This window comes from Misgurnus anguillicaudatus, chromosome 17 (assembly GCF_027580225.2).
Source record: "Misgurnus anguillicaudatus chromosome 17, ASM2758022v2, whole genome shotgun sequence".
Classification (NCBI taxonomy): Eukaryota; Metazoa; Chordata; class Actinopteri; order Cypriniformes; family Cobitidae; genus Misgurnus; species Misgurnus anguillicaudatus.
This window is the reverse complement of record NC_073353.2, coordinates 1,424,140-1,548,068: the sequence shown is the minus strand read 5'-3', so window position 1 is coordinate 1,548,068 and position 123,929 is coordinate 1,424,140. Positions and strand designations below refer to the sequence as shown.

At 39.2% G+C, this 123,929-nt stretch overlaps 1 protein-coding gene and 3 long non-coding RNA genes across 7 annotated transcripts; 2 read left to right on the top strand and 2 right to left on the bottom strand.

Annotated features, from left to right (window-relative positions):
* Positions 1-26,744: 26,744 nt before the first annotated feature.
* On the bottom strand, positions 26,745-28,767 carry LOC141350221 (uncharacterized). Of its 2 annotated transcripts, XR_012358221.1 has the most exons (3): positions 28,401-28,767; positions 27,724-27,845; positions 26,745-27,564 (listed from the first exon to the last, which is right to left on the bottom strand). It is a non-coding gene; the product is annotated as an uncharacterized lncRNA (long non-coding RNA). The 2 variants fall into 2 exon arrangements; XR_012358220.1 differs by having other exon boundaries at positions 26,745-27,845.
* A 4,383-nt stretch (positions 28,768-33,150) lies between these two features.
* LOC141350179 (uncharacterized) lies at positions 33,151-34,976 on the bottom strand. Its single transcript, XR_012358157.1, has 3 exons — positions 34,873-34,976; positions 34,658-34,723; positions 33,151-33,219 (listed from the first exon to the last, which is right to left on the bottom strand). It is a non-coding gene; the product is annotated as an uncharacterized lncRNA (long non-coding RNA).
* Positions 34,977-53,487: 18,511 nt separating this feature from the next.
* kcnj3a (potassium inwardly rectifying channel subfamily J member 3a) lies at positions 53,488-87,066 on the top strand. The gene is made up of 4 exons (XM_055215826.2): positions 53,488-54,120; positions 54,729-55,397; positions 59,037-59,253; positions 86,288-87,066. The coding sequence occupies exons 2-4, from the start codon at positions 54,735-54,737 to the stop codon at positions 86,875-86,877; spliced, it is 1,470 nt and encodes a 489-aa protein (XP_055071801.2). The 5' UTR covers positions 53,488-54,120; positions 54,729-54,734; the 3' UTR covers positions 86,878-87,066.
* On the top strand, positions 79,975-82,682 carry LOC129426674 (uncharacterized). Of its 3 annotated transcripts, none has more exons than XR_012358217.1 (3): positions 79,975-80,230; positions 81,203-81,267; positions 81,643-82,682. It is a non-coding gene; the product is annotated as an uncharacterized lncRNA (long non-coding RNA). The 3 variants fall into 3 exon arrangements; XR_012358218.1 differs by having other exon boundaries at positions 79,975-80,799; XR_012358219.1 differs by having other exon boundaries at positions 79,975-80,808.
* Positions 87,067-123,929: the final 36,863 nt, after the last annotated feature.

Genomic DNA, 123,929 nt, shown 5'->3' with positions numbered 1-123,929 from the left:
ACAAACTGCACTACTGGTGAGATATCCAATTCCCTAGTCTCTCCTTAATGATGAACAAATCCATGACTCCATGAGCCCCTCCATGGCAACACATACGCTTCCTCCATAATCTCCTAAAAACTCCCAGAAGGAAATTACAAGGCAGTTAAGAATAGAACTGCAATTGCTCTCTTATTTTATGTTGGGTGGCATGTCTCCTGTACCAGATAACAGAGGACCATTTTTATCATGAAACCGAGCATTTATCATGTTATTCTCCTCTTAACCATTGCACCCATGTGTATGTCCCTTTCATTATGAAGACATGGCCTTAATATTAGAATAATATCATGGTATATGTTGCTAATCAAATCAAATGAAGTTTTGGAAACATCCACTGAATTACCATTCTGAAAATAACTGAGCACTTTTGTAATTGTGTAACACATAGTGATTATAGTAAAAGATTTGTTGCAGTGTATGAGTCTTCTAGGAGAATGTGTTCTGTTCCACTGGTATAATAATAAGTTAAACTGACTTGTAACTTGTGCACAGGCTAAACAAACAAACCCAACCTCAAGTTTGTGCTGCAAGAGCTTAACTCTGTTTTACCCATTGGTGGCCTGTGTATTTCAAGCCTTGACTTTTAAAGGAATAGTTCACCGAAAGCAATCATTCATAATTAACTCACCCTCATGCTTCCTCATATGTAATGTCTTCTTTTCATTTTCAACACAGAGTTATATTAAAAATGAAAGAAGGAAAAAACTAATAATCTAATATTTTGAACTTTTTATTGATCAGGGCATGTGGGGAGGTGGCCTCTGCCCTGCACGCCATGGTGCTACTGCATGTCCATCAGACTGAGGCTCTAGGGTTGTGCAATGTCCACCTTGGTGGCCCAAGGGCGCCATCTCTGGCTGTGCCTGGCAGACATGGGGGATGCTGACAAAACCCGGCTCCTCAATGCGCCGGTGTCCCAGGCCGGCCTGTTCAGCGAGGCAGTCGAGAACATTGCACAGCAGTTCTGGTGGATTCCCCTGAGGAAGGACTTTCTTTCTCAAAAAGGGGGTACATTATGGCAGTGGTTCTCAAACTGGGGGCTACTTTAATAAGGCTACTAACCAACAGCACTACTTTGTATAATTTAATATGTTTTCTTTAATTAAAATGTTAAATTTTAGAACAGTTTTTTTTGTCATAAATTTTCTTTGGGGGCCGCGAAGCAATGCACCATACACAAGAGGGGCCGCAAGCGGAAAAAGATTGAGAACCACTTCATTATGGCACCCGCGCACCGAGCTGTGGAACCTCCATGTGTGGTCTCTGGACGGGGCACGGGGGTTCTAAGTGATTTACCGCAAGCAGTATCTAACACTATTGCTGCACCACGAGCGCCCTCTACGAGACAGGCTTACACAATGAAATGGAACCTGTTCATTGACTGGTGTACTTCTCAACGAGAAGACCCCCGAGTTTGCCTGATCAGAGTTGTGCTTTTATATCTCCAGCATCGCTTGGAGAACAGGCTGTCACCATCTACTATTAAAGTAGATATTGTGGTTGATAAACGGTAGGTCGGTGGGTCAGTATGACTTGGTCATTAGGTTTTTAGGGATGAATCCTTCACACCCTCCCTCTATTCCTCCTCGGGACCTGTCCATGGTGCTGAAAGCCTTACAGGACGCACCCTTCGAGCCTCTGCATACTGTGATTATTACGTTTTTTACAATGAAAACTTTAATGCTCCTTGCACTGGCCTCTGTTAAGAGGATAGGGGACCTCCATGTATTTTTGGTCAACGATTCGTGCCTTCATTTCGGGCCTGCTGAATCCAGCATAACACTACAGACCCTACGTGCTACGTGCCCAAAGTTCCCATCAATCCTTTTAGAGATCATGTGGTGAACTTGCAAGCGCTGCCTTTGGAGGAGGCAGACCCAGCCATGGCTTTATTGTGTCAGGTACGTGCACTATGTGTGTATGTGGATCGAACTCAAACCTTCAGAACCTCAGACCAGCTTTTTGTCTGTTATGGTGGTGAGCAGAAAGGAAAAGCTGTCATCAAGCAGAGGATGTCTCATTGGACTGTAGACACAATTGCCCTTGCTTATGAAAAGCAGGGCATTCCATGCCCTTTTGGTTTGAAAGCCCACTCTACCACAAGTGTGGCATCATCTTGGGCACTGGCTTGTGGTTCCTTGCTAAAATTTGTAAAGCTGCCGGATGGGCAACACCTAACACGTTCACTACATTCTACAGTGTTCGTATCGAGCCGGTATCCTCTCGGGTTCTCTCCTCAAACCGGTGAAACACCCAGGGTTGGCTTGTGTGTCGGCTTGCAGCCCTCTTTTTGGTGTTGCACGACCGCATCACTATGGAAGATAAAACCTCCACTGCCTTGATGGTCAATGTTGTGGAGCATCGACTGTCAGCCTCTCACTAGCTGTATCCTTGAGAACCTGTGTTAGGCCAGATGTGACATTGTTGTGACCGACTGAAAGGGAATGTCTTGGTTACGTATGTAACCCTCAATCCCTGAAGGAAGGGAACGGAGACGTCACGCCCTGTTGCCACAGTTTGCTGTTCCACTGCTGGGTTAGGCCAAGCATTGTGCTCAGCTTTCTCAGCAAAAATAGCTAATTTGGTAACTGTACCTGCCTTACGTTAACACTGTGGGGTCGACTGCGGCGCGGGCGCCGCAAACTGTTTATTTTTCAATCACTCCACAAAGAATCTTAAATTACTCAGCTGATTTTTGACATACAGATATGATTTATACATCATTTAAAACATTAAAGTGTCTAGTTTTTTTATGTCCACTCCAAATAAAAACAGAATGTTGTGCTTTTCGCAAAATTAAGAAAATAAACATGATGCGCGTTTTGTTCTCTCTCCCTCAGTGAAGTCCTTTCAGAAACGCGTCAGAAAAATTAACTGTAACTTAACGAATACTTGTCATAGAAACAAAAGATAAATATCTACATAATGCTTCATCTCAAACTAAACAATACTCTCTCTTCACAGCAACACAGATGCCCGTGCTATCCAACGCCCTCGTCGTGAAACCACCACCAGTGTCCCAAACCATCCGTGCACAGATTCTCACAGCACCCAAGGAAGGGGAAAGTTTACACTCAGTGTGCCAGCAGGAAGTTTCCTCGCTGATCAGAAAAAAGTAGTCTCCACACAGTCCTGAGGGGGTGGAGAGACTCCGCGCAGCATGAAGGAGTGGAGAGTCTCCGCGCAGCGTGAAGGAGTGGAGAGTCTCCGCGCAGCGTGAAGGAGCGGAGAGTCTCCGCGCAGCGTGAAGGAGCGGAGAGTCTCCGCGCAGCGTGAAGGAGCGGAGAGTCTCCGCGCAGCGTGAAGGAGCGGAGAGTCTCCGCGCAGCGTGAAGGAGCGGAGAGTCTCCGCGCAGCGTGAAGGAGCGGAGAGTCTCCGCGCAGCGTGAAGGAGCGGAGAGTCTCCGCTCAGCGTGAAGGAGTGGAGAGTCTCCGCGCAGCGTGAAGGAGTGGAGAGTCTCCGCGCAGCCGTCAAGGAGTGGAGAGTCTCCGCGCAGCCGTCAAGGAGTGGAGAGTCTCCGCGCAGCCGTCAAGGAGTGGAGAGTCTCCGCGCAGCGTGAAGGAGTGGAGAGTCTCCGCGCAGCGTGAAGGAGTGGAGAGTCTCCGCGCAGCGTGAAGGAGTGGAGAGTCTCCGCGCAGCGTGAAGGAGTGGAGAGTCTCCGCGCAGCGTGAAGGAGTGGAGAGTCTCCGCGCAGCGTGAAGGAGTGGAGAGTCTCCGCGCAGCCGTCAAGGAGTGGAGAGTCTCCGCGCAGCCGTCAAGGAGTGGAGAGTCTCCGCGCAGCCGTGAAGGAGTGGAGAGTCTCCGCGCAGCGTAAAGGAGTGTAGAGTCTCCGCGCAGCGTGAAGGAGTGGAGAGTCTCCGCGCAGCGTGAAGGAGTGGAGAGTCTCCGCGCAGCGTGAAGGAGTGGAGAGTCTCCGGGCAGCGTGAAGGAGTGGAGAGTCTCCGTGCAGGTGGAAGAACTCAGCAACTATACACAGGTGGAAGCACTCAGCAAATGAAAGCACGCATTCAAAATGACTCTATAAATTATATGTAAGTGTGAACTCGTGAATTACTTGCGTATGTGTGTCAATATCTCCAGACGCGAGTGTTTTCTTTGTCTTCCGTCAAACAGTTAACGCGATGGGAAATGCACATACACAAACACACGAGTCAGGAAATCGATGCGGTTTTTGATATTCTTATAAAATACGCGATTGCAAACAGTACAATCCTTATTTATTATAATCCTTTGCACACATGCTTTCATGATCAACACGTGAGGTAATGGCGGTGGCTGTAAACAAACATTGATACGTTTATCATGCTTGTCCCTTGTTGTGTTTCTACTGTAATGATTACAAAAACACAAATAAGAGTCCAAACAACGATAGGCAGTTGTTCTTTTGAGCTTTTTACTGCACAAAAGTAAACCTTTTGCTGGCCAACCAAACTGTGTTCATTTACGATGGCCAAACAATGCCTTTACCATGATTAGGCTACTATGGTTTTTAAAAGGTAACTTATACTTGTGAAACATATCCTCCTGCCCCCTATCCAGCTTTAGTGCAACCGGATCACGGATCAATTGAGCCAGGATCACCAAGATATCCCGGCTTAATCCCTTATCCTAGTTTTGTGCAATAGGCCCCAGTTTTGAATGGGGTGTTAGTTTTCTTACTAGTTTTTGGTAGGCTACATTTGTTTACATGATTTTTTTTAAGTTTGGCAAATTGATATGGTAGAGCAGACACATCACAAATTTGTGCTGGATTTTGAAAGTTCATATGGGCCTGCAATTGTTTCTTTTAATGTGCATTTACTGATTCATTTGACAGCAAGTCTGCACAACTGGGGACCATTGTGGGTAATCTCGACTTTTACATTTAAGTTATTTAATGGGACTCTGCTTAGGCTTTCAATGGTACTACACATGTACCTACCCACACAGATATCGAGAAGATTTCTTAGATGGAAGAGCCTATCCATAAAAGGTGAGAAGATCATGGTCACAGCAAGTGAGAGAACAACTGTGTTACAAAAAATGGCTATTGAACGTTTCCTTGATGTGACAGTTTAATCAGGGTTATGTTATAAACGGTAAATTTCTAAAGGTGCTATTTATCATTCATACAGTAAATAATTCTTATTTATCAAGTTGTTTGGTGAAAGATGAAATTCTCTGTAAAATCATAGGTCTTGTGGGTTTTACAGTTTTTTTCAGTCGCTAACAAGAGTGTTTAGAGTTTCAAAACTCTAAACACAATTAGCACAGCATTGATCTTTTGCGGCCATACCATTCACACATTTCATGTCGTTTTTACACAATATGCAGTCAGTAAACACATTTCCACAATGCTAACATTTTCTTAACAGACAGGCTATACCTCCCAACAAAATTATGGATTGTTTTTGCAGTATTTACGAATGTTAATACACAACATCCCACAATAGCAAAAACAATATTCCAAACCTTAGATACAGAATAAAAACCTTTATGTTGGGTAAATAGGGCCAACCACAGCTGATTCCAGTCTTGCTTAGACTCTTACATTGACACTTATACAGTAAAAGGAGGACTTTGAGGAATTATATTTTTGGAAACAGAAAAACACTGTAATGTCTGGACGAGGAAGAGTAAGAGCAAAGGGCACAGGTAGAAGAGCAGGCCCAGTAAGAGGTGCAGGATAGTAAGAGATGCAGTGAGAGGTGCAGGTGCATTGAGAGATGGAGTAATAGATGCAGTGAGAGGTGCAGGGCAATGGAGAAAAGCAGGGCCAAGGAGAGGGCAATGTAGAAGTGTAAGAATGTGTGTGGTAGCATTCAAAGGGCTGCAAGAACAGTAGTCAGTGATGAATTTCACTAATTTCAGTAAGAGAGGCTGGTGAAAGAGTGCAACCCAAATTTGAGGCAGTCAACGGTTGCCTCCATTGTACGCATCTTTCAACAAACCAACTGGTAAGTGTTGCACTTTACATGGAAATTAACTTTGCAAAGATATTTAGCTTAAATTTGTGACAGATATGCATGGCACAAACAATGTATTTGCTCTCCTTATTCACCCCAAACAAAATGTATCATGATCAATTCAGTCACAAAAGCCAAATATATGTTATTAAAATGACAAACAATATTAAAATTGAAAGTGACAAATAGTATTTCTTACAGGCTGTTATTTAAGTCGGTATACAGTACTGAATTTCTCTTTATTGAATTTCTTTTGTATGAAATAATAAATTAGTAATGTTTTTCTTCTGAATTTCGATGTCCATGTACAAAATGAATGAAACAAGAGAGATACTTGCTCTCGTTAACATTATGCAATATAATTGTAGTCCTTTTGTTTTTTCACACGTTTGATTTTATTACGAATACTGCATATGTAAACTTTGTGTCAGTGTTGTGTAAAGAATAAATTTTTTAATTTTATATTTATGCTTCCAGTAGTAACCATTAGTAATGTTGTAAGGAATTACATATGATAAATATGTGAAAAAAATCTGTTAAACGCAAGGTGATGATCTTTTAGGGGCGGAACCAAAATTTGGGAAGTTTGGTTCCGCCCGGAAGTGTTCCACCCGGACCGGAAAGAGAGAACACCGGAACTTCCAGTAGCGCCGCGAGGAGGAAAATCTGCGAATTGAGTACAGCTGTGCCTAGTTAACAACAGCGGTCAGTGATTGGAGGATACGCCGCACAAGATGGTATTTAAGATCAACTTAAATTACAGTTGGTGTGCTTTTTGTGACTGTTGGGCGTTGCGACTGTTGTCATTGTGTGGGTTCACTCGACGCGCTATTGGTGACGGTCGGACTCTCTCTCTCCAGCTGAAGTTATACATTGGAAGTAAGTGTGAACCTTAAGGGCTGAAAGACGAATGGAAACTATGCATATGAAGATACATTAAGAAGAGAAGAAGCGGAGTTGTGTGAGTACCAACTGTGAAGAAATTGTGGAAACATTTGGAAGAGAGACACTGTTGCAGAGCTGACGTTGCTGGTCGAGTAGATCAGAGCAGAGGGGGAGAAATAAACCCTTTAAAGTACCGTGTGAGTAACAGTATTGTTGTACAGACACTGTGTATTTACTAACCTGTCTTCTAGCGAATACCTCCGGGAAAAGGAGAGCGGCCCTACCCCTAGAGAAGCGTGGTGGGTGAGCCGAGGAGATTTTGGGTTGAAGCCAGCCACAGTGACGAGACCACCACTAAGGCCGCGAGATCCATCGCCAAACGGACTCGGGCAAGGTGGGCGAAGACGGGCGTCCTTTATGTGCTAATAATTGTGGTGGGTGAGTCTTTGTGCCGTGGAAAATTTCACTTTAGCGTGGTGCTGTGTATGTTTGCTGTGTATTGCTGTGTGTGTCTCGTCAGACAAACCCCCGCCTTCATAGATTTTGTCTGGGAGAACGAAGAGGCTGTCGGCCCTGGTGGAAAAGTATTATACTGTACGTTGTGAGTGTGCTTCTAGCTACGAGTGACGGAGTGGTGCCCTGAAACGAGTCCTGTGTAGACATCTGGGGGTTGCTGAAGAGCGGCGGTGAAGAGCTGGGAAATTAGTGGATATGTGAGTACGACTAGGGAATGTCATTGCAGATGTTTTGATCTACGAAAAACTAACTGTTGCAGAGAATGTGGTGTAGGGAATCCCGCCCGTCCCGAGGTCCCTATAAAAGGGCGCCCCTGTTCTGGTGGAAGGTCGCCTAACGGTGACGTGAGAGGGCAGCGCTCGGCCTTGGTGTGACGGTGCGACGTGTACACCCCTCTGTGACTAACGCGCCCGTCGAGAGGGTTCGCCCCCGACGTTACATGGAAAACTACATGTCCCATCTGACCCATTGAGAGAAATCAAGTAACGTAAGTCCGCCGAGTTTACCTGATTCAAATAAATAACCCCCAGGTCTGTGATCCATCTTGAACAGGAGGGCACCGCACCCAGCTGCTGTCTGTGGAGAGAGAAAGAGAGAAAGTGAACGCCAGAGACAACGAACAGAACAAACCTCATACTGATCGTAGGCTGTATGCAGCGAAGAGGTGAGAAAGCCAAGTTGAACTAACTGTGTCTTGTGTCCCAGCTGCTGTCTGTGGAGAGAGAAAGAGAGAAAGTGAATGCCAGAGAAAACGAACAGAACAAACCTCATACTTACCATAGGCTGTATGCAGCGAAGAGGTGAGAAAGCCAAGTTGAACTAACTGTGTCTTGTGTCCCAGCTGTTGCCTGTGGAGAGAGAAAGGGAGAAAGTGAACACCAGAGGGAACGAACAGAGAAAGGTACGCAAGCAGCGAAGAGTCCATTCACCAGTCACACAAATATTTATTCTGCCTCCAGGAAGGAAGAAGGAGGGCGCCACGGCTAGCAGGGACCAGGTCGGAGCCTGACGTTCCCTTCCCCCGGCTTACGGTGGTTTACACCCCTGTTGCCCCTTGCCCCTGCCTGGCCAAGTACTACAGACCCCCTGGAGGGAGGAGCCAGAGAAACATTTAGTTTTAAATTGCCCTTTCCCCAATTCCCCATTCCTTTTAAATATTTAATAAATAAAGATTGTTTTAAATTTTACCTGCTCTCGTTGTTGTCTGGTCATTGGGTTGGCTTTGGGGACCTCCTCGAGGTGGAAGTTGAGAAGAGGCGTGGCTTTAGTCAAAGCACAGCCAGCCCCTGGGCGTGACAAAATATCATCTTCAAGCACAACAAATATAAAGACATACACCAAAATGTTATTAAGTTTCAAACACGCTGTAGATAGAAACAAGAACCGAATCAGTAAACTTTCTTAACTGTAAAGCAAATTCAATGTAATGTTTACTTTCTCCTATCTGCATGTTTAAAAGCTGCACTACTTTACAACTTATTTGTACACTGTAAAAAAGTATTTGTAAATGTAAGGCAGCAAATAATTTTTACAGTGTTTTGCAAAAAGTAACTCTTAGTGCATTTGAAAAAGCATGAAATAAGTACAATTATGGGGTATTTTTACTTACTGTACATAGAGATGTTAATGGATTTGTAATAAATATTTAGGATAAATACATTTTAGTATACTTTTTTCACTAGGGTGTACTGCAGGGGTGGGCAATTCCTGGTCCTGAGGGCCACAGTCCTGCAGAGTTTTGCTCCAAACCTAATCAAACACAGCTGAAAAATCTAATTGAAGTCTTCAGGACTGTTTGGAAATGACATTCAGGTGTGTTCGATTAAGGTTGAAGCTAAACTCTGCAGGACTGTGGCCCTCGATGCCCACCCCTGGTGTACTGTCACAGTACATGATTTTGGATGGAATCTATGCTTGTGCTCAACTGAATCAAAATATTTATATAGCACAATTACACAGGCATGCAAGCATCTCTGTTTTTAAGACCCACCAGGAGCTCATGCTCAGTGGTAATATAATGCAAGTGATGACAGCCAACGTTTGTTCCTGGAGCATGTTGCGATTCTTTGTAGTGCAAAAGAAATCACTGGCAATCCTGTGGAATTGGTTTACTATAACTGTGTGCAGATAGCCTTTGTTCATAATTGGTGTCTAATACTTTGCTGTCACTTTGACATACATAAAAGACTACACCCACCAGGTACAAACAAGCGCTTTTATTGGTTGATTAAAATGACAATGTCAGAAATAAAATTGCATTGTTGTGGCATTAATTGTAAAAATATAAAGGATTTAGCTTTGCAAAGAATTTGGCATTGATTTTTTGTAAGTAATTTTGCCTGCCCTTTATAGCAAGGATATATGTTATCCAACTGTAACAGTGGATAGCAACATATCCAGGAAAAACACTTTGGGTAACACTTTATTTTACGACCCGCAAAGTACCGCGTAATTAAACCGAATTTACAGGGTACCTATTTGTAACAACAGAGTACCTCTACAGTACATACAATATTTTAAGTTTGGGGTAATAAGGGGGTAATAATATATGGAAAATTATAAATGATTTATTCTCTAAGTATGTCATAACTACAGGGTACCTATTGTAATATTACGTGGCAGTGGCGGAGTGGCAATCGGGAGAGTCGGGACTTTTCCCGGTGGGCCGGTAATGTTTTGAGGCCACAAGGGCTGAAAATTGCCGGACTTTCGGTCTTTTGTCATCCATATAATTTAATATGCCGCAGCACTCTATCAAGCCGTCTCCCCTGGAGTTCTAGTCGAGAGTGCCGCTTATCAGCCAATCAAAATAAAAGAAAGAGGCTACACAATAGCCAATCAGAAAATAGCACTGTTGTATCTGGGTAAGATTTAACGCAACAACCAATTAAAAAGCTTATTCTCGTTCACCCACAGAGAAGACAAAACACCAGAAATTAACAGGCTATCATGCGGAAATATTTTCAGTAGAACATATCTGAACATTGGTACATCACTGATAGGGATAATTTACACATGTGTTCGACTTTATGCTATAACATAGGAACCAACAAGCGGATGACATCAACGTGCTGCGAGAGCGGTTCGAAAGCAAACTCTTCCGATGATCTCTCGACTCACCCTCGCGGTACTTTGATGTCATCAGCCTGTCGTTTCTGCAGCCCAGCTTGAAGTTGAACAGTGGGGTTCCCATTCCCAAACCTTTCCCTGCAGGAGGTCTCATGATGACCGCTGCTGTTGTAATCTTTATTTTCGCAAGTAAATTCCTTTTTTGTTTTAAAATTCAAACAGACTCGTTTCTCCCCCACACTCGCGCTATGCATATTGCATACATTATTCCAGAAGTAATATAATTTGTTCTCTGTGAATAAATATACATGTTCTCTTTCACTGGGAAATTGTAGCACAGTCGAAGTCAATTGTATTAATTATTTGCGCTCATTTTTTAATATGGCCACTTGTGGAATGAAAACTGCACGACGACAAAAAAGGTAAAACTTGTTTTTGCATTTAGCCCTGTTTTACTAAGTTTTATTTAGTGTTATAGTCTTAGTTGGTTAACTACGTGTGCTTTATCACATCATTTAAGTCTTTATTGTGTGTTTATTGGCGGTTTGCATGACAAGATTTGTGAAGGGATGTCATAGAATGTTTTGTTTTGATATTATCTTTTTTTAGTTTATCTGTAGCTGGAGTTGCACTTAGTTAAGAATTACAACATTTGAAAAGCATTTTAAACAACCATGATTTCTATTTTTGTTTTTCATTTGTATTGCTTCCGTATTGTTGTCAGTAAGTGTACATCCGTGCAATCAGTATAATTTTGTACAGGTTGGTGGAGTATGTACACATGTGGTTTCATAGATTCGTTATTTGAGAATAGCCTTCTTGTACGAAGAATTTTTGTCATACCCTAGGTTTTCATGAAACCCCGCCACTGACTGTTTTAATGTTACAACAAATGCACAACTCGTTTGATACAAACAATGACAACTTGACTGCTGTAAGAGAATGTTTCCCAGATAACCAGCAACAGTTTTTGTTACAGAGTGTCTGTATTTTAGCCAACAAACAGCCTGTTTGTCACCGGGTGACTATGATAGGGCGGAACCAAAAGTGGCGGAGAAAGGTTCCACCTGAAGACGGTTTCCGCCCCGGCCCGATTTTTAACAACACCATTCTACTTCTCTGTTGTGCCGGTGTTGGCGTGTTGATTGCTGTGTTTTGGCTGTGCTATAGGCGGGGGTGCGACGAAACCATTCCCTTTGGGAAAAAGAAGTGGAAGAAGGTAAATGCTTACCACGAGGAGGAATTTATGTTGAGGATAACTGGGTGAAGAAGGACAAACAGCGTGAGTAGTGTTGGAATACTTTGTAAACATTGAGAAGGAGGAACTGTGTGGCGTATGTTTTGAGTGTCAGTCTATAGTTTCGGCCCCACCGGAGAAAGAAACGTGGGTGAGCTGATGGACGCTTAGTGAAGACAAGCCAGGAATCCATAGGTAACCATTTATCACCTTTCCTTTGCGCAGGAAGCCACGTGTGTGTGTGATGCTGTGGGTGAGTCTTGACTTTCAATTTGTGTAATATCACTGAAGCTTGCAGTGCAGTGCTGTGCTTTCTTTTTGGAGATAGAGACTGTTTTATCCCAGAGATCCCGTGTGGGAGTAACAACACGTTGTGCTGACCAATGCAAGTGAGGGGAACTAATTACCAGTGACGCCAGTGTGCCCCGTGAAGCCATCGCTGATCCTGAGTGAGGGCGGTGGTGAATTACGTTGGACATCTGCGTGAGTAATCCTACGAGTATTCACTGTTTGGGCCCAAGGCCCTTGTTGTGGGCAGTTCTCCACATTATCCATCTGTGTGCGGAGCCTCTCCAGAGTGTTCGCCCCTGCTCAGCATCCCTGGAACCAGTACAGGAAGAGTGAGAGCTTGGGAGGCGTTTGGCCCGCATGCCCTGTCTGCTATGGCCCTGTAAGTCCACCGCCCCCGGGAGAAGTGTTGGGTGAGCAAACCTGTGAGGAAAGACGAAGAGCCTCAGTCTGTGAGTCACGTTCCTCTATGCATATTAACTTACCTTTGTTTTCAACAAATCTGTGAGGAAACACGAAAAGCTCCAGTCTGTGAGCCACGTCTGTCCATGAATGCTAATTTACCTCTGCTTTCAGCAAACCTGCGAGGAAACACGAAAAGTCCCAGTCTGTGAGTCACGTATGTCCATGAATGAAAACTTACCTCTGCTTTCAGCAAACCTGCGAGGAAACACGAGAAGTCCCAGTCTGTAAGTCACGTGTGTCCATGAATGCTAACTTACCTCTGCTTTCAGCAAACCTGTGAGGAAACACGAAAAGCCCCAGTCTGTGAGTCACGTTTGTCCATGAATGCTAACTTACCTCTGCTTTCAGTACGCCTGTGAGGAGCAGTAAAGAGCCCCGAGTGTGTAGCAATGAACTTGGTCCTCGACGAGAGGAGGCCTGCCAAGCCCCCCCCCCCACTATGAAGATTCGAGGACTGATGATGTCCTTTTAATTATTTAATTCCCCCTATTTTAATGTTTAATAAAAGTTGTTAAATTTTAATACTTTGTTTGTCTGGTCATTGGGGTGTTTTGGGACCTCCTCGGGGTGGAACTAGGGGAAGCGTGACCCGCGACAGGGGCGGCCGCTTCTCCGACCTGTGACATGTTCACTGACAACTCACTCAGAACAGTAGTCTAGGCCTTGTTATATTTTTGTTATCACACGATGACTGACATTTTGTCACATTAAACATCCCTCTCTTCTAATAGGCTTAATCATTTTATAAGCAACTGCTTGGCAACCAAATTAAGCTTTAGCTTACCTGAAACTAGGGAGCTGTTGTTAACTTAAAGATCTTTTAAAAAATAATTATTATTACAGTTGGTATTTCATATTGTTGTGCAGTCATTTCTTTCTTTTTTTTACCACGGAGGGGTGGTGGTCTACGAAATTTCTCGGTAAACATTTTGGTCCCACCCCGCCCCTGTTACGTGGTATGTATGACTTACGTCTATGGTTAATATGGTCTATTGATTTTTCTGTTACATTGTTTTTTTCATATTTGCTACTTACCTGATGAAGTGTATTGTATAGCCTACATTTGATGTATACAAGCCACATCCGCAAATAAAATATAACAGCACAATAAAAATAATAGCACTTGTACCTCTTTGATCTGTATCATACAGGAGTTACCAGGTAACTCTAATATTTGCGGGCAGTGTTGCCAACTATTTTCAATGGAAAGTAGCTAAAGCTTGCTTGGAAAGTAGCTAAATGTCACTAGATTGCGTCATTTGCATAACAGTGACGTCATCACGTCACATTTGCATCCTTACTACATTGGCTGTTTTCACGTTTCTCTTTCTCTCCGAACTGTCAATAATGTTATATTAATACACATGAATGCCTGATAATGTTTTCTCTTTTGTTTATCTGTTATGTTTTCATAAAACGAAATGTTTGTATGTTCATGTTTATATGGCCAAACAGTCCAGTTTCAAAACATACACTGATAAATGATGGGAAACGTTGTTTTGTAGGTAAAAAGCCCATTAACGCGTCAGCTCCGTACAGTTTGTCTGTTCTAAATGTGCTGCTGCTCAGCTCCCTCAAGTACATTTATTTTATGTACAGTGATTCATTTTATTCAAAGACCATTTTACATTTACATCTCGCCATAAATGTAAGCCATCGCGGGATCCGCCTGCTCTGGCTTCCCGCATGCACGATTATGCCGCCTGGACGCGGATAAATAACCACTTCTCCTGGCCTGACTGCAGCTGGAAGAGACTCTGCTCTGCTGGGCGAGGACTAGACAGCCTGTGGATGCTTTGGGATGGGGGTGGAGCCCACGGAAGCAGCGGTAGCTGCTCATTGAGAAGTGTGAATGTCACGTAAAAAGTCTCCAACAATGCCAGAAAAAGTAGCTAGATTTGTCGCTAGTCGCTTTTTTGAAAATAAGTCGCTAAAGGGGTCTGAAAAGTCGCTAAATCTAGCGACAAAGTCGCCAAATTGGCAACACTGTTTGCGGGCTCTAAATTGAAGTGGTGCTTATTCCCCGCTTGTTCTGTGTATGTACCAGGTAACTCTTACCTTTGCGGGCTGTAAACTAAAGTGGTGCTTTGTTCACCTCTTGTTATAAATGTTATAGGGTAAATACCATAAACATTCAGAATATTGTTATTTTTATTTTAAAACAACTTATTTCAAAACATCTTTAAAACACTATAATTAAGCCAACACTTAATTTTTTATTAACACAAAATTTTTATTTCAAATAAAAAGTCATAACAATTTTTCAGTGTTTTTGCGGCTCGGCTTCCTCTGTTGGTGTTCTTGTCCACTCGGATGTTGAGTTGATGTCGTCTCACAAATGCTGTTCTGCATTACATATAAAAAACATAAATGAAAGCCTTCAGTAAATGTTTCTTCACTGTGCCTTGACAAAAAAATTTGTTTTCTGTTATTAGTTTTAGGCTAACTTATGCGCTAGCTAACCTGCTGCTAAGTTAGCTGGCAACTTTCTTGAAAAAACATTGTTTGAAATGCGTTAGTCATGTATTAAAGGAACAGTATGTAGGATTGTGGCCAAAACTGGTATTGCAATCACAAAACTTGTGGCTAAAACTGGTATTGCAATCACACAACTGGTGGCCAATACATAAAATTACAACATAACCGTTAGTTGAGGGCTGCAACTTCACTTTTTAAATGAGAATATCCTTACCTTAAAAAAAGATAACCACATTAAAGCAGCTGGTATTAAAAGCAAGTAATATAGGCTAATAAAAGTGATGTGCTGTTATATTTATTTGCCGATGTGGCACATAGACATCGACTGTATACAACATTCAGTAGTCAATATGAAAAATTCACAATAAAATCATTAAAAAATAAAACATAATTTCCCCATAGACTTGACTTAGTCATACATACCACATAATATTACAATAGGTACCCTGTAGTTATAAAATACTTAGAGAATAAATAATTTATAATTATTCATATTCTTAACCCCTTATTACCCCAAACTTAACAAATTTTTCCTTATACCTACAAGTACGTACTGTAGAGTAGGGATGGGCGATACCAGTTATTTTCTTTTCGATCAGATACAAAGTACTTTCAAGACTAGTATCGCAGATACCGATACTTCTATGAAATATATTTGTTTAAGTGATTTTATAGTGTCTTTTGATAGCATTATTATTATTCATATTAAATAAAATAGTCATTTTAACTTTTTGCTTTGTTTATTAACAAACACTGAACACTTTTACCACATTTCTTCCCTTTATAGGATTTTGAGATGAAACAAGTTAAAAAGAACATTTTCCTCTTGAGCCTGAATGATGGACTCTACTGCTTGAAAATAAAAAATAAACCCCTAATAAAATAAATAACACTGGAATGCACTAAAAATCAGGGATGATTGTTAGGCTGAGAACACTTTAATTTAAATGTCAAATTATTTAAATTTCAGTTTTAAGTTGGAACTTGGAATCGTCATATGCAAACACAGCCAGCATGCGTAAAATATTAAATTATTTTGAACCAATTCATAGATTTTTGTTAAGGAACAAGAGAATGTTGACATTTTTCCCCTTTAGTCTGTTTCTTCTTTGACCAACTCCCCTGCTTTGGAAAAAAACTCTTTCAGAAGGGACAGATGATGCAGTGACCCCAAGATATTTTTTTGCTAGTTTGCTGAGAGCTGGGAAGGTTTGCTCATGATTTCTCCACCAAACCAATGGGTCTTGGTTTCGGGGAATTACTTTTTCCTCAGCATAGCGACGCATTTCAATTAGGGAATCGCTGCTTCCAGATAGTTGTTGTTGTGCTGATAGAACCTGCGAGTCAAAATCCCCCCATATGCCTCCTTTAGGTGTAGATGATGCAGCACATGGAGTCATCGGAGGAGTCACTATCACTGATGATGCAGAGCTTGCTGTAGGTACTGACATAGACGCTATGGCAGATGTTGAGGTAGCTTCTAGTGGTTCAGCAGCCAGGTGGACATCCCGCATTTCAGATAGGAGTCGTTTTTTTACAGCTTCTACGTGATCTTTGTCACGAAATGCCAGGTGCTTAAACCTCATGTCAAGAAAGGTGCTGGCACCAAGACTGTGTATGGCTTCAATTCCACGGAATCTCCGCTGACATTGCTGTACCAGTTCTGTGGCAAAAGAGCTTCCTTGACGCTCACTGGCAGCAGTTGCTCTAAGCAGCAGTGATACAAGGGGAATGACCTTTGAGACAGAAACGTATTTTTCTGCTGATACTTCACGTGTTGCCTCCTCAAAAGGTTTCAGGGCCTCAATGGTAAGGTAGATAACAGACCGCTCTTCAGTTGTAAAGCACATGTCACTCTTTCCAAGTAAACAGAGGGCTGTGGTAACTGGATCTATTTGTTCATGTAGCCTCTCCAACATGTAAAAAGCTGAATTCCACCTGGTTTCAACTGAAATAATCAATTTATGTTCTGCTACTTTAAGTTGATTGTGTATCTGTTTTTGTTTCTCTGTGGCTTTTGTGCTGTGTTGTATAATGGACTGAATGCTTATGTATTTTTCCAGCATGTGGACGGTCTCAGTAGATGCTTTTATTGCATCTTTGACCACCAAGTTTAATGTGTGGGCAAAACATGGGTAATGCTTCCACCACGCCTTATGCACTCCAGCAACCATATTTGCACCATTGTCTGTGACAACTGCAAGCACCTTTTGAGTTATGCCCCATTCTTCAGCTATTCTTTTCAGCTCTGTACTAATATTGTCAGCTGTGTGCTGTACACTGACATGGCAGGTTTCTAGCACAAAATCCTGCATTTCCCAGTTGTCAATAAAATGACAGGTCACAGTTAAATATGCCTCTGTGGACCTTGAGGTCCACATATCTGTTGTGAGAATGACATGGTTTGCATGTTGTAATGTTGTCATTACTTTTGCTTTACATTCAGCATACATATTGTTAATTGTACACTCCATCAGCTTTTTCCGGGAAGGGATTTTGTAACGTGGATCAAGAGTCTTGACAAGAGCAATAAATTCTTTGTCTTGTACAACTGAGATTGGCTGGAGGTCCCTTACAAACATCTCTCCTATGCGTCTTGTAATTTCTGATGCTCTCTGTGAGTCATCTATAAAATATAATACATATATTATGTTCTTAAAGCTGTGTTACAGGCATTAAGAATTTATAATGATTGCAAATCTCTCCGAGGTATTACTTGACACTTAAACTCATTTGTTTAATAAACATTTTTTAAATGATAAAAAATAATATATCAATTATTTAATTAAGAATATCCACCTGATTGCCTATTAGGTAACAGAAATGGATATAGGATAATAAAAAAAGTTTAAAGCAAAATATCCAGTTTAATATTTTGCTCCACATAAAATACATCAAATCTTTATATCTGAAACAGTCTGTATTGTACAAAATGGCCTATAGCTTATGTGACCTTACGTTTTGTATTTCAATAATCTAACCACCTCTTGATACCTGGATAACGTTGACCTCTCTGAAAGCATTCTGCTAATGAACTCTGCCTCGAGCCAGAAGATGGGGGTTGTGCCTGTGTTACCTCCTCTGCTCGCTTCAGTTGCACTTCGTCGTGCTCTGCAGGGTGTTTTGCTTTAAGATGTTTAGTCAAATTTGTTGTATTACCACAGTGGCGTATGTTTTTTTTACAAACGTCACACGAGGCTTCATCAGTATTTACTGGAGTGAAATAACTCCAAATTACGCTTCTTTTCCTTTCACTCATCGTAGACATGCACTTCAACACCTTTCTTAGACTTGCCTGCCTGCGCTGACTGAGTGATCTGCTGCTGCTGGTGGACAGTGAGCGAACGCTGTAATACGCGCCGGAGACAGCGGAGGGAGACGTAACTGAGTGAGCGAACACGGTGATACAGCGGAAGAAGATATAGTTCCCATTGACGTTACGATTTAAGTGTATTTATATACAAAACGGTGTACTACTCATTTTAAAAATAAAAAAATACATGTTTCGAAAATAAATAAATAAACAAATAGAATCGATACTTGTATTTGAGAATCGATCCATTTGATACAAAGGCAGTATCGAAAATATTGATACTTAAGGATCGATCCGCCCATCCCTACTGTAGAGGTATCCTGTTGTTACAAATAGGTACGCTGTAAATTCAGTTTAATTACTCGGTACTTTGTGGGTCGTAAAATAAAGTGTTACCACACTTTGTTAAAAATACAATGAACCAAATCCAAATAAGCAGCTGGTAGAAGTGTACAGTTTATCCACTGACCAAAGAAACACCAAAGTGTTTTATAGAAGTTTGAGTGTGACTCCAAAAGTGGCCGTTGCACACTAACTGTCTGCAATACAATCCTGAAACTCTGGGGTTCACAAAATTGAACAGAAAAAATGCCCTTAATGTATATGCCTACTGTTACAATGTACAATAATAGGTATTTATTGCATAAAACAATATAAAAGTATTGCATACCATTCACGTTGCAAACCTTGCGAACTGAAGCCAAACTGTTACTTTATATGAAGAACTGTGTGATCAAAACCTAATGACCTTATTACTAAGCGAAACAATTTAATACTAGTAACACCCAATGTTAGCATATAGCCTGCTAACATCACTAAACGGTGCTGGCTAAAGTTAGCATGTGCTTACCATCTGTTTATTGTACATCTGCCTTCCTTGCCGATCTAATGGAAAATTTAGTAGATCCAACGTGCAGTACAGCGCCCACTTCACCCTGGCTCCAGACACCCGCATCGACCGAGGCATGCAGCGAGTGATTCCAACACGCGATGCAGCTTCACGGAGTGCGTTTGGGTGAACTGAGACACCATCGGCCAGCATGAAAGTGGTAAGACACATGCGACATGTATAGTTTAACCATCCCCGCCAGCAAAGAGGGTTTTACATGCACTAAGTGTACAGAAGTAGTAAGGCTGACGGGGAAGGTTGCAGAACTAGAAGCGCCCATCCAAATGCTAGTTAAGGATAGTAAGTCAGCTAATGGTAATGTTACAAACACCGTTTCGGATGCACCAAGTGCTAATGGTAATACTATAATAATAATAATAATAATAATAATAAATTTTATTTACAATGCCTTTCAAGTCACCCAATGACACTGTACAGTAAGATAAAATTAAGACATAAAAACAACATGAGAAAAATATAAAAGCAGATAAAATGACCATAACATAAGTGATAGATTCAACAAAGAAAGCAGAATACAAGGGCAGTACATGTACACTATACACTTAGTAACATAAGTAATACATACAAAAGGAGACAACCTTGGTAATGAAATAAAAATAAAATAGAAAAATTAAGATGTGAATTAGAGGAACAAGTAGGAAGGAAGTGGTGCCACTATGAGTATGTAGAAAAACCAAGAGTGAAAAGATGAGTTTTCAGCATGGATTTAAATGTGGACAATGAAGTGCTTTGCCGTAATGCAAGTGGGAGGGAATTCCAGAGTTTGGGACCAACCACACTAAAAGCCCTGTCACCCATGGAATGGAGGTGGGAAGTAGGAGTGGATAGGAGATGGGCATCAGCAGAGCGTAGGTTACATGTTGGTTGGTAAGGGGTCAAGAGGTTTGAAAGATAACAGGGTGCAAGATTATGTTGGGCTTTGAAAACAACAAGGATAATTTTGAATTGAATACGGTAGTGTACAGGGAGCCAATGTAATTGATGGAGGATGGGAGTGATATGTTGCCAGGGCCTGGTATGGGTAAGAACTCTTGCAGCAGAATTTTGTATGTTTTGTAACCGGTCTAATCTCTAGGCTGAGACTCCAAATAGCAGGGCATTATAGTAGTCAAGTCTGGAGGTTATGAAAACATGTATGAGAGTTTCAGCAGTGGAATGATTTAGGGATGGGGGAAGTTTCGAAATGTTTTTGAGGTGGAAGAAAGCCATTTTAGTGATGTATTTGATATGGGAGTCAAAGGAAAGGGTAGAGTCAATTATGACACCTAAGTTTTTGACTTCAGAGGTTGTGGTGGTGAAATAGCCAGGGATGGATAACTGAGATTGTTTGAGCTTTTTCAGAACAGATGGGGTGGCAATGAGTATGGCTTCGGTTTTGTCATGATTTAATCTAAGAAAGTTCTGTGTCATCTAGTTGCTTATGGCATCAAGACAAGCGACCAGATTGGAGGGGGGAGCATATGGGAGGGCTTAGTATGAATATAGATTTTTGTGTCGTCAGCATAGGAGTGAAAATTTAAACCATACTGAGGTAGAATGTGACCAAGGGGTAGGATGTAGATGACAAAGAGCAGGGGACCTAGGACAGAACCCTGGGGAATACCATGTGATAGGGGTGAACTGGGGGACCTACAATTACCTATGGAGACAAACTGTTCCCTAGCTGTGAGATATGACCTAAACCATGCCAGTGATACCCAAAAGTGTTTTCAACCGGGTGAGCAGTGTGTTGTGACAGACCGTGTCGAAAGCAGCTATGAGGTCCAGTAGTAATAAAATGCTGACATGGCCTGTATCAGCTGCAATGAATAGGTCATTTACGACCTTGACTAGGGCAGTATCTGTGCTGTGCTGAGCCCTAAAACCAGACTGAAAGACTTCCCATAAACCATAAACAGTCAAGTGTTCTTGAAGTTGTGTGGCTACAGTGCACTCAAGGAGTTTAGAAATAAATGGCAGATTTGAGATGGGATGATAGTTTTGAAGTTCATCAGTAGCTGTTCCAGACTTTTTGAGTACAGGAGTGATAGCTGCAGTTTTGAGAGAGTGAGAAAATTATTTGCAAAATTACAGCAGTTTGAATCAACATGTATATTAAAATTACCCAGAGCAAGGATAGATGGATACAGAGGGCATACGAAAGATAGTAGGTCAGCAAATTTTTTTAAAAATGTGGGTGATGATTTAGGGGGTCTATAGATAAGCAAGATAAGTAATGGTATACTACCAGTAAATTTCAGAGCGAGACATTCAAATACACATGGCTCGGTTCCGACATCAGAGTCAAGGCGGCTGACTAACTGGGTGACTGTCAGGTGGCATAGTCATATCCAGCACCCCCGCACGCTCCTGTGGTTCTATCTAACAGATTTTCCCTCCTCAGCAGCATACCATCTGAGACATCTGTTAAAAGTGCCCTGGTTATTGGTGATTCTATTCTCAGGAACGTGAACATTGAGGCACCAGCCACCATAGTCAAATGTATAACAGGAGCCAGAGTGTCTGACATTAGATCCAAATTTAATGTGCTGGCTAATGCTAAGCTTAAGTTTTCTAAGATTGTTAGTCACACCGGCTCGAATGACACCAGACTCTGCCAGTCGAAGATCACCAAAGATACTATTAAAGAGGTGTGTAAAATTGCAAAAACAATGTCAGACAATGTAATATGCTCTGGTCCCCTCGCCGTCTACTGGGGTGATGAGACTTATAGTAGATTAGTGTTACTTCATGGCTGGATGTCAATGTGGTGCCCACAGCACAACATAGGGGTTTATAGACAATTGGAAGCATTTCTGGGGGAGACCTGACCTGCTAATGAGAGATGGCCTCCATCCATCCCGGGAAGGAAGTGCTATACTCTCTAGAAATCTGACCAATAGTCTTAGTCTTCTAGCTCCCTTTTTAAGTTCAAAATGCCGATGCAAGAGTGCTCACTCGAACTAAGAAGTATGACCACATAAGCCCAATTTTGGCATCTTTACACTGGCTACCAGTTAAATATTACATACATTTTAAAATATTACTAATCATCTAGAAAGCCTTAAATGGCCTAGCACCTTCGTATCTTAAAGAATTACTATCAGAATACAATCCATCACGAACACTGCGGTCGAAAAAATTCTGGTCTCTTAATTATCCCTAGAATATCAAAAAGTGTCTAAAGGTGGTAGATCCTTTTCCTACTTAGCCCCTAAGCTCTGGAATGGTTTGACATTTGATGTCCGAGAATCAGACACAGTCGATCACTTTAAGTCTAAACTTAAGACTTTTTTCTTTAACAAAGCATTCACATAATTTGTCTAGAAAATATACCTATTTTGCAATAGTTAGCTTGTACGAAACAAAGCATTCATAAAACGAATCTTGGAAATTTACTAATGCCGCAATAGCTAGCCTGTCTGGAACCAAGCAGATATTAAAACACAAGACTGTGTGACACTTGCATAAAATGTGAATGGCACCTACACTAATAGGATTTTGTCTCTCTCTCCCTGTCTCGTCCTTGACCCCCAAGGACAATGAGACTAACAGACCCAGTTCCTGCTGCCATGAAGGTCAACATATCACTGATCTACTGGCTGCCCTTCAAGGGTGTATATATATATATTTATACAGTCAAGCTCAAAATTATTCATACCCTTTGTAAATATGACCAAAGAAGGCTGTGAAAATAAATCTGCATCATTAATAATTTTGATCTTTACTTTAAAAAACCTACAAAAATCCAACCTTTCATTGGAGAAGAATAATTTTAAAATGGGGGAAAATCTCATTATGAGAGAATTATTTTTCCCTAATACACACTGCTTACAATTAATCATACCATTTTATTACATTATTTTTGCAACCTCCTTTTCCCAAGAGAACAGCTCTGAGTCTTCACCTATAATGCCTGTTAAGTTTGGAGAACACCTGACAAGAGTTTAGAGACCATTCCTTCATGCAGAATCTCTCCAGATCCTTCAGATTCCAGCTCCATGTTGGTGCTTCTTCTCTTCAGTTCTTCCCGTTCATTTTCCTTAGGGTTCAGGTCAAGGGACTGGGATTGTCATGGCTAAAGTGCTCAGTGATTTTTGTGTTAGTTTTGATGTTTGTTTTGGATCATTGCCCTGAAGAAAAATCAAACCATGGTCCATTATATGATTTCTAACAGGGACAGTCAGGTTTTGATTTTTTATCTGTTGGTATTTCATATAATCCATGATGCCATGTATCTGATTAATATGTCTAGGACCTCCAGCAGAAAAATAGGCCCACAACATTAAAGGTGACATAGAATGATTAAACAGAGTATTTATCCTTGTTCTGTGATGTGACATGTAGACAATTTTTTTTGTTTGGGTCTGTAATTCCTTAGAAGCTTCCTAAAATCCTCTCTCAGATAGCTCTATTAGGGTGGGGGATTTTAAACAAGTGGTTTTGCACCTATTTGGCTCCCCCTACTGGCTTAACTTGCAATCTCACTACTGATCGTCTGACTTTGCTGCCACTCAAAAAATGTAGCCAATTATTTTAAAGTGGAGGGGCAGTTAGATGCCTGTGATGTCATAAGCATCAGTTTTTTTTGGGCTGTTTTCTGGCTGACATTTCTAAAAGAGGAATTTCTATGAGACTGAGATGTTTAGCATGTTTAGCACTTTGTATGTTTGTGAATGTGGGTAGACTACCATTATTCAACAAAGACAAGGTAAAAATGGTTTTTCATTCTCTGTCCCCTTTAAAGATACAGCAGTATATTTCATTTTACACATGGGGTACATTTTACCCCTGTGTTCACCAAACTAATGTTGAGTTTTTGCTGCTAAAAAGCTATTATTTTGCTTCATCTGACCTTCTTTGGTCATAGTCACAGCCTTCTTTGGTTATAGTAACAAAGGGTATGAATAATTTTGAGCTTGACTGTATATGTGACCAGTCACGGAAAGTAGTGACACAAGTCGGATCTGGGGCAATTTGAGTTATTCACAGATTCTGAAAGTGCAGTTTCTAAGCTTTCCAACAATGTGTAACACATTCAAAAAAGAGAAAGCTGAGAAAATAGAGAAAGAAAGATATACTTTTCCCTGCCGGAAGAGACAATAGGGCTCATTTACATCTCATTTAGCTAAGCCATACCCCTGTAAAGGCGTTTTGAGATACAGATGTTCTAGCATCATATTTAGTATTTTGTGAAAGAAGTAGGGGTGACAACATGCAAAAATAAACAGAACTTTTTACCTTTGTGGGTATCACAAGTCGAATCCAATCTGTTTCAGATGTGTGAATCATCCAATGACCATTTTTGTCCACAAATGCGTATAATCCATTAAATATAGATGTATAGTCTATTGTTTACATTGCATTTCGCATGACCGTCTGATAATAGAATATAATATACAATCTGAGGACTATTTACATCGTAACATGAAAGGGTATATGAGATTACACTCCGGTAATTTACGTTCCGTTAAACACATGAACCCGCCTTCAAAGTTTTTATTTAAAATGGGGCGGTAGTAAAATAGGTAATCTAAACAGCGCCATCGAAAACGTGACGTCATTTAGAGATGTTACCAATAGCTCGCTCGTTCCTCCATCAGCCAATGACTTAATTGAAAATATTGATAGACAAAACATGAAGCCAATTATATAAAGAATTCAACAATCTCTGTGTTACTTATATGTGTTTGACTTCATGCTGTGCTGCAAGAACTGACAGACAGATGACGTCAAAGTACCGCGAGAGTGAGATGAAATTAAACTACCCTTTCTAAGACTACTAAGATTTCTTAAAGAGCTCTCACGGTACTTTGACGTCATTCGACTGCAGCGCCGCATAAAGTCAGTGATGCGACTGACGTACGACGTGGCTGACTATTATCTGTTCCGCCCCCCAGCTTCTTTTATTTTTCTTTTGTTTTGTGCGCCCAAGCTTCGTTTACAGTCTGGGGAGACGCATGCTATAAATTTGAAAAAAAAAAACTTTAGCAAACATGTCTGAGGAACAGCCACGTCACTACAGTCACGTGACTTCACGCGGTTCACAACAGAATTGAAAGAGAAGACTGAATAAAGTCGTAATTCTTGCTATTTTTTGACCAAAATGTATTTTCGATGCTTCAACACATTCAAGCTGACCCACTGATGTCACATGGACTACATTGATGATGTTTTTATTACCTTTCTGGACATGGAAACCGTACATAGATTTTCAATGGAGTAGATGTCACGGGGTGACTCAAGAGCAGAACCAAAAGTGGCAAGTAATGGTTCCGCCCGGACGAGAATCCGTGATGCGCCGCTACTTCCTGGTTACTCTGGCAACCAAATTGGGCTTCATTGGGTACAGGTGCGGAAACAAATGTGGCGATTGTCAATTGGATGAATTAAGGAAGAGGTAGAGTATAAAAAGAGCATTGAAGGAACAGGAAGTGGTTGTTATTTATTCCGGTCGAGACGGGTGGTGAGACGAAGCAACGAGCGGGCTGAGAGAGAGAGAGGGAGAGAGAGAGAGAGAGAGAGAGAGAGTCGTACTGAAGATATTGTGGATTTGGTAGCACACACGAAGAGGAATTAATGGAGTAGTGAGTTTTAATATATTTAAGAAGTCTTCATTGCAACCTTGTGTTTACATGCACTGCTTGCTCTTCAGTTTCCTGTGTTTGATCGACGGCGTCATTATAGGACACGTGGGAGAAGAGAAGGAAGTTGTCGTGTGCCGACGAACTCGTGAGTACGCATTGCTACAGCTCTTTGAATGTTTGTATGAACAGTGTGTTCCAGCACGACTCGGAGGAACCACAGTGTGGATTATGATCGCGGGGTGACGCCTATCTAGCCATCCTTCGCGTCAGCCTGTTTATCCGCCATCCCGGGTCTACTCTTAAGCCAGGTGGTGGTGCGGCCTTAAGTCACCGTGAGTGTGTGGATTTCTGTGGGTGAGTCTTGTCATGGCTGTGTTTACACTTGAAAATTGGAGTGTGGTATCGTGTAAATGTTGTCAGCACTCGCCCCTTAGGCCAAAGAGGAAGTCTTGGATGAAAGAGAGTGAGCTGGTGTCGTTGGATGACCGCTATCCTTATACATACCCAGACGGCGATCTGTAACCCATTCTTACATCTGTTGGTGCTGTGAACTCTATGAGGAGAGGAGGTTCACTGTGAGTATTGCACTGTAAACCCGAATAAGTTGGGAATACTCAAAAAATTTAAGATAATCAGTTGCCTCAAATCTTTTGAGTTTTGATGATCCTGATTTTAATTATGCAGAACTTAAGTTTTGAGTTTCTGGTTCTCATTTATGTTAATTGGACCTAACTAAAAGTACTAAGTAAGTTAACACAAACATTTTAATTAGTACACAGTTATATTTTGAGTTCTTGCATATCAAACATTTTAATTACTACACAGTTATATTTTGAGTTCTTGCAACTCAAACATTTAATTTACTAAACCTGTGTATTTTGAGTGCTTGCAAATCAAATGTGTCATTTACTATACTTTTCTATTTGAGTACTTGCTAAGCAAATTATTTATTTTCTATATCAAGTTAAATCAACTTCTAAAATCTTTATCAAAATGCTTCAGCAATTTCACAGAAACACATGACGTGTAATAAAATTTTGGCAATTTATTTCACAAAAGGATTGCTCCACAGCAAATTTCATACATTTAAACTAGCATGAGACAGTTGCATTAAACATCTCTCTTAAATTTACAAATGTGATACAATTTGCAGTCAAAAATTAAAGTCTGTTTAGCAACCCACATAAGTAAAGTTACCCTTTTAATGGGTTCAAGGTAACATAATAGTTTAACAGCATTTAATATTTTTCAGTCAAAAATTAATTTCTCTTAGCAACACAACATACCTTTTAACAGGCTCAAACTGTTTAACAGCATTTTATAAAATGAGAAATGAACAAGGAATGCTTAACAGCCAACTTCATATATTAACACCACACAGTTGCATTAAACATGACAATTTCTTAAACTGAACCGGTTTGTTAATACAATAACTTGTCAAAAAGAACTAAGTAGATACAAGTAAAAATAATCAAAGTAACATCAGTTAGATAACATTTAAGTAACTCTTTTTGTCTTTTGTGTGTGCTAAGGTAGTACAAGTTATGCTTCACATCAACTCGTTCTTTAATGTTTGCAGGCGAGGAGACAGTTTCCCATCTTCCATGCCAAACAAAAGTTTTTTGCACATATACAAATGTTTTTGCAAGTCCTTTAGGAATATGTGAAAAGCATACAGGAATCCAAACAGGACAAGAAAGGCCTCTGGAAGTTAATTGTGGGTGGTGACCAATTCGTCCTCAAGAACAACAGACTATACATTTGTAATACATTTAGGCATTAGAGCTGTAACGCACAACCGTAAATAGAGCCACTGGAGCATTCTCAATATGCACTTCAGAATCTTCAAGCTAAAAAATCAGGAACAAAAAAAGATTAAGAACATGAAAATGATGCTGCCAGAATTTAGTACATTACTTATTAGGAATTATCCGTTACATGGCTTCTACACAGGTGACTTTTGAATTCACTGAATGTGTGAAACATGCAGGGGCAATCAGGATACATACATGGAAGTGGACTTATTTTTGAGCAGTGTCTATGTTCTAGTCTGTGGTGTCTGAGGAGGTGGAGTCTTGAACGATGAATCGTTTTACACCCTGCACTCCCAGTCTATCATCTTATTTGAAATCTGAAAAGAAACATTTACATGGTTAAACATTATGTTTTAAACAGCAAAAGCAAGCAGGATCTAAAAATAAACAGGTAGCAAACGCAACAATTCTCTCTCATTAAAACACATACATTGACAAATGCAATATAATGCATATTAATAGTATGCATATGTGTCTCATTTACATCTCATTGCGTGATATTCAGTTAATCACTTAAACAGCCATGTGCACAACGATTCACATTAAACAGTGTTTATTACTTTTAGACCAGTCACGCAACACATCGACTAATAGTATAAACACAAACTAAAAATCCTGATCAATACATAAAACTTGCATTACCATAACTTTAATATCATTAGAAATATTTATTTAGACCACAACCAATACGCTCAGGTTATCATCACATGGGGGGGGGGATTCACGTTGCGCCACGCGTGACCTACATTTCATTAAACACAGTTTAGCATTTCTTTTTAACTAATAAAGTGCATAAAACAAACTCATAATAATTCCCACAACAGTCACTGAAGCATTAAAGCAATAAATAATAGGTTTTCTAGGGGTTTTACCTGCAATAAGGGAACAGGTATTAGAGACAAACAAACACGCTGAGTTTCCCTCGATCAGTGTATTGTTCTATGATACTAAAGGAACGCGTGTGCTTGACCCTAGTCGCCTGTCCCGATTCCCTACTGGAATCTTCAAGTACTGCAGTCACTAAATTCCCTAGCCAAATATGGCATTACTCACAAAAGACAGCAACATTGTGACAACACATCAAAAAATATTATATCTACATCACATCTAACTGTTAAACACAATTACGTACATGAAAAGTCACAAGCCCAGTGTATTGCCCTTTACACTTACCTGCGCAGTCAAGTCACGAGCCCAGCGTATTAGCTTCTTGGTACCTACCTGTATATTCCAGCCACGAGCTCGGTGCATTACTCCTGTTTTTCTTACCTGAGTGTCCTTGCATGAGTTCAGCGTATTTGTCTGGTTCTCCTGCGTCATTGTTTGAAGCTGCTTAATCAGAGTATCATCTTCCATACTTCCCTGTAGAACCCCTCTGACGTCTGGAGACAAAACGCTGGACCCTTTGCACTCTTCTAGATAACTAAATACGCACCTGTGTGTTTCCTAGGCCATTCTAGGCTGTTCCCCGGGACCCCTCCGACTCACTGGACGTCTTTGTGCACGACCAAATGATACGCATTTGTTGGACCAAACAACCCCAGGTACTCGTTACCTCCCTTCTCTGCCTCTATACTTACCTGTGTGCATCCCTTCCGTGCAGGAACCAGGAGCGAAGGAATTGGGCTGGAATAGCTGTGAACGGAATAAGAACACTCAATCAGGAATACGCACTGAGAGTCACGGACGGACATGAATTCACAAAGGCGGAGCAACTTACCCCCTGTCCCCGTGCGAGTCTAGGTGACTCTGGAAGACCCCGTTGTCCCTGGCCCGGAGAATTAGGGTTTTAGTGTCCCCTTCCCCTTTCTTCAGTTTAAATAATTTAATAAAGTTTGTTTTAATTGTTACTTACTCTCTCGTGTGTCTGGTCATTGGGGTGCTTTTGGGACCTCCTCGAGGTGGAAACTAGGGAGGGGCGAGACTCACGACATCTGTGGTCTGCTCCGACCTGTGACATAGACATAAAGCTCTCGCACTAAATCTAACGTTAAAACATCTTAAACTGTGTTCCGAAGATGAACGGAGGTCTTCTGAGTTTAGAACGACATATGCGTGAGTCATTAATGACATTATTTTAATTTTTGGGTGAACTATCCCTATTCTGGAGCAACGCTGTTCCCTTTGGGGGCGGGGGGCGAAAACAAGCCATTTATCCAGTATGTAAATACACACAGACAATGACACCCACCCCCGCTGCACGCTAGAATCTCCAGAAAAACAAGCCGATTTCAACCGCAAAATGTACGCTTTTAAATGTACAAAAACTGTTATCTCAAACATGGAGAGGCTTCTTCGTGATCTCAACTAGATTCGGCAATAAAACGAAAATCACAAATTTTGAAAAAAAAATGTGTTTCTCACTTTCTCGAAACTTGTTCTGCCGACTTGTGTCACTGGTTCCCTTTCAATACGGTTCACTTCTCATTGCGTCAGTTAGCTGACGCTATGGGGGAAACTCCTGTTTACTCCGTGACTGAAGCCTATTGGTTAACGTCTGTACAAAGTACAGACCAATGACGTTTGAACCCGCGCGCGGGATGCACACGTCCTTATATAAGCGCGGTTCAAGTGTCAGGAGCTCATTCATTTCTCCTTCAGCGCGAACCTCTCGCTGCTCCGAAGAAGAAGAAGCCTTACCTCGCCGTCGACAAAAGCCCTGCAGCGGAGTCCAGGCCTAGCGTCTTCCCTGCCCTTTCCGGCTGAGAACCGAAGACAGCAGAAACCAGGTCTAGCGTCTTCCCCTGCCGCTTTCCAGCCGAGAACCGAAGATAGCCTTCGCTTGCCGTGGTACGAGCCCTGTGCAGCGGACACATGCCTGACGAGGTCTCCCCTGCGGCCGCCCGGTAAGATCAATATTTTTAATATAAAGCTGTAAGCTAAAAGAGCAGGCGCTGTTGTAATAGCGTCCAGCACAGCGGCTTGAGTGAGCCTCCCTGCTATGAATTTCCCCGAGCGCGTCACCGGTCTGGCACCTCCCACGCCTTATATGCTTCGGTTGTCTTATCCATGTTTCGTGCTCCCCCTGCTGTTCCTCTCTTCCCGAGATGAACACACGGTGAGCCATGAGACTAGATGGATGCATAGACCTGCACACACGGACTAACCCCCCTGTGTTCTGTCACATCGCAACCGTTCATGCTTACAGAGTCCCTTCGCTCCTCTCACATTCAGTGGCGAGATCTCTGACACATATATGAATCCCCCGAGTGCATCGGGTGATACCGTTTATATGACGCATGGCTATTCTGTCTGTGTTGCTGCTCCCCTCTGCCGTTCCTCTCTTGTTGAGATGAACAAGCGGGGGAACCGTAAAACTAGAAAGATGCATACGACAAGCAAACACGGGCGGATCTGCCCCTGTTCCCTGTCATAGCACAGCCACTTGTGCTCCACGCTCGCGGAGTCCCTCACTCCTTTCCCCGCAGTGGTGAGGTCTCTCAACGGCTTAGCACGCGGTCTTACGGCTCGCTGCCTCTAAATGCAGCTGTCTAGTGTTCAACGATTACAGAGCTTCATGCCCCTCCCCTCCTGGAGTGGCGCAATCTCATTCGTCTGCTCGATATGGCGGATTCGCCGCTATTGGAGCACCAAGAACACTCATTATAAGAGCTAACCGGCTCACTATTCATCTATACAGAGCTTCATGCCCCTCCCCCCTGGAGCGGCGCGATCTCATTCGTCTGCTCGATAAGGCGGACACGCCTCTATATGAGCGCTAAAACACTTATTATAGAGCTTAACCGGCCTGAGTCTATCTCACTTCGGAAAGCTCACTACTAGTCTGCCCGGTCATTTCTCTCTGGTTTAGACGGAATCAGAGGCAGAACGAATTTGTTTAACCCCCTGGGGTCCAAAAATGCGGGGCCACGTTTTGACGCATTTTTTCCTGTTTCCTGTGACATCCACTTAAAATACTCCGTCATTCATAATCATACACATACATGTAATACATCATTCGAAACTGTGAAGTCTCTACTTTAATGTGAGTGCCTTCATAATAACAACAAAACTGTGTGCTTTTGGCAAATAAAGAAAATAAACAGGGAGTGCATTTCGACATCTCTGTCTCCTTGACCATTTTCCTCAAACACGTTTCAAACATGAACTGATAACTCCGCCAATACTTGTCACACGAACATGATACATATGTCTAAAGAAAGCCTGAAATGTCTGCCTTTAACATGATGTAATTAAAATCTGAAGAACTCATTGTCTGTTTGTGTAATCAACATGTAGGTAAAGAGAGGTACAGTTTTTCTGGCTCGACCTCATTAGCGCTAATGTAATCCCACCTACCATGTGCGCGCCATTCATATGGAAATTACCTGATGCGGGCTATGCAAACAAGATCAACGCCCCCAAACAATGCTTTAAGAAGCAGCGAGTTTTGATAGTTTCATCCACTTATCAACGCCCTGGGAAGATGACACGCTTTACAGGTGAGGAAGCTATACAGATGCTCCTGGACAGCGAGGAAGAGTTCATTGTTTCTTCAGAAGAAGAGCAGGACTCCGACGATGAACGTTTGTATTTTGAAGAGCGACTTGATCCAGCTGAGGATATAATTTCTGAAGAGTAAGTTTTACCTACATTTGTTGAAATGTTGTGTGATGTAAACTTTTATATACTGTATACTGACTATTTGCACGCAGATATTCATAATGACTTTATAGAAAAACTCGTAATTGGCAACTTGTTTACATTAAAATGATAGTTCTTACATTAACCCTCTGGGGTCGGACCCTTTTTGGACACAGTCAGAGGTTCTGACATGCTCTCACATTTGGTCTTTTTCAGTTGCTTTAAAACACATTAATGGCTAATATCACATAACACTGTATTCAGCACAAACTGTGCTATAATAATATGTAAGATAAATGTATGTACATGTTTGTATTTTTAAGTAAATGATGTTTATGCGTGGTTAGTAAAAAAAAGAAAACATCAAGTTGCTGAAATAAGGCCAAGAAACACATCCTAAACATTTGTTAACAAGCAAAAAAAGTTATCTACTCTTGTAGAGTAGAGAATTTGCTACAGAAAGATGTAAAAACCATTTAACCCACTCATTCACATGAAAAAATACATTGATTTAACTTTTGTAAGACACTTTTTGCTGTGTAAAGGCAATATGCAAGGGAGGGTCAATGGTCATGAATATTGATGTGTTTCACACGTGAGGAGACCCAACCCCCTAATGGCTCAGTGAGGAATGTTGGGACAAAAGAACTGTGACTGTGGGGAGACTTAAAGAGAAAATCTTTTGCTTGTAGTTTAAAAAAAAATAGGTTAAAATAAAGTACAAAATACTTTTTTAGTAAAATAAAAGTCTTATAGGGTTGCAAAAAATGCTAAAAACATGAACAATACAATAGATTTAAGAAGCTTTATTGTAATTATAAATGAAGAAGCTTCATTGTAATTATAAATAATAAAGTAACACTATGTATACATGTAACAATATTCTATATGACCAGTACAATATGGCTCTAATTAAAAGAAAAGGATTCTAAATGTCAGCTGTGAAAGTTTGGTGTGCATCTAAAAATACTTCAAAATATTAAAAAATAAGGTATACATTTGTAAACCATCACACACTGTAACTCTTTGGGAAATGGAGTTAAATGTTGTCGTCCCATTGTTCAAAACGTGCGAGTACCAGACGAAGTTGGTGTTGCAGACACATTCCTGAAAACATATCTTAATTAATATCATGTATTTTCAAAGTACAAAGCAACACATCAGTATTACTAATATTGAGAACTTTTTTTAATAATTAATAGGGGTGACCCCGAATAGTTGAAGATTCGATGCATCGGAGAAGCCGGATTCGACTACCAATCTCACAGTCGTTTCTACATTTAAAAGACAAAGCTGGCAATTCTGGCAATACTTTCGTTTTTTATTAATTTCTTTATTTTATTTATAAATCACTCTGGGTTATCTGATGTATCTATTTGGCTTGTGTTTTGTTTTCGTGCACTTGAGGCATTTTGCACATTTGTTCTGCACGTTGTTACTTCTGACCTTATTTTATTTAAAAAATGTATTTATTATAAACGTAAATTCTGATATAATTTAAGTCTGTACATTTTGGATTGTTTTTCGTTCTATCGATGTTGCGCTATTTCGTTCTGGCCATGTTTGCGCATGCTCTGCGTCTCATATTTAGAAGTTCATCGAACTAAACATTACAAAACGGATGTTTTTCGACGGGTATAAGTTTTAAAATGTATTTAAAACCGAGTGGTTATCTATTATGGTCGGTGTTCACTTTCAAATGATAGCAAAGAGATTCCTGAAATAATATCATCAGGTCTTTCTGTATCTAAAGTGAATACAGAGATGATCAAAGTCAAAGCAAGCAAGCATTTCTGTGCTAAACAATAACGCGTAGTGTCTATAAAATCATTAATTTCAGGGTTTATCTTGTTAAAAATTAACGTTTAATGAATTGTATACAAAGCTTAGTTTTTATCATTTACAGTAACAATCACAAATGATTTGTCATTTGTCTTTTTTTTGGTCATGGCTTTGACGCGCTTAATCTCCAAATTAAGTAAAAATACTAAATTGTAGCCGGGGTTTCCAAGGCAGGATCACCTTTGTTATTTTTTAGGTTTAGTTCTCAAAATGTTTTTTTGTGTGATGTTCTGTAGATCGTGGCATTAAAATGTTATGAGGAAAAATTAAACAAATGTTGCCTTACATTTTACCTTAAAAAAAAAATATATATATATATATCAAATATATACTGTTATATAACTCAGGCAGTAAAGCAGAAAATAATTGGGTACAGAGATGCGCTGTATATGTTTGTTAACGGGCCATTACCGGACATATTTATAGCTAAAAATTAACACATGACATATCTCCGGGCACATTTACAGCACATCAATACTAGGCTACATCGAAACATTTACACCCGAACAGATACATGCATATTTGCGCATGATGACAATCTCCGGGCACATTTACTGTTATCATGTTAGCAACATGTCAGTAATACAAATATTGTGAATGCATAAGTTCTATGTTTATGCGTAGTTTTATGCATTAAAAAAAATCAAGCAACACATCAGTAATACTAATATTGAGAAGAGAAAAGCCGGTAAATGTAACTTACACTTTATGAATTTCGGGTTCGTTTCTGCATGCCCCCGTGCGAGTAAATGACGATGAAGCCACGTTACTAAAAAAAAAAAAAACATTATTTGTATCATGTATTTTCGGAAAATACAGATATGTTTATATATATACATCTTGTATTTTCCAAATTACTACGCAAAACATCAGTAAAAGTCTACTAATAAAACAGAAAAGCCCGCAAATGTGACTTACCCAGTATGAATGTCCGCCGCATTTCTGCAAATGCCCGCTGAAGAGGAGAGTGATGCTGCCACACAAAAGTTTTTAATAATTAATATAATGTTTTCTTCACAGTAACAAACTTATAAAGCAATACTAAGGCGGTAAAGCATAGTTGAGATCAGATAATTGGGTACATAGATGCGGTATATCTTTGTTAACGGGCCATTACCGGACATATTTATGGCTAAACATTAACACATTACGTATCTCCGGACACATTTACAGCACATCGATACTACATCGATACATTTACACCCGAACAGATAGTCGCGTAAACAAGACTTGTTGAGGCATAAACACTAGTCAAAATATATTCTAAATAGTGATATTGTTTTATGACATATTGTATATTCACATCACACCATACAATCATACTGTTTAACGCATGACATATCTCCGGGCTCATGTACAGCACAATGTTACACCCGAGCAAATAAAGAAGCCTTATTGATAAGTCGGCATGGACACTATAGTTATAGTAGTGATATTGCTTTATAACATATTCACATTACACTAATCAGCATACGGTTTAACATACTGAGGCCCGAATACCTCCCTTTATTCAGTCCCGTCCTATATCAGTGCGCTGAATATTGGTACATTCTTATTTACCAGGTTTTTCTGCCCTTTTTAATAATAAACGGCAAAACCGCGGGCCTCACGGCAGACTTCCTCTCTGCGATGGGTTCAGTCTGACATTAAACCACCTAGACATACTGCTCTGCTCCGTGAGCCGTTCGGGTCACCGTCACTACTGAGGCTCGTGCACCTGAACGGCCGAGCTCTGGTCTTCGCAGCACAGCTGCGTCGACATAGAACTGTCTGGGGCAAGAGGGGTTAAGTCGCGCCTCTGCTGAACTGCCCTGAAATGTTTTCTGTGTGCTGTTTATCCAAAACATACTGTGTAATACTGTTGGTTATGCGACCTCACTATAGTGGCGAACGGTATTGAATTCCTCTAAAAAGAGTAATTTCCGTGCTTACTATACTGTGTATTGACACCCCACGGTTGAACTGTGTCTCTAAACACTTTCTCGCCTACTGACAAGCAATCAGTAATACGCACACACGGCCCGCTGTCCATAATTCTATCGACGCTTGCCGAATAAACCCCGGTTTGGCCATATACTGTGTATTGACACCCCACGGCTGTACGGTGTCTCTAACACCTTTCTGCCAAATTCGCTCGCAGCCCACCTCAGTTTCTCCGCTACGATGCTGACGGCGCAAACGAGCACGGTCTTACGGCTGTCATTCTCTCTTCCTAGAGAGACGGCAGCCTCAGACTTTTGCATGGCTCCAAGCATTTGAATCGCGCCCTCTCCGGACGGCTACTCAAAAGCTTACAGCCAAGCTGTTTATGACGTTTTTCGGCCATACAGCTGATTTATATCAGCGGATCCGAAGACGCTCACACCTCTGCTCCGCTCCAATACTCGGAGATATTAAGGGTAATATCAACCTGAAGTGAGCTAGCTACCCGCCACAATAAGTTTCAAAGCTCAAAGCGCGCGCACAGACAGACGCGCGGTATCTCGTTTAAGACGGGCTCACGTACCCCTCTAACGAGCCTCAGAAAACTGAATATCGTGGCATTCTGTTCATAAGTCCACTTCAGTTTGACTAAGCAAAGGTCCCGCCCCGAGCTGACGGCCGGGAAGCTCATGCTTAAGTTACACACAGCTGCATGAAGTGCTACCATTACGAGATCGCCAGCATCTGCTGTGGGTTGAACACGCTTTACGACGGCAATCAGCCTTCGGGGCGTGGAACGCCCGTTTGTCTCATATCAATCACCTTGTACTGTACATACGGTCCATTAAGGGGATGATTTTAGCACTGCAGCACTCTCGACCATGTTATTGTGATAATGCGGTTGGGCAAACTACGGTGGTTTCATTATTTACCGAACCAGACTGAGATCTCGCCCCCTGTACAAGCTGGCGAGTCATCTCCTTTATAAACTCATTGCATCGCTTTATAAGCTATGTTCAATCAAAGTGATACGCATCTCGTGCTTAAAAACTACCAAGATGCAGACATATTAACCCTTTACGATGGGCGTGCAGAGATTGCATCCGTGGGACACGACCTACATTACGTGTCTTATAACACGTTGACACGAGCTGCTAGGACCCCTTTTGCGAGGCGTCCTTATGCAAAGTCTGATCTATTCTGTCTAGTGACAGGGAGAGTCTTCCCCCCGCGAATTGTAGGTGGAACAGCTTTCTCCTCACTACAGAGGCTCGTGCACGGCGGCTTTCTCCCCCTGCGTATAACAACGAACCACGCTTTTATGACCGACCATTTACTTTATTCATAAGTCTGTCATTTCTCAGATGCGGACGGTGCCCGAGGCGCAGCGCTCTGGAACTGTCCAAGGTCCTGTATGACAGATACGTCTGACGTACATCAGACGATCAGCTGTTCATCGGCATCACAGATCACTCACTAGCGCACCTGTCAATACAGGTTATTTATGGATCGTTGACGCTATCACCTCCCGTGACAATGAAGTCTACTCCATGTATGGATTAGATCCTCGGGCATGGTCTTAGAAGTTTCTGCCGCATATTATAGTCAGATCGGCCGTTCGTGAGCTTCGCAGATCACTCACTATGTATGTGTGTTGCTTACAGTGGTTATTTAGGTGGATCGTTGAAACCATCGCACTGGCTCACGCCCCTCTATGAGCTATGTCCTATATAGAGCCCACTCTGTGAGAGTTTGGCTTTTTCATGGACTTGGTCTACAGGGGTATCTATATTTGATATCTGCTACACGGCCGGCTGGTCTTCGCCGTCTACGTTGTCAGATTGTACAGCTTAGACGTCCCTGCCCTACGAGCGCAGGTTCTCTCGGCTCAATCATGCACGCTCATGCTTTTATGTGTACACCACGGTGCGCTCAGCGAGCTCACCAACGTGACTCTGAATTTACTTATCTCGCACACCCGCGGCGCGCTCGGTATCTCGCCGTCTTGTGCTATGTTATGTGCCCCCGGTGCGTTTAAAACCCCACCGTGTGCGCGTCAACATTTTATATGGTGTTTACACATTGCTTTAAAGCTGTGAATATGCCGGGTATAGGGCCACACGCAGTGTCTCTCCGGTAAGGCACTTCTGTACGTTGTGTATGCACGGCGTGATGGGATTACGTTCCCCCATAGCGTCAGCTAACTGACGCAATGCGAAGTGAAATGTATTGAAAGGGAACGCTTAGGTTACTCACGTAACCCCGGTTCCCTGAAATAACGGGAACGAAGCATTGCGTCACTTGCCGTGCTACAAACGTCTACGCAGCGAGTGTATTCGGCTGCGCACTTCAGTCGAATAATAATGAGCTCCTGACGCTTGAACCGCGCTTATATAAGGACGTGTGCATCCCGCGCGCGGGTTCAAACGTCATTGGTCTGTACTTTGTACAGACGTTAACCAATAGGCTTCAGTCACGGAGTAAACAGGAGTTTACCCCATAGCGTCAGCTAACTGACACAATGCTTCGTTCCCGTTATTTCAGGGAACCGGGGTTACGTGAGTAACCTAAGCGTTTCCTTGACGGGTCACATATATGAAGAGTTTCGTTGCAAAACGAGATAAATCCTTTTTTTTTTTTACATTTTTGTCAAAACATGTTTATTATTATGTTATCATGTTATTAGTTCAAGTTCAAGTTTATTTATATAGCACCTTTCTTAACAGCCACATGGCTGACCAAAGTGCTTCACAGTAGAGCCCTGCGCGGGACTGTTTTTTTAAACCCATGCCCGCCCGCACCCGCTGAATTTATGACCAGTCCCGCCCGCGCCCGCAACCTGCGTGTTCCACTCCCGCCCGCGCCCGCAATATTTGTGTCCACTCCTGCCCGCTCCCGCGGATTTTCTCAGAGTTTGTGAAAACTGTACACAAATGCATGCTCATACAAAACACTGGTTCAGATTACCATCCAGAAAAACAGACTTTCAACACTATTGTGTTTAAAATTAGGGATGTGCACGAATGGTCGAATATTTGATCTGCAATAATAATTCTAATGGAAAAGATGCTCTTGGAATATTAGTTTGTTTGTTTTTAATGCGCCACCGCAGGGTAAATGCTACTATTCATTTAATGTTTTCACTTCATGTATTGTCTTTTACAGTCTTTAATGTAAATATACATCAAATATAAATTACATATACATGAAAATGTATTTGTTTGTATGTCTGATTGTTTTGGCAATTCAAATTGCAGACTAATTGAAGTATTTCGAGTTTTAACACCGGGTTATCTGTTTTTGTCCACCGGCTCAGGTTTAATTTAGACGTGCTTCTCTGCCGCATCAGCGCGCATCATGAGAGATTTGTTAGCTTCTTGTTATGACTTATTTTATTTTGTTATTACAGCTAAACGAGACAGACATGGAAAACGAAACGGAAAACATTTATTATATGTGGTGCTCTATATGGAAAATGAAGCGGAACTGCAAATGCCTGTTTAAGGAGAGTTTTCTCTGCTGGCATTAAGAAGGCTTTCACGGAGCACGTAGGCAAAATATGGTTGTCTTTCTTCATAAAAACATGTCAAACCAAATAAAGAAGATATTCATATGCCGACCGTGCAGTCTGTTAAGTAGCCTATGTTTATTCGTTCGCTCCGGGCTCTTACTTGGTGTTTCGAGTCTGCTTGATAGCGTACTTTGTCATGTACTCAAACTTTAAACTTTGCTTGCGTTTGGGGTTAGAGTATAATATTTGCTAAACTATAATTTCTATAAGATCAAACAGTACTGAATTCGTACTAATGTAACGACCGCATTGAAACCAAGGATTTGATTCAGTCTTCGCTCCACGTGGGGTTTTACGCAGTTAAAATTACATAATTTTTTAAGCAGTGTTTTGTAACATTAACCGTTAAAACAAAACCCCAGTTTTCAACTGTATACTGCATGATACACACGCACCAAATGATTAATTAAACTAACAAACAAACAGTTTAACTGTTAACAACCTGATTTGTCACTAGTGCTCACCAGTTCTTCCAGATGCGAGGCACATAGTCTATAACAGCATTGGGCATGTGCTCCCCGAAGTTGCCACGGTATGTCCCACATAATGTTTCACGGGTCCCGGCAAAAAAATTCTGACCGCCCACTCCCGCCCGCAGCAAAGGTGAACCCGCCCGCCCCCGCGAGTTTGCGTTGGGTCCCGCGGGTCCCACGGGAGTCCAATCCCAATGCAGCCCTCTACTTCACAGTGCATCTAATAATTCACACACAAAAGATACACACATACACAGTTCAATACATTTACAGCTAAAATAACAATTCTTTAAGAAAATTTAAATATAAAATAAAATATGAAAAAATAAATAATGTATTCATTGAAAAGTATTCCTTTATTGCGCAGATATAAACCCCTGGGCAGTCATAAAAAGGCTTGAGAGAAAAGGAGGGTCTTTAACAATGACTTGAAACTAAAGATGGAAGGTGCCATCCTAATAATAGATATATATATATATATCTTTCAAGGGAAGATATTTTCATCCTAGGACTTTTCATACTGGGTTTTTCTCCTATTGGGTTTTTTTCCACCCCTGAGAGTCAGCCCAACTTTAGCCTAACCTAGCACCCCCTTTAATATGTTACATATTAATATGTTCGCTTGTTCAGTTTAATCTCAGCCGCTGTATTTTGCTACTTATGCTGTCTATCAAATTTTCTGTGTTTCCCCTGCTTCTGTTAATGTAAAGCTGCTTTGAAACAATTACTAATTGTAAAAAGCACTATATAAATAAAATTGAATTGAATTGAAAATGCACAGTCAGATCTCATTCAAACATAAACCAGCATGAAGTAGTCGGTCACAAGAGCCAATAGCGCTTCACATTCTTAGCTAACGTAATGATGCAATCGGTCACGAGACACACGAGAGTCAATGCCTTTTTACAATCATAGATGACGTATCATCGCTTCTTATGGCATCAGTTTTAGAATCAGTGTAGACCGGATCTGATATTTACCATGGATTGTCATCACCTTTGCATCTTTTCTTCAAATGAATCGGTGTTTGACCTTGGCATACTTGGAATATTTTAAGTACATTTTTAAAAAAGTTGTGACTGTTTTGTATGCTGTGTTTATATCATATAATAAATAAATGGGTACGTTATTTGCCCTAAATGCCTGAATAGTTTAATGTGTAATAAAATACAATTAATCCTGGTGGTTTATGTCATCATAGCAAAATTATACCCCAAAATATAATATTATACCCTAATATATTAAGTTTCACCTGCTGCCGGTAGAGGCGCTGATATAGTAAACGCATCTATTGGTCGTATTTGGTGAAATGGACAAACGACCAAAGCAATCGTATTGGTTGGAGAATAGGTTGTACAGTATATGTGTGATGATGTGGTGTCCTCAATAACAATAATTTCTCTGTTCAGGTCCTGATATTGTAGTAATGTTGCCCTGCCATGAAGAAGGCAGGACATTTTGGGACAGACTTTTAAAGAACTTAAATTTAACACAAAATAAGAAAGATCCATAAACAAACCAGCCTTTTATTGTTTCATTTGTTCTTGATGTAATCTGACTGGATGAGCAATCTTAATGATGTCAGATGTGACTCGACAATTGCATGTAAACTGAATAAAGGAGGTGAAATCTGCAGACAGGCCCCATAGACCTTCTTTTAGAGAGAGCTGTTAATAAAAGCTCCCAGCTTTACGTTGAGACTTGTTTTGAGTTTCTTTAAATAACGCAGCAAATAACTGATGAAGATTCATTTCTCAAGAGATAAAGAGCAGAGACATCGAAGGGCAGAAAGATCCATGATTAAAAAGCCTCTCAACATTTTTGTAATTTGTATGTGTGTGTGTGTGTGTGTGTGTGTGGTGTGTGTGTGTGTGTGTGTGTGTGTGTGTGTGTGTGTGTGTGTGTGTGTGTATTTCCCTCATATGCACTGTGCTTTTGTCAATTTAAGATTAATATAAAAATGAAAAAGAAAACCTTGATGTATAATCTCTCTCTATCCTTGATCTCCAAAGTATTGCTGTTCTTAATTGGGGTGGGGGCTTGTGGTTCAGTTGCTCCAGAGAACAAAAGCATTTTTAATAAGTGGCTGTCTGAAGCGTAAGTCTCATGAGAAATGGCAGATTCTGAGTAACAGTGAATTGGGATAACAGCTGGACACATTGTCCAAATCCCCCGTGTGGAATACAGAAATGAGACTCACACTTGTTTCCCTTATGTTGCCTTCATGCTTGCATTTCTTTGTGCTTTCATTGAAACTTATTTCTGCTAAAAAAGAGAAAGCATGAAATGTGTGCACATGTGTGTATGTAAGTTCTAGTTGGTTGCTAAAGTGTTCTGGGTAATTTGGATATTTACTCACTGACCCAAAATGTAAATGTATTCAGTGTAAATGTATATTGAACATGAGGAGCTCAGATCCAAAACCAGACATCACCTCAGACATCCGCTTAATCCTGGTCTAGGACTAGATTTTCAGCAAAATCCTCTAATAGCACTTTTCTATTGTGCGGAACAACATGGCACGGCCTGGTTTGCTTTTCAAGTTCAGTGCCACTTTAAAGTGGGTGGGATTATAGACTTATCGTTACAGTTGTGGCACCTCTATTGCCGTGACATCATCATAAATGTGATACAAACAAATGTCAACACAGGAGTTTAGGGAATTTACAATTAACTTTTTCAACGCCAGCGTTTTTTAAAAAAAGTTGCCAGCCAGCGCCAGCGTTTTTCATGATTTTCACCAAAGTTTAATGCCTTCCAGAAAATGTTCTTCTTTAAATATATAAACATACAATATACCAAATGAAAGAACAGACCCTTTGCTTTCAAACAAAAAAAAATGTTTCATCCTACCTTCAGTGGTTCCTTTGTAATCAGCTTTTGAATATGGGTAGGTTTCTGCAAAAACACCACATTTTGAGCAAAAAGCAGAAATAATTCCATTTTTGTGATGGACTTTTCATAGAGATCCCATTCAGAGCGATCTTTAAAACAGACACGGACATGCAGCCGCTTGCCATAGGGCAATACTTCCGGGTTTAAAAAGTTGCGGTATTGCGGAAAGACGTCATTGGCGGGGAAGCATTTTCTCTTAATTGACGAGATATCTCGTCAATGGCGGTGAAAGAGTTAAGACACATTGATCAGTGATGATAAATGAAGACCAGAAATCAGAGATAAAATGAATAGAAGACATTTTACTGAAGATAACTTTTTGCAGTTCACTCAGGAGAGGTCAGCTTCAACACTCAACAAGTAGTTTGTATACCGATCTGCCCACACATTAGAATACAGAGGTATTTGTATAAAACTATGTCATTATATCAAACTTCATGATTCTGATTGGCTGAGCTATAAATGAACTTAGAGAACTTCCACACATGGACGTCCAGTTTAGAGCACATTTAGTTTGAGTAACAGTATGACACTTGCACAGTACCCCAGTGTTGGGGGTAACGCATTACAAGTAACGTGTTATACGTAATACGATTACTTTTCTGAAGTAACGAGTAAAGTAACACATTACTTTTTAAATGTACACATAAACTTTTGAGTTACTCTTTAAAAAAAGTAATGCAAGTTACTTTTTTGTTTAATTAAGGCGATTAAAAAAAATATGTACTGAATTAAACTAAACGTAGTTACATTATGCATTCTATGCGTACACTGAAAAAAACAACTTGTAAAATTTACTTAAAAAAATCCTCGTAACAATTTGCACGAACTTTTTAAAAGTAAAATGTACTGCTTTTTTATAAGTAAAACTTACCTACTAAAATCAAATAAAATTTACTTAAAATTGCATGATAAAACATATGTTAAAAAATTAATTAAATGTTACTTAATTATTTTATTTAGAAGTTAGATTTATTTTAATCGTCTAGGTAAAGTCTATTAGGTTTTTTTGAAAATTGAAGCATTGCTGTCCTAATAATATTAAATAAATCGTATTTTCTGTTCATTATTTTCTTTAACACATGTCTATGGACCCAGTTATTTTTAGTGTTATAAATGGCATTATAACACACAACTCATGACTGACAACAAGTCAGTCATTGAATAAACTTGATTCTGAACAGAAACGCACACAAACTGTGTTTCTGACATGCTTTATCAGCACTGTGGAGGGAATTATAATACAACGTTCTGAACAGGCTTCATGTAAAGAAACACTGATCACATAAACGGTGACTTCACAAAATTATTATTTACAACAAAACAACATCAATATATAAGAGCTTAAACTAGGGCTGGGTGGTATGACGGTATATTCCGTTACCGCGGAATAAAATGTCAGACGTAACAGATTTTTCTATTCCGTCTATTCCGCGGAATGCAAATAAGTGGGCGTGGCTAACGCTGCCCTCACACTTGTTAGACTTAATGTGACGGAGAAACAAGTAAAAAAATTCACTCATAAAAAATAAATGAGTTATTTCTGTAATTTTTTGCAGCGAGACTCTCGCTCGCTCTCTTTCTCTCTCTCTCTCTCTTTCTCTTTCTCTCTCTTTCTCTCTCTCTCACTCTTGCTCTCTCTTTCTCTCTCTGTCTGTGCTCGTGCATCAGCCGGCCGGTCTCTCGAGTGCAGAGGTCTCTAGGCACACGCAAGGAGCTGCGACGCCTAATAATAAAAGGTTCTTCTCAAACATAATGCTAATAGTTGTAATGTTTTAACTTTAAGCAAGCTAAGACAAAACTCGCGTTTATATCAGTGACACGTGCGCTGCTGGAGCGATGTAGTTTGACGCGCCATTTGCTTATACAAACATATTTGATCGGAAAGACGAGAAAGAGACGCAAATGTTAAGGTCTAATAGTAAGTAAAGGGCGTCAAGACCTTAAAACAGACTTCATTATCATCACATCATAGCACCTGTCATATTTATAATATCTAAAGCTTCGTCTCTCATATAAGCTAGGTATTCATCCTGTCTGTAGGTTTTTGCATATATTTATACCTGTTCATTTTACATATTGCCTATTTTTAATGTAATGTATGCATCTGATAAAGTTTTTGATTAAAATTTACTTAATTATTTTAGGACTATGTGCAGTGACTATAAAACAGTTAAATAATACAAGAAAATATCTAATAAGACTTACTATTCCCACACAGTTCATTTTTTTATATGAATTAATTGTGTATTTATCATCATTTTACTTAGGAAAATCTAGTTCTCAATAAATGTTAATATTATTATGTAGCAATTATGAGAGTTCATCTAATAAATATTACTACACTAAAAAGTTCATTTTTTCAGTGTACACGCTTGTGTGGGAACAGTTTGAGTCAGAACCTGAGATGGCAGGCTAGAGCTTGACATTTTTTATGATTAAATATGCAATTTCTGAATGGAGAACTTTTCAGTCATAAAAACACCTGCAAGGCCTGAAAGAGATCAAGCCTAAAAAGAGTAACGCAAAAGTAACTAAAAAGGAACGTAAGCGTTACTTTCCATGAAAGTAACCAAGTGACGCAATTAGTTACTTGTTTGGAGTAACTTAATATTGTAATGCATTACTTTTAAAAGTAACTTGTATGACAGTAAACCTTTGTACTTAAAGTGTGTGCCTCAAAGGATGTACTGTATACATATCTATATGGTACATATTAGGACCTTTTCAAAATGTCCTAGTGACAACTTTTGTACCACTGTTTTCTAAGATGTACAATGTTTTGTAAAAAAAAAGTAAAGAAAATTATGTTATTAAAAAAGTCTATTAAATTTGAACAGGAATTGTTTCTATCTACGCTATTCTGAATGCCATGGCCTATTTACCAGCAGATTTCTCCATTCTGATCATTCACTCACGTTACCCTGATCAATTACCACAGTTCAGCACTGCAACACGTAAAGCATCGACGAAAACACTTAAATCAAAAACGGATGGTTAAAAACCTGAAACAGTTTTCTACCGTTTCTATTTTCTCTCAAAGATGAGAAATTGTGGCCCAGAAAGCTGTTATTGGCAATCAATACCTTCACAACAAAACAATGGATCCCAATATAACTGAAATAGCCAGTCCCACACTACCCCACCCATCTCCGAGAAGCGCTGAAGAAGATTCTAATAGACCTTTTCTGAGCTCACAATGGAAGCAAACAACCTCATGCAATAACTCTGATGAGAGTGATTAAGGCACATGGCGGCAAATGAGAGAATGATTGTCTGGAGTGATTGTCTAAGTGACCCTGCATGAAAGTGCTGCGGGACAATTGAACTCAGTCATTCTGTGTCGCTTTTCCTCTCTGATTAAATTAATAAGATAAATCCAAGATCCCCTGCCAGGCCTCAACCCGAGTATTTTTATGAAATGGGTTACACAAGTACATCAAATCTTTTTCCTCTGTCTCTGGAGAGCAGACTATCAGTTTTAGAGAGGGGTCATCGCTCTCACAGGAATTGTCAAAGATCGGAAATAGATAGAAATGGGGCGGCAAATCAAAGTCCGAAATAGATTGAATTGGGGTAACCAATTAAAGGTTTTTCTGCCCTATATCGGTGTAAGAAATTTGAACAAACCACTAAGTATTAAAGTGTGTCTCATAACTTATCCTACACTGTTTGTGCTACTAAATGATATTGTGTGGATGTAGAAGATGTGAATTCAGACTTATGGTGCTAAGCAAATAAATTTGGTGTTAAAAAACATTAAAATAGATCATGCAAAATACAACAGAGATTATTGGACCAGTACGCAATCAGCTAAAAACCACTGATACATCCCAGCAACCATACATACATATAACATTTCCCTGTCAAACACCAAGAACATCGTACTGTGGTGGTAAATTCTTAACTCACAATTTAGAAAAGGTATGAATCTTGTTGTCTCATTCAGCCCAAACAGCTTGTCGCAGTAGTTTCAATGCTTCTGCCATTAAATGGTTTCAAAGGCATATCACCTCCAAAGCTCATTTGTTCATCTCTAAAAAAATGATTCTTCACCCACATCACAGAGTTTCTTTAGCTGGTGTGTTAACAGGAGCAATAAAATGCATTAATTGCTCCTCACTGATGGAAGATAATATGCACAATTAAAATAATTGTTCTGCCAGAGCTGTGCTGGAAAAGTCCCTTGTCAGAGTTCTTGCAGAACTTGTTCCTGCCATAAATAGCAAGATGCTTATTGCCATATGCTGCTGAGCATAGAGGGAACCCATCCAACAAGAACAACCAGTCCTCCAACAATACGACCATATAGATTATTTGTCACTTTCCTTGAAAATAAAACAAATTATTTCCCCTACCAAAAGCACAGGTTTTATGATAATCAGGGATTCTTGGAGTTCAGTTGGTAGAGCATTTAGTTAGCAAAGGTCAAAGATAATGGATCCTCAGGAAATATACATAATGATAAAAATGTATACATTAAATATACTGAAAGTTGCTTTGTAAAATTTGTGAAATAAATATTGAAAAAAAGGTGAGTAAGGTGCGTGTAAAAATTCCACATATTGTGTTAAAGCAAATGCACATTTAGATTGGTAACGGCAGTCAAAGGTCATTTCATAACACACACAACAAGACACTGTCGATTTTTTCGCCAACTAGAGTGTTAATCTTTAAAATGTAACTATAGATTGTAATAAGCTCCTTGCATAAAGAACCTGTATCATTTTATAGAGGAGGTCAAGCTCAAACAGAATGTCCTGCTGCAGCACTTAAGAGCAAATCTGAAAGATAACAGCAACAAAATTACATTTGTAACAGATTAGTTTGGGCATTATGGATCAAGATAAGAACGTCTACCCATGAAATATGTGTGTGTGTGTGTGTGGGGGGGGGGTGCTAGAATAAATATATTTTTTCACTTAAACACATTTTGTCATACTAATGCAGTCTGCCCAGTCTGTTTGGTTAACTGCTTCTAATTGGTTAACCGATTTGAGTGTGTATTTATTACCATATGGAAAACGAATAAATAAATCGTTTAATATTATATTATGGGAACAACTATGCTGTTGATTGTTGTGAACCTGACAAAGCTTCAAACTAAATACATGTAGTGCATACAATTCCGACTTTTGTTTGAATGAGTGCTGAAACTATAAACAGAGGACAAAAAGGTGAGGACCATTGTTGATATCATTTGAGAACTTAATGTGATGCTGCACTAACTTATCTGTGAGATATGCCATTACTGTCCTGGGAGGAGTTGAAAACAGAGCCATTATATGACATGCTTTTTTAATCACAGATAAAGTAATAATATTCATGTCATGTCATGTTTTCTCAAGTCAAGTTTTTGATAGTAATTTTTTTCTGGTTTATTTTTTCTGGTTTTCCCTTTCTGGGTTTTTGTTCTGAAATAAAGTGATATAATTGCCAATTTGCCAGGAAGGTGACCTCTGCATTTAACCCATCCAGTACACATGCACTGCAAACAGTGAACACACACACACACACACACACAGATAGAGAGAGAGAGAGAGAGAGAGAGAGAACAGTGGGATCATTTGAAGAAAATGCTTTGCTCAAGGTCACCTCAGTTGTTTCCTGCTGGCACTGAGAATCGAAACTGCGGCCATTGGTTACAAATGGAACAAAGGATAACTACTGTATAATCTGTCACATAACTCTGTAATTCTAGAAGTGTATGAAATGCTAAAACATATAAAAATATATAACATATTACTATAATTCATCCCTTCATCTAAGTTGTCTCTAGCTAATTATTATTATAATTTTTTTTGATCAAATAGACGCTAAGCTACTTGGAGAGCGTCATGTGTTTAGAGTCTGTCATTAGTGAAGACTTGGAGACAAACAGGGGCTCCTCTGCTCATTAATGAAGGAAAGAGCAGGCGTTATACTGACCTGCTTCACCCGGCACTCATTAATAACATTTACATGTTCCACATGAGGCTGGGATGCTGCTCTTATTTGACAAAGCTTCATATTTTTAGATTTACAAGACAGGCCACAAAAAGTTCATTAAAAAATGGAAAAGGCCAGCTAAATCTGAATACTAATTGGATGCATTTATAAATTCAAATTAAAATATTCCTTAAATGTTTTGTTATATAACGTTAGTGGACAGTTTTAGTGACAAAAACTATAGAACATTTACCAATTAAAAAGCAATTAAATATTTTAATTAAAGTGTCTTTAAAAAATGTTATGAAGCTTTATTTGTGCTGTCTTCCGTATTGATATTAAAGTTAATGTGCCAAACTGGGTGGGAAAATATCAATATGGAGGCACCAATTTGACAACAATTGATTTAAAGGTCATGTTCTTCCTGATCCCAATTTTTAGTGTGTAATGTTGCTATAATAGCATAAATAATACCTGTAAAATTATAAAGCTCAAAGTTCAGCTCTCAGGCGATATATTTTCTTTAACAGAATTCGCCTTTCAAAGCCTACAGCGAACGGTCAGTTTGGACTACAGCCCTCTACTTCCTGCTTTAATGACATCACTAAAACTGTTTTTTGACAAAACTCCGACCACAGGAATACGTCAGTCACCAGCTAAACTAGCGGCAAGCTAAGCGGCTATCGAATCACAACTGTTACGACCAGGGACGGACTGGGGCTAAAAAACAGCCCTATGCTGGGTTTCCCGATAACGATTAAACTTAGCACTTAAGAGCGCTTTCTACGAGCTACTTAACGAACATTCGTTGTTCATTTACGTGCGTTTCCCAAAGATGCACGTGAAACGATTGCTCGCAGCTGGATTTTAAGTGCTACTTACGAGTCGCTGTCCGTTTGTCAAGTGCTGAAATGTCACCTATAGAATGACTCGAGTTTGTAGCAGAAGCTTGTTTAGGCTAATGATCTTTAGCCGATGTGCACTAATATTTTTTATAATATTGTTCAATGACCTTTTAAATGTTTTAAAATTGTTCATAATAATAAAATATTATTTTCCGTATTTACTTAGGACTCGTCCCACTGCAAAATGCCTTCTGCATTTCATCTTATAGTTTAGATGATTATTATTATTATTATTTGTTTTTATTATCTATGTTTATTTATTATTAGGGATTATACAACAGTTCTTTCTGGTTCTCTAATCTGATTGGCTAAGAGCTATGCGATATTGTACTGATAACTGCACAGTAACCGCTTCATCTTTCGTATCATTCCGCCACCTAGTGAATGGAGGTCCTAAACAGGCTCATCTCTGAATGGAAAAACACAGACGCGCTGTCATTAGTTCACTAGCTCATAAATCAGTCTGCGAATCCCCAATCGGAAGTTATTATTCCGTCAAAGATCAGGGGCCGTATTCACAAAGAATTTTATCTTACCACTAAGAGTACTCCTAAATCGCACTAAAAGATTTTAGCTAGGAGTTTTCTCTTAAAAGTTATTCACATCTCCTTTCAGACCTACTTTTAGTAAGGAAAATTATTACTCCTAAACTAAGAGTGAGTCTTCGTTGCTACGGATGACGTCAATTCTCATGCACGAATTAACATAAAAAAAACATCTGTTGGACACTTTACTCCCATAATTCTTTGTGCAGTTTCTACATTGCTCAGCAAGATAACACAGCAAGATAACGCAGAAGTCTTCTCCAAAAAACATTTTTCCCTTATGTCCAACTGTTTTCAATGGAAAGCAGCTAAAGCCTGCTTGAAAAGTCGCTAAGTGTCACTAGGTTATGTCATTACGTGATTAGCATATCAGTGATGCTAGCACGTCATATTTGCATTCTGACTACATTGGCACTTCAAATTCTTTTACTCTCTGAACTGTAACAGACGATATTTTAATACAGCTGAATGCCTAAAAACGTTTTTTTTTTCATTTGTAAATTCTCTGCTTCTGTTGACAGACAATGTAAAACAGTTTTTGTAAAACAGTCACTAGAGGGGTCTGAAAAGTCGCTAAATCTAGCGACAAAGTCGACAACACTAGGTAAACGTACGTAATAATAACCATGAGCCCCATTCTTCCATACTATAATACTATGGAACAATAATACTATGTAAGTGAATGGGGCGTATGGTTGGTTTGGTTACAAACATTCCTCAAAATATCTTCTTTTGTGTTCATCAGAAAAAATATGCAGATTGATAACAACATGAGGGTAAGTTAGTGATAACAGAATTTTCATTTTTGGACTATCCCTTTAATGCATTGAATAAATATTTTTCCTTATTTCAAGAACCAGTAATATGCCTACAGTATACTCTATCAAAATGCCAATTAAGTCAAATGAGAAGACATAGTTGTTTGGAATGGCGTGAAGAATAAAAAAGACAGTCAAGTGAGTCTGTGACTCAATGATTCCTAAAGTCTGTCACACTTGGTTAGGGTTGCCACCTTTTATAAAGAAAAATAAGGGATGCCGCAGTGGGTGCCACACCCCTTAGGACCATGATGACAATGTAAAATATTATTATATTAATATATAAATAAGGATTATATTATATTGAGTGATTCAATTATCTAGATTGGTTAAGCCTATTTTCTTCACATAGACAATATATTTGACTAAATCAGCCAAGCTGAGTTGAACATTTCCTCCAAGGTTGAACATTTTTCAACTATGGGTGCTCAGTGCTGTGCGCAGAAAAATGCAGAGCGCTGGCAAAACCCACCAGCTGCTAGCGTTTTTGAAAAGCTCGGTGCTTCCAATGGAAACCATTGAAAATGCTGGCCACAAACGCCTAGCCATACATGCTCCCTTATTACCTAGTGTGACCAGTGGAGGGGACCCTTAATGACTTATGGTTGCTAGAAGCTTCTATTTTGAATTGCTGTGTCAGGTTTCAGTGGTTGTAAATGGAACTGATTTTCCTTAACCAACACAAATCAATAATCTATTTATCCTTGAATGATGGTAGGAGCTGCTCGTTGTTGTGTTTTTTATCTGTGACACATGGCACACGCACACACGCATGCACACACACACACACACACACACGCACGCACGCACACACACACACACACACACACACACACACACACACACACACACACAACACACACATACACACACACATACATACACAAAGCGTGTAAACACTGCTTTGAAACATTTAGCAGGTGAGGGTATTTTTGTCTTTGTTTTTCATTTCTTTACATGACAAATAATCTTCTTTAATTTGCAGAAGTTTATTTGGCCTCCTCAAAAAAAAGCATATTTGCTTACAGAAAACATCATGATTTGTCAAAATGCATCTACATCTACCTAATGCCTCAGTAAATCAGACTGTCAACACAAATCAAATTAGTCAGGTAGACTACAGCAATATGCCAGGCAGGTAGCTGGTCATTGCTCTCCTTTGATGAGAAAATTACATTTGAAATGCACACAAGTTATAAATAGGCACACAAAATAAATGCATTACAAAGATTAATCTTAGGTTTAATCACAAAAGATTTTTCCTAACACGCTATAAAATTATATTTACCTGTGCTTTTTATTCCAGTTTTGAAGCATTTTCTGTGTACATGTAACAAAAAATCATTATTATCCCTAAATTGTGCATTATTAAATTGTATTTAATGCTGAACACCTTTCAGAAATTAAAAAGCATCTCAACAAGTCTGTTAGAAGGCACAGGTATGTGCACCATTAAAACCACAACATTAAAACAAACTGCAGCATTAAACAAAAACCATAGTAAACTCGCATCTCATGTCTATAGATCTCTATATGTATATATATATATTAAATTCCAAACTATTCCAGTATTTTTTGTAATATCCGTTGTTGGATTTAAGTGACCAACCATAATCGCATAAATTCAGATAAGGGTCAACATAATGTATAATTAACCAAACATTGGCTCTTATGTCACCCGGTCAAATGTTTGCTTCACAGATCAATGTAAAATGAGCATAAATGTGCATTTTATATATTTTTATGCAAAAACTGTATACAACAAGCATAACACAATAAATCAAATATATTTTTGTTGGCCCAATGTTTGATAGTTTTGTTTGATATTTGTTTTGATATTTTGGGGTTTCATGAAGTCTTGAAAAGCTATAAATAGCCTTATGGAAACCTGCTCATGTAGCTCAGTTGGTAGAGCATTGCATTAGCAGCACAAATGTCATGGGTTTGATTCCCAGGACACACACACATACTAATAAAATCTATACATTGAATGCACTGTGGGTCCCTTTAGATAAAACAGTAGGCTAAATGCATAATTATCTATGGAAATCTCATTCAATGTGTTAAAATTGCTTTTACATTTTTTTCTTAACTATAATAAATGCAGAATTTTTTTAACCGGCTGGAACTTAACTACAGTTTTTATAGTAAATGTGTAGTATGCTACGTACATTGTAGATGGATTGATTACCTTTTTTATTACCACAATTTTACTATAGGCTAATACTTTACTATAGGCTAAATCTTTAGTGTGACAAAAATGTTAATTTGTGGCTTCCATGGTTTCATTACAAAAACATGGTAGTACAGATAAACCTCCTTATTTTTGTGATTTTCAATTAAATACAATTTGGCAACTAGCTATTATTTACATTGTACACTGAATAGCCTGCCGTATGTTCATATTTACAGTATAATATACAGTATGCAACGGTAAATCACTTAAAGCTGATTGACAACACATGTGAACTGTTAAGTTAAATTTCCATTTAGGTGTAACTTACTTGACCAATAAGCGCAAACTGCGATCGTTCCGCCCTCCCCTGAATGTTACACACCTCAGTATTGTGTGAAGAGCATCGACGACAGGCTTACTGAGAGCGAAGTAAGTACACACAAAGAGCTGCTTAACAAACGTACAGTGGTCGTCGCAACATTTTGCCATTTTATTCATTTCTCTCGAAGAGTCCGATTACGTAGCTTTGGGTTTGGCAACGGAGCATTTTTTAATCTACATTTCTTACGCGCGTCCGATCAGCACCATCAGTTCTGATTTTAGGCTTTGAGTATTGTTTTGTTTGTTGGATATTAAGAAACCACATACAGAATGCTCATTTGCTCCATTGCTGGGCAGACAGACCCTGACAGATGTCGAAACGTATCTACAATATTAGTCAGTTGATGCGCGAACTAAATGAGTGAGCGATGCGCGTACATGTGATCTGAGCGTTCATGTGTGGTCTGATGAGGAAAATTATCAGCAACTTTAAGCTTCAGGTTCTGAAACTGAGCAGATGAGTAAAGAGAGACTGCGTGGTTCAGAACACGAGCTGCTGGACAGCGCCTGTGGAGAGTTTTTCCTGCATCTCTACTTTCAGCCACATCAAGGTAACGCGTAATAATACTTTCACATAAATAAACAGTTAAGCGTTATCATGCAATGATTGGTCGAGAGGGAAATAATGGCATAATTATATCAATGATTCTTACAGTATATTTCCCTTAATTCTAAGAGCTAGATGCCACACATTATGCATTAAGAGTAGGTTTCTGTTTTTAAAGTCAAAAGAGTCTTGACTTCATTTTAAGCATTACAACAATTATTTTCCTGTACATGTTGACACATATTGTACATTGTAAAAATAAGAACTTGTTTTTTATTTACATGATTTCAGACGTATAATCCCTCATTGGCATATTTATTGATTTTTAAGAAGCAGTACAATTTTGGAAGAAAAAATCAGCCAAAATGTATGTAATATTTAAAGTTTTATTTAGAAAATAATTAACCAGCACATTAATCAATTAATAAATTGTCTGCATAAATATTATGAAAACATTAATAAATAAATAAATACTCATTGTTTTACCTTTTGGTACTTAATTGTATAGCCAATTCTTGCCTTAATATAGGCAAATCTCAGAATCATTTTGTTAACTTGTTTACAACAGCTAATGTGTAAGTAATCCATCTGTTTATACTGCTGTCTGCGCAGGCTAAAATGTCTGCCCTTCGGAAGAAATTTGGTGATGACTATCAAGTAGTGACCACCACAACATCAAGCCACCAGAAAGATAAGAGGAGAAAGCGCCAACGCTTTGTAGACAAGAACGGCCGCTGTAATGTCCAACATGGAAACCTAGGTGGAGAGACCAGCAGATATCTCTCAGACTTATTCACAACTTTAGTAGACCTCAAGTGGCGCTGGAACCTCTTCATTTTTATCCTCACGTACACTGTGGCTTGGTTATTCATGGCTTCGATGTGGTGGGTCATCGCTTACATCAGAGGGGACTTGAATCGAGCACACGACGAGAAATACACACCATGTGTGGCCAACGTCTATAACTTTCCTTCAGCTTTTCTCTTCTTTATTGAGACAGAGGCCACCATAGGATATGGGCACAGATACATCACTGAAAAATGTCCAGAGGGGATCATTCTTTTCCTATTTCAGTCTATTCTGGGCTCCATAGTGGATGCCTTTCTAATAGGCTGTATGTTTATTAAGATGTCTCAGCCCAAGAAGAGAGCAGAGACATTGATGTTCAGTGAAAACGCAGCCATCTCCATGCGGGACGGCAAACTCACACTGATGTTTAGGGTTGGAAATCTACGCAACAGCCACATGGTCTCGGCTCAGATCCGCTGTAAATTACTCAAGGTAAGTGCCACGCTTTGGTCATGCTTTTCACGGTTACTACATAAAGGCCAATTCACACTGATCCAACAAACACCAACAGACGTGTCTGTTGGGTCAGTGTGAATCCCCTGATGGCAGATCAAAGTAAATGAGACTTTAGAATGTTGGTGTTTGTTGGAGTTGGTTGTTGTTGGACCAGTGTGAATTGGCCTTAATATGTAATTAATGTGTATTTTTTATGTAAATAAGCAAAACCAGTCAAACATTTAAGGTCACAGATTTGATCTTCAAAACCTTATTTTTATAATTACTTATTCTTATAAACATATTCTTATAATCTTGATGTCTTTTATAAAATATAACATAGGTTTTGATAGATTTTTTATTCTTTAAGTTAATTCCTATAACATCAATAAAGAATTTGGAATAATTGATTGATACAAAGCTTTTGATCAGTAGGGTACATTAACTCAAAGCATCAATTTTGTTTAATTTTTCTTCTGATCTTCATTTTTTTCACTTGATAGAAGCCATTCTTTTGTTTTTACACTAGCATTAAAACGTTTATAAATATAGTTTATAAATCTGTTATACATTTTATAACATATACTTAATATGCAATTACTTTGTGGAGATGATTGAAATAAATAAACTTGTTCAGTTTTTTTACTACCGTAAATAATTATATAATTGTGTAATATGTGTAACTTTGAAGGGCACTGCGAAGTGATATTCTGCCCTCTGTTGTTAATTTCAGGCCTATGCCTAGTTGTCAATTATATCACATTTTATTTAATTAAAAATGTTTTATTTGTGTTTTAAAAATTTCAGCAAAATTACAAAAAAAAATTGCCATACGCACAGCTATGTTGAATGAACATGGTTTGCTGGAACACTTTTATCAAGATATCAGTTTTGTTTATATAAAAAACTTCCCAATACATTATTCCCCAACCCATCCTCACCCCATGTCGTCAATATTTGACGACACTTGACCATTCGTCAATATGTGACGGGGAGGGTATACCTTTCGTGTCATTTTTTGACGAACTGGGGACTTCAATACTATTACGTCCGTTGCATTCTCTTTCCTATTTTCTTACCATTTTCGCGTCGGTTTAGGGTTAGATTTACATAATGACATCCCTACCCAAACCTAACTCTAAACCCAACGCCAGGTGACAACTGTCGTACCTAACTCTAACCCCAACGCCAGGTGACAACTGTTTAATTTCGCGTACACTGTTTAATTTTGCGTAATCTAACCCTAAACCGACGCGAAAATGGTAAGAAAATAGGAAAGAGAATGCAACGGACGTAATAGTATTGAAGTCCCCAGTTCGTCAAAAAATGACGCGAAAGGTATACCCTCCCCGTCACATATTGACGAATGGTCAAGTGTCGTCAAATATTGACGACATGGGGTGAGGATGTGTTGTATTCCCATTGCAATAATACACTCTTAGAACGAATGTGTTAAAAACAACACATTAGTGTTGATTGTCGGACGACAGAATTCACCCATCACTGTGTTATTATTGAAACAACACATTTTGTGTTACTTTTAACACAACTTGTGTTTGTCAGAATCCTGCCAGATCCTTGTTTGTATTTAGATCTAGTCAGCATGGCAGGGTTCTGACAGTACAATGTTTCATGTGGGAGATGGGTGGTTTTTGTATTGATTTATTCTGACCACGCATTTCCCAGGTCTCGTCACTTTTTCCCCGATCCCTTACTTGTAGTTATTTCCAGGTATATGTCATTTACTTTCTCCCTATTTAAGAGTCCTTGTGTGTGTGTTGTTCAGTACGGGTTTGTCTGTTGTACCTGGTTGTTCATGCCAGTCATTGTCTCCAGTTTGGTCCAGTTCAGGTTAAGTTAAGTGTAGTGTTTTGTTTACATGTTATGTTTAGTGTAGTTCTGAGTTTTAGTGTTTGATCTGTTTGTTTGCCCCCTCGTGGGTTTTGTTTTCTGTTTTGTGCTTAATAAACAATTTTTCGTATTTTCGTATCCGTGTCTGCATTTGGGTTCTCTCTCCATTCCAAATTCCTGACAGAACGAACCCGTCAACTTTGAACCCAGCAGACATGCACCGTGGTCTAGCCAGGAGAGGTCGGGGTTTTGTCCTGGAATGCGAACCGGGTCCAACCTGGTTCGATCCACTCGTTTATGGACCCGGGGTTAATTTCAGGAGAAACCCGACCAGAGCCAGCGCACCCGTCCCACTCTCTTCAATTCCAGAGGGCCTAGCCACGGGAATGTTGACACTCAGGGACTCTGGACTTTCCCCTTCGGCCCCGGAGAGCTCCTTCCCATCTGTCTCTCTCCGAGGGAAGCGAGAGAGGAGGGTCTCCTGGGAGTCTTCCTCCGGGGGGTCCTCCTCTGAGTTGCTCACAATACCTCATCCACTCTCTGCACCTCGCCCTCGGAGGAAGAAGAAGAGGAGGGACGCATTGGTGTTACAGCCTGCCTTAGAAGCATCTGCAGCGCAGCCGCCAGCAGGTCCAGAGCCGCCGCCAGCGGGTCCAAAGCCACCGCCAGCGCATCCAGAACCGCCGCCAGCACAGCTGCTAGCGCGTCCAGAGCCGCAGAAGCAGCCGGCACAACCTTTTGAATCTGCCTTGTCTGTCTCTGCTCCACTGCCATTCTCAGCACCATCTGCCATGGTTTCTGCCTCGTCCCAAACCATTTCCAGTCCCACCCAATCCAGTCTTCCTCCCATGAACTTTGTTGTTCCCCCACCCCACCTCCCTTGTTGTTTATTCTTGTTATCCCACCCCAACCCGTTTATGTTCTCATGTTTGCCCTTGGTGTTGTTTGTTATGTTTTCTTGGATGTTCTCTTTTTGTCTCTCGTGTCTCGTGTTTAGTGTTCCCCCTGAAAGCGTCTAGTATCCGCTCCTGAAGGGGGGGCTACTGTCAGAATCCTGCCAGATCCTTGTTTTTATTTAGATCTAGTCAGCATGGCAGGGTTCTGACAGTACAATGTTTCATGTGGGAGATGCGTGGTTTTTGTATTGATTTATTCTGACCACGCATTTCCCGGGTCTTGTCACTTTTTCCCTGATCCCTTACTTGTAATTATTTGCAGGTGTATGTCATTTACTTTCTCTCTATTTAAGAGTCCTTGTGTGTGTTGTTCAGTACGGGTTCGTCTGTTTTTCTTGGTTGTTCACGCCAGTCATTGTCTCCAGTTTGTTCAAGTTCAGGTTAAGTTAAGTGTATTTTGTTTACATGTTATGTTTAGTGTAGTTCTGAGTTTTAGTGTTTGATCTGTTTGTTTGCCCCCTCGTGGGTTTTTGTTTTCTGTTTTGTGCTTAAACTATTTTTCGTATTTTCGTATCCGTGTCTGCATTCGGGTTCTCTCTCCATTCCAAATTCCTGACAGTGTTATATTTTAACACAAAATCAACACAAAATGACATATTATGTGTTAAAATTACACATAATGTGTTAAAAGCTTAACGCACAAAGATGTGTAAAAAATTAACACATCCTTTCTAAGAGTGTAGTACTACTTGATAGGCTTTGTAAGCATTAATTTAAAGCATTTGTACTTGTATGTCCTCTAATGATTCAGTATCCATCCTCATGTCTTACTTTACTGTAAAAAACGTTACTTCTTTAAGGCCCGTATCATTTCTTCTCACTCCCGCAGTCCAGACAGACGCCCGAGGGCGAGTTCCTCCCGCTGGATCAACTAGAGCTGGACGTAGGCTTCAGCACCGGAGCTGACCAACTCTTTCTTGTCTCACCTCTCACGATTTGTCATGTCATCGACACCAAGAGCCCTTTTTATGAGCTCTCACAGCGGTCGATGCAGACTGAGCAGTTCGAAATAGTTGTAATTTTGGAGGGTATAGTCGAAACAACCGGTAAGTTTCTCTTCTATTTTTTGAAGCATGCCTTCTTTAGCAACTGAATTGCAGTGTAGCAATTTTTACATGTGATAGCAATAATGTAGTATGCTGTTAACAAAAGAAGTCTGCCAATTAAGTCGATATTTAGTCACACGTCACCTGACTGTGTGTGTTTCTGTCGGATGACCCGTCTCTCCTTTTACCTTAGCAGTATAAGTACGATCCAAATGGGTCATTCAATAAATGTAAAAATTTGCACTTAGAGGGTTTTAGCAATCTGAAAGACACAGATGAAGGACCCTGGAAGTGAAAGTTTGCTCTCCTGAGCTTAACCTGGTTGCAGATAATGACTATTGCCTAAGGTTATTGACTTTATTGAAATTGGAGTGATCTGTTTTAGTCTCTGATAGGAAATGATGGGTGATCTGTCTTTCTAGAATGAAGACTTCGAACTTGTTTTTTCTGTTACACTAAGCCAGAAGCTTAGAACTGATAATCTATAGGTGTCTCTAGGCACACAGGTGGAGACTCAGAACTTGGTTTGTTGCTTTCATTGCCTCCTAACTCAAAGGGTGGAGGCTCAGAATGTTGAATGATTGTTGAAGGGTACCTTTATCCATTTCAGCTAAGCTGGAGATTGCCTTTTTGCACTTTCCTGTTTTTGCTGTTGGCATCATAAGGGGTCCACAGAGTGTGACCCACCCTTACTTCACCGTAAGGAACTCATTTGCACGGTAAAAGTACAGCATTAAAACTGTTTTTATAGTTTTACCTATGCTTTATTTACTACCACTGGCATTGTACTGAATATACACAGTATAAAGATGAGAGCAAAATTCACTATCATACATGCATTCCTATGTTGTGTTCATGTTGCTCAAATGGCTCACTGGGTTTATCCCAGAAAAAATCTCCTGATCAAATGTAGATCTTGTAATCAGTGACGGCTGGTGATAAAAAATGTTGTGGGGGGCGCAAACAAACTCAAACTTTTACTGTAGTAATGCAGGACTGTAAATAGCCGTTTATCATTACTGCTTAGCTAAATTGCTGAAAATATTACTGTTGAAGTCAACTGATAAAGCATGAAATAAATGCACTATGAATCTGTAAATCAGAGTATAATGTGGGTTTATTTTCAGTAATGAACTAATCAAAGTACAGTAATGTACAGTATGGTAGCTATCAGTTAAACGACAATCTGCAACGCAGTTATGAGACTCTGAAAACGATCCAATCAAAGACATAAATAACAATATTGATTACAACACTTGATTACATCGCTTAGAACAAGTGGGATGGTTTCAGATCCAAAACCAGCCAATTAGAGCTCAACCTCAGGTCACATGTTTTTATCCTTTTTACTAACCTACATAGACACTCATTTGGGGTGCGCCCCAGACACACAAACATGACACACACACACAACAAACTTTTATTTTTTTATAAATTATAACATGACTAACAGTGACATAGTACAGCTAAATTGTTTTATTTTGAATTTATTTATTACTTAACTTTTTGGTAACATGTTTAAGTAGCTTTCCTCTTTCGCCAAATTTAAGGGTCCGACGCCCCAGCGCCCCCTATTGACCAGCCGCCACAGTTTGTAATGCATTTAAATTAAAGCATCTGTCGAATGCATTAATGTAATATGAATCATTATAGGGACAATGTGTAGTTTTTTTTAAGTATTTAATTAGTCAAAATCAATGTCTTTATTTAAAAATATATCCTCATTGGTGTCAAATGACAACACACACACGATCCCACTATCTCTGGATAACTTATGATTCACTACATGTTTGTGTCATTCACATTTTATGCACTTACGGGCCGATTTCCAGCATAACTGTTACATACGGTGAAACTGGTTTGATCCAAATGCAGGGTTTATTGAAAGAAGTCCACATAAAAGCAAGGGTCAACAGCCAGGCAAACAATAACATCAAAGGCAATCCGAAAGGTAAGATGGGCCGGTTAGTGCAAGGGGTTATGGGAATTGCAGTCCAGAGGCATATATGAATGTCAAGCCTCTGAAGGCCAGCAGAGGGAGCCATGGTGACAACTGTGACAATAACACAGAAATCTTACCGTATGCAACTCATGACCCGGACTTTTCAACAAAGTAAAACATTAAACAAACATACACATGCAAAACTCCGCTGCTCCCCCGGATAAACAAACTATATCCATTGTTTACATAATGCTGGCTTACTTGAAAAGCTGCAGAATGCATCTTCTCATTCAAAAACATACTTCTTCTTTCGTGCTGTTGTTAAGTCTTGATATAAGACAATGCTGTAGCGTAAAGTGATGCCTGTGACTTCTAGCATTCTCGTAGTTCCGCTCACTCTCTAAAAATGACTGGGTTATTTTTGACCCATAATGGGTAAATATTGGACAGAACACGTGCTGGGTTAAAAATTGACCCAATGCTGGGTTATTATACCCCATGGTTGCATAACAACAACCCAACATCGGGTCATTTTTGACCCAGCATGGGGTAATATTTAACCCAGCACGTGTTCTGTCCAATATTTACCCATTATGGGTCAAAAATAACCCAGCCATGAGTGCATGCTGATTGACGCGTAGGGAGGCTTTTCGGGGGAAGTGGCTATAAGTAAATTCATGCGTCCCGCAAATTGAGATCGGTCACGCATAATCAATGCTTGCTCAAAAAAAAGTTGGTCGCTCTATATCCTCGAGCCCCAGGCAGCCAAACGAACATTACTTGATAGTTCAGGCTCACTCGCCACTCGCTACTCGGACGTTACTGTTGCCCTTCAGTTGAACTACTGACTAGGTTGTTGTCAACTTTTTGTTGTTGTCATGACAGCACAGTCCGCATGCAGCCACACACGTGAATACCTTTTAGATGCGGGCTTTCCAATTTGAAAAAGTCTGACCCTGCACCACCATCATCAATTATAAAGAGAAGGTGTGGGTACAAGAGAGACTGGAAAAATAAATATTTGTGGCTGAAAGTCCATAAGATGTCCCCAGAACACTGAACAGTTTTTTTCCTGCGCCTGCCTTTACTAACATGCAAGTTTACCATCCTTCCTCCCCCTTCTCGTTCCATGAACCTCTGGATTTGTGAGTTAACCCTCTAGGCGCCACGGTCGACTTTTGTCGACAAGATGCGTCACTGAATGTAACTGCCGATTTTGTCACATAGGGTGTCAAATTTCGTTCATCCCCCCCCTCCACTAGATGGCAGACATGTCGTACTTTATACCCGACTCAGAAAAACATCATGCTTCTATACAAACTCTTAGAGCAAGAGCGCATTGAAGTGCGCAACAGCATAGCTAGTGTGCAAGTGAGTCATTTTATCAGAGCGATAACCTCAGCGAGTTTTTTCAATACATGATCATATAATGGCATCAAAAAAGCTTACCTGCAATGAAGTGTTGGGTCTTATATTCGCTGACAATGATTCTGAAGGGGAATATTTGCCTTCAGAAGATGCTGGTGATTCATTTAGTGACCACGATTCAGACGCGCCCCTGCTTTGCAATCGTGCGGCTGCACAAAGTGAAAGTGTAGCTATACACCAAGCACATGATAAATCCTTTGCCCAATGTCAGTGGTGGGAATGTTACACAGGGTCGGAGAATTCATCGGGTTAGCAGGCGTGTTACAGGTGTGGGGAATGAGGCTGGAGGTAATATGCGCGTCCAGTCTTTTTACTGTGCAAGCAATGTAGAGCGAGCTGCGTCTTCCCGAGCGGGCCCTGGGAGTCTGTCGGGCGAGCGGCCGACTTCCAGTGCTCCGTCCCGTGCACCTCCTCACAATCACGGCGACAGTAATGGCAATAGTCCCAGCTGTGCAAATTCTCTCCACTCGGGGCGCATGCGAGGCAGATCTGGCCATGCGGCTCGTAGCAGGAGCAGAGGCTGTGTTATACACGGGGCAGAGGAGCCATTATGCATAACGTTAGTCTATCGGCGCGCAGATCAGTTTGTTTACTACTTACTATTTACCTGAGCATTCAGTATTGTGCAATATAGCATACAGAAGGTGAGGGACATTTTGGGGGAAAGAAGTGCTGCATTTTATCATTCAAACATGTGACTTTTCATGAAAATTCAAGATGGCTGCCACATATGACGTCATAATATGCAAATTTAATGGGACATTTTATTCCCCTCCATAAAGTGTGTCATCCTTAATATTTCTCTAATTTACAGAAAGTCTCTATCTCTTATCACGTTTAAGATATAGCCTTTTGAAAGTAACATGTCAAAATTAAACGTTTTAGGAAAAAACCTCTGGCGCCTAAAGGGTTAAGAGTTTTTTTAACTGTTTCAGTGTTGTTGAGCAACTACACTTCGTGTTAATCCTATAATTTTATATTAATGTATTTAAAGTGAATAAATTGTAATGAAAAATAAATTAAATAGCTAAAGTACATCGTAAGTGAAAGTGCATCTGTCAATTTATTGAATGTTCAAAATATTATTAATCTTTATTTAGAAGAAAATACACATTGGTTGGCCTATTCATGAGCATACATCATGTTTAGGGGAATATAGGGCATTATTAATATGCCATGTACACTGCAAAAATTATTTTCAAGAAAAAAATTCTTAGTAGGCTATTTTTGTCTTGTTTTTAGTAAAAATATCTAAAAATTCTTAAATTAAAATGCTTTTTCTTGATGAGCAAAACGACCCAAGAAAATAAGTCTAGTCTTTAGACCAGAAATATCAAAATTAAGTGATTTTGTGCATAAAACAAGCAAAACAATCTGCCAATGACTTTTTCTTGAATTTAGTGTTTAAAAAAATATTTTTTAAGATTTTTTTGCTTACCCCATTGGCAGATTTTTTTTTTTGCTTGTTTTATGCACAAAATCACTTAAATTTGATATTTTTGGTTGAAAACTAGACTTATATTCTTGGGTCGTTTTGCTCATCAAAAAAAAGCATCTTAATTTAAGAATTTTTTGATATTTTTACTGAAATCAAGACAAAAATACTAAGAATTTTTTTTCTTGAAAATATTTTTTTGCAGTGTAAGGTGCAAATCTTAAACTGTGTTAATAAATCAGAGTGCATGAAACCCCCGCTTTCACTTTTTTGATAATAAGATTATAACCCCTATTTTTCCAGTTAAACTGTGTAATCCTCTGATCTCATCAATACATTAGCCATCTCTCTTTCTGCCATCAAATGTCCTGCTTGGTCACTTACTCTATTGTTGAGTCATTTGTCAAATAGACATTTGTCATGTCGAGCCACTTATTTACACAACCAGGACTATGTGCACACACAATATTTTTTGTAAGTGCACACAAAGAACGAACATCTCAGAAATCACAGTTTTTTGCCTTCTTGGAAGAGAAGGCACCGGCTGCCACTGGAAAGCTGGCCATCTGACACAAACAAACCTTCCCAAAACGTTACCTATAGGTTATTTTTAGGTTTTATTTTATATTCACACAGCGCAGTGTAATATGGTGAAGGCACATGGAATCTAAACCAATAATAAGTTTAGTGTTTCACAGAATTACGTTTTTTTAAAGGTTTCTTAATGACATATATTTATTTCAATCAATCAGGAAAAAACACTTTTTCATTTAATTGTAAATGTCTACATATTTTAAAATGTAACAATAAAGTTTTTAGATGCATATACAGTGGGTAATGTAAATAAAATATTTTTTAAATGTTTTTTTTACCAAGAAGGCTAAATGCTCTAAGGCTATACAGTACACATGGTCTTTCTAAAGGAACCTAAAATCAACTTAAAAATCGGCAACAAATTAAAAACAATAAATATTACGGCCAAGGGCGTAGGTTTGATTCTGGCATTGGTGGGGACATAAATAAAATGGTCGCATTGCAAAAACTGTTTATCACCGTTTACTTGACATAAACAACAGACAACTCAGTATGCACTTTACTCAGTGACATCTGACTCGCCACCCCCGGTGCCATCCCAAATTTAATGTACTATAATAAACAATTTATGTCATGTCCTAGAGCCTGATAAACAGTAACTGTTCAAGTCTTTGTCAAAAAAAAGAAAATCACATTGTATCATATATTAATCCATATTTACTTTATAACAATGAAGAATATGCAATTAATATTTAATTCTTAATTTAATTTTGCCAAAAAATCCCAGTGTTTAAGTAGGTATGTATATCATGCTGTTTCCTGAACAACGTTTATTAACGTTTCTGTAGTTCACATTAAATCTTCTTTTCATTAACAGACAGTTAATCAGTGTGAAAAAAATAGTTTAAGTTTAAAATGCAACCTTACATTATGTCTACATCTGTGCAAGTAATGACCACAGTGCAGTAATGTAAAGTATTCAGCAATCATGACATGAATTCATGTTTTTACCATGTTGGGGTTATTTTCTATCATGGATTAGGGACCCCCTAAATAACCTTGCCACCCCATTTATAAAAGGTTGACAAAAGTTTGCAACTCCTCAGGTTAACATGGGATTGTAGTGCATTGGTGAAAACACTGTCCTTAAATCATTATGTGACACAACATGTTCCGTATTTTGTGCATGAAACAGTTACAGTGGGTATAATAATACTTTCTTCCTCACTTACCTGTAGCCCGAATAATCACGCGCGTCTTATTGAGTGAACTTTGGCGCGTTGTACAAAGTGAAACCATCCTATTACACGTAGCGAGTAAAGACAAGCTCATCATAAAGTGATGTGAGTTAGAGCGGCGGGACTCAAGAAATGCTAATCCAATCATATTAGCAATGTGAGTAGAGAGGCGGGACTAAAGAAATGCAAAACCAATCATATTAGCAATGTGAGTAACGGAGGCGGGCATTGCAGAGAACGAAAGCTGTTAACCGTTTGTGTACCACATAGAGCGTCATTTTTAAAGAACGGGATTGCAAAAGATTTCTAATCTCATTTAAATGATTCCTGAAAAAATATATAATAAGTAAAAAATAGAAAACAAGAATAAGACGGACATCAGTGGTTATATATAAATACAGATTAATTGTTTGGTCGAAATTATTGCTAGGGACAATTCGGTCTTCCCTGAATATTGCTAGGGACATGTCCCTAGCGTCCCACCCTAAATCTACGCCCATGATTATGGCTTAATATTGTAAAATTTAAAACATTTTAAGACTATTAACTGCAAAAAAGCATTTCAGCAAAGTTGTTTCATAAATCAAGCATCATATCAGTTCAGACAGGCCAAGTCAGGCAAGCTTGCATCAGCTGACAGTCAAGGGGTTTTCACACTGCGCTTAACCCTGGGTTATCTTCATTCTAAACCCCGCTTTTAACCCTGGGTTAAGGAGCGTTTCACACCTGTAATTTGAAAGTGGTGTTAGCACCGCTTTTTACCCAGGGTTATGAAACCCTGCTCTGCAGCAGGGTTAGCACCGCATTTGTGGTGTTAACCCCGCATTGCGTTGCCAAACGCATGCAGTGTGAAACGAAGCAGAGTTAGAATGTTATGACCCTAATTAAACACAGCTGAAGTAGCTAATCAAGGTGTTCAGGGTTGCTTGATAATTACAGACAGGTGTGTTGGAGCTGGGTTGGAGACTCCTGACCCAGGGTTTAGGAATGCACAGTGTGAAACGTCAAATTATGAATGCCCAGGGTTATCTCTTAACCCCTGGTTAAGTTTGAACAGTGTGAAACATGAAAAAAATAACCCAGGATTCCGTTAACCCTGGTTTTAGAATAACCCAGGGTTAACAATTTCAGGTGTGAAAAGCCTATCAGCTGCCCTTGACGTGTACCAACTGAGATTCGACATTCATCACAGCAGTTCTTTTTAATTCCCATTCATTCTGCCGCCACACTATTTGCTATATGCATGCTGAATTTAACTCCCCCTCTATCCCCCAACTTAAAGCTGCGGTCGGCAACTTATTTGATCATATTTTTTGATCATATTCACTGAAACCAACACTATGCTCCGATAGAACAACATAAATTAGACTGTTTAAGAAAAAAACCCGTGCTTCTAGCTCCTAGAGCCTGTTATTTGTTTTGCAAAAATCCACCGCTCCCGGTTCATTTGGTCCAATCAGCGCACGCTGGTTCATTTGGTCCAATCAGCGCAGGGCTGTGTAAAATCTGCCTGTCAATCACAGTACCTGCACGCGCCACAGATCCCCACCCCCCTCGCGCATGTTACAATATCACGTGCATCCGCCTGAATTCATAGTTGTTTTGGTTTGAACAGCATTATGGCGGAGAGAACTTGTAGTAACAAACTTCCGATTTCTCAGTTAACAACTAGAGCTAGGAAAACAACCAATGAAAAGAAGGAAACAAAGAGAGAAAGCGACTGTGACCGTAATAAAACTAGGATCAATATCGGACCGGCATTTGAAAGGAATCTACGAGATTTCAAGCTGGATGCAGAGCTTGCCACATTTCTTCTCAACAGGTAATTGTGCTTTATCAACCATTGATTGTATTTCGGAGTGTTATGTAAGTAATCTAAGTATTCTTGCTAAGTATGCGTTCACAATAATACTTTTGCACACGCGCTGACGAGAACGAGCTCTGAGGGAGGTTGCTCGGAGGTAGTGGGGAGGGACATGAAATTGTAAACATTTGGAAACTGCTCAATCCTCCAGAGTTGCCGACGGCAGCTTTAACCTGTTAATATGTGTATTAAGCTGATCTGTCTTGTGATCCTTTAGTGATATTAGTGAAATCATCCTTTTTTTAATGGTTCTGTTCTGTTCCCCCAAGGGGGGGGGGGGGGTTGACTTGCTGCACTCTCTGCTCTGTCCAGGAAAAACTGTATGAATGGGCATGTGGTGTTTGCCCAGAACAGAACCATTCAGCCAACACCAGCTGAATGCTGTATTTACAGTTTTTCTCAGTCGCTTTGGTACATTTCTCAGATCAGAATTGAAGAATTGATTGTCTCAGCCCCCACAACATTTAGGCATTAGTTCATAGTATAAGTCTTTACATGCAAAATGGTTGAACAAGTTGTCATAATACAGGGTATGGTCAAACATATTTCTATACATTTCTATAAGACGTTTTTTTTCTAAATATGTCCTGAATTGGTAAATTGGTCCCAGGTGAATCTTGACTTTCTCTAACAGACAGAAACGTCATTGAAATGATGGCTAACTATAGACCCAATATAGTCCGGCTATGAGTAACCCACTTCTACCCTAAATAACCTTGAATTTGGTTACATGCCATTTTTTGCCAAAATAACTTGAAGATGTATGATATTCCAACAGGTGTTCAAGGTGTTTGCTTTCATTTCTTTTACATGATCTAAAAGTATTTGCATTGTCTATTTCTGGGCTATGGTTAGACGTCTATTAGACCTTCACTGGCAGCCCAAATTTAGCCTTGTTTTAGCCAAACATGCTTGCTGGGTCAGGAGGTATTTCCTATAGGGTCAGGAGGTATAGGAAGACTTCAGTGTAATTCCTACAGCACTGTACAGTTTTCCCTAAGGAGATTCATTAAGGTTCACATTTCTACTTTTGTTTTTGTTTTTCTTTGTGCTATGCAGTTCTGTCTTTTCCTTTCTGTAATCGCAATAACATGGTTTGTCAACAATCAAACTCCCACATAACTTAGACTAAGGTGTAACCTACAATTTACAATAACTGTCATCAAAATTTAGCCATAGTTTACATCAGAACATCCCACCAGAGTACACTGTTATATTGACAACATGACTAAACAATTTGACTGTCTTATCCGTACACAATGACACAAGGACTTGTCATTCTGATGGCACTGACACAGATATTTACTTTTGAGAGATGAACTAAGAATTTTGCATAAGCTGAGTTGAGTGGTTTTTGCAGGTTATCCATGATATTTTGCTATTTGTACGAATTGTTTTGAGAAATGCATTTACTGTTTTGCAAATGTCAAGGATGATTCGAGAAATGTACCAAAGCGACTGAGAAAAACTGTAATGAAAATGTATATTTTACGAAAGTGGTCCCGACTGAAAGTTTAATAAATACAAGTACACAGGTTGGTTCACGGTTAAAACATAACATCCCTAGTACAACAATTATGTGACTGGAAACAAGGAAATATAGTGGAGAGCAAGGGTGAAAGTAAAATTTTTCAGAAAAATTAAATTTTAAAAGCTAATGTTTCAGACAGAGATACACTTTTGCTGTGGTCAATAACTCACAAGTGTGGTCTTTCAATATCAGGTGGAAATATAAAATAACTTTAGTATAATTTCACTTTGAACATAAGTAGTGCATTGTTACTTTTGACCCTGTTAGCTGGGACGAAAGTAACACACATGTGGATCAAAAGTAACACAACAAAACAAGATAGACTTTGTGTTACACTTGTTTTTAGTAAATATACATGACTATGACCTAATATGTAACTGCAAACATATTTTGTTGTTTATCTTTGCAGAAAATTATTAAATTACATTTTTATCTTAGATTTCAGTTTCATCAAATGTTTCAAAAGCATCTCGACAGTACAAACATTAATTGTTGGGAATTTTTTTTTCAACACTATGAACACTATAAAAATGTAAATAAATTAGCATAATATACATTATCAACATAATGCCACAATATTAGCAATGGAACAAAAGTAACAAGTGTGATTTACGGATTTACTTTTGATAACTCTGAGAATGCAAACTTCAAGATGTGTTACAGCACTAAATAACCTGTAGATTAATCAGTATATCTCCCTCCTAAAAAAAACTAAGGGGAGTTTCGGCCATCCTGAGAACAGGCGCAGGAGACACTGGAAACCAGGGTGGCGCTCTAGACCTGCAGACAGAGATAGAAGGGAGAGAGAGGCTGGCATAGCCAGGTTAACAGAAGACAGATCAGAGAAAACAGAAAACACCATGAGTCCAGGAACGGCCATCTTGGGCCAGGCAAATAGTCAGGGAGCTCAGAAATAACCATCTCAGAACAAGCAGAGCGTATAGAGAGAGATTATGATTGGCCATCTTGGAACAGGCAGAGAGTTCAGGGTTGGCCATTTTGGGCAGGACAGAGAGTGCAGAGTCAGCCATTTTAGATAGGGCAAAGAGACTATGTGAGTCATGCATGGTTATGTTAGCAAGTGCGAGAGTCTATGCAGCTTGGGATATTAGCTGACCTACAGGATATAGGGAACTCGGGGGTAACCATCTCAGCCTCTACAGGAAACTCAGGAAACTTAGAAACAGGCCTTATGGTTATGACAGGAAATTCAGGAAACGTAGGCTCAGCAGACTTGGTCAAGACAAGAAGCTCAGGGGACTCAGATTCGGACCTTCTAACTGAAACAGGAAGTGCAGGCGAACCGGGCCAATCCAGGTGATTCAGTTCCATGGGCTTGAGAGTCCTCATATGAAACCGAAGAGCAGAAAACTGACCATGTGCACCACAGGGCCATGGCAAATACAGAGAGTACAGAAAAAAATGGGCATACCTCAGGCACCACAGAAGCCACAGAGCTGAAAACCACTTAAGGAAGAACATCAGCTGCCCAGACTGATTCAAACGGTGTATCCGCTGTGATTGGTCCACCAGAACCCCTCCCGTCAGTTAAAAAAAACTGCGAAATAGGTATTTCCGTTTGTGACGGTGAAAACAAAGATGAGGCAAGTTGAGGAGTGATTAAACTCAAACTGCATCAAAAGTCGCTGTTTATTTACTTCCATCATTGCTGGTCTTCTCAAATTATACACAACAAGTTGCTGTTTCTTCTGCGTTTGTGGGTTAACTTGCTAAGCTTCTTCTTCTTTCACTTTTGTGCTGCTACTGTGGTTACACGCGTGGATACTGCCTACCAGCGGTCGCGTGTGTGTTTGCACGTCGACGCGGATGACGACGCAAAAGTATAAATGAAAACCGACGCGGAACCTACGCCGTCGCTGCTACACCGTAGGACCTACGCACGACTATAACGAGCCCTTAAGGGTGTTCTTAATAAAATAAAATGGGTTGCAAGAAAAAACCTTAAGTGAACCTTAAGGGTGTCAGTATTTACCCTTAAATGCTAAAGTATTACCTTAAGTTCTGCGATGCGTTGCTACAAAGTCCTTAAGTCCCATTTTCCCTTAAAACTTAAGGGACTATAACAGGTCCCTTAACGTCACACTCGATGGCTGATTTTATGGTTATTTAAGAAAATGAAGTACCAACGCGCATTTCTAACGATCGAAATAATCCCTTAGAGAAAAGTGATGCCCATTTATTAGGAGAACAGCGGTTTGATCGCCCGTCAATCTAAACTGTTTCCAGTTTGAATTACTTTCAGGTTTTAAACATGCGGCACTTTACAGTCTGTTATTTGCCATGTTTCATTGTACACAAATCCGCCGTCTGTTGAGCTGCGTGCGTTGATTTGTTTACGCTGTGAGATTTTGTAATTATAGCAACCGCTTCTATGCTGCTGTGTTAACACTTAGGTAAGGGTGACAGTTAAGACCTTTGTTGCAACGCTCTTAAATAAATCCCTTACCTCAGGGATTTTTTCTCCCTCAGGGAAACAATCACTTAAGAAGTTTCATGCAAACGGGCAGGCCCACCTCTCCGGAGAAAATTCCATAAAACTTTTAAACGCGGCTGAAAACGCCTTGAGGACGCCGAATGCCAGCTGTTTCTTCAGCCGAGTGCTTTGGTAACTGTGATACTTCAGCTGTAAGCCGGTTGGTTGCTGTGGTAATATCCCGCCCCTCCTCCACTGTAATTGGAAGGCCGTGTGAGAACTGACATTGACGAGCGGAGCTTTTCATAGTTGAATATTCTTGAACTCTCGGCGCTCAGCACGGAAAAAACCCGCTAGCTGCCGAGTTTCCATTGGAATCAATTGAAAACATTCAATTCAATTCAATTTTATTTATATAGCGCTTTTCACAATTTGGTAATTGTATCAAAGCAGCTTTACATAATAGATGCAGTGAAAAGCACAGAAAATCGACAGATAGCACAACATAATAAACGATAGCACAAGCAGTTAAATTTGCTACGGCTATAAATCAACATTATAAGCAAACGTATTACTAATGTAACGTATAGAAGTTAAGCCCAAAAAGGCTGCCTCCCCGGGTTGAAAAACCCCCTAGGAGAAAAAAACCCCGAATTTTAGCCGGGGAAGTAAAAAAAGTCATAGGAGGAAAAAACCCTTGGGAGGTATATATATATATATATACATTGAAACGGAAGGAGATTAAGCGGAGATTAAGCGGGTTCTGCCGGTGGTCTTTGGTCAGGCATCAGCTGGACATCACGTTGAAGAACAGCTAGTAGATCAGTTGTGTGCCAACTTTCACATGTACCGGAACTGGATCTGTTTGTCTCGTCCTCGGGATCAAGGACGAGACAGGGAGAGAGACACAGAATCTTATTAGCGTAGGGGCCGTTCACATAGAAAACAAGTGTCACACAGTAATGTGGTTTTAGTCAGCTCGGTTCCGGACAGGCTAACTATTGCTGGTTAAGTGTATTACATATAGTTGATGATTTTAGAAACGGAAACAGAACTCGTTTGACTAAGGCCAGAGGCCCCACTGCCGTTGTTAATGCTAACGTACAGTGGCAAACGGTTCTGTATGACATACTATTTTAAGGTCATGGGAAAAGGCCAAAATTGCAAGCCGGCCATATATGGCAGTTAAGACTCATTCGAAAACCAATTCAAAGTTTCAGCATATTACTAAAGAGTATTAATGAGATTTACCATGCTTTGAAGTGTTGACGAAAAAAAAGGTTTTAATTTATTCATTAATTTATTTATTTATAAGGTTGTACAAGCTAGCTATTAGGAGATAAGTACCATTGTTAAAACAACTATTTGAAAGCCTTGTTAAAGAGAAAAGTTTTAAGTCTAGATTTAAAGTTATCTACTGTCTCTGATTTTCGGACGTCGGTTGGTAAATCATTCCATAGCTTAGGGGCTAAGTAGGAAAAGGATCTGCCACCTTTAGACACTTTTGATATTTTAGGGATAATTAAGAGGCCAGAATTTTGTGACCGCAATGCACGTGATGGATTGTATTCTGATAATAATTCTCTAAGATATGAGGGTGCTAGGCCATTTAAGGCTTTGTAGGTGATTAGTAATATTTTAAATTGTATGCGATATTTAACTGGTAGCCAGTGTAAAGATGCCAGAATTGGGCTTATGCGGTCATACTTCTTAGTTCGAGTAAGAACTCTTGCAGAAGCGTTTTGAACTAGCTGAAGCTTGTTGATCTGTTTTGCATGGCATCCTCCGAGTAACGAGTTACAATAGTCTATTCTAGAGGTCATAAAAGCGTGGATAAGCTTCTCTGCATCTGATGCAGACAACATATGGCGTATTTTTGAGATATTTCTAAGGTGGAAGAATGCTGTGCGGCAGACATTGGAGATATGGCTGTCGAAGGATAAACTGCTGTCGAACATCACACCTAAATTCTTAACCGTGGAGGTTGGCACCACAGTGCAGCCATTTATGGGCAACTTGTAATCTGTCATATTATATTTGTAGCGATTCGGTTCGATAACAAGTATCTCTGTCTTATTGGAGTTTAGCATAAGAAAGTTATGTGACATCCAGTCACTTATATCGCTGATGCAGTCTGATAGCTTAGAAAAATTTTGTGTTTCGCTAGGATGCGAGGAGATGTAAAGCTGTGTGTCATCTGCATAGCAGTGAAACTGTATGTTATGATTTCTGATAATATCTCCCAGAGGTAACATATATAACGAGAACAGGATAGGACCTAAAACTGATCCCTGCGGTACGCCGTATTTAACCAGGGAGTGATGTGACTCCTCCTCATTTACATAAACAAAGTGATAGCGATTGGTTAGATACGATCTGAAGATCTGAGATACTGATCTCTGTGCTATGGTGGGGCCTGAATCCTGATTGGAACTTTTCATACGTACTATTATTTGCTAAGAATGTGCGTAGCTGGCTTGCCACTACCTTTTCTAATATTTTGGAAAGAAAAGGGAGATTTGAGATTGGTCTAAAGTTATTTAGATCTCCCTGGTCAAGGTTTGGTTTTTTAATGAGCGGTCTAATAACTGCTAGTTTGAAAGCTGTAGGAACGTAGCCTAATTCTAATGATGAGTTAAAGACATTTAGTACTGGGTTAGACACTACAGGGAATACCTCTTTGAGTAATTTGGTGGGAACAGGGTCCAATATACAGGACGATGATTTGGATGATGCTACTAATTTAGATAGCTCATCTAATGTGGTAGGTTTAAATGACTCAAGATGTTCGTATGGTAGGCAAGCGTTAAATGTATTACTGGGTAGAGTGGTGGCTGCTTGGGTACCTACAATGTTTTCCCTAATAATCATAATTTTCTTAGTAAAGAAGTTCATGAAGTCGTTACTATTGTGTGGGAGTTTATTAGTGGGTTCTGTTTGTTCTTTATTTCTAGTCAGTTTCGCAACTGTGCTAAAGAGGAAGCGAGGGTTATTATGATTTTCTTTAATAAGATTGCTGAGATACGTAGATCTGGCGATTTTTATAGCCTGTCTGTAGTGTTTAACACTCTCTTTCCATGCTGCACGCCATACCTCTAACTTTGTGCTTCTATAATTTCTTTCCATTTTCCTAAAACATGCGCAGGCCGCGAGTGTAAAAGCTTTGTGTGTCCAGCCCCTTAAATCTTAGAATAAAAAAGTTGGTTTAAATTTACCATAGCTTCCACAACATCATCAAAATCCAGTTCCCTCACAAGATCGCATTCAATGGCCATTAAAGACAGTGAATTTAGACCTCCTTGACACATTTTGCTTCTTAGTTCGTTTTTTACTCTTGCCATTAGAGAAAATGAACGTTCTACTTCACAGTTGCTGACTGGCAGGGTGATGAAAAGCTGTCCTTTTTGTGCTTTCTTATCACTGATCCACTTGGTTGTGGTTTTAAACTCATTTTTGTTTTGTTTTTTGAGTAACCGTCTTCTACGCGTGACTTTTATATTACGCAATGCTTTTCACTCGCCTCTAGATGTCCCTCTCATCAGCAGCAATACATTGAAATTATTTATTTGATTTATTTACTAGTTAATACTTTGCAACTGCAAAAAATCGCATTATTCCTCAATATTTAATACAATTTTACTGAAAATAAAATACAAATAAAAATATTTATTTGAAAAGAATAGACACAGTAAATTTGACAGGGCCCCCTGCTGGCCAGTGCCATGGGCAAGTGCCCAGTAGGCCCGTGCGTTAATCCATGCCTGACAGATTCGCTTAGAGAACCTTTAAGCTGAACATTGCTGTGTCCAGTTATGTGAGGACTCTGTATGAGTTTCCAAATTTTTTTGTGGACGAAAAACATGCAGAAAATGGATTCACAACATTCAACGCGAGCGATTTAACATCACTTCTCATACAAGGATCTGCAGTCATTTTAAAAGTGATGATTTGATCGTGCTATTGACCCTTAAAGTGCATCGCTGGCTGAGAAAGGACGCTGTACCAACCTTATCCAGTGAACCAAGTATTGCATTTAGTTTTGTTCAGGTATAAATAATATTGACATGTATAAAATCAACTTTTATTCAGTGTTGCCTGCACTGCAGGAATGTAAATAATGACTTTACACATTTGCAATGCAGTAATGTATTTAAATATACTGTAAATAACTTTAATACAGTGTTGCCTGCACTGCATGAATGTAAACATGTAAATATAAATGACTTTGAACATTTGCCATGCAGTAATGAATGTAAATATACTAGTGATGCACCGAAATGAAAATTCTTGGCCGAAACCGAAAACCGAAAAAAGCAAACCAAGGCCGAAAAAAAAAACGAAACCGAAACACCGAAAGAAATTATGTCAATTATTAGTACAATTGCATTTATGGCTATCATTGTGTACTAACTAGGGGTGTGTGACGGATCAAAAAACTCACAGTTCGGATCACATTACAGTTTTTGAGGCACAGATCAGATTATTTTTCCAATCAGCAAAAAGCGGGTGGAAAAAATCTAATAAACAATTAAGAAATTGCAAACATTTATAAAAAAGAACAAAGTTGTACATTAATAAGGTCTGAAATTAGCATTACAGAAATCAAATTAAATTAATCATAACACAATAAATTAAATATATTATTATTTTTAGAGCTATTTGTCTCTTTGTCATGGGTTGTTTGATTAACATTAAATGACACAGACTTAAGTAGGTTAAGCTGACTGTAATCTATACATACACTTAAGACATAAACAAATGTTTTTATTAGAAAAAAAATACTGTGGAGATAATTTTGTTTATATGTGCCCTGTCAATAACAGAGAGATTTTATGTTTGCTTGTTTTTTTTTTTAAACGCGTCTCTCTCGTATGTGCACTAAGGTCACTTAAATGCGCGTGCACACATAGAGAAGGAGGGTGAATCTCAAACAGCGCAACAGTCGCTCCACATAAAAACGTTACGTTGTGTTTCGTTGCTTTCTCACCAAATGTACATTAATGGATTACAGTATGAGACACATTAGCGCGACTCTCTCTAAAGTTTACACATCAAGACATGCTTAATCTTTGCAGACGCGTGCAAACGGCTCGACCGTGAGTGAAACCTGCTTGAGCACAGAGGGGAGGGGTGGGTGACGACTGATCACCGTGAGTGAAACCGAGGCGCTAGCACACAGATGGGAGGGGGGTTGACATTTTCGGCTGGATTTTTTTATTTCGGCCCGAAACCGATAATGCCATTTTCGGACGAAATTTTCGGCGACCGAAATTTCGGTGCACCCCTAAAATATACTGTAAATAACTTTTATTCAGTATTGCATGCACTGCAGGAATGTAAACATGTAAATATAAATGACTTCACACATTTGCAATTAAGTAATGAATGTAAATATACTGTAAGTAACTTTTATTCAGTGTTGCATGCACTGCAGGAATGTAAACATGTGGCTTTGAGTATTTACAATGCAGTAATGTATTTAAATATACTGTAAATAACTTTCATACAGTGTTGCCTGCACTGCGTGAATGTAAAACTAAATGACTTTGAACATTTACATCGCAGTTATGTATGTATGTAATATACTGTAAATAACTACCTATACTTCAGAAATGTAAACATGTAAATATAAATAACTAACAAGCAAACAGATGTATCAAGGCTGTAGCCAAATAGTTGCAGAGGTTGTAGTTATGGGGCATCTTGATAACGATTAAGGTTGCGTGTTGTTGCTGCTGGTATGACAGCACACTTCCATACTAAACTCTGCCAAAGCCAAAATCCACCAAAGAATTGACATGTGACATCCTGATAGTGGTGACTGAAGGGGCTACAGCACTGGCAAAGTCCTTAAATGCCTCTGCTACTTGGAGGACTGTGAGGTCAGGCAGCTTACAGGTGACACTCTTTTAAAAGGTACTCCTGAGATGAAAAAAGTTAAATTCCTATCATTTTAGTCTGTATAATCTTTAATATTTTGTTATCAAATACTGCTTCTTATTACATGGCAATTTGCAATATTTCTATTCTAATCGTCTGACGTCCTGAATGTCACACCGCAGCCTCAATCTGGACAGGACTATTGTTTTGCACATTGTAATGGATTATTCTGTAATAACCACTCGTATGGACTTTATCCGTTACGTAAACATTTTCAGTGAAATGAGCCTGATCTTATCCAGTATGTATTTTGTGAAGTGTGTGTGTGTGTGTGTGTGTGTGTGTGTGTGTGTGTGTGTGTGTGTGTGTGTGTGTGTGTGTGTGTGTGTGTGTGTGTGTGTGTGTGTGTGTGTGTGTGTGTGTGTGTGTGTGTGTGTGTGTGTGTGTGTGCGTACATTGCAAAATTTTTGTGTTGTACCTTAATACCTCAGCAAGCTTCCTTTCTTTGGGTCTTGCAGACATAACATCTGAAAATACACAGAAAACACACAGTGGCCATGTTAACATTAATAAAAATTATTATTATTAAGTTTGGAATACTACACTCTAAAAATGGCTGGGTTATTTTTTTAAATGCTGGGTTGAGTCTGTTGGGTTGTTTTGCTGGGTTATTTTTTAACATTTTAAACACTTTTTGGGTAGTTTCAGTTTTCTGGTTGTTGGGTTAAAACTGCTGGGTTATTATGCTGGGTTGTTTGAAGAGGCTCACGTGCTTCGCGCCCTTGATGTTAAATGTGCTCAGCACGTCGTCATGAAAGAGTCACTGGAAGGAGTTGTTTCAAGGTAAGTTTATATGTTTTTGTGAACATTTCATGAATATAAACAAGATTATAACATTTTGCGAGACAGCAGCGTGTTCATTTATACAGACTAAGATGAAAGGTGTAATTTAGAGGAATGACGACTGTTACCTCAGATCGCCATTTACACAAATTGACTTGAATAATCGTTCTAAGATGTTTGATATGGCATATTAATAAAATTATTAAAATCGATGCTACAAAATCCCCATCACACGGTTGATTTATTAACAATTTCTGTAAGCCTTTAAGCAAGTCAAAACCGGAACCGAGTCGACCTCCGCAACCCCACTTCGGCTTTTTGTGTCACACACGCGCATAGTTTACCCAGCTTAGCCATAGCGACACTATTAACTTAACTTTAGTGACAAACGAGTTGCTTTCTTGTCATTGGATATGGAAAGACAGACCGCGAGCACAAGTTCACTTTACCGGCGCGGAGAATCGCGGAGCCGGTGTCTACACTGTCAGTGAGAGGCAGGGACAAGCAGCACTCAATTCACCGTCGATACGGCAGGTAACTCGTCGATAAATGAAAACGAAACAGCGCGTTTCCAAGAACCGATGTCTTATATGTATATTGCTTCGTCCTCTCTTTTAAAATTAAATAATAATTTAAGTGTTTGGATATGAACTTGAAAACATAAACGTATTTGTCACCAAGACGGAGGCTGCGTGAAAGTGACGGTTCGGATCGGTTAACAAACATTTATATGTGTTATATGAATTTAGATGTGCTATTGAGTCGTATTTAGTTACTATTTTATATTCATTTCATAATATTTTTGGGTTGTCTCCTGTGATTTCAAATTTAAATTGACCAACCCTCTGATCTGTGGCTGATACTGTATCAGAGATATTATGTTTTTTGCAGAGATTAGATGTGATGTTGTTTTCCCATTCTTTCTTTCTAGAGTGTGCAGAGTTTTTACGTCCATCCATTGAGGAGGCTAGCAAGGCCTATACAACTTCATCCAGTAAGTATATAATTTAATAATTCCTATTTAAAATGTATTGGGAATGTCTTAATTATCTGCTGCATTTAGTACTGCAGCACTTTATTCTTTATAGTCAGATCATCCTATTTGTCAGTCTGTGTGGTTTGCAGCCTTTGTTGTTGGCACAACAGTTAAAGGAGTGTAACACCAAAGTCTTGTGCAAACCGACAACAGGCCATTGCATTTTTGGAAAAAAATCTCACACATGGTGATAATGCGGCCAGGGATGCAAAAGGAAGCATTATAATTTTTATAAAATGGATAATTCACTTGGCCCACATGGTTTTCTGAATACTTAAATCTGATCATTCAGTTCAGACCACTACATTTTTTTTCTGTTTTGTAGATTGCAACAAATGTGGTGGAATTTCTTCCCTGGACAAAAAATCCTCTAAACCCTTTCCTTTCGTCTTGGCCATGGGAAACATGCAGCAGATCTCTCAATCTTTTTTCTCAACCAGTCTCTCTGATGGAGCCAATACGGAAGTGACTTAAACTGCAATTCGGCCAAGATGGCGACGGCACGGACCGCCTACTTTAAGCTTCAAAAATGCTGTTCACAAACCAGTGGGTGACGTCACACTCTAAAAATGGCTGGGTTATTTTTTAACCCAAAATGCTGGGTTGAGTCTGTTGGGTTGTTTTGCTGGGTTATTTTTTTACATTTTAAACACTTTTTGGGTAGTTTCAGTTTTCTAGGTGTTGGGTTAAAACTGCTGGGTTATTATGTTGGGTTGTTTGAAGAGGCTCACGTGCTTCGCGCCCTTGATGTTTGAATGTGCTCAGCAATGGTCGTCGTGAAAGGACAGAGTCACTGAAGCAGTTGTTTCAAGGTAAGTTTATATGCTTTTGTGAACATTTCATGAATATAAACAAGATTATAACATTTTGCGAGACAGCAACGTGTTAATTTATACTGACTAAGACAACGGGTGTAATTTGGAGGAATGACGACTGTTACCTCAGATCGCCATTTACACAAATTGACTTGAATAATCGTTCTAAGATGTTTGATATGGCATATAAAATTAATAAAACATGTTATAAAATCCACATCACACGGTTGATTACGTTAACTCATGACAATTTCTGTAAGCCTTTAACAAAGCGAGTCAAAACCGGTACAGAGTGGACCTCCGCAACCCACTTCGGCTTTTTGTGTCACACACGCGCATAGTTTTCCCTTTCCCAGCTTAACAAGCGATAGCGACGCTGTTAAATTAAATTTAGCGACAAACGAATTGCTTTCTTGTCATTCGATATGTAAAGACAGACCGCAAAGGGCGAGGCGCGAGCAGAAGCACATGATAACTTTACCGGCGGCGCCGCGGCGGAGGATCACGGAGCCGTCGTCTACGCTGTCACTGAGGCAAAGACAAGAAGCACATTCACTTCACAGTCGGTACGGCAGGTAACGCGTCGATAAATTAAAACGAAACAGCGTTTCCAAGAACTGGTGTCTTATATGTATGCTTGTTCCTCTCTTTTAAAATGAAACAATAATTTAAGTGTTTGAATATGAACTTGAAAACATAAACGTATTTGTCACCAAGACGGAGGCTGCGTGGAAGTGACTAACGTTATCTGTTAACAAACATGTATATGTGTACTGTTATATGAATTTAGATGTGTTATTGAGTCGTATTTAGTTACTATTTTATATTCATTTCATAATATTTTTGGGTTGTCTGTGATTTCAAATGTATATTGACCAACCCTCTGATCTGTGGCTGATACTGTATCAGAGATGTTATGTTTTTAGCAGAGATCAGATGTGATGTTGTTTTCCAATTCTTTTTTTTTAGAGTGTGCAGAGTTTTTATGTCCATCCATTGATGAGGCTAGCAAGACCTTCAAACAACTTCAGCCAGTAAGTATAACATTTAATAATTCCTATTTAAAATATATTTAGAATGTCTTAATTATCTGCTAAATTTTAGTTCTGCAGTACTTTATTCTTTATAGTCAGATCAGATCATCATATTTGTCAGTCTGTGTGGTTTGCAGCCTTTGTTGTTGGCAAAAAAGTTAAAGGAGTGTAACACCAAAGTCTTATGCAAACTGTAAACAGGCTATTGCATTTTTGGAAAAAAAATCTCACACGTGGTGGTAATGCGGCCAGGGATGCAAATGAAACCCTTATAATTTTTATAAAATATATAATTCACTTGGCCCACATGGTTTTCTGAATACTTAAATCTGATCATTCAGTTCAGACCACTAAAAGTTTTTTCCTCTTTTGTAGATTGCAACAAATGTGGTGGAATTTCTTCACTGGACAGAATCCTCGAAACCCTTTCCTTTCGTCCTGGCCATGGGAAACATGCAGCAGATCTCTCAATCTTTTTTCTCAATCAGTCTCTCTGAATACGGAAGTGACTTAAACTGCAATTCGGCCAAGATGGCGACGGCACGCACCGCCTACTTTAAGCTTCAAAAATGCTCTTCACAAACCAATGGGTGACGTCACAGACACTACTTTCATATTTTTTTACAGTCTCTGGTTTAAAGGCATTTTAAGTGCTTAAAAAAATAAATACCCCAGGCAATGTGCTTCTATGGGAATTCCTGTAGTCTGTCGTTTTTCAAATGGATGAATCCTCTCCTGTTCGATTCCTTTGTACATCTTTGTTCGCGACGAGTAACTTTAATAAATGAAGTATTTTTAGTCAAATACATTCCATTCTGTGAAACTTAAAACATTTGTTCTTTAAAAAAACTTTACACATCTATGAATGATTTTACTTTTAATTTAACAATTACGTTTCTTTTTTACACTGCTGTAGTTTTGTTTATGTACATTTCAGTATTTCATATATATACTGTAAAATTACAAATTCTGTCTTAAATTCAAACGAATTGATTCAACCTGTTACATTGTTACTTCAATGTGCATAATTTATGATATTTTATAAATATATTTATACTTGGGTCAGTAAGCAGTCCTTTAAATGATTTTGCAACTTACAACTGTAAAAATGTAAGAGTTTGTAGTTATTTTGCAATCAAATAAACATTTATTTGCTGTTAACAATGGTCTTGATTTACAATAAAGCACATGATAAAAATAACCCAGCAAGAATAACCCAAAACCCAGAATATTAATCCCATAAATGGTTAAAATGACTACATGTTGGGTTTTCTCAACAACCCAACCTGCTGGGTTAAAATGTGTTACCCAACGTGTTGGGTTACTTTAACCCAGCATGTGTTCTGTCCAATATTTACCCAGCGCTGGGTTGCCAATTGGGTTGTTTTTAACCCAACCATTTTTAGAGTGCACAGACACTACTTGCATATTTTTTTACAGTCTATGGTTTAAAGGCATTTTACCTGCTTGAAAATAAAACCCCAGGCAATGTACATTTTCCAAATGCATGAATCCTCTGCTGTTCGATTCCTTTGTACATCTTTGATCGCAAGGAGTAACTTTAATAAATTAATTATTTTTAGTCAAATACATTCCATACTGTGAAACTTAAAACATTTGTTCTGTTAAAAACTTTACACATCTATTAATAATATTATTTTTAATTTAACAATTACATTGTTTCTTTTCTTACACTGCTGTAGTTTTGTTTATGTACATTTTTAGTATTTCATTTATGTACTGTAAAATTACAAATTCTGTTTTAAATTCAAACAAATTGATTCAACCTGTTACATTGTTACTTCAATGTGCATGATTTCTGATATTTAATAAATATATTTTTATATATTTTTTATATATTTATATATGTTTTGCAACTGCCAACTGTAAAAATGTAAGAGTTTGTTGTAGTTATTTTGCAGTCAAATAAACATTTATTTGCTGTTAACAATGGTCTTGATCTACAATAAAGCACATGATAAAAATAACCCAGCAAGAATAACCCAAACCCAGAATATTAATCCCATAAATGGTTAAAATGACTACACGTTGGGTTTTTTCAACAACCCAACCTGCTGGGTTAAAATGTGTTACCCAACGGGCTGGGTTACTTTAACCCAGCATGTGTTCTGTCCAATATTTACCCAGCGCTGGGTTGCCAATTGGGTTGTTTTTAACCCAACCATTTTTAGAGTGTACATTACAGTATTAAAAAAATCACTATCCTAATAAAAATTCAACTGAAATTATGCTCATTGTATTTATTAATTGATTGCATATCCAGTACTTATGTTTTTATTTTTATATGTAAATTTAATAAAAATTAACATTCTTCTAGGTGTATAAGCTCTCCTCCGTTTCAGTACAGCTGTGAACTTCACTGAGCTCTGAGTAGTACAACAATGTGCTTTCCCAGCAACACAAGAACAACTGCTCTGTGACAGTATTACATGACTAGAGTCCTTTAATACAATCTGTGAATAAATGACATTAAACAATATCAAGAATTAAGAATCAATGTTATATGTAAACTGATTCTAAATATGACTCATGTAAACTCTATTTACTAGGCTACTGTCATTAAACTGAAGCACAGATTTAGCCTGTCTATGCACAGATGTAGAACCCACAAAAATGTCTGCTTAAAATGCATTTTAGCTGTCTTTTGTGTTTTCATATACACTCAGTTTATGTTGTTTGACTTTCTCATCGACCTGAAACAAGTCGCCCTCACCCTGATCTCTCATGCAGTGACCTGATCCTTACTGAAAAACTACTCATAGTCAATCTTATTCCTGTACGTACATTGCAAAAACAAAGACTTTAGACATAACATAAAGGCTATACTGTAAGTGTTTACTATTTAACTAAATAGATAAATAATACAAAGATCAATATTAACTGGTTAGAAACAGAGACGAGGATTTAGCATGAGAAAGTTGTTGTTGATTTAACTTTAAAAAACACTTCTCCTTCTTACTGTTAGGTAAGACAGTCTGTCTTGCAATTCCATTAACGTCATTCACGTTAATCAATGTGTGTTATTTTAGCAATATTAATTTATAAAACAATATGAAATAAAGTAATAACTTACACGTATATCCCGCACTTCGTTCCCATGCTTGGTTGATGACGTGAAGCTTCATTTCAGTTGATTGCGCAAAAGGTGTGCAATGCTGAGCTCCTTGAGTGCTGCACTCTTGGCGGGTTATGATTTGTTGAATGGTGAGCTCGCATCTGATTGGCTAAAGAGTATGAGTGACCCAAGTTGAAGAAGCACACTGCCATCAACGTCTCAAAAAACACACACGAATCCGAAACAATTCACACACGAATAAGACAATTCGTACATTCACAGTCATGATAAACTCAAAATGTAAAACTTTTCATACACAGTAGTACATTTGTGAATTTTTTGTTTTTTTTTCGTTTGTGAAACATATTTTATGAATATGAGTTTTTATTTTGTGTATGTGAATCGTTTTTTGTGAATATATATATATATATATATATATATATATATATATATATATATATATATATATATATATTTCGTGTATGTTAATTAGTTTTCATGCATGTGAATTTTGCTACACGTGTGTGCATCATGTTTTTTGCGTGAATTATTATTGAGTTTATTCTGCTTCCATAGGTATGAACAACAAACTAAAAATCTCCATTTGTCAGAGGTCATCTAGACTTAGTTACAGAAACACAATTGTACATGAGAATACAAGTTATTTAAAAAAAAGCGATTTACAAAAGAGGGAACCAACATACATTACACATGCACATTGTCATATGGTCTCAAAGACATTCTTTGCAGGAGGTATTCTTTAAGGCAATTCACATTTCCTTATCAGCTCTCTGTTAGACTTCAAAAGGTGCCATAAATGTCCCCCCTGAGACGGTTGGGGTGCGTTAGCCTCTTTGATGTAGAAATCCAGAAACTAGCCAGGCGGGGGCATAACACATAATATCATATTTACTCAGCTATTCTGCAATCCAAGTATCAGATTTGATCCGGTTCTGGCAATCTAGCCAGATGCTACAGTTTTAAAGGACCTTAATATTAAATAATTATAATTGGAAATAATAACTAATGATAACTATCTACTATTAATCCCCAATATTAAATTTTGGAATGATTTATCTTATTTAGCAGAAAAATGTTCTTCTTTAAAAAGTTATAAAAGATGTATAAAGAATAATTGTATTGCTGCTGAGTAATTGTGCTTTTGTTCATTGAGGTTTAATGTATTTTATGTACTCTATATAGTTTTGAAGCATATTATTTTTATTATTATTTCGTTAGCCTCTTAGCATAATTGCCTAAGTCATATTTTAATGTTTTTGGAAAACACGAAAAAACACCATATTTACAATTAGAAATCACATTGTTATGCTAAGGCAGATAGTGTTTTTGGATTATAATAAATGTTCTGCTTGGCTAAGGACATAGGCAGAAAGGCAGGATGATGCAGCAGTTGAAGGACAGTAAAAGTAGGCAGATATCACAATTTGGGGGAAAAATTACGATTTTCTTTTTTTTATATATACACTAGTCAACAATTGAACAACAACCTTTTCTAAAAGTTGTCTTAAAACCAATATCCAACACCGGTTCTTGTCTTAGGACAACTTTGATAAACGTTTCTGATCCACTTTAAATGTTGACTAGTATATATATATATATATATATATATATATATATATATATATATATATATATATATATATATATATATATATTTAGGCTTAGAGTTTTGTTGTTTATGTGGAGGCTTTAAACAAGCCCTTCAGGTTTTTTCCCTGCACAATAAATGGATTTTATTTTAGTTTTTTATTGTATATATTTTTGTATTTGTGCAAATTAACCAATAATCAATAAATATCAGTAGTAGGTACTAGCAAGTTTATTTCAGTGTGTAGCAATGCAGTGCTTTAATTGAATGATTGAAGAAACATTGACAAAAACTTTAATTCCACTGCCTGTTTTTTTCTGTATCTTCTCTGACAGGTATGACTTGTCAAGCACGGACGTCTTATACAGAGGATGAGGTGCTATGGGGCCACCGTTTCTTCCCAGTCATATCTCTGGAAGAAGGCTTCTTTAAAGTGGATTATTCCCAGTTTCATGCCACTTTTGAAGTTCCTACTCCTCCCTACAGTGCAAAGGAGCAGGATGAGGTACTACTAATGTCTTCTCCCCTCATGGCTCCATGTATGTGCAACAGTCGGGAGAAGAACAGCTCTCTGGACTGCTTAGAGCTCATTGAAGATTCAGAGAGCACCAACAAATTACCATACAAATTGCAGAAGATGACAGGCAGAGATGGGCTGCCCAGAAAGCTCCTAAGAATGAGCTCTACCACATCAGAGATGACATATAGCCTTGGTGAATTTCCCATGAAGCTACAGCGCATCAGTTCAGTGCCTGGAATCTCGGAGGAGAAGCAGGTTTCTCAGAAAACTAAGATTGCCACAGAGGCCATTAGCAAGTCGATTGCGGACCTCCCACCAAAACTGCAGAGACTGGCTGGAGGAGGTCGTATGGATGGACACTTGCCTCCTAAACTCCGAAAGATGAACTCAGATCGTTTCACTTAAAATATTTCTTAAAAGAATTAATATTTATTTTCAGTGTAGTCTCATGAAAAACGTGACTTTCAAAATATTTTTGTAAAACGAAAATATGTTATTGCTCATTTCTATTTTCAAATTGAATGTTCTGTTGAGTTTTATGTGAACAAAGTATACCCCATTCTACAAGAAACCTAAATGACTGTGTCAGAAAAAGCAAATATCAGATAAAAAACACAATAGTTACAACCTAGTTGCTCCTTTTTACACACTAATGTCATTTTTTGAGTCCTGTGTTATAGCAAGTGCATCCCTTTACCTGTTGAGCACAGTAAGCAATATTTTTGAATATGAAAATAATTAAAGATTAAATTATGTTGTTTTAGCACCACTAGTGTTCACCTGTAAACAGCATTAATTGTGTACACTAGGTATGCTTTAGGACAGGGGTGGGGAGCCCTGGTCCTGGGGGGCCGCTGTCCTGCAGAGTTTAGTTCCAATCTTAATTAAACACACCTGAAAAATCAAATTAAAGTCTTCAGGATCACTTGGAAATGAAATGCAGGTGTGTTTGGGTTGGAGCTGGGCTCTGCAGGACAGTGGCCCTCCGGGCCCCGGGTTCCCCACTCCTGCTTTAGGAGTTCTGCAAAAATGTACAGAGTCACGTTTTTCCGATGAGATCAGGTTGCCTCCGACAGCTGCTGTTATAAAGGGCCCTCTTTTATTTTAAAATATAAAGTGTATATAGATAGATATACAGTGGTGTGAAAAATGGTCGCCCCCCTCCGGATTTCTTGTTATTGCATATTTGTCACTTTAACTTTGATGTTTCGGATCATCAAGCTATTTAAATATTAATAACACAGGTGAACACAACATGCAGTTTTTAATTAAGGAAAAACAAAATCTAAAACTACATGGCCATGTGTGAGAAAGTGCTTGCCCCCTGTTAAAGCATAACTTAACTGTGGTTTATCACACGTGAGTTCAATTTCTCTAGTAACACACAGGCCTGATATCTGCCACACCTTTTCACAATAAATAAATTATTTTAAAAGGACCTACCTGACAAAGTGAATTAGACTATTCAATTCAATTCAATTTTATTTATATAGCACTTTTCACAATTGTTAATTGTTTCAAAGCAGCTTTACATTAATAGATGTAGGAAAAGCATAGAAAAGCAAGCGTAGTAATAATGTAACATATACAGTAAAGTAGTAAGTTAAGCCAAAGGTGGATGCACCAGGGGATGAAAAAAACCCTAGGAGAAAATCCCTCCGGGCTAGTGCAGGGGGAAAACTCCTAGGAGGGGAAAAACCCTTGAGAGATATACATATATATTTATATATATATAAATACTATTGGGGCATGTGAACGGGTAAGTGAATTAAACTGGTTCCACTGGTGGTCACTGGTCAGGTATCGCTTGGGCATCTCGTTGAAGGACGGTCAGTACATCAGTGATGTGATGACCTTCACAGCTGCTAGGAACTGAGTCTGTTTGTCTCATTGTCCTCGGGGTCGAGGACGAGACAGGGAGACAGAAACAGAATCCTATTAGCGTAGGGGCCGTTCATATGTAATGCAAGCAGAGGGGAGACAAGTCACACATGATCAAGTCCAAGCAAGTCTCAAGTTTTAAACCATTAAGTCCAAGTCAAGTCTCAAGTCACAGTTCAGATAAATCAAGCAAGTCAAGTCAAGGGTTCACCCTAAGCAAGTTAAGTCGAGTCCTGATAAGTTTCAAGTCAAGTCACAGTACTAAAATAAACAGGGGTACATATTTTCAATAGGTCCAAAATTAGCATTAGGTAAAGAAATCAAATCAAAAGAATAAAAACACAGTCTTTATTTATTATCTTTATTTATTTATTTATTATTTTTTAGAGCTACAGAATTTATTTGATTTTGTTTGATTAACATGGTTCACCCAAGGATGAAAGTTCTGTCATTATTTGCTCACCCTCATGTTGTTGCAAACCCTCATAAATTTCATTGTTCTGATAAACACAAAGGAAGATTTTTTAAGAAATGTTTGTAACCAAACCGTTTGTGGACCCCATTTACTTCCATAGTATTCTTTTTTTCTACTATGGAAGTGAATGGGGTCCACAAACAGTTTAGTTACAAACATTTCTCAAAATATCTTCCTTTGTGTTCCTCACAACAATTACATTTTTACAGGTTTGTAACAACATGAGAGTGAGTAAATGATGAGTTTTTCATTTTTGGGTGAACTATCCCTTTAATGACACAAACATGAGAAGGTTAATTGAGGTTACTGTTTCTTTAAAACAGACTGGTTCCTGCCTCTAATCTTTACATACATTTAAGAAATAAACAAATGTTTTTATTAGAAAAAGAATACTGTAGATATATCCTTTTGTTTGTATGTGTCCTGTCAAGAACAGAAAGATTTTATGTTTGCTTGTTTTTAAAACCATTCTCTCTTGTGTGTGCACTATTGAGGGCTCTTAAACGTGCACGCACACACCAACGAAGGACGAATTGCAAACGGCGCAGCATAACAGTCGCTCCACATAATTTTTTTTTTTGTTTTTTGTTTTACAATGCTCTGTTCGCCAAATGTATTTTAATGGACTACAGTGTGAGAGACAGTAGCACAACTCTTTCTATAGTCTACACATCAAGAGTTCTGATCTAGGGATGATCATGAGCTGGACCAGACACATTCAACCGCACGTGCGTCTGCGCTTAGTTACAGAAAGGTACTCACTTTGGGGCCTTTTTGGGGTTAAAATCACTTGAATGTTAACATTTGCAAGCCCTTAAAGCATGTGCAAATGATAAACTTTTCCTGTTTAAATTTACGTATCAATCCGCAAATCGAATTAAGTTACATGCGAGCCAAACCGTGGGTCGTGACTCGTGACCACAGATCAACTGCAAGCGTATTTTCCAAACGCAGTCTACACAAACACTTGTGCATATTTAATACAGACATTATCCTACATGTAATATAAAGATACGCCACTGTTATAGCCAAATTCCCCAATACATATTTACCAGACGTATCAATAATGATAATGGTCACATTTTAAGCATAATAATTATGCAACCAGGGCCAAATTATGACAAACAGGAAAGATTAACGTTAATGTATTGCATTGGTAAACATTATAGAGTAGAACTGACTATAAAGAGATGACTTTCTTACCTTATGGTTCTTGACGTTGTGGTTGTCCTGTCGGATATTCTTGCGTTGCATATATTGCATCTGGCAAATCTTTTTTTATTGGCACGGTCCAGTTCAAAGTCTTTATAGCCAAACAAGACTATTTGTGGAGCTCGACTAACGTTACAGTCTGCCATGTTTGGCGCGGTTTGAATTGTTTAGCGTTAAAGGCGCAGACGCTGATTAGTGGTACTGATGTCACAATAATATTTTTTTATTTTAATGAATTTTATTGCTGTTTGTTTATTATTTATAAGTTCAAGTCATTGTCGAGTCTTCCCCTTCAAGTCAAGTCAAGTCTCAAGTAACTTGTTCTCAAGTCAAAGTCAAGTCAAGTCATTTTCATACTTTAATCAAGCAAGTCACAAGTCCTGAAAATTGTGACTCGAGTCAAGTCATGTGACTCGAGTCCCCCACTTCTGAATGCAAGTGTCATACATTATAGTGGTTTAAGTCAGCTCGGTTCCAGACAGGCTAACTATTGCGGCATAAGTATATTACCCATGTGGTATGTAAGTGCTTTTTCTAGACAAACTAACTATTGCGGGATAAGTACATTTACTGGACTTTTTATGTGAATGCTTTGTTAAAGAAGAATGTCTTAAACAAATGAGAAATAACGTAATTGAGAAGGTTATAAAGCCATTTCTAAGCTTCGCGACTTTAGCGAACCACAGTGAGGGCTATTATCTACAAATGGCGAAAACATGGAACAGTGGAGAACCTTCCCAGGAGTGGCCGGCCGACCAAAATTTCCCCAAGAGTGCAGCAATGACTCATCCAAGAGGTCACAAAAGACCCCACAACAACATCCAAAGAACTCCAAACATCACTTGCCTCAGTTACGGTCAGAGTTCATGACTCCAACATAAGATAGAGACTGGGCAAAAGTGGACTGCATAGCAGAGTTTCAAGACAAAAACCACTGCTGAGCAAAAAGAACATAAAGGCTCCTCTCACTTTGGCCAGAAAACATCTTGATTATCACCTTACGAATATTAACCATTGCTTCTTTGTGGTAAAAGTAAAGTAACCATTTTTTTTACTACAGTAACCATGGTTTAACTATGATTTTTTTTTTTTAAAAACATGGTTGTCAAAACCATATTTTGTGGTAACCATGTTTTTTTAACTGTAGTAAAACCATGGTTAATTTTTGTAACAAAGACTTTTGGGAAAATACTCTGTGGACTGACGAAACAAAAGTGTAACGTTTTGGAAACTGTGTGTCCCATTATGTCTGGCGTAAAATAACACTGCATTTCAATTCAATTTTATTTATATAGTGCTTTTCACAATAGTTAATTGTTTCAAAGCAGCTTTACATTGATAGAAACAGTAAAAAGCAACAGATAGCACAACATAATACACGATAGCATAAGCAGTAAAATTTGCTGCAGCTATGACTCAACATTATAAGCGAGCGTATTACTATTGTAACGTCTAGAAGAGGAAGCTAAGTTAAGCCCAAGAAGGCTGCCTCCCCGGGTTAAAAAAACCCCTAGGAGAAAAAAACCCGGGCTTTTAGCCGAGGAAATAAAAAAAGTCCTAGGAGGGAAAAACCCTTGGGAGATATGTATATATATATATATATATATATATATATATATATATACAGTCCTGTTCAAAACAATAGCAGCACAATGTGACCAACCAGAACAATCAAGGTTTTTGGTATATTTTTTGTTGCTACGTGGCAAACAAGTTGCCGGTAGGTTCAGTGGATTCTCAGAAAACAAATGAGACCCAGCACTCACGACACGCACGCTCCCAAGGCTGCGCAACTGGGCAAGTAGTTGAATTAGCTGAAAGGGGCGTGTTCAAAAAAACAGCAGTGTGGCATTCAATCACTGAGGTCATCAATTTTGTGAAGAAACAGGTGTGAATCAGGTGGCCCCTATTTAAGGATGAAGCCAACACTTGTTGAACATGCATTTGAAAGCTGAGGAAAATCGGTCGTTCAAGACATTGTTCAGAAGAACAGCGTTCTTTGATTAAAAAGTTGATTGGAGAGGGGAAAACCTATAAAGAGGTGCAAAAAATGATAGGCTGTTCAGCTAAAATGATCTCCAATGCCTTAAAATGGAGAGCAAAACCAGAGAGACGTGGAAGAAAACGGAAGACAACCATCAAAATGGATAGAAGAATAACCAGAATGGCAAAGGCTCAGCCAATGATCACCTCCAGGATGATCAAAGACAGTGTGGATTTACCTGTAAGTACTGTGACAGTTAGAAGACGTCTGTGTGAAGCTAATCTATTTTCAAGAATCCCCCGCAAAGTCCCTCTGTTAAAAAAAGGCATGTGCAGAAGAGGTTACAATTTGCCAAAGAACACATCAACTGGCCTAAAGAGAAATGGAGGAACATTTTGTGGACTGATGAGAGTAAAATTGTTCTTTTTGGGTCCAAGGGCCACAGGCAGTTTGTGAGACGACCCCCAAACTCTGAATTCAAGCCACAGTACACAGTGAAGACACTGAAGCATGGAGCATGATATGGGCATGTTTCTCCTACTATGGTGTTGGGCCTATTTATCGCATACCAGGGATCATGGATCAGTTTGCATATGTTAAAATACTTGAAGAGGTCATGTTGCCCTATGCTGAAGAGGACATGCCCTTGAAATGGTTGTTTCAACAAGACAATGACCCAAAACACACTAGTAAAGGGGCAAAGTCTTGGTTCCAAACCAACAAAATTAATGTTATGGAGTGGCCAGCCCAATCTCCAGACCTTAATCCAATTGAGAACTTGTGGGGTGATATCAAAAATGCTGTTTCTGAAGCAAAACCAAGAAATGTAAATGAATTGTGGAATGTTGTTAAAGAATCATGGAGTGGAATAACAGCTGAGAGGTGCCACAAGTTGGTTGACTCCATGCCACACAGATGTCAAGCAGTTTTAAAAAAACTGTGGTCATACAACTGAATATTAGTTTAGTGATTCACAGGATTGCTAGATCCCAGAAAAAAAAATGTTTGTACAAAATAGTTTTGAGTTTGTACAGTCAAAGGTAGACACTGCTATTTTTTTGAACACACCCCTCCCAACTAATTGCCCAATTGCACAGCCCCAAGAGCGCGCACACCATGAACGCTGGGTCTTGTTTGTTTTCTGAGAATCTACTGAACCTACTGTTAACTTGTTTGCCACGTAGCAATAAAAAATATACTAAAAACCTTGATTATTCTGGTTAGTCACATTGTACTGCTATTATTTTGAACAAGACTGTATATATATATATATATACACACACACACACACACACACACACATATAAACGGATAAGGAGATTAAGCGGAGATTAAGCGGAGATTAAACGGGTTCTGCTAGTGATCGTTGGTCAGGCATCAGCTGGGCATCACGTTAAAGGAAGGCCAGTAGATCAGAGGTGTGCCGACTTTTACATTTACTGGAACTGGGTCTGTTTGTCTCATTGTCCTCGGGGTCGAGGACGAGACAGGGAGAGAAAAACAAAATCATATTAGTTTAGGGGACGTTCACATGTAATGCAAGTGTCACACAGTGATGTAGTTTAAATCAGCTTAGTTCCAGACAGACAAACTATTGCGGCATAATTATGTTATCCACAGTTGAGGATTTTGCAAATTGGGTGCCCAATGCGAAGGTATATATGGTAACTAAGGGTCACCTTCCGATCTTTAAGAAAAATTAAACCTGTCGACCCGTTTGGCTAAGGCCTGAAGCCCCACTGTCGTCGTTAATGCAGGTTCAGTGGCAAACGGGTCTATATTGCATAATATTCACAAGACACATGAAAGTGCCAAAATCGCAACCCGACCATACGTGCCAACCCGTTTGACTAAGGCGGTAGGCCCCACTGTCGTCGTTAATGCAGGTTCAGTGGCAAACGGGTCTATATTGCATACTTTTCACAAGACACATGAAAGTGCCCAAATCGCAACCCGACCATACGTGCCAACCCATTTGACTAAGGCCAGAGGCCCCACTGTCGTTGTTAATGCATTTCATAAAAAGAACATCATACCAACAGTAAAATATGGTGGTGGTAGTGTGATCGTCTAGGGCTAATTGCTGCTTAAGGACATGAAAGACTTGCTGTGATATTTGGAACCATGAATTCTGCTGTCTACCAAAAATCCTGAAGGAGAATGTCTGGTCATCTGTTCCTGACCTCAAGCTGAAGTGAACTTGGGTTCTGCAGCAGGACAATGATCCAAAACACAACAGCAAGTCCACATTTGAATGGCTCAAGAAAAAAAAAATGAAGACTTTAGAGTAGCCTTGTCAAAGTCCTGACCTCAGTTCTATTGAGATGCGGTGGAATGACCTTAGGAAAGGCGCTTCATGCTCAAAACCCTCCAATGTGGCCGAATTACAATAATTCTGTGCCAAAATTCCTCCACAGTGCTGTAAAAGACTCATTGCAAGTTATGGCAAATGCTTGATTGCAGTTGTTGCTGCTAAGGGTGACCCAATCAGTCATTACGTTTAGGGGGCAAACACTTTTTCACACAGGGCTATGAAGTTTTCAATTTTGTGTCCCCCTAATGATGAAGCGGCATGTTGTTTTCACGTGTGTTATCTCTAATTTTTACATTGTTTGGTGATCAAAAACATTAAAGTGTGACAAATATGCAAAAAACATAGGAAATCCGGAGGAGGGCCGACACTTTTTCACACCACTGTACATATATGCAGTTGAAAATTTTTATTAATGTAACCAGGATATCTGTTCCTCTGACAAGTTCTTAGGCAGTGAACAGACTCTATTTGGTTGTTGTTACAACAAGCACAATATGGTATGGATGTAACCCTCAAGTGCATGTTACAATATCTTTCTCTGAAAGGCATGTTAAGCCTTACATATTAGTATGCCAAGGATATTTCTTCAAGCCATATGGTTGTATAATGGACAGTTCCTACATGGCTGATTAAGATTTACTCATAATATACTTTTACCTTGTTTACCTGTTTTCTGAGGCTATGTTAAAAATGCATGTTTGCTTTATCAGAGGAAATAGATAGAAGTTTATCCTTACACATTGTCATTGCTTTTAATGATATGCTTTATTTGTACATTTTTATAATCATAGTAATTCGTTTTTATTTCTGTGTGCAAGGTGAGTGACTGATATTTTAAAGACTGATAATAATTTATATATGGAGTTAAAAAAGTTGTGTCTTAGTAAACATTGCAACCTCCTCTTATAGCACAAGACAACTTAATGCATATCTACCAATTAGAAGAGTAAAGCCATTATACATTATTGAGGAGTGTCAATAAATACTAGACTTCAGAGATTTGCATGTCTAACCTTTACTTTTTTATATTTACTGAAAGAAAAAAGGAAAAAAGAAAAAGTGGAAGACCCCCAGAGGCAGTGCTGAAATCACTAGTGGAAAAGCCCTCTGCTTGCTCTTGACCAAGAACTGAATAACAAAGTTGCCACCCCGTGACTGATGACGTGCCAACCTCTGTTCAGTGGCGTGTTTACCATTTTGGTGGCCCTTAGCAAAGTCCAAGAACCGGGGCCCCCCATGCCCCAGCATTGCCCCAGGTTTTTTATTTGAATTGCACAACAATAATATTCAGTATATAGGCTACGTTTACACGGAAACTATCTGAAGAGAAAACGCAAAAGTGGCGATGCGTTATCACTTTTTATTTCGCGTTTATACGAGGGTTTTGGGGGTGGAAATCTGCGTGCACACAGTGACGCAAAAGTGTGTGATATTCGATGTAGTTTGCACTCCAGACGGCTAGGTGGCAATGTGAAGCACTGACACACAACAACACCAAGTCTGCGCGCCTGCGTACAAACTTCTTACTACTTCTCTCCCTAGTAGCGCGAAACACAACATGGCGAAGCGAACAGCAAAAGCTGACAATTTTGTCTGGACAGACGAAGAGGTGGAGTTATTGCTCCAAACAACCTTAAATTACAAAACAACAAAGGCACATCAGGGCGTGGACTGGGAGTCCTGCCAGTCAAAATATACAGACATATGGACCGAATTTCTTCAGCAGTATCCTATACCTGGAGGGACATCATATCCACACGAGAAAGACGCTATTAGCAAAAGTCAGATAACATCAAAGCTGAAAGCCATCCGGATCAAGTATAGGCAGGCTGTGGATACCCAACGGCAGAGTGGCAATGGCCGAGTAATCACTCTATATTTTGATTTATGTAACGAAATATGGGGTGGGTCGCCAGCAACCACAGCAATAGAGGCCGGTGTTGAAACATCAGAGGTGAACGAAACCGTGGACACTAGTAGTGAGTCAAACGCGAGCATTACATCGTCTGATCTGCCGAACACAGAAGAATCAATTGTCAGCCCCCATAGCCTACCTCAGCCCAGAAGCGGAGAAATCTACTTCAGGTATGTTTTTGTTCATTACACAAACCATGCCCATTGGTGTAACGTAAGTCTACGACGTAATACGCAGTTATACGCAGGATACCCACTAAGCTCCAGGATTTTCATCCAATGACATGTAACAACATACTTTTAATTATAAATTTGTCATCTGTGTTATTTTGTCATCACATAGTCTAAATAAAAAGATATTTCCCTCGTTAATAAAGATACAACTCCATAAAAATTTATTAAAAAAAAAATGTGTGTCAGAATGCTGGAAATGAAGTTTTTGACGGTGAACATTTTCCTGGGGGAGGACACCCAGACCCCCCCCACTATGATATGCCCCCCATATATATATACAGTACAGTATACCCACTACAATACATTACACTGCACCACTGACCATGCCATACTATTTATTATTGTCAATACCAAAGATATCATTAGCTAATGAACGTTAATACTTTCCCTCTGTTCTTTTCAAGGCAAGGCTTGATGGCCATAAAGGTGAAAGGCTCCAGAAGAAACTTCGGGTGGATCCAGTGCAGACTGACCTCGACATAAAGAAGAAGATTGTAGATATCTTGGAGAAGGCTGAAAAAAGCAACAGCAATAGGCTGGACACAATTGCAGAGGCTCAAATTAGAATAAGCCATAGTTTTGATGTCCTTGTGAGACACATGACATCTCAGCCACAAGCAAACCGTGCCCCACCTGACCACTACAACACAGCACAGCTCATGGCCCCTGCACATCCATACACACCATCACCCATGGGCCCTGCACATTCATACACAGCTCAGCCCATGGCCCCCGCACATTCGTACACACCACCACCTATGGGCCCTGCACATTCATACACACCAGCACCCATGGGCCCTGCACATTCGTACGCAACACAGCCAATGGGCCCTGCACTTCCATCCTCCTACAGACAATTCCTGCTGGGGGAACACTCCGATGAGGAAGAGACTTAACCTGTGTCTCTTTAGGAAAACTTTGAGTTCGTAGAGTTAGGTTAAACTTGTTTACATTTTGGTACACTGTGCAGTACCTGCCTACTGTTTAAGCACAGTGGAAAAAGAGGAAACATTAGATTAAGATTAATACTGATCTAACAAACTGAACTAACAAACACCAGCAAACAACATTATAAGTTGGTTATTGCTTGAATTTATGGATGGGAATCACATAAAACTCTTATGTTCATATTGCAAAAACAAACTTACTGTGAGATACAACAAGCATATAGACTAGAAATACACTAAAGATGATATTTTAATGACAATGATGAGATACAGAATATGATTTGTCTATTTTCGACGTGATTAAAACCCCTGCGTGGTGTCTTTATCATGTTTATACCTGTGCGAGTGTGGAACAAAAGATGCGTGTCACTGATCAAACCAAACCACCAATCACAGGTGTGAAGCCCAAAGTCTTTAAAGTAAACTTGACCATCAAGTGAATGTTGTGCAGAGAGAGTTGAGCGAGCGCTCATTCCAGCACTTGTGTGGCTGCATTTGTGCGCGCTGTGCAGAGGTGCGCTTTCACTCATGAAGTAGCCTATATGTGCCCTCGCGAGGATGAGCGCAAATATTATTCTACGTGCATACTCGCACATCTCTCCCTCGCGCATGCTTTAACCGTACCTTAGATTCGGTCTGAATAAACGTAACATACTTTCGCACACCTTGTGGCCAGTAGGGGGCAATTGCGTGGTTTGCGTGGTGGTTAAACACGCCACTGCCTCTGTTTAGAAAGCACAGAACCCCTCTGTGCATCATGAAAACAAACAAACAACTGGTCAGTCTTGCGCCAGGCTGCAATTTTTTGATTATCTGACCTGGCAGATATACTGCTCGAATAGAAAGTATTGCTGAGTCCAAACAAGCAGGTTGTGAGCTAGCTGAAGAGCACTGTGTGATCTTGTGCCTTCCTGATTGAATTGACTTTATTACAAACTATTAAAAGAGGAAAAAAACAAAGAAGGAAAACACATAATAAAATATAATAATGCATATTGAGATAATCAAAACAAAATAATCAACACAAAATTTAAAAAAAATAATGCTTTAGGCTTATCATATTCTACCCCCGGTATTTACCAATACCAAATCACAGTCAAACAAGATTAATTAGACATAATTTTGAGCATTAACAACATATATCACTTTCACTTATCACTTTTATCTAAATATTTTATAATAAATAAAAACTTTTTAAAAAAGTGTCCATTTGTGATGAGACCAGACAATGAGAACAGAATAAGCTGATAACTATCAAAAATCTGCTTATTACAGAAAACTGTTTTCATGCGTTTACATGCAAGTCAATAAGCCTGCTATGCAGACACCTGCGTTTACATGGGGCTTGAAGAATTATCAGTTTTCTCGCAGGCAGTGACATCACCACCTATAGTACACAATAGTCATTCAAAAAGTCAACGGCATATCTGTCTTAAGGTGTACTGTTGTATCTCTTCTCGTGTGTGCAGAACTTGTAAATGGAACACGAGCTTCTATTTTAACAGTTTCTCTGCCAACTGCTTTAGTCGAGCGGAGACTTTTATGCGTTACTTTGCGCTTACTTCCGTGTGTGACATTTATCTTTCATACGTGGAGACATGCGCACATGGACAAAACCGTGAGAAAGCCGGTTAAGGTGTTTAGATGCCACGCGAAATCGGTGTAATGAGCAAAAAACTACATGTGCCGATCGGTTTTTGCTTACTCCGTTTATGGGCTTTCCCCGATTAAAGAAAACCTTTTTACGTGTTTACATGACCCCATGTGTTATCAGTTTATTAAGCATAATCGGCATAAGACTGTGCATGTAAACGCACTCATTGAGTGAATGGGAATGAAAGGGTTATAAAGGGATATGGTGATGAAACACAGGTGGTGGTGATTAGAATTCAGGGGAGAGTGAACGAGTGGGAGGAGTGACTAATATTGTGGATGGTGATGGGATCCTGACAGTTGGCACAAACACTAATTCGACACAAGTGCACTATACAAAATATACAAAAAGTACTTTTATTCGATACGGCTTGCTTTTCCTATTACCCTAGTACAGGGCTATTCAACTCTTACCCTGGAGGGCCGGAGCACTGCAGATTTTAGCTCCAACCCTGATCAAACACACCTGAGCAAGCTAATCAAGGTCTTCATGATCACTAGACAATCACAGGTGGGTAAGTTTGATTAGGGTTGGAGCCAAACTATGCAGCGCTCCGGCCCTCCAGGGCAAGAGTTGAATAGCCCTGCCCTAGTACTATGTGCTACTTTTGCTCTGACATATTTAATGTGGGGTTTCCTGCTAATTTTGTAATCAAGTATCACAACACAGAAATTTATTTTCATATAAATTTATCAATAATTTATTTAAATCAAATCACATTTTTAACTTAGTAATTTCAGCTGTAACCACCTCCAAAAAGAGTTGCAAATTTTCCCCAGAACAGAAAATATTAGTATCATCAATAAAATCATACATTTTAGAAGGTCTGTAGCCCAACATATATAATTTATATACAATATAAATAATTTGGTACCCAGGATCGTCCCCTGTGGGATACCACAAGTGATATTTTAATACTCTGATCTATATTGTCATTTTTGTACAAATTGTGGTCTGTTACTTATGAAACTTTTAATCCAATCAAGTAGCCTACAGCATCTCATAATTTTGAAAGATAAATTAAAAATATAAGTTAACAAATTTAGCAATTGCTCCAATTAATTAAAGCCATATCAATGTCATTGCAATCTTCTGACTTTTATTCTTCCACTAACAATTTCAATAATCTCCTTTATCATTTGGTTTCAAATACACAGCCTTCACCTCGCCTACTTCTATGGACATTTGATTTCATCTGCCAGTCTTGGTCCCACACTTACAATAAAGCTATTGTAACCACATCAGATGATTGATATAAAACACTGTCACCATGTTGCCTCGCACCCCTAAAATGTATCATAACAGCCAATATTGTGATAGGTCTTTCTCTCAACTCTATGAAGCTGGTTGAATGTCTAAGCTTGTGTAACACCGTAACACTGTAAAATGAATGCTAAATGAGTTTTGTACTCAGGAGTTCACAGGTAAATTAGGTTTGACTCTAGGAGGGTAAAAAACACTGAGCCAAGTTAGAAATGAAATTTAACAGCCTGCAATTTAATTGTGATTTCAGAATAACTTTTGAATAAACAATTCCCACAAATTGAACAGATACTCTTTCTGTTTCAACTCTCAATATGTGTGTGTGTGTGTGTGTGGCCCTCAATTATCCATCCGTGTAAATGTAGTTCTAAAACGTCAATGTGTTTAAAGGCCTTTTTGTTCATTTATACCAGGGTAGTGTGAGATCAGAGCTTAGCTGATAATCCACATGTGTAGCTCAAAAAGGGCTCTGGCACTCATGCAGAATCAGATTCCACAATATAATGCAATGGAATTTAGCAGATCATTTATTTTTAACATTTAAACACAGACATTTACCATAAAATGTCCACCAGTACAAATATAAAATAAATGTATGACAACATGAACATGTAAACAGCAAAAAGTATTCAAATATGTGACAATATCTATCTTTTTATCTATCTTTCCACTCATTTAAAGCAACACTATGTAGTTTTCAACCTTCATGATATATTTCCAAGACCCTTGTGATGGTACATTGACTTGTAATAGGTTGAATGACACGTATGCCATAGCCTGACGGGGTCTGCAGGGGCATAGGCAGAAATTGTATTTTGGGCAGGCCAGAGCAAAAGTGAGTGGGCCAATAGTTTATCCTAGAATAAAATGACTTAAATTATAATTAAACCTTAGAGTAGAAAAAAGAATAGACAATCTGCAAAAACAGTGACATCTTTCCTTTGCAATTTTCGATGAAGGCAATAATAAAACACTGTCTAAACATGTTCAACCAACACATAGCTCAATAAAGGCTGGACAAACCAGGCCAGGCAGTCTTATTTAGGCTAGTCAGTAGTGCAAAAACAGTTCACCTGAAATAAAGTAGGCTAAAAGTAACAGGAAATTGAAATAATGAAAACTCTCAGCAGAGCACGGTTTGAAATAAATAACAACACACTGCCTAATTTATATTAAATCAACCATATACAATGCAATCAGCCTGCATGGTGGAAATTAAGCTTTTGTGCCAAAAAATAGCAACTCGTTTAAATTAAACAATGTAAGTTAACCTATAAGGCATACATCTATACACAACACACCACTTAGTTAAATCACTTCCCGAGCAAAAATTAAGGAAATGAGTTAAACAACAGGCCTACCTTTGTTGTTTTCATTCTACAAAACAAGACGCAAACGCCTGGGTTTAATGTTGAAAACGGAAATGATCTCATTATAGTCCAAAGAGTCACAGAGTTATTTTTCAAAAAACAAAAGGCACAGGTTTTTGAGGCGAGTAGTACTCGTGGATTCAAATTGGGTTGTACGTGGTTCCTCAATTGCCGTTAGATCATCGGGTCAACCTGTGTCAGTCTGACCGGAGAGCGCACTGGAACTGCCGCCAGGGAGCAAGCGGCAACCGGCGCCACCAGCGCGCCTGACTTGTGGGTTGATGAGTCTGAAGAACTGGGCTGGTAGGACTCGGCAGATGAGGCAGTGGCGTATCGTCTTCCTCAACTCTTGCTTTTTTAAATAACACATTAAAGAAACTTTAGCCATTATTGTGGCAATTTTAATATTAGCTAAAAAAGCAGTTAGCAAAGTTAGCTGGCTGGCTGCCAGAGCCCGTCGCTCCCCACAGAGTCTACCTGTCAGAACCCCTAGCAACCAATTACGTTCCGGAGGCTTCCTACAACTTGCTTTAACAACTCTATTTTATTTAGAAAGCAAATTATACACACACCGGGCAACAATAAATCCGGATTATATTAATATATTTTCTTAAATACATTTGAATAATAAAAATAAACAAAAAATGTATTTTGATTAAACTTGCCTGGGCGGGCCAGGGAGTTATGTGGGCGGGCCAGTGCCGCCCTGGCCCATTACTGGCTACGCCCCTGGGGGTCTGTATTGCTTTTACTGGCACTATGGAACTTCGGGGTGCAGGTAGTAACCGGAGCACAAAAAGAACTACATAATTTAACTGATTTACGCCATATCTCACTTCCACCCCACCCCCATTTCGTCAAGTTCGGACATGAGAGCCTAACTAGCATTTGTTTGTGCTGTCATGCGGGTGTATGTTGTTATCATGGCCGAAGCAGCAACGAAACCCAAAAAGGCAAAGGTTTTGTCGGAGGAGTCTAGGAAGAGAAAAAGGGAGAGTGACAAAATAAAATGCTAGGATACGAGGATAAACTGTGTGTTTTAGTGTTTTTATATTGTATAATGATATTATATATTAAAGATACAATTTGTATTTATGCGCCGAAAGATGGCGCCAGATCAAACAAAAACAATGATGTTGTTTACTGAAGCTCTGGAGCAGCGTGGAATTATGGGATTTGTAGTCTTTAACTTTAGTAATGATGCAAAGTCGGCAACACCAAAGCTCCAAAAATATCAAAAATGTTTATTAATTAAAAACAGTGCTAGGCATCAGGTAACGTTTCGAGCACGCAGGCTCTTCATCTGACGAAGAGCCTGTGTGCTCGAAACGTTACCTGATGCCTAGCACTGTTTTTAATTAATAAACATTTTTGATATTTTTGGAGCTTTGGTGTTGCCGACTTTGCATCATTACTACTACGTTTTTTTGTCGAGCACCCTATTTAAATTGATGTGCGTGCTTTAGCCTGCTCTTAGTCTTTAACTTTAGCCATCAATCAGACGAGAAATCACGTTGATGGATAAGGTAATCAAGTCTTATAAATGTTGCGTTTGATGACATCGTTTATTTCATCATGTAAGTTTATATGTGATGTTCAAAACGAAATTGTTAGTCATATTGATATTACAGTATTAGTCCAAATTCGATGGTAAACACAGTTCAGAATTAAGTTTTCAACTTACAATCTACAATGATTTTTCACATAATGTATTGACAGTACAAATCTTATTGTGAAGTGTCTTAAAACTACCATTTATATTGCTGTACAATACCTTTTGATGTGCATATCGTCCGCGGGAAGACGCACTGATTACAATCGACACACTAATGTTGTGATCAATATAATAGCATACGTTTTTTGAAGGGTTACGAATCAAAACAACTCACCCATCGCGTAAAACACAAACAGGATCAGAATCTCACAATACCTTTGATGTGCATATCGTCCGCGGGAAGACGCGCTGATTACAGTAATGTTGTGATCAATATAATAGCATACGTTTTTTGAAGGGTTACGAATCAAAACAACTCACCCATCGCGTAAAACACAAGCAGGATCAGAATCTCACAATACCTTTTGATGTGCATATCGTCCGCGGGAAGACGCGCTGATTACAATTTAGACACTAATGTTGTGATCAATATAATAGCATACGTTTTTTGAAGGGTTACGAATCAAAACAACTCACCCATCGTGTAAAACACAAGCAGGATCAGAATCTCGGTCTAGTTAAATGTTGTCGTGAAGCTCTCTCCATCCAGATAATGCAACAACAAATTGATCCTCCCTCGTTTTGTTCCAAACTCTTCTTGGGTCGTTTGGTTGGCCCGTACGCTTACAGGAGCTGACACAACCAGCGGCAGACGGTACAGAGATATCCATAAGTCCATAAGCAAGCGCGTAGTTCCGCATTTGTCCACGACACTGGCTGCGTCCGAAAACTCAAGGCAGTGAGGACTTGCCTCGCTGCCTCATGAGGAAATGACTTCGGCCTCGGAGGCCTGAAGGCCGCTCAGAGAAAGGCTTTCCGACGCACTTCAAAGGCAGCGTGTTTGAAATATAAACAGAGAGCGCCTTTGTGATAACTAATCACATATTTGAAAACTACAATACTAATTTCTCGCTAGAAATGCAATTAAAATGCTTAAAAAGTGAAAATATACGTTTATTTTCACTAAATTTGTGCTCCAGCCGCTTCCTTGGCCGCCATTTTATTTTTTCGAGCTCGACCACTGTGGTCATGTGGTTTACGTCAGTAAAGGCGGTGACAAAGGTTCACATGGATATTAACGTCATTGACAGGAGACTGCACTGCCCCGTGTCAATGTTTTGAATGGAAATTTTCTCATGATTTACAAGTAGTTGAAAATGTCACAAGCCAGGGGCTGGCCGCTAATGGTTAAGCCGCGCCCCTTCTAAACTTCCACCTCGAGGAGGTCCCCAAAACCAACCCAATGACCAGACAACAACGAGGACAAGGTAAGTATAAAATATTCTTTATTTATTTAAATAGTTAAAATATACGGGGAGTTGGGGAAAGGGAAATTAAAACTAAAGTCAGGATCTGTCCTCCAGGGGGGGGGGGGGTTTGCGTCGGGGAACGGGCTCCCGCCTCTGGTTCCCTCTGCCCGTGGCGCGCTCCTCTTCCTTCCTGGAGGCAGAATGAAATCACAATGAGTGTTGGTATAAACTTTTCCTGTCAGTGTACCTTTAACAGCGCACGGCGGTTCGCCGCCTGTCTCCCACGGCTCCGTGCTCATTGACTCACTCTTCTTCCTTATTCTCTCTCTCTCCACAGACTCTGCTGGGACACAGGGACACAGTGAATCGGTTCCAAGGTTTTCTCTCACCTCTATGCTGGTTACAGCTTCTAGGTAGGTATGACTCTCTTCACAGCTCAAGATCTCAGTGTTCACGCTGGCTCTCTTTCTCTCCACAGACGACTGCTGGGATACAAGGATACAGTGAATCGACTTCAAGGTTTTCTCTCACCTCTGTGCCGGTTACAGCTTCTAGGTAGGTATGGCTTTCTTCACAGCTCAATATCTCAGTGTTCACGCTGGCTCTCTTTCTCTCCACAGACGACTGCTGGGATACAAGGATACAGTGAATCGACTTCAAGGTTTTCTCTCACCTCTGTGCTGGCTACAGCTTCTAGGTAGGCATGGCTCTCTTCACAGCTCTATATCTCAGTGTTCACGCTGGCTCTCTTTCTCTCCACAGACGACTGCTGGGATACAAGGATACAGTGAATCGACTTCAAGGTTTTCTCTCACCTCTGTGCTGGTTACAGCTTCTAGGTAGGTATGGCTCTCTTCACCGCTCAATATCTCAGTGTTCACGCTGGCTCTCTTTCTCTCCACAGACGACTGCTGGGATACAAGGATACAGTGAATCGACTTCAAGGTTTTCTCTCACCTCTGTGCTGGTTACAGCTTCTAGGTAGGTACGGCTCTCTCCACAGCTCAATCTCTCGCAAACGGCTACGGGTGGCGGCTTAACGCTGGCTAGCTATGCAATGCGTCGATTGGACAGTAGTTTACAATGGGACGCCGGGGACCAAGACCCACTCGGCGAACTTGTTGGTTGACAGAGGGGCGAGGACGTCACGCCGGCACACCGGGTCGAGCGCTGCCCTTTCCTCGAGACCCGTTGGTCGATCGAAAACCGGACCGGGGCGCCCTTTCGTCGAGACCTCGGGCCGGCGGATCTCGTTCGCCTCTACTCTGTAGTGATGAAAAAGACACAGGTAAAGTAACAACAGCAAATGTAGTACTCACGCACACCGCCACTCGCACAGTTCTTCACCGCCACTCTATAATACCGTCAGACTGAAGCACACTACAGCATAATCGTGCAGATGTTCTCTAGCGCCGTTTTTCCTCTTCGTCGTCCCGGGACGAGTGACTGAAGGCAGGGGTACGTCAGACCAGACACAACACTCTCACAGCAATACACAGCATTACACAGCACCACTTCAAGTGAAAATTTCTACATCCAAAAGACTCACCCACCACGCTTAGTGCACACAATGACACCCGCCTTCTTCCACTTTGCTCTGGGCGAGAATAGGGAGATGGTAGACGGCCTAGTGTTTGTTTATTGTCGTCACTGTAGCTGCTTACACAAAAACCCTTCGGCTCACCCACCACGCTGGTACAGGGGTAGGGCCCTCGTTCTCTCTTGAAAACACTCCAAACAATTGTATAAATCAACTGCATATAAGACACCTACTTCAAGTGATGTATTTACTCACAACTTCAGTCTCCCTTCGTCCTAGGTTGACTTCACGCTGTAATGACTCCAGATGTATAAACGAGGCGTTTCCAGCCACCAACACCACTTTTCCACAGGTGTGTACTCACAACAGTAAGTTTTCCTCTTCCTCCGTTTCTCTCATTCAGCGTCGGTATCTGTCTAATATTCCACCTATAAGGTCATCGATGTCTTCCTTTGTATAGATCTATAATCCAAACGAGAGAGAGAGAGAGCAATACAGCGATCCAAAACAGTGTTGATAAGTTACACTAGCTAGTTACATTGGTTATTCATAAAGGCTCGCAGTCCATAAACTCAAGTAAAAGTCCAATATTGCAAAGAAAAGAAAATTTATTTCAGTTAGAAAGTACACAGATGATCACACTTCCGGTGTCATTGGCGAGCCCAACTCAGCGCTACGATACACAACAACACACCGTAACATCAACCAAGACTGTGATTTACGTTGTTCTAAAATACTCTCCTGGTGTCGCTTTCGTCCAATCACCCGGCGCTTCTCTTAATAACTCCCAGCTGTGTGTAATTTGGCTGATTTCAGCGTTCGCGACGCTACCGGATGTCCGGTGTTTTCTCTTACCGGTCCGGGCGGAAACATCCGGGCGGAACCAAACTTTCCCAATTTTTGGTTCCGCCTAAAAGATCGTCACTCCTGTGACAAAAACATTACAGATATTGATAGTAATCAGCTGGACAAAATATATAACACTGGCCTAGTGGTTTTTGGAGATTTTACTGCAAATATCTTACAAATTGCACCTTTAAATTATATGACTGCATATATCTTAGCATGAGTTTGTGGGTTTCGCCGGTGTATCCCCTGGTGTAACCATGACAGATTTTACGACAGTAGTTAAAGACAATACTGTTTTCTAACTGTAGGCGTTTCCAGCCACCAACACCACTTTTCCACAGGTGTGTACTCACAACAGTAAGTTTTCCTCTTCCTCCGTTTCTCTCATTCAGCGTCGGTATCTGTCTAATATTCCACCTATAAGGTCATCGATGTCTTCCTTTGTATAGATCTATAATCCAAACGAGAGAGAGAGAGAGCAATACAGCGATCCAAAACAGCGTATCCGGCGAGCCCAACTCAGCGCTACGATACACAACAACACACCGTGACAACAACCAAGACTGTGATTTACGTTGTTCTAAAATACTCTCCTGGTGTCGCTTTCGTCCAATCACCCGGCGCTCCTCTTAATAAATCACAGCTGTGTGTAATTCGGCTGATTTCAGCGTTCGCGACGCTACCGGATGTCCGGTGTTTTCTCTTACCGGTCCGGGCGGAAACATCCGGGCGGAACCAAACTTTCCCAATTTTTGGTTCCGCCTAAAAGATCGTCACTCCTGTGACAAAAACATTACAGATATTGATAGTAATCAGCTGGACAAAATATATAACACTGGCCTAGTGGTTTTTGGAGATTTTACTGCAAATATCTTACAAATTGCACCTTTAAATTATATGACTGCATATATCTTAGCATGAGTTTGTGGGTTTCGCCGGTGTATCCCCTGGTGTAACCATGACAGATTTTACGACAGTAGTTAAAGACAATACTGTTTTCTAACTGTAGGGGGACCCCGAGAGCTAGACTTACATGGTATTGCTTTAACCAATACAGGCTTATTAGCTTTGTCCACAAATCAACTCTCTCTTAACATACAAACACTTTTCAAACTTCATACTGTAGGTAACTCTTTTAGTACACATAGAGAAGGACTGGTATCAGCAGGCATGAAAATCCCTCACCTTTCGGCAAAATTAGCCATTTTGAAGCCAAAACAGGTGACCCAAGTGAATCGTGTAGATTCGATAAGAAATTTTTGGGGGGTTAGGGGGGGGTATGCGGGCGTTGTTTGTTGACATGCCCTCTGCCGTCATCCAACATCTATCCCTGACATTAGATTTGTTTGAGTCCACCTTTTCTGTGTTCTTCATCATATGCTTCACATGCTTGTTGAACATGCGTAGAGTGACTGCCTTCGCGACGTAAAGTCAAGTCTAACACATAAAACGTTGTTAAACTATAACTGTAGAATTCTGAGGCGTCAATCAAATAAAACAACATATATACACAGACTGACACTGCAAAGTGACCTGAAAGATTTTTTTTATTGGAATGGATTGGAACGAATGATGGACATACCCCTCGCTTGTAAGAGGGCTTGGGCGATTTTATCGATCCAGCGATATAAGTCAATATTGATTTTATCGGGAATGTGTCGATTTTTAAGCTGCGACTATCCATACACAAGTCCTATTCAAATCCTCCGTGTTTAACACCATTCGCATAGCAGGAAGAGCGATTTGGTCAGCCAGCCAGCCGCTAGCAGAGCTGCCAACCTTTACGCATTTTGCGTAGCAGATAGGCATCTAGACATCAAACTACGCTGCTACGATCTGTCACTTCAAAATACGCAAAAAGCCATTTATGGCTTTAAGTTCAACTGTCTGTGCATTTGCGCACTAGGCAACTCGTCTATCAGTGTAACCGCATTGGGCAGCAACCTGTTAGGAAAAGAAGAATTTGACTAATCATAGCTCTAGTTTTAAACTTTTCAAAGAGGAGAGCTGTCAAAACGAATAACGAGAATTACGAAATTGGGTAACACTTTATTTTACGACCTGCAAAGTACCGCGTAATTAAACCGAATTTACAGCGTACCTATTTGTAACAACAGAGTACCTCTACAGTACGTACTTGTAGTTATAAGGGAACAATATTTTAAGTTTTGGGTGAGAATATATGGAAAATTATTAAGTATTTCATAACTACAGGGTACCTATTGTAATATTACATGGTATGTATGACTTACGTCTATGGGTAATATGGTCTATGTGTAATATGTTTTTTTTTTCATATTTGCTACTTACCTGATGAAGTTTATTGTATAGCCTACAATTGATGTCTACAAGCCACGTCGGCAAATAATATATAACAGCACAATAAAAATAATAGCAACTTGTACCTCTTTGATCTGTATATGTATACAGGAGTTACCAGGTGACTCTTATATTTGCGGGCTGTAAATTAAAGTGGGGCTTATTTCCCGCTTGTTCTGTGTATGTACCAGGTAACTCTTACCTTGGCGGGCTGTAAATTAAAGTGGCGCTTGTTACAGCCTTGTTCTGTGTATTTACCAGGTATTCATATTTGCGGGCTGTAAACTAAAGTGGTGCTTTGTTCACCTCTTGTTATAAATGTTATAGGGTAAATACCATAAACATACAGAATATTGTTATTTTTATTTTAAAACAACTTATTTCAAAACATCTTTAAAACACTATAATTAAGCCAACACTAAATTTTTATTAACACAAAACTTTTATTTCAAATAAAAAGTCATGACAATTTTTCGTTGTTTTTGCGGCTTGCTTCCTCTGTTGGTGTTCTTGTCCACTCGGATGTTGAGTTGATGTCGTCTCACAAATGCTGTTCTACATTACATATAAAAAACATAAATGAAAGCCTTCATTAAATGTTTCTTCACTGTGCATTGACAAAAAACTGAGTTTTCTGAGCCAGTTATTAACTTTAGGCTAATTTATGTGCTAGCTATCCTGCTGCTACTGTTAGCTGGCAACTGTCTTGAAAAAACATTGTTTGAAATGCGTGAGTCATGTATTAACAAAACCAGTCACCTTATCCAGCATGCGGATCCTGCTCACATCACTCACAGCCGTACTCCACAGTGTAGAAAGTTTTTAAAACCTCTTAAAGAAATTTCACCTCAGGATCACGTCCCAGCAGGCAAACCTCCTGCAGACGGACGCGCGCTCTACACCTGCGCAGTAGCCTACGCATGTAGTCGTCTTTTGCTTTAGCGGGAGCTGATATCTGCTGTTGTTTCTGGTTTGCCATTGCATAAATTATATTTGGCTAAAATACTTGTGTTTACACATGTTGCAAATTTTTATTCTACCAATGACAACATCTATTAAAAATAAACAAATAGCTTTGTGGTCATTATTGTGTTATTTGAAATAAAAGAGATTCAGAGTAAAAATTGCAAAGCACCACTTCAAATATGTCCGCAAATGTTAAAGTTTCCTGCTAAATAGGGAATAAGTTGCTATTTTTATTGTACTTACCTTAAAAAAGATTAAACCTTAAAACCACCTTACCTTAAAACCACATTAAATCAGTTGGACTTTTGTTATTAAAATCAAGTATAGGCTACTAAAATAAAAGTGATGTGCTGTTATATTTATTTGCCGGTGTGGCTCATAGACATCGACTGTATACAACATTCAGTAGTCAATATGAAAAATTCACAATAAAATCATAAAAAAATAAAACATAATTTCCCCATAGACTTGACTAAGTCATACATACCACGTACTATTACAATAGGTACCCTGTAGTTATAAAATATAGAGTATAAATAATTTATAATTCGTCATATTCTTAACCCCTTATTACCCCAAACTTAACATATTGTTCCCTTATACCTACAAGTACGTACCGTAGAGGTACCCTGTTGTTACAAGTAGGTACGCTGTAAATTTGGTTTAATTACGCGGTACTTTGTGGGTCGTAAAATTAAGTGTTACCCGAAATTGTTTTTCATCTCGCTCTATCTTCATGCTGTGACTTGTTTTACAAGGGAGGATGCCTTAACACCATTTTAAATGTAAATGGGCTGGGTAAGCCTGACAACCAGGGACATCAAGACCCCTTTTACTGTTGCACGTGCCCCAGTGTAGATCTACCAAGTGTCCTATATTGTGCCTCAAGTGTTACTCCCAGTTTAAGTTTCACTTTATTTGCCGGTATATTAATTTACATTGCTAATCTCTGCAAAAAACTGAGCTATATGAAAAGTAATTTACCCTTGTAAACGCGTTCCAGTCGCACTTTAACGGAAAAGACAAACTGGCGCGAGCAGCACACAGAAATCAATGTCCGGGAGCAGAGCATCTGTGTTTCCTTTTTGTAGCACGCAGCACACCAGAAAACATGACAAAACTAAAGTACGTTTCTAAATAATATCAGTCGTATTCTGACTCGATCCTTACTGCCTCCCATAGATCAGGGATGGGCAACTTTGGTCCTGGAGGGTCGATGTCCTGCAGAGTTTAGCTCCAACTTGCCTAAGCACCTCTACCTAAAAGTTTCTAGTATGCCTAGTAAGACCTTAATTGGCTGCTTCAGGTGTGTTTAATTATGGTTGGAGCTGAACTCTGCAGGACACCGGCCCTCCAGGACCGAAGTTGCCCGTCCCTCCCATAGATGGACATCAGATTTTTTTTCTTTGTGCAGAGCAGGGCAGGGCCGGATTAACCATACGGGCAACTGGGCAATTGCCTAGGGGCCCAAGACCTCCAAAGGGCCCAGGGCAGCAAGGGCACGAGCAAAATACTGTATCTGGTAATCTCCCGCTCGCCGCTTAATATTAAACAAACTGTCAACACGGGCTTTTGCGCTGCAAAGAGAGACGCTGCGCTTATTACTTTGAACGTGAGTTGAGAGCGGTTGAGTCTCATGCGGACTGACCAATGAAGAGAGGGCCTCAGGTTAAGACCCTCTCCTCATTGGTCAGTCCGCATGAGGTGGGTCAAAGGTTCGCCAAGCATTACGTGACGCAAGACTTTGGTACAACAGAAAAAAACGAGACACGGAGAAGCTAAGTCGGAGCGCGAAGCAGAAATTAAAAAAGGAAAAGGACATCAGAAACGCAGAAAATGTAAAGTATAAACAGTGGTGTAGTCTACATGATACGCAGGTATCTGCGCGATCCGATCGGCGTATGAAATCAAATTACTATAGCGGCGCAAAAGTGACTGGGGAGCAGAGAACCCACAGGCGAGTGACAGCTAAGTAGCGCGAGAGTGATTCCAGTTATCACATGGAGAAATCTGCTTTGAATCGCTCTCGCGGTACTTTGACATCATCAAGAGATCTGCTTAGCGCCAAATGAAGACAAACCTGCAGTGTAACTGTTCACGCGACACTGTAAACAAACCAACCATGTGGAAAAGTGAACGAGTGAACCCAGACAGCAATTTAGCTCTTACCGACGTTGGGGCGCATGTACTTGCCCGACATAAAGTGCCTCGGTGAGATGTCTTATGGAGATCGGTAGCTAATAGGCAAGACATCGGGAAAATGGTGGCATTAGAATGATCGCCGACCGTGAGCCAACGTAAACCCGCCCTAATTATTATGACCTATATGCGGCGCGATCCGCTTCGCTCTCCCATTGAACACAGCTGATTTTCGGCTGCATCGCTGTAAACGTCAAGGCATGCTTATAAAGCAGCTGTTCCAGTGTTAAAGGGAGCGAGGCGTCAGGATCCCACCGTTATATAATTGATTTGTTAAGGCCAGGGGTCTCCATGGTGCCAGCACATACTATTAGTCTCAATTGTAATATTTATTTATTACATACATATGTTTTATATTAACTTGGCTTGGTTTACGTATGTTAACATATTAAACAATACTAAAACATATCAAAAAGTAAAATAAAATAAAATCAGTAAGTAAAACAAAAAAGTTTTGAGTAGAATAAATAAAAAAGTAGCCCTCCAGATTGTTTTATACATATTGTTGTAGCCCTTGCTCACAATGTTGGAGACCCCTGCAGGCTAACTCATTTCATATTGTGTATCAACAACAATCAACCCTCAATAACAGTTTATGTTGTGTTAATCATAAAATGTCTTCCCTAACAATTTGACAAGAGCTAGTGGAGAAGTAGGCAACTAGCCCACTTGCATGCAAGACTCCGTCCGTGGCCTGCAGCCGCTTCCTTTTGAGTTGCCAGGTTTTATGACAAAAAAAGTTTAAATTGAAAGTAAGTGATTGTTATGTGTAGGGTGTATTTCATACACAATCTGACAACCTGGTAAATGTCAGTCTAACAGAAAAAAATGGATCAGTGAGTTTTCCAGGAGAAATAACAAAACAGAAGGGCATCTGGAAATTTTTTTTTACTTTGTTTTTGCAAAGCCGGTTTCATTTATTTTAACACTCCACAAATTACACTTTGGGGTGGTTTCCCAGACAGGGATTATCTTAAACCGGGACTAGGCCTTAGTTTAATTCTGAAATATAACTAGTTTTAATAACATGTCTTAATAAAAACATTACTTGTGTGCATTTTGAAGCATCACAAAAGACACTGATGTATTTTATGATATGTCAGTGCAAGTTGTTTTCAGTTTGGACAGCTCTTACATTTATTTTAGTCTAGAACTAGTCTAATCCCTGTCCTTGAAACCGTCCCATAGCAAACTGCAACAAAAATAAGAAATTCCAACCAGAATAAGTCATACTCCAGAATCAGTCCAATCAATAATTTCACTTAAGATGCTTGCTTGTCCCGCCTTTGCCGCCCCAATTCCTGTCTCTGCTCAGACAGCCGCAGCCAGTTTCTCACAGTCATCTTTATATCAGCCTCAGTGGAACTTTGTAGGCAGGATTTCTTAACACAGCACCTAAAAAAATGTAATAATGTAATAAGCAACAGAAAAAAATAAGACAGCACAAAAGTCTATATATCCTCGTGGATGGTTTCTAAAAAGACAATTCAGAAAAGTCAGAGCATTTTGCAAAAAATAAAATCATGTTGTTTCAACACATTGTAGGACTTACTCAGGAGTACCTGATGAATAGGCTGTGATTTAAGGAGAGCACATCCCTTCATCACTGGGTGTGTCTTGCTGCCAATCATCTTGTGGCACTAGGAAATACAGAAAAAGGCCCGTTACACAAAAAACAGCATCACCCAGGTCCAACTAACAGAGCTAAACAAGTGACCCCACAGCAGTGGTTCTAAAACTTTTTCTGTCATTTTTGTCATTCCCCATTTTATGTAGGACTGTGCTGTGTGTGCGCTGTGTATTTTGTGTGTGTGTGCCTGTCTCAGTGTGTTCTTGATCTGCATGCTAAACAGCTTATGTTCAGGAGAGCCCAGCCCTTCATATTCATCTTCCTGCTGCCAATTAACGGTTGTCACTATGAAATGATAAAATTAGATTGTGAAACTGCTAAACAGTATGTATGCTTTTTGCTCTCAAACTTTTCAAGTGCGCTTACAGCCACAAGTTTAAAGACCCAATAGACCCTTTTACTGTTTGTACACAATGGTGACGTGGCAACGTATGCACGAGCAGTTTGGCAACGGAAGTATGGCAAGAATCAGCAGTGAAGTAACACAGACAGAGAAAGTTATTTTAAAAAGTTGACTTATCAACTTTTTCAACACATCTACCAGATCCGTGTACTATAGTGGAGTGGATAGAAGACGTTAGCAGATGGCCAAATATAAAGTGGCCAGATACATATGAAGAGTTTGGTTCCAAAACCCAATAAATCCATTTTGTTACAAACTTTCAAATAGCATCTTTAGGTTATAAAAACATAAAAAATTTTCAAATCCATAACTTGATTTTCAAAGATTTATTATAAAAACAGATTTTTTTTCCACAAAATGCAATAAATTCATGACAAGTTTTTATTCAAAATGCTATAAATCTATTGAATCAATAGCCTTTATAAATGTGCATTCATCTTTGCCATGTTATTCATTTAGTTGACTAGTGGTATACACCAATTAAAAATATAAACATTAATGGCATTAATCAAAACACTTACTTTGTGATATTAAGAACACTGTCATTGATGCGGTTATACTTGATGTCGTCGCTTAACGTGTTTCACAGCGATCAGCTGTAAAATGTTTTGGTCCTGCTCGATTTTCGTTGACTTTGAGTAAAATTATGGAACGTTTTTCATAAGATCCGCTGGGGTCAATGTGTTTGCATGACAGAAACTTGATGTTGTCGGCCCGGGCAAACAAGCACCCGTCTCCCGAGTGTCTCTTGCGTAAATTATTAAATGTTGATGGCTTACGTTTCTTTCCCGTCACAGAAAACCATCACAGGTTTATCAATGCTATTAAAGTATTATTTTGTTTTTGTTTGTTTGTTGATCACGAAGTACAAAGTAGATGAGGAAAACTAGTATTCCGTGTACTCAACGCGCCACCATTGTTTGTTTACATTGCAATGGTGCGCTGCAAACTGTGGAGCGGATTTATGGCATTCTGTAGAAAAGGAGGAGTGGCGTTTATTGCATTTTGGGAAAAAAGGGAGAAAAGATGACAGAATAAAACGGCGTATATTGGATTTTGCTTAAAATTAAGAATTTACTTTTTAATATTGACCTGATATAATACTGATTCTGGCAGCAACTCATTTTTTTTCAAAAATGGCGTTTATTTGGGACCAAACTCTTTATATATACGTATATTAGTATATTATATTAGTACAACCAAACGCAACAACCAGACATTTTGATGCTGGGAAACCGTTTTAATAAACTTTCTGAGTTGCTAACACGTTAGAACAACAACACTTCCGTTGCCGAAATGCGCGCACAAACTATTTGATCACGTGGGCTGTAAAAGGGTCTATGCATCACATATTTAACGGAAACTTACATTCAGTACGAAGAAGGTCCTCATTCACTGATGTAATCACTTAAATGGAAAAAACACAAATGGCCCAGATCCAGCTTGATTTTAAAATCTGGCCCTAATTCATTTGCTATTGAATTATTCTGAAATGTATTGTTTTACTACCTCAGTATGATGTTCTGAGTAAAAAGTGCAGATTCATACATTACATGTAAAATATCTTACTATCGTTAGTCCTCTGACGGAGCCCTGGAAGAGGGTGACGTGGAGGCTGCTGCAAAGCACACAGGCCTTCGTTATTATTCGGTGTCACTAGAAAATACAGAAAAACGAAATTATTGGAGTGAACAGTAAGTCAAATTTATCACAATTAGATAAACTAATGTCAGTGGGCTGAGTAATTGCCACACATTTCTACACACACACACACACACACACACACACACGTGTCAGTGTTTTCATTGTCTGCGTTTTAAATGGCTTACAGTCAGGAAAGCCTTCAGTTCTCTGCGCCTCTTTCTGAATATTAACCGCAGTCTCTTGGAAAGACAGAAAACCTTGGTTTACTGATCACACTACTAATATAAACTCAAAAATCATATCTCTGGAACATCAAACTATGGTATGTGCTGTGGACCTGTGGAGTACATTGTGTCTGCTTGAATTTAGGGACCTGATGCATTTTACTATATATGGTACACTTACCTTCACTCTACAATGATGTGGGATGGGCTGGAGGAGTTAAACAAGGGGTGGGAGCCAGCTTTCTTCTTACTGACACTTCAAGAAGATTAAAAAAGGTTACAACAGAAAGATGATCAAAAAGGCACATCAACCATAAGATGTGCACCCTAGATATCTACATCTGATATTCGCTGTATGAGAAGTGCAGCATTATACACATAAAATGTCTTACTAGGCTTGCTCCTTTGATGGAAACTTGGGTGGGCTAGAGAAGGCTGCTTCCTTTTTGTCACTGTCATGGCCATTTAAAAACAAGGATTAAAATTCGAAAAATGTTTAAACACAAATATTACAAATTCTTATCAGGCATAATTAAAGTATGAGCATGTAATTAAAGGGAGAGTTCACCCAAAAATGAAAATAATGTAATTAATGACTCACGAGTTTGGAACGACATGAGGGTATCCCTTACGAAAGGAAAATATATTTACCAATATATTATTTGAAATATATTGCAATATATTATTTTACTTTCCATTTTTCAATATATTACATATTTGCAATACATGGAATAATATATTGATGGTACATATATTCTATATATGTGTAATATATTTCAGTATATTGCAAAATATACAAATTATTGCCACTTTCAATATATTGTACACGGATATAATATATGTGTTTATATATTTAAAAATATATGCAATATTATATTTATAAATATCCACAATATTGTAATTTGATTTATATGCGAAAATGTATTAACAATATATGTACAGATATAGTGTCACATATATGTTTACTACATGGTAGAATATTTTTCAAATATATGTAAAATTATATGGAAAAAACATTAAATATATGTAGATATGTGTTTGATATATTGTGGAATACATTTAAATATATGTAAAATTAGATGGGAAATATGTGAAATATATGTGCATATATGGGAATATGTATTAACAATATATGTACAGATATAGTGTCACATGTATGTTTACTATATGGTAGAATATTTTTCAAATATATGTAAAATTATATGGAAAAAACATTAAATATATGTAGATATGTGTTTGATATATTGTGGAATACATTTAAATATATGTAAAATTAGATGGGAAATATGTGAAATATATGTGCATATATGGGAATATGTATTAACAATATATGTACAGATATAGTGTCACATGTATGTTTACTATATGGTAGAATATATTTCAAATATATGTAAAATTATATGGAAATATACATAAAAAATATGTAGATATGTGTTAGATATATTGTGGAATACATTTACATATATGTAAAATTAGATGTGAAATATGTGAAATATGTATGCATATATGGGAACATGTATTAACAATATATGTACAGATATAGTGTCACATGTATGTTTACTATATGGTAGAATATATTTCAAATATATGTACAACTATATGGAAATATATACGTAGATATGTGTTCGATATATTGTGGAATACATTTTACATATATTTAAAATTAGATGGAAATATATGTACATATTTATTGTAAATGTATGCACAATATGTGTACATATATGAGAACATGCACATACAATGTATGAACATATATGGGGATATATACAGTATATGTACATGAAACATCTAAAATATATAAATACTTAAATATGCAACCTGCATTATACAAACATTTACACCACATATTAACACAGACTGATGGGTAATCTATCAAAAGCCACCTTTATTTTCTTTTAATCAGGCACAGATACTAAACCCAATTTGAGGTACAGAGCTACATAGGCCTATTAAAACCACAAGAGGTTTTGCATATGAAAGAAAATGTGATTGGCATTATATTACATAAATGTGTTGCATTGCATTTACATAAATTACATTTTAAAAGAGTACTATTAAACAAAAAATATACAAAATATAAATTAAAGCAACTTAAATTACCAATGTCCATTTCAAACTTTCAGCAGTGCCATTATACAATATAAAGACAATATCAATAAACAAAATGCACGGACAATAATGAATAAATAAATAATAAACAAACTTTCAAGAAGTTTTGGGAACAGTGAAAAAGCAAATAAATAAATTGCCAAAAGAACAGTCCGTTATCCTGGTTAGGAGTCCATCTTGGTTCTTCACTGATGTAAAAAACTTATATACCCATGCTTTTGCTCTTCACCTGGTGTCTTAGCTCGCAGACTCTACTGTTTATGGATTTTCTGACATCAGCTTCCTTGGCCATAGGAAACTGTTTTAAAACAGCATCTGTGGAGCAGAACAACAAGGATTACTCTCTCCCTCCTCCTGCTGCCCCTCTTGTTCACAATAATCTCTCAGAGATGCAATAAAAACTGGAAATCACCAGCTCTTTAAACTATGTACCTTTTAAAACTTAAAGTTTCCTTGAAGCCTGCTGACATCAGCCTTTTTCTTCTTCTTCTTGAGTTTTACTGGCAGTTGGCAAACAACTTTCAGGGGCATTACTGCCACCTACTGATTAGGAGTGTGGATCAGGATCATAGGATCTATCAGCCTCCTTGTTGCCGGTGTCTGTTACGCATCCCGTCCTCCCTTTGCACCTGAATCTCAGCTTCCTACTCGAGCATTGCGAGCTACGTGCTCTGACGCATATATATATATGGTCTATGCATATATTGCAATATATTAAAGCATATACGGACAAACTAATACATGTAAAAAATATAGTGCCCTTTTTGGTCTTGATTGCAATATATTTTGTCTCATATATACATGTATGTTTTATGCATATATTTCAATATATTGGAAAATATAAATATTAAATCCCATATATGGGAATATGTTGCCTAATATATTACATCATATTTTCCAATATACTGCAATACATTTTTGTTTCGTAAGGGTAAGACCTCCGTTCATCTTCGAAACACAGTTTAAGATATTTTAGATTTAGTCTGAGAGCTTTCTGACCCTCCATTGAAAATCTATGCACAGTATACTGTCCAGGAACAGAGAGGTAATAAAAAAAACATCATCAAAGTAGCCATTTGACATCAGTGGGTCAGTTAAAATGTGGTCCAAAAATAACAAAATTACGACATCATTCAGCATTGTCTTCTCTTCCGGTTCTGTTTTGAACGCGCACGAGACTAAAGTCACATGACTGCAGTGACGCAGCTGACATACAACGTGGCTGATGTGTTATTAGGTGCGTCCCCGCTTTTTTGTGTGCGCCCGAGCTTCGTTTACAGTCTGAGGGAGACGAATGCTGTAAATGTGAAAAAAATTCACAAACATATCTGAGGATAACACGCCATCTGCGTCACAAGACTTTAGTCAGACACATGCGCTACACAATAGACATGGAAGAGAATGCTGAATAAATTTGTAATTTTTGGACCAAGATGTATTTTGAATGCTTCAACACATTCTAACTGACCCATTGATGTCAAATGGCAACTTTGATTATGTTTTTTATTATCTTTCTGGACATGGACAGTATACCGTGCATAGATTTTCAATATAGGGTCAGAAAGCTCTCGGACTAAACATAAAACATCGGAGGTCTTACAAGTTTGGAACGACATGAGGGTGACTCCTTAATGACATTATTTTTCATTTTTGGGTGAACTATCCCTTTAATTTTCTAATGGACATATGGAAACTTAAAGGAACACGCTGACTTTTTGGGATTTTAGCTCATTCACAGTAACCCCCAGAGTTAGATAAGTGCATACATACCCCTTCATCTCTGTGCGTGCCGTAACTCTGTCTGACGCACCCACCGCTAGCCTATTTGAGCATAAAGACTTGAAGTAAATGGCTCCAGCTAGCATGCTGCTCCCAATAAGTGACAAAATAACAGCAACATTTTCCTATTTATGTGTTGTGATTTGTTTAGTCACACCGTGTACAAACAACAAGGTCATGACACAGCCATCTTTTAACAGTATACATACTGGGAACTATATTCTCAGAAGGTGAACTCTCTGCTCCTCACCGGGGGTTTCTCAGGTGCTGCTAGCAAATCACTGCACCCAAGTAGCCGGGCTCCGCCTTCCGAGAATATAGTTCCCTGCATGTATATGATCAACAGATGGCTGTGTCTCACATGACCTTGCTATCCGTACATGCCGCGACCACACAAATCACAACACACAAACAGGAAAAAGTTGGCATCACTCTGTCACTCATTGGGAGCAGCACGCCAGCCGGAGCCACCCACCCCAAGTCACCGTGCAAAGCTAAGCCAGCGGTGGGTGCATCAGACAGAGCCACGGCACGCACAGAGACGAAAGGAGCACGCATGCACCCATCCAACCATGGGGACACAGTGAATAAGATAAAAAAATAAGCCTTTAAGGTCAAAATAGTTAATTCAACTTGCCAACTGTTATGTTGTTTCCAGCCATAGGTAGGAGGGAAGGGGGAGGAGGGTTTTTTGGAAGGTTTGTTGTGCGTTTTCTTCTTTTTCGCCTGTGATGTTTGTGGTGCATTTTGGGTGTCTGATGAAGGGCACGATGCAGGGGATGATGGTGGTGATGGTGATCTAAGTCAGGATGGTCTGTAAATGAAAAGTTTTTACAAAGATTAGTTTTCATATTGATCACATCGAACATAGAAAGTACAATGAGTAACATCAGAACAACATAGCCCCCCACTCTCACTTGTCTCATGTAGTATTCAACAAGAGTATTGTTTTCATCCTTTAGATGGGTTGGGTGATGTCCTCTTGAAAAAACTTTGGAGTATTTTGTATGAGTCTTTATAGACCCTTTTACTCTTTGTACACAATGATGATGTGGCAACGTAGGTGCACGCAGTTTGGCAACGGAAGTATGGTAAGAATCAGCAGTGAAGTAACACAGACAAAGTTATTTTAAAAAGTAGACTTATCAACTTTTTCAACACATCTACCAGATCCGTGTACTATAGTGGAGTGGATAGAAGACATTAGCAGATGGCCAAATATAAAGTGGCCAGATACATATATACGTATATTCGTATATTATATTAATGCAACCAAACGCATCAACCAGACATTTTGATGCTGGGAAACCGTTTTAATAAACTTTCTGAGTTGCTAACAGATTAGAGAACCACTGGGGAACAACAACACTTCCGTGGCCGAAATGCGCGCGCAAGCTATTTGATCACGTGGGCTGTAAAAGGTTCTGGAGGCCACCAAGCCATGCCTTCATCGTATTTACCTGAGTGAAAAAAACAGAAAAGACATTTTATTTTGCTTAAATTACAAAGGTTAAATAAAGGCTCTATTTTATGAATAGGTGTGTGTCCAAAAACACTTACTTCCTATCACTTTATTACTTAATAACCACTTTGTCTGACTGTCTACAGTGGCTGTGCACTTGTACTAAACTAGCTCTTTGATTGACAGGTCTACTTTTAACGTTACCATAAAAACGCACAACAAGAGCTGCCTTTAATTTTAAGCATGTCACTTAGACAAAATCATTAAAAATGCATTTAGAGTGTAAGGGGTCCATATTATAAAATGACAGATGTAATTTTTGTGTAGACAAAAGACAGTCCGTCAATTTATTACCGTTTACCTAACTGTTTACCGAACGATCCCCTCACGTCAAAAATACTGTCTAAAACAACTCACTGAAAAATATTTAATACGCGAACATATTAATAATAACTAACCAGGGGTGCGTTTCCCAAAAACAAGTTGGTTATTTTCCATTGCCAACCAACTAGTTGCTAACACAAAATGTTAGAAATTATGGTTTTGGGAAACGCACCCCAAGTCAACAGTTATAACAACAAACCAAGTCTAAAAACATGTAACGTTGCCTCCGACGCCAATTTCTGTCATCCGTTTATCGAAAACATTTCCACAATCATATTTAATCAACATACCTTCGCGCTTACACTGCCGGCTTGATGTGGACCAACAACTGCGTAGATCTAGTGAAGAAAAAAAGAGGCGCGGTCGGCATAAAGGTTGCTCGCGGTTCCTCTGCCGATCTCCGGCTGCAGACTCATCGCGCCGATCGTTTACCCACCTACTTTTATTCTGTGTGCAGGGGAAAAACCCCAACCGACACTTTCCCGCTGGTGCCCTCCAATTGCCGACGTCGGTAAGACTGAACGTGCTGTCTGGGAAGCAGTGCACAACATAAAATCCGGAGAGTTAACAACGCACATGTGAGTAAACAACATTTAAATCATCAATCCAGTTTATTACTTTATCTGGAGGTAAGGCTCCAATAAAATAAAATAAGCCAGTGTTTATGTCCTGATGGTTTTTAGCTGCCTTGCAGCATGTTTGCTTGTGCTTCACAGTGTTAAACTTCCCTTCTCTGTGTTCATTTATATATCTACGTTCAAGATGTAGCCTATATGATCTTAAACTTCTGTGAGGAAAATCATGTCTGCGTTGATGTTCAGTTCAGACTTCAAATTAAAGATAATGTTCTTCACTTTGGTTGGGTGTCTAATATTAGGCTATATGATGTTCTTGTAATAATAATTAAGGAAAAGCCTATTTTCATTAATGCTTGTATATGCAAAAAATAAGCTTTTTATATCAATGACTATGCAAATTAGAGTTCATCCATGGTCATCTTAAATGTGTATTAATTTAAAGGTTCTGTCAAGTGAGCTTCGGTCAACGACGAGGACAACTCAGCTAAGTTAGCCAGGACTTTTCTACACCGCCAGCTTACTTTTACAGCCGGAGATTATACAGATGCTGATATGTTTTGTTTTCATAGCATCATATGTGAGTGAATGTCTTTGATAGAGGACATAGTAGTGCATTTGTATGAGCATTTAAATATTTGTAAATCGAAATAATTCAATTCAATTCAATTTTATTTATATAGCGCTTGTCACAATACTCAATTGTTTCAAAGCAGCTTTACATTAATAAAAGCAGTAAAAGCACAGAAAAATGACAGATAGCATAACATAATACACAATAGCATAAGCAGTCAAATTTGCTGCGGCTATGACGCGACATTATGAGCGAGCATATTATTAATGTAACGTCTAGAAGAAGAAGCTAAGTTAAGCCCAAGCAGGCTACCTCCCCGGGGTAAAAAACCCCCTAGGAGAAAAAAAACAAAAACCCCGGGTTGTTTAGTCGAGGAAATAAAAATAAAAGTCCTAGGAGGGAAAAACCCTTGGGAGATATACATGTATATACACACATATTAACGGATAAGGAGCTTAAGCAGAGATTAAGCAGAGATTAAGCGGATATTAAGCGGATATTAAGCGGGTCCTGCCGGTGGTCGTTGGTCAGGCATCAGCTGGGCATCACATTGAAGGACGACCAGTAGATCAGAGGTGTGCCGACTTT

Excerpts from the sequence above, each read along its gene's own strand:
- kcnj3a (XM_055215826.2), top strand. The coding sequence starts at position 54,735 with ATGTCTGCCCTTCGGAAGAAATTTGGTGATGACTATCAAGTAGTGACC. Across the intron at positions 55,398-59,036 it reads TCCGCTGTAAATTACTCAAG|TCCAGACAGACGCCCGAGGG; the intron begins GTAAGTGCCACG and ends TCACTCCCGCAG. Across the intron at positions 59,254-86,287 it reads GGGTATAGTCGAAACAACCG|GTATGACTTGTCAAGCACGG; the intron begins GTAAGTTTCTCT and ends CTTCTCTGACAG.